The following is a 144179-nucleotide window of genomic DNA, read 5'->3' on the forward strand; positions in this document are numbered from 1 at the left end:
AATTGCAAGGAACCCAATTTTTCATGCTTGCACAAAGCACATTGAAATGCATTACCACTATGTCAGGGAGAGTCTCTTAGTAGGAGAGATCAGCTTGGCTTATGTAAACACAAGACGGCCTTGCAAATATTTTCTCAAAGGCATTGTCTTGTGAGAAGTTCGATGCTTTCCGCAAATCTTTGGGCTTACTCCCCTTTGTGGAGTGATCATGTCCTCAGGGCATGGCACTTCCCTATACTCTAGGTGCAAGCTCTCGTTCACCACATCACTCCCACATGGGAAACTTTTTACCATATACATGTGGTGGTAGTGATGTGTGTGAACAGACTTACGAGTAATGGGGCATTTTTTCCCTCGCTAGGAGGTTTTTTCCCCCGTGCATTGCATATACGCCCATCACTCTAGGGCTATCTTATCTTTCCATTGCACACTAAGTAATACACTCTCTATTGTGTGCCTTGAGCTTTCTTCATCTTCTCAAAGCTGTGTGTGTATTCTTACAACCCTAATTCCAACAGGTGGATGTATATGCAATATCTCATTGTTGGACGGGGAGCGACTCACACACCCATGAAGTGCATGCAAACACTACCTAGATCAACATAATGTCAATCGAGGACACAGATGACATGATAGGCACACGGAGGAAATCCCTTAAGCTTGTCAGGCACATACAACACTCTGGAAGGCCAACTAAACCACAATCAAGAACCTCATTGCTCTCAACTACACCACCTAGCCACATACACACATACGGAAGGTAACTCACCTAATCATGCCAAATTCGTATGAAACTTAAGGAACACCATCCCCTCACTAGGATACACCTATCCCTACGCTTCTACACTCAAAACCCTCACTCTAAACCCGTCTGCGGAAAACGCATAGGATGACAGAGGAGAATTTTGAAAGTGCTCGAAACTGAAATTTATGAGTACCTATGCGTAGCTTATGTCACCACGAATCTATAGACTACTAGCACGCAGAAAACAGACATCGTTTGATACACTTACGGCCACAAATAGCTCGTAGATGCGTCGACGTGTGCACTTCGTCTCACGTGGAATGCTTGGCGTTGTCGCGTAGCTCTCCTCGAGCCTACAACAATGGTGCAGTCAGATCTCCAATGTGTTGAGCGATCCAGGCGTAGCAAGAGGATAAAGCTCACGCTCACTCTCTTTCTCTCTCACACACAGTAGATGGCAGCGCTAAAGTTTTGATTATGATTAAAGTCCTTTTTACAAAATGACCTAGGTACCTTATATACTAAGGCTACCTTAGGTTTAACCAAAAATGGGGTTGAAAGAGTCAAATGGCTTTGTATTTACAATCTGGAAGTGCCATTGCACCCCGGCTTCTGAAACTAGAATAACTACTCATTACAAATGACGTTTATAGCCATAATCCGCAGCATTTTATAACTCGCAAAAGATAAGACTTTGGTACGAAACTTGATTTATGTTGTGTTGTTGACCCGGCAGTCAACACACCCCCCTTCCGCGTTCATGTCGTCCCCGACATGACCTGATTGTCAATGGCGATGTGGTCTTTGCTGTGGTTTTGGCTTCATCTGTTGCACTGCTTGTAACTTTGTCGAACTACAACAAGAACTATGATCCATTAGAGCGGACATCTATCATCATAACCATTCATCTTTTGAGATCCTCTGATTACTTTTATGTCTGCTCTTCTTCATTGGGGACTTCTTTGTTCCTGTGCAATCATGTTGTTAGTGTTGTCTGCAGCTTTGTCATTGTAGACCATTCTTCGACTCGCCATTGAGGAGAAGTATGGTATGATCTAAAATTGGTGCTCCAATTCATTTGTTAATTAATTTGAGTAGCATTTCCTTATTGTTGATGTAGAAGGAATATGTCCAAGAGGATGGTGATAGGTGTCTTTAGATTAGGGTCTGAAACCTGGATGACCAAAGGGAAAAAACCCGATGGGAAAAAAATGCCTTTGGTATACGCTCTTATTGGAGTTGAGCAGTTGAACGTGAAGTACATGTTCATGAAAGGTGAGTGCTTGGGTGAAACACGGAAAGAGTGCTTGATGCAAGTGCCAATTATGGGACACTCTATATGCATATGAGAAATTTGTCACCAAAAGCATGCAATGTGAAAGAAGGAGATGATGGGTGTTTCGAGGAAACATGTGACATCAAAGATGTCTCAATAGCTTCCACCTTTCCAAGAAGGGTTTTCGATGTAGAAGTTTCTCCACTCGTATCTCACTGTGCTCAGTACGTGAGTGTCTTTTGGACCTTCTCCTTCACTTCACCATACTTAACTACTTAGACTTCAACTCTTTTGCTCACCTATACCACACAACGTAAATATGCTCAACTCTTCCAGCTTGAGCCGTACCTAGAATAGCTAAGACGCTTAGACCACAGAGAATATTACTTGAAGCTTTGGGACTAACACCTCACTCATTTTGTGGCTTAGCTACTCGACTCTGACTTGTATGACTTGTCAGTTTCATGTTGACACTGCTTTGTGACAAGTTCTTCGGCTGGTTTAGTGGCTGCTGAGACATACTTGGTGAAGTTTCATCGTTTTCCTGTACCTTCTTCTCTTTGTAGTGCTCAGGCCTCTCGTCAGTCTTTTCTTCATGTGGATTATGGATTTATTTTTTTTTCTTAATAATAAACAAAGAAAATCTTAAAACAACTCAACAAAAGAAAAATCATTCAAATAGAAATCTAAATGCTATGTACACTATACACATGTCCCTAGGGACTCATATATGGATTTTGTCCCCATACTCCTCTGTAACACTACTATGAGGGCATATACTCTAAATTTCATCAAAAATTTATCACAATAAAATGCAAAAATTCAATGCATCTCTCAAAACATTTCCCTCTAATAGTCATAATGTTAGGTCTGCATTCAGAATGCCTCCCCCCTTCCTATTTGGAGTCATCCTTTATGACAGGGTATCGCAAAGGGTATGTGTTGTGCTTGGGCAATTAAAAGTTGTGCCTATGCAGGCCTTGTAATGTAGCCCTATTATGCATACACAGTCAATGCATGGAAAAGATTTATGTTGTGCAAGATGTGGGTATAAGCAATTTGCTTATTGGCATTTGTTGGCGAGGCTTCCTATTCTAAGCAATGTAATGGTCTTTGAAGCTCCTGTATCGTTGCTTGATTGAAGCGACTTGCTCTCTTCTAACTGTACTGTAATCGTAGGAAGAATTGTAAGAATTCAAGCGGCGATGCACTGACAGCAGTTTTGTTGTTCTTCTTTGGGACCCATTTCTTTGCGTTTATTGGGCTGTTTTGTTGTTGGCTCTCGTTTGGGAACCCATACTTGTCCGTGCTTCGTTTGTGTTTGAAGAGACTTCTTTGGGATCCACCTTTTTGTTGTGTGAGTCAACAGTGGTCTTTGCTTGAGCCCTTGTATGCTTGGTTGGGGACGGGATTCAGGCTTTGAAATTTGATAATGTGGTTGTTTTGGAATCCAAATGAATTCCTGACTTTTTTATGCTTGAATCAACTTCTTTGGAGCCCAAACCTGAGTTGTGAAAGCTTGCGACTTTGTGATATTCTTACCCGTTCGTGCACGCTTTCCTTGTTTTTGTTTTGGTATTGGATCTTGTGATTTGTCATGAGATATCTTTGTCTTGCTTGATCCATTTCTGCTTTTTGGCCGATTCTGGCTTTTTGGTATCCAAATTTGTCGAGCTTTTTGGCTTTGACTTGTTGTCCTGTTCTTTTGACCTGTCATGGTTGTTGTTGAAGGGGTTGGTGATAGTGATGGCCTGAGTTGATGATAGGGGATGTCGTAAGATTCATCACTATCGCTACAATCCTCAGCAAGGTTGACTTCTTGTACTTTCCCTTGATTTTTTGGCTGGTAGTGGAAAGTTACTATCTGTTTGCTCGTGGGTGGTAATTTCTTGGAGGACTTTTCTAGCCCATTGATTAGAGCATTGTTAGCTCGTTGCTCTGGTCGTATTCCTCCTAGCTGAGTCTTTGCATCCTTATTAGGAGCCATGTATGAGGATGCTTGTGGTGGTTGTGTCTTCACCGAGGACTTTGGAATCCACTTTTGATGCACTTTATTCGTGTAGCGATGACATTGATTCCCGGTTCGTTGATCCTCTTGAAGCTCTAAGTGTTCTACAGAGTCATAGAACTCGTCGTCTTCTTCATCTTTTGATTCTCCACATTTCTTTGTTTGCTCCTTATGTCGAGAGCTTGTTGATGTCTGGTTCTCTTCGTTTTCCTGTATTACACTCACTGCAAAATAAGGAACGACATCATAGCCATTTTCATCACAAAACTTTGTTATGGGAGCATCCTCCACGGCGCACACGTCCAGAGTAGCCAAGATGTGTTCCCATCCAAAAGGCTCTAACTCTTCTTCTGGGAATGGTTCTGGGATATAGTCCTTATCCTCTATAACCCGCTCTAGGATACATTCCTCACGCTTCAAGCTACCACATTGTGAAGCTCCACACATCCACAGTTCTTTAGGCTTACCTAACCAAGCTGGAGGTTCTGATCCTGCTACTGTGGCGGAATCAAACTCCTCAACCGGTGTTCTCGTCACATCCCTATATCTATGGTCCCTCAAGTTTATCTTTGTTATGGTTTCCATATGTCTCAGGTATATATGGTCATAACCCCAATCTTGGACCATATTCAATTGTCGCATGAATGGTCTTCCCAGAATGATGTCATAGTTGTTCTTCTTGCCAAAGTCAACAACAGCAAAAGTGTGTTCATATTCAATGCCACAAGAAGTAACAAGTACTTTTTCTAACAGTCCTAGGGGCTTTTCCTTGTGTCCGTCTGCAAGCTGCAAGGTCATTCGTGTGGATATCAAGGCAGGTTTTTCCCATTTTTTCCAAACCTCTTTGGTTGCAATGGCCACACCAGCTCCACTGTCAAGGATTGCCATGGTTTTTACACCATTGAATTCCATAAGAAGGGTGGTGTTTCCATCTTCTCCCTCGTAATACTCGCCTACCTTGTTTAATGGAACTGGCCTAGTATTTAGTTGAGGCATTTCAAGCTCTTTGATGCCTTCCTCGATTTGAGTCATTGGGGTTTTTACACCAAATTTCTCTAGACATTTACCCACATTAGCCCACATGTTTGGTCTTATTCTGAGAAACTCGGCTAACATTAGTGTACAGGTGACTGGGGTAGATAGAATATCTACTAGCCCCTTTGAATCGATGGCCTTGTTGGGAGACAGTCTCTTTGATGGGACTGCAACCACATCTGACTTGGTCTCGTACTCTCCCATGTAGGACGGTATTATTCTTAGCGAATAGGGTTGACTATCCATAGATTGTACAGATCCTTTGTCGCCCCAATACGATCGTACGTCTAGATTCATTTGAGATCCAGTCTCAAATTCCTCTATTGGTGGTAGAAACACTCCTCGTTCATCACCAGTCTTGTCTACTCGACTTCTTAGGTCATCGGCTTCATTGGCCTCTCTGACTTGTTTCCACAATTCGTCAAGACCATCTATCTCTTTACAATCCTTAGGTATAGCTTGGTGAAATCCCTCGGAAGAGTTATCCGTGGTATTCAGTACTATCCTTGGTTCTAATACTGGGTCTTTGAGGTTTGGTCTGTGCTTATTACTAGAATCTGGCTCTTTTAGTTTCTGGTTTGGTGGGAATACGTGTGTAGGCATGACACGGATCACATCCTCAGGTTTTGCAACTGGTGGTTCTAGTAAAGCTTGGGCTGTTTGAATCATTTTCTAGCACATTTCAAACCTTTGCTTTTCTAGTTCCGCATAGGGATATGTCATCCACCTGTGTTCTTGGGTTTGGTTGTTTTTGAGCCTCACATCATAGGCTTTCAAGAGGGCATCTAATGTCTCATTAACCTTCTCTACCAACACAGATCCTCCTGAACTAGCACTTCTCGGTTTCTCATCCGTGGATGGTTCTTCTAGAGGTTTAACCATCTGTGTAAGAGAAGGTGCCTCCTTTTCCTCATGTTGTTTTATCTTCTCCTCAGATTCGGTAAGCTTCTCAGCTAGGGATTTTTGCTCTCGTTCCCTGCGTGCTTTCATCCTAGTCTTTCTAGCTTTCCAACTATTTCGTTTGCTCTTGGTTTTCTGACTAGGTGCGTCTATCTTTGGTCCATCATCTGTCTTTGGACTCGTGTCACTTTCCGTGTTCTTTGTCTTAGGATTCTCATCAGCTTTCTTTTGAGCTTGTGCTCTCGTAACCACTTGAATTGGTATGACATTTTCATTTTCTGAGCTACTAGGTAGCTGAACAATCCTAGATACATTTGTCGTGATTTTCCTGATTTGGTTTGGTTTTTTCGGGCAATCGGGGATCAAGTGAGTGATGCCACACTCAAGACAATAGGCATTTACTTCAATGATCTCCGTATGAGGACATTGTTTGACCAAGTGGTTGTCACGACTTTTGTGACAATCTGTCTTTGGTTGAGGAGATTGTTTTAGCATTTCCTCTTGGCTATAAGCAAGCTTTGACCTAAATAAGCCGCTATTTGAAATGAATCGCAACGTCCTTTCGTCCATTTCATACCTTCTTTCTTTCGACTGAAACCCAGGAGGTGGAGGTTGTACCGGCCTCACCACTCCATGTGTTTCTCTCACATTTTGTTGCTCCGAAGGGTAGTACTCACTTTGGTTGCTATACCACATTGTAGGTGGTACTGGCATTGGTTTATTTGATGCTTCCTTCATTGGCATGTATCTCATGTCTACCTGCATTCTAGCACTTGGCAGCGGAGGTTGTTGTCCTAAGACAAGCTGTGGCCTTAAAACTCCTACTGGTCTTGGCGCATTCCCCGTAATGTATCTAGGTGGAGTAGATGCTTCTGGAACAGGTTGTACATACCTCTCCCTAGGATTTTCCATGCTATAATAGCACTCTTCCCCCGTATGGTTCGTCCATTTTCTCTCAATTTCACACCACTTTGGCTCTCCCGAATCAGACCTTACAAGAGGAATCAACCTCTTGACCAAGTTGTCAATAAGCTTTTCTTGATCAATAGGTGCCGTTGGCTTGGCAATGGACTCACTTATCTGTGAAACACTGTACTGAGAGGATGTGTCATCTCCTTGACTCTTTAAGTCCTTTTCTTTGTATGCCTCACAATTATCTACTAGATAAAGAGCTTCTTTGTTCAACTCGTTTAGCGTTATCCTCCTTATCATATGCATATCCTTTTGAAGGCCCTCATCTCTCATTCCCTGGATAAAGATCAACATCAGTCGTGCTTGCATAGGTAATTCCGCTCTTGGACAGAGCTTAACATATCTCTTGAGCCGTAATGATGCTTTGCGTACTGATTCATCCTCTTTTTGTTTGAATCTATGGATTTGCGAGATCGTGTTGTGAGCAATGCCTTTTGGCGAGAATTCTTCAATAAACTCCTCAAACAGCTCATCTAGGGTCTCAAAATCCCATTTTTCCACCGAGTTGAACCATGTAATTGCATCATCTTCTAGAGTCAATCCAAATCCCGCAAATTGTGTCGCAAAATTTGAAACTTCTTCTGCTCTAATCACTCTTCTAAAAGTCGCTACGTGATCTCTCGGATCTTTATCTCCGGAGTATTTTCTGTTTACCCATTTCTGGACTTGAGATGGTCTAACTCTTCGATTGTCTACAAGTCTAACCAGAGACTCTCCCAATCCTTCTCTCGTTATCACTCTTGAAGGGAATCCTGGTGGCTCTCTTCTTGGAATTCCTATAGGAATTCTCGTGTTTGGTGGAGGCATTTGTGGTCCTTCATTGACCAAATTTCCACCTCTTTCTAGTACAGTCTGTGGATTTGTGCTTTCTACAACTCTGTATTCTCATCCATTCTTGTCGACAACTATAGATCTCCATCGACAGTCGACTCCGTATGTGTAGACATATAAGAGCTTGTAATCCGTTATCTCTTCTAGGTATGGATCTGAGCACCTATAAAGATTGACCTCATTGTCGTCAATGTATGTATATAGTCCTTCACTCTCATGACCAATCATCCAAACTCTCTCAACAAGATGGGTCTTTATCAATAGCAAGTTTGGAAGATCCATTGTGGGAGGATATTCCTCTATCGTCGGGATCTCCAAGCTTGTGTAAGTTGCGTTTGAATCTAGGGTAGACAGGATTTCTGGTCTTAAGAGCTTTTGCTTGGTTCAAGTAGACTTAGTCCACTGTGTTCAAGTTCTTTGCTTAGGGAAAAGTCGAAACTATGTCCAAAACCGCAACCGTTTCGTCACAATTCTCGCAAATTGTCGCTTTCAGACACCCCTTACTTGCGGATGAATTTTGAGGCCTCAAACGACGTTTTTTTTCAAAATTTAACTAAATGGTTGCCATTGGCATACATTTAGATCATGTTTTGCTCTAAGATTTGTAGAGCCGCTCTCAGGCTACGTTTTGATATAAAAACTTTTTCAATCCGATACCGTTTGTGAAAGTTATGGCCAAAACAGTGAAATGCACTTTAGAATGGTCAAAATGAGTCCAAATTTAATTTTGAAAAAAGATTTGGGATCTCTGTGACACTGTGAACACTTCTGTATGGTCAAAAGTACAGTTGGACCCTAAAACGGGCCTAGAGACATCCTACGCGTAGGATGTCTATATGCTCAGAATTTAACAAAATTTGGTCCAGAGACTCCCCTTAAGTCCAACAACACAATGGTATGCTTATAATTTCATTTGGATGTAAAAAATGGCCTTGAGACATCCTACGCGTAGGATGTCTTTTTGCTCAGAATGTCTTGAAATGTTCACCCCAGCTTCTCCTTGAGGTGCTGATCACAGTGGTGTGCTCATAGGTTGGTTTGGAGTCCTAAATCAGGCTGGAGACATCCTACGCGTAGGATGTCTTTTTTCTTTGTTTCAGCTCAAACTTGCACTGTAGCTTCCCTTTGATGTGCTAAGCTCACAGCTATTTTTAATTTTTGATTCTGACACCTATAGGTTGGTCAAATGATCTAGAATCTGCTCCAGAAGCCTGATGTCTGTTCTGATGAATTCCCAAGTCAAATCAACTCCAAATTGGACCAAATTTGCCTAGGAGGCTTATCTAAGGCTATGCGACAGCATGGTATGTCCACAATAGAATTTTGGTTTCAGAATTATGCAGTAGACATCCTACGCGTAGGATGTCTTTTTGCTCAGAATGAACCCAAATTTGACCCACAGACTCTCCTTAAGGTGCTAATCACTGTGGTATGCTCAGAATTTTGTTTAGAGTCCAAAATCACGCAGAAGACATCCTACGCGTAGGATGTCTTTTTGGCTTGTTTGACCCCAGACTTGTCCCACAGCTTCCCCTTGATGCCAGCAACCCAATGCTATGCTTAGATTTTAATTTGGATGTCAAAAGACCCCAAAACTAGCTGTTCTAGCCTTTTTCAGTCAAAAGTGCTAAAGTCCGCTTTGAACTCAATTTTCTCACCCAAATGAGGTGAAACCCCTTTCAGTCACTCAATATATCATTCAAAACATGTTCATGCAGCCATCTTATGGTTTTGGTCTCAAAATTAGGCCTTGGACACAATTTGGGTAGGGTGTCTGGTAATTCTCGTCTTTTGGCTTTGATCTGTCAAAATTTGGTCAAATTTTCACTTTCCATGTGAAAATAGGGTAAAACCTACCTTCTAAACACACTTGTAACCTCAGATTTTCAAAATTTCCACCAGATCACCCTGTAGACATCCTAGGCGTAGGATGTCTACTGCTGATTTTTTGAGACTGAAGTGTCCCTGATGCTTCCTTATGCTCTTAGCAAGTACAAGTATGCTTCACAATTGCAAAAACATGCAAAAATCACTCAACTAAGCCTTTGCTGAAATTTTAGGTTTTTTTACTCCGCCTTTTGGCTTTTGGTCAACAAAAATAGGGAAAAACACCCAAGTCAATATGTTACTAGGGTAAAACCTACCCTTTGAACCCACTGGTGCAATCAGAATTTTCAAATTTGGTCTCGAGAACCCTCTTGAGACATCCTACACGTAGGATGTCTATGTTTACAGAATTGCAGGTTTTCTTCACAGAACCCTTGCAAATGCTCTTTTATATGCACAGCATCAGTCAGTCATACAAAAATATCCACAAAAGCTTGTTTAATGCATTTTTACCCTCAAAAGCACACTTTTCTGTGATTTCAAATGCAATCAAGTACTTCAGCAAATAATTCAGTGATGAATAGCTCTAGATCAGAATCGGATCACTTACCTAAAGCTACTCCTACAAATCATATGGGGTTTTGCATCTATGAGTAGAAAAACGCTTCACTGCCACACACGGACAAGTAAACGCTTTTATCACCTCACAAATCACTCGACCACCAACAACTACTCTAATCCACAGATCCTAACTAAACCTATCTAGTCGGAGACCCTCGGCAAGACACACGCTTCCTGGCTATCCACTTGATCACAGAATATCCTCTTCCGGATCCACTTAAGAAAAACGTTTTCTTTAGCCGAAACTAAATCAAGCAACCATCACACGAGTGTTAGTAGGAAACCTACTTAGGTCCTTGTGTCCCCGGCAGAGTGGCGCCAATGTTGGACGGGGAGCGACTCACACACCCATGAAGTGCATGCAAACACTACCTAGATCAACATAATGTCAATCGAGGACACAGATGACACGATAGGCACACAGAGGAAATCTCTTAAGCTTGTCAAGTTGAGACCATCCTACACATATAACACTCTGGAAGGCCAACTAAACCACAATCAAGAACCTCACTGCTCTCAACTACACCACCTAGCCATATACACACATACGGAAGGTAACTCACCTAACCATGCCAGATTCATATGAAACTTAAGGAACACCATCCCCTCACTAGGATACACCTGTCCCTACGCTTCTACACGCAAAACCCTCACTCTAAGCCCGTCTGCGGAAAACGCGTAGAATGACAGAGCAGAATTTTGAAAGTGCCCAAAACTGAAATTTATGAGTACCTATGCGTAGCTTATGTCACCACGATTCTATAGACTACTAGCACGCAGAAAACAGACATCGTTTGATACACTTACGGCCACAAATAGCTCGTAGATGCGTCGGCGTGTGCGCTTCGTCTCGCGTGGAATGCTTGGTGTTGTCACTTAGCTCTCCTCGAGCCTAAAGCAATGGTGCAGTCGGATCTCCAATGTATTGAGCGAGCCGGGCGTAGCGAGAGGATAAAGCTCACGCTCACTCTCTTTCTCTCTCACACACAGTAGATGGCAGCGCTAAAGTTTTGATTATGATTAAAGTCCTTTTTTACAAAATGACCTAGGTACCTTATATACTAAGGCTACCTTAGGTTTAACCAAAAATGGGGTTGAAAGGGTCAAATGGCTTTGTATTTACAATCTGGAAGTGCCATTGCACCCCGGCTTCTGAAACTAGAATAACTACTCATTACAAATGACGTTTATAGCCATAATCCGCAGCATTTTATAACTCGCAAAAGATAAGACTTTGGTACGAAACTTGAGTTATGTTGTGTTGTTGACCCGGCGGTCAACACTCATGAAGACAGAGAAGTGAGAATGAAAGAGGAAGGAGAAAAGTCTCCACAACCCTCTATTATAGTTGAAGAGAAGGGAGACCACTTAGTTGAGAATTTAAGGAACCAACTATCTCAAACCTAGACTCTATAAGGTCATAGATTCATGGGGAAATTTTCCTAAATAGAACACTCCAATCCAAAGTGAGCCGATTTCTCCTAGATCTCCTATTAATTTATTTATGGCTCATGAGGAGATAACACGACAAAGGACAACTACTTACACTCCAACATGGATCCCAAATGAACCCAATTCAACCAAAAACAATGAGAGAAACCATGAGCAAACTAGAAACTCCTCCTAAAACAACAATCTTCCTAGGGAAGGTGATGGTACATTGTGTCTCTATACATGATCCCTATGTGATCCTCCAAGAGGACGTTCCTGATTAGATATAGAAAATCATCAAAACAAAGAATCAAACATACCCACCAAAGTGAAAAATTTATGGTTATGCTATGGATTCAATGCCACCCCACCAATCTTTGATGGTTTGACCCTTTCAATCTCCAGGTGCACATCTTACATGGGCTGCCTATTTTTCCAAGGACTCTATACAAGGCCAAAACTTGTATACCCCTGAAAGGCCTGGAATTTGAGACGAGGCCTAGGCCCGGGCTATTATGAAAAAAAAGGGAGCCAAAAACTACAAATAATTTTAAAGGCGCAAATTTAACTCACACCTCCATAGGAGAGATTGAGGAGAATACTTCCAAACCAGCTACCCCTAAGGATACCTCAAAAGTTGCACTCTCTTGACTCTTTGTCAAGAGAAGAAGTTCTAAGGAGATCAAGCCATCCAACTTTCAAAAAATATGGAAGAAATACAATGGTACTATGGACCACATGACCATGTGCCCCAATTTAGACAAGTCGTCTATGCAAGGAGACTTTCTAGATAATAGATGTGCATACCATGGTTCAAGGATTTGGCCTCACATTAGAAGTTAAAGCCCCAGCATGGTTCCAAACCCCACAAGTACTAGACCTTTAGGAATTTGAGGTCATGATGATCACAACCTTTATAGAGGAGAACATAAAAATGGGCATAAAGAACAACACTCTTCATGCATATTTTGAACTTAACGGTGGAAGCTCAAGACACTATAAGGGATGACATATATCGGATGAGCGTATATTTCAAGGTGTCCTACAACAAAAAAGTCATCCAAAGAGAGGCTTATTCACAACTTTCTAGAAGGATTTTGGAATAAGATTCTACACATCCCTCTATACAGTAAGAATCACACTACCTTGAATGATTGATATCAATATTCCTTGCTCTATATAGATAATTATGGCTTGGAGGAGCTGATGTAGAATGTGGATATTGTTTTGGTGGCTTCCTCTACTAGCTCCCACCATGTCAATTATGAGGCTAATGTTAACCAAGTGCCTCAACGGATGTGGCAAGAAAATCAAGGACCAAGTTACTATGTGCGGAACCGGCCTCTCTACTCTCAAGCCTATGTCTATGTATGTAGGTAACTATCCCATGGGATCCTACCAAATAAGCATGAATGTTGCTCTAGGTGCTCGGTAAATTGTTGTGGTGTGGTATGTCTTGAAAAATGGACAATCGTGATACATGAAACTACTATTTTAGAGTACATGCAGTTACTGATATTAGAAGAAGATTTGATATACATAATGCCTAGGGAAGGGGAATGTAGAGATTAGGAAGATTTAGAGAGTTTTGCATTCATGCTAAATACAAGACTAATTACTTCATGAAATTGGAGTAGAGAGTGGACAAAAAAATGTTGAACTAGATTAATTTGAATTGAGTACAAAGAGGCTCATTATATGTGTTCTTTGGATCTCTCTTGGTTAAGGTTTGGTAGCTTAAAGGATCCTTTGCTTAAAGGTGTTGAAATCCTTTGTGAATTTTCTGTTTGGCTACTTGCAAGAATCTTTTGGGAGTTGGCATTGGTACTCGATTTTAGCACTAGAAAGGCTCTGTGGGAAAGAGCTCTAGGGGCTTGAGCCCTTGCAAGGTGTTCTACCCACAGGAATGTGACCCTGTAGACTCACAAGGGAAAAAGAAAGTCCTTTGAAGAGCTTCTTGCATCAGACCGCTACTCCAAAGGGGTCACGCACTCTCTTGGATAAGGTTTGGTAGCTTAAAGGATCCTTTGCTTAATGGTGCTGAAATCCTTTGTGAATTTTCTGTTTGGCTACTTGCAAGAATATTTTGGGAGTTGGCAATGGTACTCAATTTTAGCACTAGAAAGGCTCTGCCGGAAAGAGCTCTAGGGGCTTGAGCCCTTCCAAGGTGTTCTACCCACAAAAATGTGACCCTGCAGACTCAAAAGGGCAAAAGAAAGTCCTTTGAAGAGCTTCTCACATCGGACCGCTACTCCAAAGGGGTCACACACTCATGTGAACAACCCTAAGCAGATGATCGCACATGCAATGGGGTTTATGGCCAACTCTTGCGTTCATCCACGATGCTCACTTTGAAGCTTCCCTTCCACACTGAAAATAGTGCTTATGGTGTGGCTTGAGCCCGCAACCTATGAATCAATAACCCACTTTATATCACTTGCCCCACGTGGGCATCTTTGTGAGAGGTACTCCAAAAATGCGCTATCTGTTTTCAGCTTTGTAGAAAGGTAGCCACACACATGCCTAAACTTAGTAGGAGATTAAAGAAGGCTAATCAAGGCCAATTGTAGAGGTTAAGGATTCATCGGAATCATGTGTAGAGGGCTTTGAGCACATGTAATGAGCCAACCTAAATACACTAATCTACACCCTAATGTGGGTAGCACACATGTGTACATATCCCATCAAAAGGAGTTATTAGTGAGGGTGAAATGAGAAATGCAACCAATATGCAAATGCCAAAGAAATTGCGGAGAAAGATGCCATGTGATCCAACATACGGATTTCTACTAGATTAAGGCTAGCTAATTAAGAGGATTAATCCCCTTCAAGGTTTGATACCACCTGTAGATATTAGGGAAGCTTAGAGAGTGTTTCCACATGCTAGCAGATGATTCCTGCCACCTAGGCCTCTAGTAGATTAGAGATGATACATACCAAGACATAGGCTAAATCCCACAAACCCCAACAAGAGACTCTATATTAGGTGAAGATCCTCAAAGATGACCCTAGTTATATGTACCAATATCCACTTCTAGGGGCAATGGTAAAGTACATGGATGTACTGATAGATGAGGTGAACAATGAGCATAGGGACCTAGTGTTGGTTGATAACTACTCTGAAGCATCTGACCCAAGTTACTTCCTTGGGGATTACACTGATTCAAGTATCTTCTACCAAGGATATTGTAGTGATGTACCTCAACCTTTGATGCTTATGAACCCTCACATGCCTCGTCCCAAGCTAATGAGACAACCACCACAAGAAGGGGTGCTTGTTTCACATGTGGAAATCAATAGATAAAAGATTGTCCCTTTGACAAGGAATGTGACTAGTGGCTTGGAAATGTTGTGTTAAATTCCATATCACTCATTTAAGCCACGTGTGCTATAACAAAATCAAGGAAGAGAATTCCCCCAAGACTCTGAATTAGTCCAAGTGCTCCCTTGTCCCTCTACTTATAAGACCAAAGATATAGATTCATTAAAATTAGTACCTCGAGCTCAATCAAGAACTCACATGGATCTAGAAGGCGAGGATAGGACTCCTCCACAAGAGACAACGACCTCAACTTCTTCTAAGAAGAAAAGAGCGAACATCCCAAAAAGGGTGCAAGGCCGAATCTAGATGTTCTCAACAAACTGCCCTACAAGAAACTTGAAATCTTACAACATCCCAAGAGAAAGGAGAAACCAAACATGAGCTAGTAGAAAATATTTCGTATATTTTGGCTTCTCTTTGGCTAGACCAGTAATAATTGATAAGGTCAATTAAGCCTGCTTGATGCAATCAATCTTTCCATGGTTGTGAGAATAGTCCTTACTAAGGATCTACTCAAAAAGCTCAAGGCACGCCTAAAGAGGCTATTAGTTTTATAATTAATCAAAAGTTATCCAAATTGACACAATCCACTTTGAATCCTTAGCCTTGGAGGCACTTTAAAAAGCACTGGTTTATTAGAACACCTTAGATATGACCTCCAAACAAAGGGAGTCCATTAGAATGATTCATTATGATATACGAGTGTCCACTGATAGCTTTTTCTTTATGCTTGGTAGTTTTTTCATATAGCTTACAGATTGTTATGATCATACACTACTGCAACACCATAAGTTGTAGCATTATCATGAACTTGCGCTTCAAAATAATAGTCAAGAGTATTCATAGACAGAAATTTAAATTGGTCCTTTCACATAGTCTCTGGTCTTTATCCATTAACCTTTCCCCATCTAATTTTCCATTTCTTCATTGTTCCTCCCTTTCTTTCATTTTCATCCTTGCAAATCGGTACTAGGCTTGAGTATCAACTCTTTGCAATCTACAATAACAATATCATAGTCTAAACACTTTAGTCTTGTTACTAGAACTATCGATTACAGTCTAAAATTATTCAAACATTGATTTGAATGGCCAGCACTTAGTAATGTGACACCCTTAGTGTATCACTAGTTGGTTCTTCAAATTTGTCACCAAACTTATGCTTGAACCACCATCTCAATTGCGAAAGTAAGTGTATTATCACAACTAAAACATGACCATGTTGATGATTGCAAATGAACTTTCTATACACTGCTATAAGTTCTAATTCCTTGAACTGCATCTAATTCATTTGTAGCAAAATATTGAAATGATTTTAGACCTTCAATATTCTATAGTAGGTAATGTACTTAGAAAAAATTTCCATAAGTTAAACAACCAAGTAGAAAAATGTTGTGTATTTTACCTTTGCTTTTTCCAAGTATAATTTTTTTTGAATTTCTTGATCTAGTTCCACAAAGTACATGTAGAGATCATTGAAGTCAATTTAAATGATTAGAAATCACCCTAGAGAAAAATAAAAGGATCTTTTCCACCAAGATCCTAATCCAAAATTTGGTGGTCATCATCATTGTCTAATGTAGCGAGTGCAATTGGTTGACTAGCTATGACCTTTAGATTAACATCTAAGAATGAGATGTACGTTGAACCTCGTTAGGCAATCATCAAATATTGATGCATCACATTTTCACATACACGAGTAAGCAACACCACTTTCAGATTCCTTCATGGTTGCAAATCATGATTAAATGTAAGGGTTTTTTGAATCGTAGATCTTGGATCACCATTGTGGTAATTGAGTGATAAGATTTTTGAATTGATCACCTCCAATGCCTTCCTTCTAGAGAGTGGACTAAAAAATCATCCATGTTGACATCTCTATATTTAAACATTCTACACTCAATCATGCTAATAATTGTAGCACAATTTTCTTTAGTAATTGTCTTAACAATCTCATAATTAGCATGATGTATGATTGATTGTCTATCTTCTAAACACCAATTCATTGTAGATGTTTATTGATGCAAAATTTGATGAATATATTACGATAAACAAATCTAGAACTCCTGAAAACCTTGAGAACTACTCTTCAAACATTGAAATTTAAGTTTCAAGCAAAAAATCATAATGATTTTACATTTTTCTTGATTGCAGATATTTTTTGTGTGCGGGCTGCGCAAAGTTGCAGGAGGCCTAAAACGCCTATTTTGTGAAGAAGAAGAAATCAGGAGATTAAAAAAAAAGATAAGATACATAGAGACTGTAACTTCAAAGCATGTAAAATACTCAAACTGAATGATATATATAAAGAGGGAACTCGGGCGGTTTATATAGAGTAGCTTCTTTTGACAAATTTATGGTGTTATCCATAATATATCCTTAATTAAAAGAAATAAATTACAAACAATGAAAATATTTATTATCGTGACTAGTAAATCCAGTGACTAGTAAATATTTATTATCGTGACTAGTAAATCCAGTGGCGAGGTTGAGACACCGTCAACGAGAATATTGCATATCTGATGATAATAAAGTACTAGTCTCCTCCGCAGTATTATTAATGTACCTCCTGGTATAAAATCCTTAGTAAAGAGCTTCATTTCCAAACATAAAAATTGGTTGTTCATCATAATGTCTTGTATAAAAGAACACATAGGCCATCATGAAGATGAGTATCCAGCCAACCCAATCATAATTTAGACCTAGTACAAAACATTCTACAATAAACATATTTACATCATGCAAATATTATGGTGATGAATCTGATAGCTCGCACAATATCTCGGAGTCCTTACCAAAACACCTAGTTGCTAGTTGTCTCCAAGTCATTTGTTATCTATTAACATTGCTAGATTTGGTAAAACTTCAACATCTTTCAAAGCTCATTGAGATGGCTTAAAGGATAGAAAGGAATCAAAAGAATCAAGCTTGTTTTTTTACATTTTTACATTTAGTGTGGGTCGTTTAGAGATGCAGATTTCCACTTGCGAGCATACTTGTGCATAGTTTATTGTATTTTTGGTTGGCCAAAACTCAAACCAAATAAAAACTAGCATGGCGCTTCTTGCAAATCCAAAGAAATTGGCATTCATGAAGCTATCTTCAATCCAACTCTATTCATGAGAGCCAAAAATGTACCTTGTCCTCGCCCGCCCACTTGAACATCATCTTCAAGAATTGGTTTTGCCACTTTTGAGGCTCATCAGTGTCATGGTTTGCTCTCCTAGCACATCCGCCATTTTGATTGGAATATTTCCATTGAAGTCACCAAAGCTTTGTTAGTGTATTGAGCAATAGAGCCAACCATACAACTTGTGATCTGGCATTACTTCAACGCCATAAGTTGTTGCGCTATCATAAACTACCAAGCTCAGCAGAAGGAGCTACATATATTTAAAGCATTGGTTCTTTCAGACTTAGCCTTCGTCCTTTGTTCATTCAATTGTCCATCTCTCCAAGAAGCATTCATAACTATTCTTGAATGTGTCGAGCTTAGATGCCTTATTCTGATTTGAGTGTTGGACAACAAACTCCCGCCACTATTTTCACATATGATCAAAGTGCATTTGGTAAGTGCACAAAACGTAGTGTTCCATGCTTGCACAAAGCGCATAGATGTGTCTTACCACTTTGCCAGCGAGAGGCTCTCACTGAGGGAGATCGGCTTGAGCTATATCTCGACAAACGACAACCTCACCAAAGTATTCATAAAGCAGTTACCTCTCCTAAGAAATTTGGGCTTGCTACTTTTTTGGGATCGATTTTCTAAGTACATGGAGCTTTGGGGGTTGTATGTGAAGACACTTAGGACCACCAAGGCACTGTTTTCCCTCACCAGGTGTCCTTTGCCCATGTCCTCCTTGGCATATGGTATTTTTCATTAGCCAAAAAAATCTCAATATTTATCCACCAATACAATCCAACAAAATAATCATTGGCTTGTCCCTTGAGCTAACCACTAAATTAAGGGAAAACAAAAGCTAATTATGCATCCAGGCATCATTTAAGTCTCATTCTTCAGCCCCCATCTAGCTACTTCACCATATTCTCCCAAAAGAATTCCTCACAAAAGTAATAATCATTTGCCCGTATGAGTAGTTCTTATGTTTTCTACCATTTGAATTACCCATGTCCCCTGTAATTGAGTGGTTTGAAATACCAAAATTGATAAGAACACTCTCGAATTCTCCTCTGCTATCACTCGAAGCAACTTGATCTTAGTAAAGGGGGGAAATCCTAAATAAGGCATACTTAGGAGGAAAGATAAATCTCCTTGAACCTCTTTTTTATAAGGTCTAAAGGATCTACTCTCACATGGGAGTCTACTCACATTGAGCATGATTCGCAAAACTCTGCTTCCCCTAGATTTGGCCCCTCCTAGGTAACAAAAATCAGGGCTGTGTCAATAAGGAACCAATAAAAGTGTGCACAAACTTTACACACCCAAGTTACTTTTTCCTTCCATTCAGTCTGTAGTCTCAAGAAAACAAGCTCTGAGATGTCATCTTACGCTTCACGCCAATTCTGACGTCTCATTGAATGCATACACCCTCTGAGATATCAGGTAAACACCCATGCCACTGCTGAGATCTCATTGCAAACATACACTCTTTCACCTTAAGAAACATGACAAGAAACGCAGAAGACAAAGTTTTTGCATGGAAAAACTTGCGGAACATAATTCTTCATTGCCTCAGTTAATACAAGCCATCTGTACCTTCTCATAGACTATTAAAATACACAGTCTTGTAAAGTTCTGTATCCAACTAGTCAGTTCATGTAGTCGCCCCAGTGAAAAATGAGCGAAACCCTCATGGAAACTATTGTGGGCAAACACTTAACCAGAGTCAAGAATAAATAATCAATTGAGTTAGTGTACTACTACAATCCTAGCTTGCAAAACCACAGATAGAAACCTATGGAAAGTTCTAAATGACAAGTGCCACGAAAGCTTTGTTATATCACAACATGGTGCAGAGCAGACATTAACTAGTTGGGAAAAAATAGTGTACAAGTGCACCATGTATACTATACTGCACCCCCGGAGCCAAGCTGATAAGTCTCGCCTCCAATATTCTAGCAAGCCTTTGCACTGTAGTGTGCTAGACACATGCACAATCAAATGCCTAAAACCACTGAGTTGACACTGCGAACACAAGGAAGCAGAAGCCGTTCCCTTCTTACTCTAGAGCCCATCGTTCATCTCTTGTATTCCAGCTAACAAAAGGCTTTGTTGGAGAGCTCAAATGCACCTTCAATATTTCCACAATCACAGCTCGTTCATCCTGCTGCATTCATTCGCTATGCAGCCTGAGCCTTCTGTCGGATATAGGGTTCAAACAGTGCAATACACGGGTTTGCATCCTGACGCATTATTCTTGCAGCCCTCTGAAATTCATCTCGTAGGACCCGAATGCTGTGTTTATCAACCACACGCCCTAGGTCATGCGATACCTCAAATGGATCTTCAATGCATATTAGGTGGCGTTCATTGCCGATTCGACGGGTCCACTCCTTTTCAAGTTTACTGAAACACGAGAGCTGCTGGTCAGGAGGAGAGAAAAAAAGGCCTGCTGCTCTATGAGGATCTTTGAAAATCTCAACACTTACGTAAGAAACTTGCCAGTGCGAATCGAGATTACTGTGCGAGTGTAATCATGCCTGAAAGCCCAGTAATCAAAAAATGAAGTCACTAAATCTGCCAAAGTTTCTTTGTTCTTCTGGCCAAAGCCTTTCAGCTTGTCAACCCTATCAAAGTACGCACATTTTATGTCACCAACAGTAACCCTGTAAGTAGACTCCATTTCCTGCGACATAAAAAAAACAAAGACCACAATTAGCAAACTATCTTGAATATGTTGCTTCCCTCTAGGGATCCAAAATCCTACACGTAAACCAAGAAAAACCGTATCAGCACATCAAGAGATTGCTTAATGAAAATTAAAAAATTCAGTGTGTACACGAGATTGACTGCATTAGCACATGCAAGAAGGTGAAGTAGGCTAGCTTTAGTTCATCAACTGTTTCTTGATGAGCTATTTGTATGTACTCATGCATTGCACAAGAGCATGTTATATACACATTTTTTGCAAACTCCAATTTTGAGTGGTCATGAATACCCAACTCTGAAGAGGTTGAAGGCATCCAAGTAGCAGCAACTGAGCCTAGACCCTCTCTCTCTCCGACAGAAATTGAACCCTGATTTGCTCCTCAATGCATGGTGCTCCATTACTTGACATATGTATTTAACAAAACCACTTGGATATTGAGATATATAAACACTGATCATGTAGTTCATCTCACCAACAGCATCTTATCACATTATTGTCTCTACTGCTTTTGTGGCCAAGCTATACTACATATACTATTATTCCTTAAAAAATTCACTTGATGTGATTGGTTTGGTGCATTACCAGTCAACGGCTCCTTTAATGGCACACCTTTCTACTTCCAAGTTTCCAGCTAAAGTTATTGTGCAGTGTATCATCTCTAAGGTCACCTCTGCTCATGGAACGCGACTACCCAGAACTTGATAGACGGCATGCACAAAGAAACAGACATCCAATGACTCACTCTGATTTTTCCACAGTGCACAAGTTACAACAACAAAGAATCACAATGCAAGAAGGATCAAGGGGCAATCTGGTGCAAGCTAAGTTGACACACAACTTAGTTCCTTCACAAGAGTACCTGAAGACATGGAAGTACTGGAGGCTTTCGCTGCTGCAGGAAATGTATACACATCAGCACATAACTGTAAAACAAAACAATCGTCAACAAAAAAATAATATAATCATATCATTGCACAAACTGATATTAAAACCAAGACAACGAATTCTCTTGACAATTACAGCTGCATTTGGGAGAACCCAAGTTCAACAGTTTCCTGTAAAGCTTGAGCATGCGTCCATCAGCTAGACCTTACAACACAAAGTATTAAGCAAACCTAGTATCTCATCCTCCACCGGAGAGTGCATCTACTAGTTTCTTTTTCCCTTAATGACAACAATCCGAACAATGAAGCGAAATCGGGCCACTCAATTATTTCTCTGGAATCTTTATTTGCTGTAAAAAATATTGCATATTCTGCATGAAGCGAATGTAGCCATTGCCCATAGCAAGTCATAGATGTAGACAGCAAGCTTATGTGTACTGAATAGTGTGACATGAAACGTTCCGCGGTTTCGTGCGTTTCAAGGTTTCGAACGTTTTTGAAACGCTTCGTTTCAGAGCTCAAAGAAAGCGAAACACAGGTTTCGTTTTTACATGTATGTACCTAAAATTATACATTGAGCATACATTCAAATTCACCTATCAAGACATGTGAAATACCAAAATCTAGATGTGAGACTTGAGTCACGAGTGAACAAGGTAAGTCGACAAACAATTGCAGCAACGTACAGGTAAAGACGAGGGGGCCACGCTAACCCGTATGGTTCAGAGAAAGAAAGAAATTATTCGATGTGCGTGAGGGTAAAAAACTCTATCGATTTTTTGAGGTGGCTTTTGTACATGGCTTAAAAATCCCCAAACGGGTGGTTTGAGGTCAACTAGTCAAAAGGGGGGCCAAAAAAAAAATCAGCTCGTTTCACGCGTTTCATAGAAACGTTTCGCCATTTCGCCCTAACAAGCTGGATGTGTAACAAATAATGACCTGGCATTATTGTACTAGATCAAAGCAGAGTAGAGTCAAATGAAGCCAAAGCCAAAGCTGGAGAAGCTGTCTGCACGGCCTGCCTGTCAGGTGCAGCGGAATTGAAATGGTGAGAAGATCTAGATTTTCTTCTTTCCTTGCTAGAATGTGTGCTACTCAGCACGAATGATAGTTCCTTTTATTCCCTTGTAGAGAGAGGCAGAGATGTGGAGAGAGAGAGAGAGAGAGACCCCATGGGGTCCCAACCCACCCTCTCAAGGGGCCCCCACACCATTGCCGATGTGGTATTTGCTTTTGATTATGTACACACATACAATACCTCGAGTGCATGACTCTACAAACTCGAACGGGAATGTCACCGCAATAACTCTTCAAAATGAAGCACCTCCCGGGCTGATTATGCACCTTTGGATCTGTATGGATGAGGGATTGTTGATGGCCACCAAAGGGTAGACCTAGGGGCTGATTTGCGCTCCAGATGTGAGAGGAAACAATGGCTGAAAACTGGCTGCAAAAACGCAGGTCTGGCTACAAAAATGCAACCAATCCGTCGCGCAAAGCAGGGCTGAAAATGCAGATGATGATGGAGCCGATGATGAACAGCAATGGGACGATGCGGCAAGGGAATGGCTGAGAAGAGGCTCAATGGGCACCAGGCTACAACAGAGAGGCTAGCGTTAGCAAATCCGGGCCGGTTCCAACGAGGGGAAGGACTGAGATCTGAAAATGCTGGGCTGATCTGTCGCCAAATGGTAACACTGGGCTGATCTGCTGCATGGGAGCAAAAACTATAACGGGAGGACACCACAGCCGACGGAAAAGAACAGACTGAACCGACTTTTAAGCACTTCAAGCAATTGAACTGAAAGAGATGCACGACACACGAGACGCAGAGTGGAGTTCCACCCCTAGAGAGCACTGGCCCCAAACCCTCGCGCCCCTTTTGGTATTTCTTTATATTGCTTCAACTCACTACAACCCAAATACTCCATCCTCTACACTTCCACGCGGAAACGTGCCAAAGAATGAGCCCATGGCACATACTTAAAGGCCCTTGGCCTTGAAAAGCAGTTTACAATAAAAAGCTTTAAACTCAAAACCATCTTGCCCAAAAGCTCATGGCCTAAAAGCTGCCAATGTAAAGCAGGGGAATCCGTACGCTGCCATGTGGCAATGTTGTCAATGCAATTTGAGGAAATCCATACAGTGCCACATGGCATGTCAGTGCAAACGCGGAAAGTCCGTACAACTGTTGCCACATCATCATTTTGGTGCACCGGTCTTCAGTATCGGTCCTGCTTTATTTTAATTATCTTTGAGTCACTTGGGCCTCATCGGACAAGGCCCCATTAGTTGGTTACACTTTATTATTGTTTAATCCACTCGACGAGGAACTATGTAACAGACTTAAACACCAAGTCGAGAATCTAGCACGATACACGAGAGAATCACTTAAAATACTTCACACTTTAATCACACTTTAATCGAGTCAACACGGCTCGACGTAGTTCCGTGCCCAAAGAGATTGGCCCCAAAGACTAGCGCCCCTTTCGGCATTTATTTTTAAATTAATGCTTGAGCAAAGTTAAAATGCCCACGGTCCTCTCTACTCAAAAGCTCATCAACAATTTGAGCCAAAGAGTGGCCCTGGGGTCTTATTTGAAGGCCCTGACGGCTCTCAAAAGCAATTACATGAAAAGCTTCAACTCAAAAGCACTTGGCCCCCAAAAGCTAGAGGCTAGGGCTGCCAGTGCTAAAAGCGGAAATCCGTAGAGCGCCGCAAAACGCGAAAGTCCGCACGGTCTGCCACGACACCACTCAGCGCGATTTGCAATGGGTTCGTACAGCCTGCCACATCAACTTCTTCTGCGAAATTCTCTCTCTCTTTAATTCCCTAGTGTCCCTAGGACCCGATCGGACGGGATCTACGAGTTGGAACACCTTATAACTTTTGCTCCTATCAGTTGGGCATGGCACGTCATAATTAAGTTCAGTAGACATTGACTCTTAAGTACCAACGCACTATACGACACAAATCAAGTACTTGCACAAAGACGACTCAGTCAATGCACATTCAGATCATATCCAAATCAAATCACATAAAATTCTATCCAAATCTAAGACCATGATTCCTGGCAACGTATTTAGCAATCGCACGTAGATCCACAACGGACCTCACTGATGTCGGATTAACTAATTCTTACTACAACCATGTTTATAGAATCTCAAGACCGAAATGCTGCAATCATTTCCTGAATCATTCCATCTTTCAATCCTGCACTCAAACAAAATCACATGAGAGAGTACATATGAATCAAATTCATTTTGGGAATTCCCATTTCTAATTTCCTTATTCATAAAGTCATACAGCAAAATATTGTCAGCACATCAATACTGGGTTGTACCAACACGTACGTGTGGAACCGTACTGTACGGTACGTCCGTACTGATCCGTACAGTACGCGTACGGATCGTACAATACGGTGCTTTTTTTATTAAAAAAAAATTAAAGCCCTTTTAGGCTATCTGGATATCGTTTTGCGTTACTTTTTCGCTGCCCACTGGCGCTGCAAAGCGTTACATAGAAAAGGCTTTTGCACTGTGCAGAACCAGGTACCTACCCCCCCCCCCCCCCCCCCCAACCCTCTCTCTCCCCTCTCTCTCTCTCTCTCTCTCGAGTCTCTCTCTGCGAGAGAATACACAAGTCTCGACTCTCACCTGTGACCTTATTATTTGCATGTTTTCAGCAGGCTGTTTTCATCATGCCGAAACCTACGAACCCTTTGTGAAAAGAGCACACCAATGTAATTGAAGTTGTGAATACTCCTGGGCAGGCTGGATCGGGTTGTCGAAAGTGGTCATCAAAGTACTGTGGTTTCACGCTGTCGAGTACAATCACTCGAGTTGTGATGCATCTAACTGGCATCAATTGCACAAATAATTGTGGCAAGTGCAAGAAGGTACCTCCAGGTGTGCGAGAAGCATTGATTGCTGAGAAATTCCCTACATTTGCAACAACAGATGAAGGAAAAGTGGCACAACAAACAGAAGACGATTTGCAAGATGCTCTTCTTGGACAGCTTGGTGACTCTTCTACACAAGTGGAGGAGAGCTCAGGGTCTCAGCAAATTGCAAACAGGAAGAGGGCTTGTATCATGCAGGAAGAGGAGAATGAGGAGGTTGGTGATGTGCATGTACGTAGGCAGACCACCTTGCCTTCACGTGTGCATTCTGTGTCTTGGATAAAAGAGCGTCAGAAAGTGGCTGAGATGGAGATTGCTCACACTCTCATTGAGTGCAACATCAGTTTCAATGTCTTGAAGACTGAACAATGGAAGAGGATGGTGAGGTCCATTGCCCAGGTAGGTGCTGGTGCCACAGATACATGGTATGGCCTCGATTACAAAAAGATGCGCACCACAGCACTGGAGGAGCAGAAGGCCTTGATAGATAAGGCGTTGGTGCTTGTTAAGGCTGGATGGCAGCAATTTGGATGCACCATCATCTCTGATGGATGGAGTGATGTACCTAGGCGACACATCATTAACATACTTGCGTCTTCTTGTCTTGGTACATATTTCTTGCGTGTTGTGGATGCAGGAAAAGCAGGAGATAAGATCACACGTGAATCATTTTTGAGCATATTTCAAGGGCCATCAATGACGTTGGTAAAGAGAATGTGGTTCAAGTTGTTACAGATAATGCAGCCAACTGCAAAGCTATGGGAGAAATGGTAACGGCACAGTTTCCTCACATTTTTTGGACTCCATGTGCAGCCCATTGTTTAGATTTGTTGATGGAGGACATAGGCAAACTGCCTTGGGTGCAGCCACCAATTTCAGAGGCTACCAGATTGACCACATTCTTCCGAAAGAAGCATCAGGCCTTAGCCATCTTTCGTAGCCATAGTACCCTTGATATGGTGCGGCCCTCCAAGACCACGTTTGCATATATGTATTTGGTGTTGCAAAGACTCTCCAAGGTGAGGGATCCACTGTTGCAGACAGTTGTGGACCCAAAGTGGAGAAACATGGCTTGTGCAAACAGTGAGAACACCAAAGCCATTCAGAGGGCGTGTGTTGGATGAGTCTTTTTGGACAGAGGTCCATACCTTGATAGTGGCTTTGCAGCCAATGTATGTCTTGCTACGAGTCACGGACATGGAGGGCTCGACATTAGGCCTTGTCTACCATCTCTTCATGCAGATGAAGAGCCACATCACGGCATGCGAAGAGCCACATCACGGCATGCCAAGCCTTGACTCAGGAGCTGTGAGTGTCAGATTTTTGCATGACATTCTTTTTACATATAGGCCATGAATCTATTGCTAATTTGAGTGTGATCATTGCTGATTTTTTTGCAGGCGAGATGATATCCTATTCTTTATAGAGAGTAGGTGGAAGTTTATGAGCCATCCTATTCATGGGATGGCTGCTTTACTCCATCCTTTTTACAAGACCCCATAGTTGTTTCATGAGAGTGATCTCCTCACACTAAAGGACGAGTACATTAATGATTCGTTTGAGGAGCACGAGCAGCTGGCATAGATGCAGAGATGTACAAGTACATGAACAACTTGGGGCCATTGTTTTCACGTCAGGTAGCATTGCGTCCAGAGGCAACCAGTTGTCCTCTCACTTGGTGGCAGAGTTATGGTCATCAAGGTCTTCCACGCCTGACTACTATGGCTCTACGTTTGCTCTCGCAGTTATCTTTTAAATCTCACTTTATTTCTCTATCTTGGGTCTTGCACAATGCGTTTAAATCCTGCCAACGACACCGGCAAATGATTTAATGCAGGATTGCTCAACGGGTGCTTGTGAGCGCAACTGTAGCGCTTTCTCTTTGATCCATACCAAGATTCCGGAATCGCCTTAGCACTTCTCAATTGGAGAAGCTAGTGTATTGCAGGGCCAACATGAGGCTTGTGCGCTCTTACCACGCTTTGGGGACACCCAAGCAGGTAGTATGACGATGTAGTATGACATCCTATGTATATGTTTCTTATTTACACTATTGTTAACAAAATGTACATTGTACAGCAGGTTGATCCTTCACGTATCACTCTGGTAGTTGATCCTACTGTGGAGGAGGCGGACCAGCATATCAGAGATGAGCAGGAGGAGATAGTACGCATGCTTCATAGAGAGCTAGAGGATGTCGATCGACGTGTGACAAGGTCTCGTGCACGTGCTTACAACATTCCATTACGCCTCCAGGATACAGGTGAGGGGAGTGCACGACGGAAGAGCATTCGCAAAGGCAAGCTACCCATACGTACTCCTCGGCAACGTGCAAATGAGGCAGTCCGTCTCGTTCACACTCCAGAGGGAGAGGAGGATAGTGATCCAGACCCAGTTGGTGCAGACGAGGCCACATATGCTATGGTGATAGAGCCAGAGTTTGATGACGAGGGCAATGTCGTGGCAGATGGCGACATGCTCTTTTCAACATCATCTTCTTCTTCTTCTGACGATGAGTTTCACTAGGCACTAGTGACTGGTTACTAGTCTAGAGTCTAGACATTTTCACATATTTCAGGATGTTGTTTTTTATGTACGCTCTATTAGGAGCCATTTTGGCTTGACATTTGTCCTTATTTTGGTTCCATCCTTATTAGCAGTTTGTGCCATGTGGCCTACTTGAGTCTTGAAGCAATGTTTGTACAGTTCTTAGTTTATTGTCAGCAACTTACCTTTTGTTCAATTGCTTCATGCTTGAAGGTTTGTCAATGTTCAGAGTTCTCTTGTCAGCAGGTAGAAATGTTTTTACGTTGTTCAATGTATATTGTTTCTTGAAGGTTGGTACTTGTTTTGAAGTTAAGTGAATCTCTAGTGGATAATGTGTGTAGTAATGTGTCCCCAAGTACTTTGCATGATATAGATTGGTTAACCCTCTAACGAGGAAAATAAAATTTTCTTAAATTCCTCTCATTTATTGTTTTTTTACAAGGGTACGTATATTTACGTACCTAAAAAATTTATCCATACGGCACGACGTACAGTACGTACAGTCACGACCCATACAGTACGTATGGTACAACCTTGCATCAATATCCCCGTAATCCAAAGGAAAATCAGTGATTTTATTCCATCTAGGTAATCTGTGACAAAGGAGTGGAGTAACTCCCCTCTTGTACAGTCCTGTCTGCACCAGATTCAACCCTACTGATCTGCGAGATCTCCTGGAATAGACGCAGCTAAACCAAAAGCCTCAAGGTAAAGTTCCAATATCTGAGGAGTATCAACTAGGTCCTCCTCCTCCTCCTCCATCCACTTCGCCCCATGCCGGATGGTTCTTGAATATCACTAAGAACCGCCAAATCACTTTATCTTTCACTTTCCTTTCTTTGTATGCCAGTATTTGTTCTCGAACGAGTATCTCCTCGCTCACTTCCACTTTAGTTACTCATCAGGCTCCCTGTCAACTAGCACCTCACCTTTAAAAGGTTTTAAGAGACTCATATGAAAAGCATTGTGAATCTTCCAAGTGTTTGGCAACTCAAGTCTGAAGGATACATCATTTATCTTTTCTTGAATCTGGAAAGGGCCATAATACCTCATGCTGAGCTTTGGAAAAAGCCGCTCCTTTCCCTTTCGTTTCCTTAGGCGTGCCTTCTCAAAGCGTAAAGCACCCAATCATCTTCCTTCAACTTCAAGTCGCATCTTTATTTATCTGCTACCTTCTTATGTCGTGCTTGAGACTTCTCAAGAGCCGCGCGAACCTTGGCAAAAGCAGTGTCCAAATCCCTCGTGTATTGATCAGCTTCAAGAATATTGTCTTTGGTGCTTAGAAAGGGAGGGACCTTCTTAGCACCTTCGATTACCTCAAATGGCACCTTCCTCGTTGAAGAGTGAACCGTGTTCTTGTAGGAAAATCCCACCAAAGGCAAGTACTTTTCCCATTGATTCTTTTGATCCGAAATGTAAGATTTCAATAAATCCAAAACCATTGAATTGGCTATCTCAAATTGCCCATCTGTCTGTGGGTGGAATGAGGATGAGAACTGCAACCAGGTGCCAATGTTCTCCCAGATTGCCCTCCAAAACAAACTCGTGAATCGGAGATCTCTATCTGAGACTATTGACTCACGCATGCCATGTAAGTGAAAAATCAGTGAAATGAACAATCTCGCCAAACGATCGGGCTTGAACGTCTTCTTTACCGAAATAAAGTGAGCTTGCTTGCTAAATCTGTCAATGACTGTCCAAATGCCATCGTGCCCACTTTGAGTCTTGGGAATGTCAAAAATGAAATCCATAGCAATGTTTTCTCAGGGGCGGGAGGGAATGGATAAAGGTTGTAGAAGTCTTGGTGCCTTATGCCTATCAAACTTGACCTTTTCGCATACTAAGCAACTACGAACAAAGTCGTCCGCATCCTTTTTTGAGCCTCGACCAGTAGAAGTATCGCTCAACACCCTTCAAGGTGATATCTATGCCGCAGTGGCCTGAAAAGGGTGGACAGTGGCACTCTATCATAACCTTTTCCCTCAACGGCTGTGTAACACATCGTTTAACGCATCAAAATGCCATCCCGTATAGAATAGCATGAAATTGTCTCCCAACTTTGTATTTCACTGAAGATGTCTACAAAGTTAGGATCTGTGACGTACTAATGTACCATATCCTCAAAGCTTCGATGACGGATCGCAAAAATAGCCACAGCCAAGGGATTCCGAGACAACGCATCTGCCACTATGTTCTTTTGTAGGGGTACATGGACTATCTGGAAATGGAACTGTGACTATATGTTAGCCCACCTCGTCTATTTTTCCAAAAGCTACTTCTGCGACAAGAAGTAGCCTAAACTCTGATGATCTGTAAAGTCTGTGAAATCAGCTCCGAGTAAATAGTGTCGCCACTATGTAAGAGCATGGATAACTGCCGCTCTTGTAAGCAATGACATGGCCTTCTTGCATCAAAGCTGCTCTCACACTACGACCACAAGCATCACAATAAACTTTGAATGGCTTTTGCAAGTCTGGCAAGGCCAACACTAGTCCGGTGGTCTGAAAAGTGGTAATATTTGTCGGTCCCCACGTGAAAGGGACTCCTTTCTGAGTCAGTAAATGCAAAGGAGAGGCTCAACGTTGTTCTTCGACAATAGCAGAATTTGCGTCAAAAATTGCAGCTTTTGTGCATAGAAGCTTCACAGAAATTGAGGCTTTTCATGTACAAGTGAAACTTCACTCGGTTAAGTCAATTGGAGAGCAAGGGTCACTACCAGTGTGTCCAAATACCCTTGCTCTCCAATTTGATTGTTCTTGGCTGAATATTCAGCTGGTTATTTGTTGCTGAAAATTACAGCATGTATTTCTAGTGCACAGCTAAAGTATGGCCGCTAATGCTTCCAGTAACAGTAACACTAAATCCCTTCTTGAAATCAAGAGGCTTGATGGCACTCGCTTTGATCTGTGAAAGGACAAAATGGAAGGCATTTTGTTTCTCAAAGATTGCAATGATGTGCTCTTGGAAACTAAGCGAGTAACCATGTCAAATGAGGTTTGGGCTCGACTCAATAAGAAGGCCATTGCATACATTAAAATGGTTGTGCCTGATGATGTACTTACAAACATTAAGCGTCTTGATACTGCTTATGCTATATGGAATAAGCTAAAGGACACTTATGAAAATACAACTCCTGTGAATCAAGTGCACCTATGCGTAAACTTGTTGGAGTTGAATGAGTCTAAACCAACATCTGAGCACTTGAGTACTTTCACGGGGATTTTGAGTCAATTGCAAGATTCAGGTCTGCCAGACTTTAATGATAAAGTGAAGGTTATTTTCTTGTTGATGACTTTGCATGATAGCTTGGAATCTTTGGTTGTTTCACTTAGCAACGACCTTGCTTTAACCTTTGATGGTGTTTGAGACTCTATCCTAAATGAAAAAACCAGGAGGAAGTCTAATGGTGAAAGCAGTGACTCAGCTTATCAAGTTAGAGGCAGATCCGAAAAGAGGGGAAATGCAGCCCATAAAGGCAAAAGCAAGAGTAGAAGCAAGGGAAAACAACAAGATGTGACTTGCTATCAATGTGGGCGCAAAGGGCACAAAAAGCTCGATTGCCGATTCTACAAGAAAGAGCAAGAAAGAAAGAAACAATAAGGAAAGAAAACGAAGGATGACAAGAAAGATGATGACAGCTCTTCCTCAAAAGAAGTTGCTAAAGCAAATGTAGCATCTAGTGTGGTCATTGAAGAGCTTACTGACACTGAAGAAGTGTCACGTGCACATCTAACCCTATGTGTACGTGGACAAGCTACTTCATGACATGGGTTCAATTCAGTTAGCTTAGGAAGTGTTCTGGCACTTTTGTGAGTCTCTTCGCAGACCATGCATGCTCAGGCACTTAGAGTAGATGCATATCCTCTGGCTGCACACAGCATGATCATCAGCATTACCATCAGATTACAGTCAGAACCCATCAGCAGCATTTTTACAGTGCCAATACCTATTTCCCCTATTTTAGCCATTTTTCACTTATTATTATTAAGTGACTTTGTTGGGAAACTCAGCAGGGCAAATTGGCTATGAATATATATAAGAAAATCTAGTGCTAGCATTCTCTGGCAGAAGAGGCAGTAGGGACCTGACACCAACAGAGCACCTTCTCAGCAAGACCCACCCCCCCCCCGGGGGGGGCGGATAACTTAGCATTTTCAGCCAAAGACCAAAGATTCAGCCCAACGTTTTGCAATTGCAGCAGCCTGGCAACAGCATACACGACAGATCCCCCAGTGTTTTACATCACACACAGATTCAGCCCTACCGTTTTTGGGACAGCAGAACCGTCAGTGTTTTTGCAGATTCCCGGCAGTAGAACACCCCTTGCATCAACGTTTTGCATTTGCAGTAGTCAAACTCCGCACCGCAAGTCCGCACCGTCAGTTCAGCCAACGTTTGCAGATTCAGCCCGGAAAACTTCAGCATCTGCATTTTCAGCGCGTCGTCGTCGCCGTCGTCACTGGCATAGAGTCAGAATTCAGCAGATAAAGATTTGCAGATTTCAGCCATTAGTGTTTTCAGATTTCAGCCCCTCGTCGTCGTCCTCATCGTCGTCGACATGGTCAACGAGTCCATTGCATTGTAGAGATTTGTGCAATCAATAGTAGACCACTCCCGCCATAGAGAGTGGGACCTTCGGAGGAGGGTTTGACAACATTTTGGTGTCGTATTCTTCTCTCTCTACCTCTCAATCTCAATGTTTGTGATCATTTGCACTCTCTCACTAAAGGAACGGAAGGCTCTCCCTTCCGTAAGTAAAGGGAACCTTGAGCACAGTTCGGAGCACTCATCTTGAGCAAAGTTCAACATTCACATCCGCTGCACCTTACAAGAAGTGCTTGTTGCAACCTCATGCATTAATAGAGATGTCGGTAGATACGCACATCACCAAAAGGCAAGTGATTGATGCTTTGCTTTCAACTCATGATGGGAAGTCCCAATCTTGGATAGTGGACAGCAGTGTCTCTTTTCATGTTACTCCTTTGGAGTCGTTTTGTAATGTGCAGCGGAAGTGAATGATGGTGTATGGCTAAGATGGCAACACGGCGAGGATCTACAACTGGGTGGGAGCGGGTTCTCGCGAGGCTAAGGACAGAAATTTGAAACGTTGGTTTGCTGGTGCAAAAATGCTGGTATTCTTCTTGAGAAACGCTAGGGCTCCTGCCAAGGTGTTGCCTATCTGCTGCGGTGCCTGCCTCCTTCTATTCATGGCTCTTCTGCCTTCTTCTGTTAACGCCAGGTCTTCATTTATAGGAAATAGATGTTGGGTAGGGCAAGCTTCCCAACAAACTTACAGAAAAGAATTCCAAAAGTCACTTTTAATAAAATGACTTATAAGAGGTGTTTCACACGCGAGGTCGAAAACTGGAACCATGTCGTGGAAAATGCTCACGCTTGGTACTGTATCATGATGCTAATGCTATGGGTTGTGTAATTAGAGGGTATGCAGCTACTCTTAAGTGTCTGGACATGCACGGCCCGCATACAGGCTCACAAGGTTGCCATGACACTTCTTAGGCTTTCTAAACCCTAGAAGTAGGAACAGCTTGTCCACGTACACATAGGGTTAGATGTGCATGTGAAATCCCCCCCTTTTTAAGGTGAGATATTGGTATCGAGTTGTATGGTATCCATAGAGTCCACCAATAAACTCCTGGAATCCCGCGAAGAACTCTTCGCCGGCCCACTCTGCTGCGTGGGTCGAGCGATACTTGAACTTCATGAAGGTCTGCAATGCTTGCTTCTTTGGGCCGCGCCGAAAGCGACACAGAATGATGAATTGTTGCAGCTCCAATGCTTTAACTTCGTATATGGTCGTGGGCTCACCTTATTCAAGAATCTCCACGGAGGAATATTCACTTCAAACACAAAACCATAAACATATCCATTCCCTGTAGAGTGACTGGAAAAATATTATTCTCCCTAAATGATTGTGCATGCAATGCAGATGAACAAAGTAACGGAGTGCAAAACCGTCCACCAAACGCATGCCAAAACTGAGATCGAATCTTGACCTTTCGACCTAAACCTATCAACTGTGGCAAATCACAACGGAATTGCCAATGCTTTATGGACCATCGTGCTCGTGCTTTTTCTACGACTGTGTCATGCCAAGGGATAAACATGGCAAATCGATTGACAAAAGGGACAATCCTGAAACATGGTAAAGTCCTTGAATGCAAACTTTCTTTCTTTTCTAGAGTGATCCGCATACATCCGTGCTCATCCGTGAGTGAATCGTGTGCATCGTGCAATATGGCATGCTTGGGAAACGGGAACACATAAAGACGGTGACAAAAATGCAAGAGACCATCACGAATGAGACACTCAAACAATGTGTGCTGACTAATCATGCAAAGGCAAAATACTTTCTGAATGGGTTCTTTGGACCTCAACTCGAGAGCCAAGATCGGTCATGCAGGATCGTATCTCCAATGAGGTTAGCTTTTTGAGAAACATTATCATCCAAACCACCAAATTGCTCCTTACGAACAATCACATCCCTATCATGCAAAGAATGTGTGTCGTGCTTCGGAGAAGACATGATAGCAAGAGAATTCTTTTCATGCAATGACTCATGCGTCTCTAGACTGTGGGACTGTGTACTGAGAGAAACAATCATACTACTTGTCTTAACCTCTTTCGAATCATGAGAGTGAGAGACTAATGACAAAGAAAGAATGTTCTTGTCACAATGAAGGACCACGGGAGGTGCTCCATCAACTGCAAGAGAGAGAGTGTTTTCTTTCCAATCAATGCGTGGATTATAACCTTTAAACCACTTAATGCCAAAAATCAAATCACATCCTTTGAGAGGAGAAACCACAAAACGACGACAAAAACGGACATTTGAACTATCACTGTCACATCAAGACATTCATGCGTGAGCGAAGAGTGCATGCTAGGAGCAAATCCAAAGATCACAATGAGATCTATGAAGAGAGCTTCTAAACGTGCGCTCTTCACGAGAGTCGCTAATCACATCATGCATACTACCCGAATGAAACAAGATCACAATGCGTGTACTATTCACATGACCATAACACAACATGAGAGACTCGTCTACATGATCATGAGAAACTTTAGACACGTTAGTGTCCTCACTGAGTGCATTCACAGATGATGTGGATTCTGTAGGGTCTTCTTTCTTAGGAGAATCTCGTTACATGTGACCTTTAGTGTGACAATCAAAACATCTCTTGTCGCGTGCATATTCGGCTCACTATTCACATGACCATAACACAACATGAGAGACTCGTCTACATGATCATGAGAAACTTTAGACACGTTAGTGTCCTCACTGAGTGCATTCACAGATGATGTGGATTCTGTAGGGTCTTCTTTCTTAGGAGAATCTCGTTACATGTGACCTTTAGTGTGACAATCAAAACATCTCTTCAAAAGTTAACCAACCTCGTATGATTCCTTGAGCAGACTTTTCATCAGGCGTCAACTTAGGGGTATCTGGAGTTTTAGCCTTTCCTTTATCATCATTGTGAGACTTCTGTGCTCTAGGTGTAGGAGACTGAGAAGAAGAATTACCATCATGCTTACCAATGATCTTACCATGTGAAACCGGCCCGTAGGGTGGTAGACGTTGGCTTTCACCCGAAACTTTACTTTAGACTTTAGGGGACAGAGAAACTTTGCAAATAAACACCTGTGAGAGGAATTGACACTTCAAACACACACGGCTTGGAAGCTAGAGCGCTACCAAGTAGACACCGACACCTGTTGGTCCCAAAGACTGGCGCCCCTTTCAATATTTCTTTATTCTTGGTGCAAAGAAACGATCTGATCACTTTCAACTAATTCCCACCAAGCTATCTGGACCTGTCCATGGCTTTAATCGCAGGTTTTTGACCCAATTTTGCCAACGTAACGGCGCAAAATCCCCGCGTTTTGGAAGCTTTACGACAAGCTGCAGGTCAATTTCAGCCTGCTGTAATTTTCTGTTTTGCCACTATTAGGTGCCTACAGCACTGTACACGCATCCCAAGCCCTTTCCGAGGCTCCCCTGGCGATTCCCTGCAGTTTAGGTGCGAAACCCTAAACGTGCAGAAAAACACAGCAGGCTGTAATTCTCTGTTTTGGAACGTTCCGAGCGGAGCGAGCACGCCTACGCGTGTCTCAAGAGCTCCCGCACGCAATGCACACAATGGAACAGTTCCCCTTTGAAACGGACGAGTTTTCACGCGAGAAAACTCTCCATTTTCGCAATCCTTCGCGATGGAACAGTTGTACCTGTGGGGGATTAGCAATTAGCTAATCCGGTTCTTGTTCACAAGGCTCTTGCCTTGGCAAACGCACATAAACCCTCAGAACTGTACATGGTCAACTGAGTAGAGCCCATCTAGTGGGGCATTATCGTATGTGCCAGAGGGGGGAGAGAGATACGCAAGAGCAAGTCATCGCGTTGCATAAGACAAGGGAGAAGGCCAGCTTTCCATTAAAGCTGTGATTACCTCCACCCACATATTGTAAGTCACAATGAGTTGCAAATCAACCTCCTCTCTCAATTTGGGCGCCCCCCTCTTGCTGATGCTTCTGGCAAATCGCTCTAGAGCCGCCATGTGTCCAATTTGCCTCTTTAGAGTTAATTCCTAGTACCCACCGACTTATAAGTGTAGCGAGGGGACCTAAATGACTTTGAACTGAGCCTAGACACCCTTTTACTGCTCGCATTCCAGTGTCGACTGGCCCGACCATCTCGTGACAACCTGCCCTTCCCAATTGCAGGTGAAACTCTCAGCCGTCGACCATTTCACACTGGCCGCGCAATGTTCGGCCATTTGTGACTCCAAAAAGAAAACCCAAAAATTAAATAAAAATCATCAGAAAGAAACCAACAACTAGGTTAGCAATTGTCACGTCCTCGTGACAGTAATTAGCAGTCGCCACGTCCTCATGACGTATCCCCCTCTTGAAATCGCAAACATCCTCGATTGCATGCCATATTTACATGCCATTGATAATCTTGTGTTGTTAGCATGCTTTTATCATCGCATGTACCCGCAAGAAACGTCATAACACATAGATACAAATGACTTAATGAGACCTTCATACTTTTGTCATTTCCATCTATGATAGAAGTGAGCATAATACCTTTAACACTTAAAGAGCGATGCACACTCTATTGCAATGAATCAGTATGTACATTTGATGTGCTAGCTCCATCATTACCCCTCCTTTGAACACGTTGGGTTGGGCCATACGTAGGTTGTAACCCAAAGGCCTCAAGGTAAAGCTACAATACATTTGGTGACTTTGACAGTTCATGCTCTTCCATCCACTTTGCATCCATAGGTGGATAGTTCTTAAACTTCACCAAATAACGTCTTGCAACCTGTCCCTTAACTTTTCTTTCTTTATGTGCCAAAATCTGCTCATTTACCAAGATCTCATCAAGTTCATCGACTTCTGGATGATCTTCCTGTGGCATATCCTTTGGCACATCACACACAAAGGGTCTTAGAAGACTCACGTGAAACGCATTATGAATCTTCCAAGTGTCAGGCAATTTCAGCCTATAAGCAACATCGTTGATCTTATCACGCACTTGAAAAGGCCCATAGGAACGCATGTTGAGCTTCGGAAACAGCCTTTCCTTGCCCTTCATCTTCTTTAACCTTGACTTTTCAAACCGTAAAAGTACCCAATCACCAAATGAAAATAGTAATTCACGACAGTGACAATCAGTAGCCATATTCTGCTTTGCCTGGAGTCTTCTCCAAGGCAAGCTTAATCTTCTTAGACATTTCATCCATGTTCTCAACATATCGATTTGCCTCAAAGATCTTGTCCTTTGTATGCAAAATGGGAGGAACCTTTTTGCCACCTTCAACAATCTCAAAGGTGCCTTGCCTGTGGACGAATGCACCGTGTTGTTGTACGCATACTTAGCCATAGGCAAATAATGTTCCCACTTGCCCTTATTATCTGACACATAACATTTCAGCAAATCCAAGACATTAGAATTAGCCTCTTCTCACTGTCCATCAGTTTGTGGATGAAATGAAGACGAGAACTTGAGCGTAGTGCCCATGTTCTCAAATAATCCTCTCCAAAACAAACTCGTCATGCGAGGATCACTATCACTAACAATCGATTATGGCATACAATGGTACTTAGCACATTGTACATGAACAACAGTGCCATCTGGTCAGATTTTATCTTTTTCCTGACAACAATAAAATGGGTCTGCTTGCTGAACCTCCAGATAACGGTCCATATACCATCATTCCCTGTCAGCGTTCTTGGAAGATCAAAGATAAAATCCATAGCAATTTCACATGGCTTATCCGGAATCGACAGTGGCTGTAATAACCCTAGTGCCTTTTGCTTCTCAAACTTGACCTTTTGGCAAATCACACATGCTCGCACAAAGGCATCCACATCTCTCCTCAAAGTATGCCAATAAAAGAATTGTCTCTACCGCTTTCACTGTCGCATCAATTCCAGGATGCCCTGCATACGGTGGGACATGACTTTCTACCATGACCTTATGTCGCAATGGCCAAGTAACACAAAGTCTGCCATGCATCATCATGAAACCGTTTCTGAGAAGGTAGTGCTCACGATGTTGCCCATCTTGCAACTGTTCAAAGATCCTTGCAAAATCTTCATCAGTAGCATACTAATCCTTCATGTCATCGAGCTCATGATGATAAGGATTTGACATAGGTGAAATTTGTGGCTTCCTTGATAATGCATCAGCCACAACATTCTTCTTGTCTTCCACATGCATAATCTGGAAGTGGAACATAGAAAGAATGTTTGCACATCGCATATGATTTTCGGATAACTTTGACTGTGTTAAGAAGTATCGCAAGGTCTGATGATCTGTCTGGACAACAAAATCAGCACCTAACAGGTAGTGCTTCCAGCTAGAGAGCGCATTAATGACGGCCAGTAGCTTTTCTCATAGATTTGCATAGTCTTTTCTGGCCCTTGCAAGATTCTACTCTCGAGCTACTACCCGACCATCTTGCATTGGCACTGCTCCGCTGCTATTGCCACACGCGTCACACTGGACCACAAATTACTTCATAAGATCTAGTAAAACAATCACGGGATCTGAAGTCAACTTTTCCTTTTTGAGACTAGAAGCTGAAATCTCTTTTTGGATCCATCTGAAAGTGACCTCTTTCTTTTGCAAAGCGTGAAGAGGTGAAGCTACCTCTGCAAAATTCCTGATAAACCTTCTATAGTATGAGCACAATCCCAAGAAGCTTCGGACATCGTGCAGAGTCTTTTTTTTTCCGAGAAAAAGATCCTTCTATTAGTTAATGAAACTGCCCATAGGGCTACAACCTCCTCTACAAGAGAGGACTACAACAATCATGATGGGGAGACTCTCCCAATGAAAAAACAACACATGTACAATGAGGCTAGATCAGGGGATGGGAGGAGGGAAGAGCCACAAAGGTGGACGGTAGTGCCATCGGAGCACACCCTGGACCATGGTGAAAAATGGCCAAGGACGCCAAAGTCGAAAGAAAAGCCTCTCTGCGCTCCCGCATGCGGTCGGAACTGCCCTGGAGTCTCTTGAACTGTCCTCTGAGAGTATGAACCAGCTCAAGCCAAAGATCCCGAACGGACTCTGTTGGTGGTACAGGGCGAGCCTCGAAGATGCGGAAGCAACGGGCCCGCCAAATGAACCAGAGTGTCAGGCCACTGATGAGCTCCCAACACATCTCTCTCTCACTGCACCACTCCTGTGGAGTAAGCTCTATGGCAGGCTGAAGTGTAGGTCGCCCCCCTGCATCACTATCATCCTGCTGGTGGATGATAGCTAAAACTGAAGTGCCGAGCCCATGAGAGTGGACCAAGCAACTGCCCCCCAAGTGTACTGCCGAGCCGTGGAGAGAGCGGGCATCAGCCGAAGAACACGAAGCCACACCTGTTGTGCCAAGGGACAGTCCCAAAGACAGTGACGCTGACTCTCCACAAGATGGACACAAGCTGTGCATGCGGACAAGAGGCCACTATGCACCAGCAAGCTCCCAACTGCTGTAGCTCTGTGTGCGACCAACCACTGAAACAAAGTGACTCGCCTCGGCACTCTGGAGTTCCACAACCTCTCCCAAAAAGCTGCCAAGAACTCAGCTATGAGACCCTCCTCCTGCCAATGAGGTGCTGCAGCAGGGCGAGCCTCTCTCTATGCTGCCAGTATATGACGTCCCAATCGAACAGTGTACTGAAAGAAAGAGACACCTGGGTGGTCTGCAGAAGCGAAGGGGTCCCTCCAGAGCCACTCTCCAGGATCCCACTGTACTCGTGCCAGTGGACAGCACTCCCAAGCCCACAGTGTCCAGTTGCAAGAGCATTGGGTCAGGATCGATGACACAAGTCCTCCCACAAATGCCCACCACTCGAATCCTCTGAAAACAGCACTCTGCCACCTACGGGGCCTCTACTGCAACTCGCTGTAAGCGTCCCTCGCCCTGTAGCTCGAAAAACAGGGAGGGAACAGTCTCTGAGCAAGCCCGAACAGAGATGAGAACCTCCAGCCGCGTGAAGGCTCCCATCCATCTGGGCGCTGCTGACTCGAGAGGCGTGAGCCACTCGGCTGGTAATGCCTCTGAGATGTCCTACCACATGCTCTGCACCCCTCTCATGCCCTGTATAGCTGAAAGCCCTGTAGCTCCTCTGACAAGCCTGAAAACTGTAACCAGTCACCTAAAGAGCGTGTTGGACCCGCTGCCATGGAACCCCAGGAAACATGAGGCCGACTACCAACTAGGTGACCTCTCTGAGAGCTAACCACGGGGTTCCAGACAAGGGCTGTCGGCAGGCACTCCTCCGTGCAAGTAGGCTGACGCAGCTCCAGGCCTCGCCACAAGTGCTCCCAAGATCGTAGCAACCCCACAGCGAAGCGATCCTCCAGTCTCCTGCTCAAACCAACTCTATGCATCTCTGTGAAGATCCATCTGGTCGAAGGCTGCCAGGGGCCTCCTGCCTGAGGCACCCTAGCACGAAGCCGCTGTAACAAGAACTCCTTCCAAGGCTCCTCACCTGGAGGAAGACCTCGGACGATGAACTTCCCAAGAAGGGCTCTGCTCTGCTGTGCTGGGTCTATGATCCCAAGCCCTCCCTGGGAACAAGGAAGAATGATGACCTGCCAAGCCACTTTAGCCAGGGCTGTCAAAGTCTCCCCCTGACCAAAGGAAATTCCTGATCAGCCGCTCAACCTGGTTGATACAAGAACTCGAGAAGATCCAGCAAGAAGTGATGTACCACATAGTAGCCAACAGCACCCGATTGGCCACTACAACTTTGCCAGCCAAAGAAAGTCGTGCGGAGCTCCAATGTAACAACTTCCTCCTGATAGACAGGAGGAGGGGAGCAATCTCTACTCGGGAGACAAGTCCAAACCAACCTGACAGCCCAAGTACTGAACTGCAGTCCCTGGGGGAATCCACCTGAAACCCTCGCCTGGCATCCAGTCGAGCCCAGGAGCACTATCAACCGAGAAAGCCATTGTCTTTCTCCAGTTGATCAGTGCGCCAGATGCACAACAGAAGGTCTCAAGAGCCAACTCACACCTGTGAAGGTTGGCCTCCTGGCCATCCAAGTACAAGGCTGAGTCATCAGCAAACTCAGTGTCCAGTAGCTCATCTCCCTGAATAGGGAGTGCTAAGCCCCGTAAACCAACCTGCGCGACACCAAAAACCTACTCATCGCCTCAACATAGAACAGAAAGAGGAAGGGGGCAAGAGGGCAGCCCTGTCTGACCGAACGTGTGAGCATGAAACGATCACCTCTACCTCCTGACAAAAGTACCTGACTGTGTGTCCGTCTGTACAAAGCTGACACCCCTCAAATCCAAGCACCTGAGAAGCCCATCCTGCGTAGAGTGCCCTCTAGAAATTCCCAGTTAACTCTGTGGTAGGCCTTCTCAAAATCGAGAAGAAGAATCACCAGATCCTCACCACCGAGCCGCGCAAGGACAGAAGCCTCCCAAAAAGTAAAGATGTTGTCAAGGATACTGCGCTCCTTGACAAAACCTGTCTGAGTCCCATGTATAAGGCTCTCTAGAAGTGGTTGGATCCTCAAACTCAGAGCCTTGGCAAGAATTTTGTAGGCTGAGTTGAGGATAGTGATGGGGCGCCACTGTCGAATCTCATCCAAGGAGCCACCCTCCTTGGGAATGAGATAGATCAGACCCTCACTCATGTTGTCAGGCATCTCTCCTGCGTGCAAGATGTACTGAAAAGCACTACAGAGATTCGGGCCAAGCAAGTCCCAGTACTCCATGAAAAAATTGGGAGTCAAGCCATCCTCACCTGGACAGCTACCACGGTGGAGTGCACTAAGAGCCGTGTACAACTCCTCAAGCTGAAATGGTAGCTCAAGCCTCTAACGCATCTCCTCAGTCACAAGGCAAGGCATCTATGCCCACACCTGCTCCCTACATGCATCCTGACGCTCTGATTGAGGCTCTGCAAACAGTAACTTACGGTAAAAGTCAGTAGCAACTGCACGCATGTCCTCTGGCTCAGAAGCAATTGACCCGTCGGGCCTCCTCAACTGACTGACCTTGGCATACGTATGCCGAGGTGTCACATGACACATCCAACCCTATGAGTCAGTGGACAAGCTACAGCATAATAGGGTTCCGTCAGTCCAATCAGTCTAGATTAGAAGTGATATCGCACTTTTTGTGAGTCTATTCGTAGACCGTGCATGCCCAGTCACTTAGTATAGATGCATATCCTCTGGTTGCACACAGCATGATCATAAGCATTCCCATCAGAATCCATTAGAATCAATTAGGGGATTTTTCCAGTCCATTTAGCCTAATTTACCTATTTTTGACATTTTTCACTTATTAATTTAAGTGACTTTCCAACAAAAGTAGGTAGGGCAATTTGGGTAAGAAAATATATAAGCAAACCAAAGCTAGCACTATTTGGCAGAAGAGGCAACAGGAGCCAAGCTCAGCAGGCAACTTCTCAACAAGACCAAGCCTTGGTGGACCTTCCCTCCAAGCAGCAGATCCCCTTCCACTAGCGTTTTTGGAAAGCATCTCAGTCTGGCGTTTTTCCTTCCACACGCCATCGCCAGCAAGTCCCACTGCATAGCGTTTTTGCCTCAGCATCCGCAAAACCCAGTCACTAGCATTTTTACACATATCAGCCTCTGGCGTTTTTGGTACCAACTTCAGCCTCTACCGTTTTTGGTCCCAAATTCATCCTTGCAGATTCAGCATGCAGCGTTTTCATCATTAAAGAACCTGCAAGATCAGCCCATAAAGAAGTAGCAGATTCAGCCAGTAAAGACCTCAGTTTTCAGCCTTAAGAATCCCTGTTTTTCAGCCCTAAACCTGCAGAATTTCAGCGACAAAGAACTACAGAAACAGCCTCAAAAATCAGTGTTTTGGACCCACAGCAGATTTCAGCCCGTAGCGTTTTTGGACAGCAGTAGAAAGATTGCAGATTTCAGCCCTTAGGTCGACTTCGTCATCACCGTCGTCATCGTCGACATAACCTAGACTTGCATCAATCTCATGCATACCATTTGTACCAGATTGTGCAATCATAAATAGACCACTCTCGCCGACGAGAGTGGGGCCTTCGGAGAAGGGTTTTACAACGTCTCTGGTGTCGTATCTCTCTTCTCTCTCAGTCTCATACACTTGCACGCACAGTGTCCATTCACTTTGTTTGTGATCATAGCATTCTCTCATTAAGAACGGAAAGGCTCTCCCTTCCATAAGAACAAAAGGAACCTTGAGCACAGTTCGGAGCACTCATCTTGAGCAAAGCGCAAACATTCATCCCGCTGCACCTAACACGAGGTCCCACTGCCTCGAAGAAAGCACCAGTCACTCTGTCACCCACCTGTGTCCACTAAGATGCCTGTCGATGGAAAGCAAACTCATGGCGCCGCTCCTCTGTGCTAACAAGCTCATGGCGAGCCTGTTGTAGCTGCTCCTCCAACCAAAGACTGTCTGGATGCTGCTCCTGCATTCTCTGCAAGGAAGCGACGCCCCGTCTGAGACGCTGCTCCTCCTCTCTCGCTGCAGCCAGGCGAGCCAAAGACTCCTGGAGAAAGAAACGATTAATCTGAGCTAGTCCTGAGGCCACTCTGTCAACAGGAGAATCCTGCATGTCCAAGCTCTCTGTCCAGAGAGCCTCTACTCGCTCTCTGAGTGCAGAGTCCAACAAGACCCTCTCAGGGAAGCGTAGCATCATGCTCCCCCTTCCTCTATCAATCTGCCACTGTGAGGATCACCCGTGCATGGTCCGAGAAGGAAGTCCCTGCCAAGATGCCAACTGTCCCACCCAAGTCACTGAAATGGTCACTAGTGTAGAAGCGATCTATCCACGATAGGTTCACTCCTCCCACTCTGCGGTCCGAACGAGAGAAGGCCACGCTGTCTAGGGGCCTCACAAAACTAGAGTGCTGCCACACATCCGAGACCCTCAGAGTCATACAAAACCTCTCCCAAGCTGCCAGCTCAACTCCGTGCACAGTAGCATAGCTACCACCAATCCTGTCAGAAGGGTCCTCCAACATGTTGAAGTCACTCCCTATGCACCACTATTCTGCCTGCGGTAGAGACTCAACAATCTGTGACCAAAACTCTGCTCGTGCACTCGCCACATTGGGCGCATATATGTTCAGGAAGCCCACAAGTCAACCCTGAACCTGCATAGTGATCCACTAAGCCCAGCCTGGCACAATAATCCCTCTGCCCACAATGGCCTGCTGCAAAGAATCCGCAATAGTGATACATATACCACCCTGGATGCCTCCAGGTCCAAAAGCAACTGACCAAAAAGTATCATATCGTCCACTCAAGAGCTGACCACAACGTCTAATGCGCTCTCACACAGATGATGCTCCTGTAGCATAAGGAGATCAATCTCTCCTCCCACAAGGCAACGCTGAAGCTCCTGAGCAGTCGGCCCCGCTGACGCTGAGACTGGGGCTCACCAAGTCCCTGTACGTTCCATGAGACGATCCTCATGGGGAGCGGGAGAGAACAGATGCTGCCGCAACAGCTAAACATGTTATCTTCGAGGCTGGCTTGGATGGGGAGTAATCCGCATCCGAACGTCCTCTAGATAGGCGTGACTGCAACGAGTGTACGTCCCAAGCCCAAGTAGAGCGAGCCGTACGTAAAGCAACCTCCTCTGTCCACGAGTCCTCATGAATGTGTACATAGCATGGCAAGCACTGCGTATAAGCAAAGAAGTGAACCACAATGTGTCTACATCCTGCTGTATCTAGAGGGGTCATCGCAAACTTGGCCAATGGCCACAAAGTCTGAAGCATGTCGGTGACTCCTAGGTCTCCCATGTGGTGAGAGAACTCTAGGACCTGTGTATGCAACCACTCAAACACTGAGTCGAGAGTCCACTCAATCTAGTCCCTGCCACAAAGGGGAAAAGAGAAGCCAACCGCTGAGTCCAAGGCCTCTATCCCCCTAGCTGCAAGGAACAGAACATGAATCCTGAAGCAAGCTGCCTCATGGTTTGCTGAGGGTTCGCCGAGAAAACAAGTAAAGTCTAGTCAAAGAAGTCCCATCGGCGCCGAATGTCGAAGCTCGTCAGACCACGAGAGACTGCTGCAAAGGGAGACGTCTGTACCTGTAGAGGGGGTCCCAAGAAAGGCTGTCTCTCTCGCCAAGCGACTCGTGGCAAAGGCACTGCAAAGAGATCTCCTAGCAGCCGGAGATGGCCCTGCCCCCTGGGTCGACTATGGAACTCGAGCGGGAGGGGGGGGAGTAGGAGCAGGGGGAAGAGGGGGAGAAGAGGGGCGGGAGGGAGCGGCAGTGTAACTATGTCAGACTTTGTAAATAATTAATTTATTTACGAGAAAAGAGTTATCTAATTAGTTGTGTGCACATCAGAATAGATCTAGCAGTTTCTGGGGCCTCAGGTGCGCCCAAGTTTGGGCCAGAGCACCTCATGGAGACCCTAGCAGAAAAATATCATGAAGCCCTAGTGATTGGGAAATCGGGTCTTCAATAAAGGGGTAGATAGTAGCCTCAGATTTCAGGCTCAGAAAATTACGCGCGCTAGTGCAAGCACAGGAATGAGATGGGGTCCTTAGACTATTAACCCTAAGGCTTGATTATTTTACTGCCTTAGGATAAGTTAGTTAAAAGTATTATGAAATTATTTGCGCTCGACCAAATGGCCGGACAAGTGCGAACAGGTAATGCCAGAGCATTGCTGGCACGGCAATGCGCTAGGGAGCAGCTAACGTTTTCATTTGTTGCATCTATGTGTGCAGTTGTGCACTTAATTGCACATTTCATTAACTAGCATAGGATTTTTAAAGTCAAAAGTTGAATGGTTTTTAAATTTTAAAGTAAGTGTGCCACTTGGCACACTTTCCCATGCAATCTCTCTCTCTCCCCCACTCCCTCTCTTCATGCTAGCGCCCCCTCTTCTAGGAGGCTATAAGAGAGCAGCCCCTCCCCCTCTTGCCAGGTTGGCAGTGCACTACCCCCCCCAAGTTGACCATCCTCTATGCAGTGAAGCTCTCCATCGAAGCTTGAGAGCAACACCTTGTGGTGTATATGGAGCCTCTGAGCACCCATCACTTAGAACAAGGCCTCTCATGGTTGCATGCAGCTTTGGGAGAAGTTTCATCGCGTAAAGTAGTAGAAAACTCTCTGTCTCCCTTGTCTAGCTGCTGCAAATTCCCTGTTTTCAGCCCCTAATCACTTGTATTAGGGTGAATTTCAGCAAAGTCTTAATAGAATCTCATTCCCCACTACCTACTCTACACATACACCAAGTTTGGAGCATTTCTATCGCGAAAAGGACCTCCATTTTGGCATTGGAACGCGCTCAGGTAACAATTTCTGGTTATGTGCAGAAAATTACAGCAAGCCTGTGTGTGTGTGTGTGTTTTGCATGTTTCTGTGGTTGGTTGATTGCAGGAATGATTACGTCCAAAGTGGCACAGTTAGCGGAAGATAGACCCTCATTCATGAGAGCTTCCGATGAGTTTTGTGGAAGGTAGACTCTCCCCTACGAAAGCTTCCCAAAATCTCGCAGAAGAGGATAGATCCTCTCAGTAGTCAGAGAGCAGTTCTTCTACTCTCTCAATCAGAAGCAGAAAAAAAGCCAAGAAAAAATAGAGGACGGGCTTTCGCTCCGTTCCTGTGCTTGTAAAGATTCTCCCTTAGTAATAAACATATTCTCTTTATGGGGGGGGGGGACCACCCATCTTTTGGTCCTCAATAAAGTGTCAAGCTTTTTCTCTCTCTCTCCAATTCTCTTGAGTATTTGAAGTACAATTAAAAGTCAGTTTACACTTCCGTATTTTTGTGACAGGCAGAGGTAGAGGGGCGAGAGGAAGAGGCGACAGGAGCAGGAGGCGGAGGGGGAGGGGGGGGATGATGAGGAGGAGGGAACTCTGAGGGAGGAGGGGCTGTCGAGGGTGAAGCTGAGGTGGGGGTTGGAACCACTGTTGCTGGGTAGGCGCCTGAGAACCACTCTGAGTGCCAGGCTGTCGCTGTGGCCCCTGCCGTCGTCCACCACGAACTTGCTGCCATCCCTCCTCCGCTGGAGCCTCAGGCTCGGAGGGTGGCTCTGTATGTGTGCTCTGTGTCTCTGCTTGTGGCTGCTGGCCAATCCTTGCAAGCTGGGGCTGAGTATGTGGTGTAGGTCGAGGCTCCTCCGTGGACACGCCTTCGCAAGATGGCCCATCTGTCGACAAATGAAGCACTGGTTTGGAAGGCCCGAATACTCCACACTCTGTCTAAACCAACCCCCATTCACCCGAGGCAAAAGAATGACCTTACCAGAACGTTGTCAAAACCCTCCTCCGAAGCCCCACTCTCTATGGTGGGAGTGGTCTACTATTGGTTGCATAAATCTCTTCAATGCAATGGACTTGCCGACGATGTCAACGACGGTGAGGACGACAACGAGACTTGCTGAGATCTGAAAACGCTAAGGGCTGAAATCTGCAAATCTTGTATCTACTGAATTCTAACTCTATGTCGGTGACGATGGCGATGACGACGATGCGCTAAAAACGCAGATGCTGAAATCTGCGAATAGCGGGCTGAATCTGCAAACGCTGGCTGATCTGACCGTGCGGCGAGGATCTGCTACGGGAAGGTGAGATCTGCGAGGTTTGGGGCTGCTATGCGGTGTCTATAGGCTGAAAACTGAAAACACTGAAGCTATGATGCTCCTGTAGCCGGGAATCTGCAAAACGTTAGGCTGACTTACTTCCAAAACACGCTAAGCTGATCTGCTGTCTTGCTGCAAAAACGCTATGGGTTCTATTGTCGCCAGGATGATCTGCAATGCTGAAAAACGTTGGGGGTTGATCTGCATTGGATGAAAAACGTTGGCTGATCCTTGTGGCTGAAAGCGCTAGGTTGCCTGCCGGGGGGTCTTGCTGAGAAGGTGAATTGTCGAACACTGAGTCCCTGTTGCCTCTTCTGCCAAAAAGTGCTAGCGCTAGGTTTTCTTATATATTGCCCGAGTCAAATTGCCCTACCCAGTTTCCCAACAAAGTCACTTATTAATAATAAGTGAAAAATGGCTAAAATAGGGAAAATAGGTTTTCTGAACTGTAAAATGCTCCTGATGAAATCTAATGGTACTGCTGATGATCATGTTGTGTGCAACCAGAGGATTGTTGAGTTAAAGGCCCAAATGACCCCTTTTGTGTATATTTTTTAAGGTTACTAACCTTTGGCCAATTTCACATTGAACTTGGCCACTAACTTAAAAATGGTCGCTCATGTGACCATTTGGAGCTATAGTGCACACTTTTGTGAGGTTATACTCCGGTTTTGGTGCATTTTGCCCAAAAATTCAGCGTATTAGCCCTCTTATTCGTGCATCTATGGCCTCATCTTCTTCGGATGTGAAGAATCTCTTCGAGATTAGGAGGTTCGATGGAACAGGTTTCGACTTTTGGAAAGACAAGATCCAGGGAATCCTATTTCTTAAGGATTGTGAAGGGACACTTGAACAGGTAAAGCCACGGACTATGTCGGGTGAAGCATGGGTTAGCCTGAACAGGAAGGCAGTTACCTACATCAAAATGGCCATGACCGATGAGACAGTCATTGATTTGAAAGGTCTCACAAATGCTTTTGATGTGTGGGAGAAGTTAAAGGCGATGTATGAGAATACAACGCATGTCAACCGAGTGCATTTGATGTGAAAACTTGTTGGCATGCAGCTAGATGAGTCCAAGAGCGCTGCAGAGCACTTGTCGTTGTTTATAGGTACTTTGTCGCAGTTACAGCACTCAGGTTTGCCTCCTTTTGATAATAAGCTGAAAGCTATCTTCTTGCTTATGACCTTACCTGATTCATGGAAAACATTGGTGGTTTCATTGTCGAATAACCCCAATTTGACCTTTGATGTTGTTAGGGGTTCTATCTTGAATGAGGAAATCAGGAGGAAAGCAGGTGGAGAGGGAGGCAGCTCTGCCAACATGGTTAGAGACAGGACAGAGAAGAAGAATGTCTATACACAAAGGAGTAAGAGTAAGAGTAAGGAAAGGGGAAATGCCAGCAAAGGCAAGGGTGATGTGACTTGCTATCAGTGTGGCAGGAAAGGTCACAAGAAACCCGATTGTAGGTACTACAAAGCCGAGTTAGAACGAAAAAAAGAATGGCGGAGACAAAAAGAAAGAGAAGAAGGAAGTCAAGACAGATGCACAGGACTGCTCAAAGGACAAAGAGAAGGCCAATGTGGTTTCTAGTGATTGAGGAGCTGTCAGATGTAGAGGACATCTTGTGTGCCACTTTGTCAGATGATGATGCTTATGACCTTGATGCCTCTCTTAATGTTCATTCACAGGACATGCAGATCACTAAGAGTGATCTTATTGATGCTTTGTTGACTGTCAATGATGCATTATCCCAGACTTGCATAGTTGATTCCGGTGCTTCATTTCAGGTGAGTCCTATCAAGGAGTGTTTCTCTACTTTTGATGCAGGCAAGCATGGCCATGTATACCTTGGAAACAATCATGGATGTTCCATTGAGGGTATTGGCACTGTGCATCTCTCCATAGATGGCACAAATGAGCTTGTCTTAGATGATGTTAGATATTTGCCAAGAATCAAGAAGAGTCTGCTTTCTGTTGGTCAGATGGATATGCATGGTTACAGCATCTTGTTTGAGAGAGGGTCATGGAAAATGACTAAAGGCTCAAGGCTCGTTGTAAAGGGCACAAAGAAAGGGACACTTTACTGCATGCATGGAAAGGCCATGTTGGGCAACTTTATTGCGTTGGCTGAAATTAACTCTCACATGGAGTTATGGCACAAGAGGCTTGGCCATATGAGCCAAGCTTTGTACTTTGAACAAGCTTGATGCAAAAGGCACAAAGCTTGACTTTTGTAATGAATGTCAATATGGCAAGCAAGTAAAGCGTTCTTATTACTCCAATGTCTCTCGTAAATGTCTGCTTGATCTTGTACATTCTGATTATGTAGCATGCCTACTAAGTCTATGGGAGGTGCATGCTATTTTGTCTCCTTTGTTGATGATCATTCTAGGAAAATTTGGGTTTATTTGCTTAAATCTAAGGATGAAGCCTTTGCTGCGTTTAAGAAATTTCATGCATTCGTGACCACCCAAACAAGTAGAAAGCTGAAATGCTTACGTACGGACGATGGGGGAGAGTTCACAAGTGCTGAATTTAACAAATTTTGTGAAAATTTGAGCATTAAGAGGGAGCTTATTGTGACATACAGCCCCTCTTCTAATGGTGTGGCTGAAAGATTCAATAGGACACTTTGTGAGAGGATGAGATGCATGCTGTCCACAGCTAATCTCTCTCATGGATTTTGGGGAGAAGCTTTGAAAATTGCAGTGCATATATGCAATCGATCCCCTCACATGCCTTTGAAAGGTGACATCCCTAAAAAGGTTTAGTCTGGCAAACCTGCTTCATATGATCACTTACGCATTTTTGGTTGCAAAGCTTTTGTGCAGATTAGACCTGAGTTGAGAAGCAAACTAGATGCCAAGTCCATTAAAGGCCTTTTCATGGGATATGGTGAAGAAGGCGAAATGGGTTACAGGATTTGGTTACCTCAGCTCAAAAGGGTTGTGGGTTGTGCGCAGCCAGGATGTTTTTAATGAGGCAAGGCTGCTTCAAAACAATTGTGCCTCAAAGCATGACCATAAAAGGGTCAAATTTCAGCATGACCAGCCACCTATTAGGCCTATTCTTGACCCTCAGGATGCACCACATATGGCTGAAAATGTAGATGATCCAGTGGTGTTTGAGCCAGATGATGTTGGGCAGCAAATTGAGGCTCCTGAAGGGCATTTGCAGCCACGAAACAATGCTGAAAATGGTGCTGAAAATGATGTACAGCAGCCCATTGTTGATGATTTTATCATGCCACCTGATGTAGACCCATTACCGGATAATGTGGGTCATTGGGTGAGGCGGTCTACTCGTCCAAGACGGACTCTGAGTAGATATGATCCCTCTTAACATTACATTATGTTGACAAATGAGGGAGAGTCCCTTACGTATAAAGAGGTAAAGACATGTGAGCACAGCTACATGTCACGTGACACATCCCAACCCTATGTGTCCGTGGACAAGCTACACCACAGCAAGGTTCAGTCAGTCCGTCAGTTAGATTAGCAGTGATCTGGCACTTTTGTGAGTCTATTCGTAGACCGTGCATGCCCAATCACTTAGCATAGATGCATATCCTCCGGTTGCACACAGCATGATCATCGGAATTCCCATCAGAATCCATTAGCATCAGTTAGGGGAATTTTCCAATGCATTTAGCCTATTTTCCTATTTATTGGTTATTTTCACTTATTATTTTGAAGTGACTTTCCAACAAAAGTAGGTAAGGCAATTTTGCTAAGTTAATATATAAGCAAACCCAAGTTAGCACTTTCTAGCAGAAGAGGGAACAGGAGCTTCTCGCTCAACAGGCAACTTCTCAGCAGTACCCCCCTCAGCAGTAGACCCTCGCCATCCACTCCTTCCCTTTGGCGTTTCCTCCCAACAAGCCATCGCCAACAAGTCCTCTTGCCTGGCATTCCAACCTCAGCAGATACATCCCAGCCAGCGTTCTTCAGCCCTTGTCAAAAACGCCAGCATCATTGCAGATTCAGCGTTTTTTTCAGCCCCGTCAAAAATGCCAGCTCAGCAATAGCAAAAACGCAGAATTCAGCAGTTGGATTCTCGCAGTTTTCAGCCTATGACGCAGTAGCAGATCAGCCACTAGACGGTTGCAGATGTTCCCCCCATTTTCAGCCAAGAAAACGCAGCCAAAACAGTCATTTTCAGCCACCGAAACAGTCCCGAAATTCAGCAATTAGAAGATCTCAGATTTCAGTCATCAAGTCGTCGTCGTCACCATCGTCGTCGTCACCATCGTCGTCGTCATCCGCATAGTCCCATTGCATCAGTCCATTGCATTCACATTGTACACCTTTGTGCAATCAAAGTAGACCACTCTCGCCGACGAGAGTGGGGCCTTCGGAGGAGGGTTTTACAACTCTCGGTGTCGTATCTCTTCTCTCTCCTTCTCTCAGTCTCATTCACTTGCACGCACAATATCCACTCACTTTGTTCGTGATCATAGCATTCTCCAAAGACGGAAGGCTCTCTCCTTCCCTAAGAACTAAAATGAACCTTGAGCAATAAAGATCACTAATCTTGAGAAAATACAACATTCATTCCGCTGCACCTTACATTGGTATCAGAGCTTTGGAAGTGTTCTGCATTACTCAAGGAAAGAACCACAAGAACCACAAGAATTTTTTTGCTTGTTGAGGTCGCACGAACCCAGTTTACTTGGGCGTGGCGATTCCTAATCGTGTTTTGTTGAAGAGTGACAGGCATCCCCAAAAAGAAGGGCTTGTCCAGCCTCCCCTTGTGTCTCTTTTCACTCATTGAGAGCGGACCGTGCACTTAGCGGCCGGCCAATCGACGTGAGGTGTGAAAAAGCAACCTTGGTGTGAGCGCAAGGCCACCAAGGGGTGCGCTGTCACCAGCGTGTGACTACTATCTATCCTTTTTGTTGATTTCTTTCTTATTATTTATTTACTTTCACTTTTTGGAAACACCCCTCGGGAAATCTAACTACCCTGCATTGCATAGCTAGTGTGGAACTGTCCAGAGGGAGTCCATGCCTGAGGGCAAGAGAGCACTAAGGTTGGACAAGGACTATGGTTAGCCAAAGTGGGATCATTGACTAGCCAAAGTGGAATCCTTTGCTACAGAGGCTACATTTCAGTTCTGGGTGTGGCAGCAGTGTACAAAGAGGGTCGGATGACCTAGAAAGATACAATGGCAGCATCTCCTAAAATTTAGGGAATTGCTATTTTGGGACCTGAAAATGTGTTTGCTTCATTACCTCCGGAATGTCAAGGAGAACATTTTCTTACTCTGCCGTGAAGTCAACTGGGCAACCGGTTGGGAGATTTTTAGGCGGCAACCCCGAAACGGAAAAATGCTTGTAAATGTGCCAAGTGGCACCTTCTGGTGCACTTTCCTCATGCAACAAGAAGTGGCGCTGAGTTTGAAGGAGGGAGAGCCTCATTATCAAGTTCCTGTCACAGGTTAAGAGCTATGGAGTGCTTGCTTTCCCTCCTATGTACAGTGCGGTGCCAGGAGTGATGCCCTACACGCTACGCCTACCCTCTCTCTCCCCTATGGCAGTATGTTATGCCCCTCTAGTGGGTTTTTCATTTGACCAATGTACAGTTGTGTGGGTTCATGCGCGATTGTCGAGGCAAGAGCCTCTTGCACAGGTACTGGATTAGCTAGCGGCTAATCCCCCGCAGGTACAGGTGAACTCGGAGAGGTTTCACGCCAGAAATCTCGTCCGATTCAAAGGGCAAGTAGCCCTACAGGTGCAAGAGCTCGAGGACTTGCTATGGATCCGACCGGCACGCGAAACGGAGCCCGAAACAGTAAATTACAGCCTGCTGTGTATTTTTGCAGGTTTAGGGTTTTGGCCCTAAACGGTCCCTAATACCCCCAGGAGGTTCGGGGACGCGAGGGGACCGCTGTACAGGTGATCTGGCGCATTTTCGGGGCTCAAAACAGAGAATTCAGCGTGCTGCAGATTCTCGCCGGGTCTTGCAAAGTGCCCGTATGCGTCGGGAAAGTCACTCAATGCGTGGGAATACTGACTGTGAAGGGTCCTAGTACAGTTATGCTACCAAAATCGGGCCGAAACAGTTGAAATTCAGCCAAGTTTGTGCAAAGCAGCTTGTAAGGAACCACAGCGTTTATTCCCTCTTTTGAACAATAAAGAAATACCGAAAGGGGCGCCTAAGTTAGGGGCCAATCTGGTGTCGGTCTACTCATACAGGTGCAATCTAGCAGCCTGTATCCCTCTCCCCTTTGTTGTGTCTTGAAAGTACAGGTAGAATAGACGACTAATAATGGGTGAAAGCTAAATCAAGGTTTAAGTTTAAAGTCTACCGCCCTTTATGGATTGAACAGGCCAGTTTCATGGTTCCATCGACGGGATTAAATCACTTTTTCCCATAGAAGTGAGCCTTGGTCAGTTTGGGCTTGAAGACACAGGGGATCATAGACCAGACACAGGGAATTGCAATTATGGCTGACACACCAGATGATGTGACTGAAGAGGTTTCCTCTTCACAGGGTCAACAGACACATGAAGTGGGTGAGTCTTCAAGACCACCACAGACAGATGATGATATATTCAGGACCCAGTTGGCTACTACTGTGGCTATGTTCACACAAGTAATGCAGAACCCGAGGTTTTTAGCCTTTCTGCAACCTCCTGTTCCGTCTCAGCAAGTTGGTTCACTGGATCATATTCAAAAGCCTGTTAAGGCTCAAGCACAAGTGATTCATACTGCAGAGTCAATGGAAACACCTGTAAACTTGACGGAGAACATGCAGTCTCCACAACCTGTGCCTAAGGTGCAAGAACAGGTGGCTGAGATGCCAGTCTTTCAAGCTGTACCAGTTCAGCCCGCCACCTTTCAGTAGCCTATAGCTGGTTCTAATGGGCAGGGAAGCAACCTACAGGCTATGCAACACGTCTTCCCACCACCTTCAGTACACCCTGGCTATTTTGGAGGTGGATCGGTATTCCAGAGCATGGCTAGTCATGCACCTGGAAATCAGTTTTACACGCCAGGAACAGTGTTCGGGGGTGCTCAAACGATGATGCCTAACCCCATGTATTGTGTCACGGGCATGCTACCAGGGTTTCAGAGTACTCAGGGCCAATTTGGGATGCCACAGGCAAATTTTGGTATGGCTGGAATTACAAATCAACAGCCAAATATGGCATTTCCAGGTCAACTTAATTGCGGTCAGGGAACACAAATGAACCCTAACAGTGTTCCCATGTTTCAGTTACTTCCATATGACAATTTAACGTCGCTGGAGAGGCCAACTCCGTACAAAGAAGGTGGCAAAGGTGTGACTTTCACGACATTTACAGGGCTTGATGACAGGAAGAAGGCTCTCTCATTCCTCCAGCAGTTTGACAAGGCCTATTCAGGGGGAAACTTTACAGAGGCCCGCAAGGCAGCCACTTTCTTGACAGGGAAGGCGGGACAATAGTGGACAACTTTATTGCTTCAAGGGCAATAAAGTTCAAGCAGATTTTTGCAGCAGCATGGTTATCTGATGACTTTGAAGCAGATGTCACGACAGAATGGCATCAACTTAATGCTGCCACTTGCAAGAATCTGGATGACTACAATCGGAAGTTTTGGAAAGCTCTACTTCCTGTAACTTCCTATAGGTTTGTGCCATTGACAGAACAGATTGAAAAATATTGTTGTGGCCTACCCAAAGAATTGAGAAAGTACTGCACGAAGACCAAAGTCACTACTTTGACGCAGCTCATCGAGGTAGCAAACACTGGCAATGGTTTGCTCAAGGGAGAAGATTGTGAATTCAATACTGGCGTCAAGGAAGGATCAGCCAAGAAAAATTCAGCGAAGAAGTATGTTCCCAAAGAGGCTCCGAAAGGGACTCAAGAGCCAACCAATGCAGGGAAAGACAAAGCTACGGCTGAATCAGAAAAGGGACCAGTGAAGAAATGGAAAAGACGTTTTCCTCGCAAGTCTGAAGAGCAAAAGAAGGTCCTGAGTTCAAAGAACAAATGCTTCATTTGTGAGCAGCCTGGCCACATTGCTTACAATTGTCCTACAAAGAAAAGGCCAGCTGATTCTGAAGACAAGGAGGACAGGAAAGGAAAGAAGCCCATAGCTGGTCTAGTGAAACCGGCCCGTAGGGCGGTAGGCGTTGGCTTTCACCCGAAAATCTTTACTTAAACACACACACAGAGCACTTTGCAAAGGAGACCTGTAACGAGAATTAACACTTCATCACACACACGGCTCGGAAGCTAGAATGCTCCGAGCAGACGCCGACAACCTGTAGGCCCCAAAATTGGCGCCCCTTTCGGTATTTCTTTATTCTTTAGGAGGGTAAATTACAAGGTAAGGTCCTGGGAATCCTTCACGTGTATCCACCTAGATACCATTTGATTTGGCCAAATTTCGGCAACATAACAGCCCCAAAACTTGCGCGAAACCAATTCCCCTGCTGGAACTCGCTTGCACTGTCGTATACCCTCTGATTCCTGTCCAAAAACAGTAAATTCAGCACGCTGTATTTACTGGTTTTTGCCCTGTTTTCAGCCCCAAACAGTCCCCTAACTGTCCTTTGCCAGTGGGGCACGATTCCCAATGATCCTGGCGTCCGTATGGCTTAAAAACAGTCAAATTACAGCGCATACACAGCGCTGATTTTGCACCTGTACGGTGAGGTTATGACCCTCACCAGTGCCTGCTTTGGAGCAGCAGTTAGCTACCCCTGTTCCTGCTCAAGGAGGCTCTTGCCTCAGCACAAAAGCATGAACCCACACAACTGTACATCAGTCAAATGAGTAGCCCTCTTGTGGGGCATCACATAATTGCACGTAGGGGAGAAAGAGAGCAGTATGTAGCGTGCGGGGCATCACTCCCGTCACTATACTGTGCATAGAGGGCAAGGTAAGCATTCCATAGCTTCTGTACCTGTTGCAATCCGCCTGTGGCTGAAAATGGCGCCCCCTTTGATGATATGCAGCTCGTTTTTGCCTCCCAGAGTGGCAGAATCGCTCACAAGCTGACACGTCGCCCAGTTTCCGAGTTTGGGCTTTCCCTGCTAAAAATATCTCAACTGGTGCGTCAGTTGACTTCGCGGCAGAGTTGTAAAGTGTTCCCCTAGTCATACCGAAGGTAATGACGCGAACACATTTCGTGGCCCAAAATAGCAGTTCCCTAAATTTTAGGAGATGCTTCCGTTGGGCTCCCACTGGTCTTCTGACCATCTATCCTCATTGGGACCGCATCCAAAAATGCAATGTGGCCCAACTGTCGGATACTTTTTGTTGGAAGTCCCACCTTGACTTTACGCCTTAATTGAGTTCACTTCCTAGTATCCACCAACTTGCTAAGTGCGACGGGGGGACCTATATGATCTTGCTCTGAGCCTAGACATCTTCTTACCATACGAATTCCAGTGCCGACCACTTCCCGTCTGCGGGTGAATCTACCGTTCACATTGGCCATACAATGTCCGACCGTTTGCTACTTCAAGAAGAGGGTCTTAAACAAATAAAATAAACCCCATTGGAAAGAAACCAACAACCAAGGTTAGCAGTTGCCACATCTCTGTGACATGGTTAATAACTGCCACGTCCTCGTGACATACCCCCCTCTTGAAATCGCAAACGTCCTCGATTGCATACCATAAATACACGCCACTGATGATCTTGTGCTATTAACACTCTTTTATCATCGCATGTACCCGCAAGAAAGGTCGTAACATACATAGATACAAATGACTTAATGAGGCCTTCATACTTTTGCCATTTCCATCTATGGCACTGAATTCATATGTACATTTGATGTACTAGCTCTATCATTACCCCTCCTTTGCACACGTTGGGTTGGGGCATAAGTAGGCTGTAACCCAAAGGCTTCAAGGTAAAGCTGCAATACATTTGGTGACTCTGACAGTTCATGCTCTTCCATCCACTTTGCATCCATAGGCGGATAGTTCTTGAACTTCACCAAATAGCGTCTTGCAACTTGTCCTTTAACTTTTCTGTCCTTATGTGCCAAAACTTGCTCAGGTACCAGGATCTCATCAAGTTCCTCAACTTCTGGCTGATCCTCAACTGGCATATCTTCTGGCACATCACCCACGAAGGGTCTTAGAAGACTCACGTGAAACGCATTATGAATCTTCCACGCATCAGGCAATTTCAGCCTGTAAGCCACATCGCTGATCTTGTCAAGCACTTGAAAAGGCCCATAGTAACGCATGCTGAGCTTAGGAAACAGCCGTTCCTTGCCCTTCATCTTCTTTAATCTTGCCTTTTCGAACCTTAAGAGAACCCAATCACCAGGTGATAGTAGCAATTCACGACGGTGACGATCAGCAGCCTTTTTCTGTTTTGCCTGAGTCTTCTCCAAGGCAACTTTAATCTTCTTATACATCTCATCCATGTTCTCAACATATCGATCTGCCTCAAAGATCTTGTCCTTTGTGTGCAAAATGGGAGGAACCTTTTTGCCGCCTTCAACAATTTCAAAAGGTGCTTTGCCAGTAGACGAATGCACCGTATTATTGTACGCATACTCAAGCATAGGCAAATACTGTTCCCACTTGCCCTTATTATCTGACACATAGCATTTCAGCAGATCTAAGACAGTAGAATTGGCCTCTTCTGACTGTCCATCAGTTTGTGGATGAAACGAAGACGAGAACTTGAGTGTAGTACCCATGTTCTCAAACAATCCTCTCCAGAACAAACTGGTCATGCGAGGATCACGATCACTGATAATCGATTGTGGCATACCATGGTACTTAAACACATTGTACATGAACAAGCGTGCCATCTGATCAGATTTTATCTTCTTCCTGACAGGGATAAAATGGGCCTGCTTGCTGAACCTGCAGATAATGGTCCATATACCATCATTCCCTGTTGGTGTCCTTGGAAGATCAAAGATAAAGTCCATAGCAATGCTTTCCCATGGCTTATCCGGAATCGGCAGTGGTTGTAACAACCCTGGTGCCTTTTGCCTGTCAAACTTGACCTTTTGGCAAACTATGCATGCTCGCACAAAGGCATCCACATCTCTCCTCAAGGTAGGCCAATAGAAGAACGTCTCTACCGCTTTAACTGTTGCATCAATGCCACGATGCCCTGCATACGGTGGGACATGACTCTCTTCCATGACCTTATGTCGCAGTGGCCTAGTGACACAAAGTCTGCCATGCATCATCATAAAACCGTCTCTGAGGAGGTAGTGCTCGTGATGTTGCCCCTCTTGTAACTGTTCAAAGATCCTTGCAAAATCTTCATCAGCAGTATACTGTTCCTTCATGTCATCTAACTCATGATGATAAGGAATTGACACAGCTGAAATTTGTGGCTTTCTTGATAACGCATCAGCCACAACATTCTTCTTGCCTTCCACATGCATAATCTGGAAGTGGAACATGGAAAGAATGTTTGCCCATCGCATATGCTTTTCGGATAACTTTGACTGTGTCAAGAAGTATCGCAAGGTCTGATGATCTGTTTGGACAACAAAATCAGCACCTAAGAGGTAGTGCTTCCAGCTAGAAAGCGCATGAATAACGGCCAAGAGCTCTTTCTCATAGACTTGCATAGTCCTCTCTGGCCCTTGCAAAATTCGGCTTTCATAGGCTACTACCCGTCCATCTTGCATTAGCACTGCTCCGATGCTACTGCCACACGCGTCACATTGGACCACAAATGACTTCCTGAGATCTGGCAAAACAATAACTGGATCTGAAGTCAACTTTTCCTTTAAGAGACTAAAAGCTGAAATCTCTTTTTGGGTCCATCTGAAAGTGACCTCTTTCTTTTGCAATGCGTGAAGAGGCGATGCTATCTCTGCAAAATTTCTGATAAACCTTCTATAGTAGGAACACAATCCCAAGAAGCTTCTGACATCGTGCACAGTCTTCAAGTCTGGCCATGTCTTGATAGCTTCGACCTTTGCGGGATCCATTCTAACACCATCCTTTGAGACTATGTGGCCCAGAAAGTGGATCTCTTCAAGGAAGAATTCACTTTTCTTAGGATTGACAAGTAACCTGTGATTGCGCAGCTCTTCGAACACAATGGTCAAGTGACGCCTATGCTCCTCTTCATTCTTCGAATACACAATCATGTCATCGAAGAATGTTCCAACAAACTGTTGATGCGAGCGGAAAATCCGGTCCATCATTCTGTTGAACGTGGCAGGAGCATTTGTTAGCCCAAACGGCATCACTAGAAACTCATAAAGACCAAATGTCGTTCTAAACGCAGTCTTGTGCACATCCTCTGGGCTTATACGAATCTGATGGTACCCACTCTTCAGGTCTATCCTGCTGAAAATTGCAGCACCCTCTAAACAATCGAGAATATCATCAATGCGAGGAATAGGAAACCTATTCTTGATGGTATTCTTATTCAACGCACGGTAATCAATACACATGCGCCATGAGCCATCCTTCTTCTGCACTAGGAGCACTGGGGAGCAAAAGGGTGAAGAACTAGGCTGAATCAGCCCCTTCTCTAATAACTCCTCAACCTGGCCCATAATCTCTTTCTGCTGCGCCGCACTAACCCTGTAGGGAGGTCTATTTGGTGGGCTACACCCTGGCACCAAATCTATCCGATGGTCCTCAGGTCTCTCTGGCGGTAATTGCGACGGTAATGAATCAGAAAAACAGTCACTAAACTTTTGCAAAAATGCTGACCTTTCTTTATCTAACACAGATAAATTTGACTGATCCCTATCTGAGACATCACGTGCAAAAATCAAGTACACAGAAAGATGATTCTTTATTACAGAAGTGATAGCAGAAGCAGATACAATAGGGACTGACTCTCCTTTAAGCTTTACATCCAAGATGTGAGTTTTGCCCCTATGCTGTACAGTGATCTTTTTGTTGTAGGCATCCAAGACTCCATGCACTCGGAACATCCACGGGATCCCCAACAAGGCGTCACAACCTTCCAGCGGCATGATGTAAAACTCTTCAGTGTCCACATACGACTGAATATGCAGACGCAGTTTTCCAATGATGGGAGTAACACACTCTGAGTGGCCAGGACATGCCAACCCTGCCTCTGCTGTGTACCCCATCTCTTCAGCTTTGATGCCGAGCTTCATAGCTAACTCTAGTGAGATAAAGTTGGCTTTGGCACCTGGATCAAAGAAGATGAGTGCCGTCTGATCCCTAACTTTACCCCATGCCCTGCATAACTCACTGGCATCTGTGCTGGGTCTGTCACCCACCATGTCTGGCACTAAACCTGCTGCGGGTTTAGGCTTCTTGCCTTTCTGGTCTTCTTTATCCTCTAAGTCAGCTGGCCTTTTCCTTTGTGGACAATTGATAGAAATATGACCAAGCTGCTCGCATATAAAGCATTTGTTCTCAGCCATTAGGACCTTCTTTTCCTCGAGCGACTTGCGCACAAAAGGCTTCCTTTTCTGTTTCTTTGCCTGCGCTCGAGAAGTCCCAGCTGAATCCTTGTCCTTGGTGGCCTTTTCTGACCCCTGTGACGCATCAGGAGCCGTCTTCACAAAGGGCTTCTTCGTTGAATTTTTCTTTTGCTGCCCTCCTTTATCACTGCTCGGAAATCCACTGTCCTCTCCTTTCAACAGGGCAAGACCAGTGTTCGCAACTTCCATAAGCTGAGTAAGGGTAGCCACTCTATTCTTTGTACAGTAATCGCGAAGCCCTTTAGGCAGCCCACAACAATACTTCTCTATCTGCTCTGTCAATGGCACAAATCTGTAGGAGGTCACTGAGAGTAATGCTTTACAAAACCTCCTATTGTACTCCAGCAAGCTCTTGCACGAAGCTGCCGTAAGCTGGTGCCAATCTGTCAAGACATCGGCTTCAAATTCATTTGATAGCCAAGCAAATGCAAACATTTGCTTGAAGTAAACCCAAGTGGCGGGTGCCTGTCCTTGCATTAACAATGTCGTCCACAAGGTAAGCGCATTGTCCTTTAAGAAAGTGGCAGCTTTCCTGACCTTCGAGGCCTCTGTAAAATTCCCTCCCGCATAAGCTGTATCAAACTGCTGGAGGAAAGTGAGTGCCTTTGTCTTGTCCTCGAAACCACTGAAGGTACTGAACTTTACCGCTGCACCACCTTCTTTGTAAGCCTTCGGCTTCTCTAGTGCCCCCAAATTGTCATACGGAATGGTCTGCAACATGGGCACTGTACTAGGCATGATCGGCACGTGTTGGCCATTCACATTTTGCGTCAGAGGTGCGATATCTGGCTGCTGTCCAGAAAAACCAGCCATGCCAAAATGACCCTGTGGCACCCCAAACTGGCCCTGGTTGCCGTGGAAACCTTGCTACATGCCGATAGTACCATACATGGGGTTTGGCATGATGCCTTGCATACCCCCAAACACTGTTCCTGGCATGTACGGCTAACTTCCAGACGCATAACCAGCCATACTTTGGAACACTGATCCACCCCTGAAATACCCAGGATGTACCGTGGGTGGTGGAAAAACTGAGTGCATAGCCTGGTATCCAGCTCCCTGTCCATTCAAGACAGCATGCTGGCTCTGAAAGGTGGCGGGCTGAACTGGCATCACCTGTGGAATAGGCGTTCTAGCCACCTGTTCAAGCACGGGAGGAACCTACTTTGGAGCCCCCGACTCGGCAACATGCGAGTGTTCCCTTTCCTCCTGCGCCTCATGAAGTACCTGGGCTTGAGCTTCAACAAGCTCCGTACGCGGCGTAGGTTGTCTATTTTGTTGTTGCACTGGTGGCGCTTGTAAGAATTCCATAAACCTCCGATTCTGCACCAGCTGCGAAAAGACATTCACCGCGGCAACTAACTGAGTCTTAAACGCATCATCCTCAAGTTGCCCTGTCATAAAGCCCTGTACTACTGGAGGGACATTCACGTTGACAGGAGGTACAGACTGACATGGCCGTGAGCTCTCGCCAATCTCAAAAACCATAGGAATCTCCTGCCTGTCCTTTGGAGAGGAACCCTCTTCCATAATTCCCTTCCCCTTGTCGGCCATAGTGTAATCCCCGTGTTCTTGCACTGTGTGTCTTTACCCTGAACAATCCAGGCTCACTCTTTGAGGAAAAAGTGATTGATATCCCGGCGATGGAACCATGAAACCGGCCCGTAGGGCGGTAGGCGTTGGCTTTCACCCGAAAATCTTTACTTAAACACACACACAGAGCACTTTGCAAAGGAGACCTGTAACGAGAATTAACACTTCATCACACACACGGCTCGGAAGCTAGAATGCTCCGAGCAGACGCCGACAACCTGTAGGCCCCAAAATTGGCGCCCCTTTCGGTATTTCTTTATTCTTTAGGAGGGTAAATTACAAGGTAAGGTCCTGGGAATCCTTCACGTGTATCCACCTAGATACCATTTGATTTGGCCAAATTTCGGCAACATAACAGCCCCAAAACTTGCGCGAAACCAATTCCCCTGCTGGAACTCGCTTGCACTGTCGTATACCCTCTGATTCCTGTCCAAAAACAGTAAATTCAGCACGCTGTATTTACTGGTTTTTGCCCTGTTTTCAGCCCCAAACAGTCCCCTAACTGTCCTTTGCCAGTGGGGCACGATTCCCAATGATCCTAGCGTCCGTATGGCTTAAAAACAGTCAAATTACAGCGCATACACAGCGCTGATTTTGCACCTGTACGGTGAGGTTATGACCCTCACCAGTGCCTGCTTTGGAGCAGCAATTAGCTACCCCTGTTCCTACTCAAGGAGGCTCTTGCCTCAGCACAAAAGCATGAACCCACACAACTGTACATCAGTCAAATGAGTAGCCCTCTTGTGGGGCATCACATAACTGCACGTAGGGGAGAAAGAGAGCAGTATGTAGCGTGCGGGGCATCACTCCCGTCACCATACTGTGCATAGAGGGCAAGGTAAGCATTCCATAGCTTCTGTACCTGTTGCAATCCGTCTGTGGCTGAAAATGGTGCCCCCTTTGATGATATGCAGCTCGTTTTTGCCTCCCAGAGTGGCAGAATCGCTCACAAGCTGACACGTCGCCCAGTTTCCGAGTTTGGGCTTTCCCTGCTAAAAATATCTCAACTGGTGCGTCAGTTGACTTCGCGGCAGAGTTGTAAAGTGTTCCCCTAGTCATACCGAAGGTAATGACGCGAACACATTTCGTGGCCCAAAATAGCAGTTCCCTAAATTTTAGGAGATGCTTCCGTTGGGCTCCCACTGGTCTTCTGACCATCTATCCTCATTGGGACCGCATCCAAAAATGCAATGTGGCCCAACTGTCGGATACTTTTTGTTGGAAGTCCCACCTTGACTTTACGCCTTAATTGAGTTCACTTCCTAGTATCCACCAACTTGCTAAGTGCGACGGGGGGACCTATATGATCTTGCTCTGAGCCTAGACATCTTCTTACCATACGAATTTCAGTGCCGACCACTTCCCGTCTGCGGGTGAATCTACCGTTCACATTGGCCATACAATGTCCGACCGTTTGCTACTTCAAGAAGAGGGTCTTAAACAAATAAAATAAACCCCATTGGAAAGAAACCAACAACCAAGGTTAGCAGTTGCCACATCTCTGTGACATGGTTAATAACTGCCACGTCCTCGTGACATCTAGTGTCAGATATGGTGGGCGATAAGCCAAATTCAGATGGAAGTGAGCTTTGCAGAGCATGGGGAAAGGTCAGGGATCAAACAGTGCTTATCTTCTTTGATCCAGGTGCCAAAGCCAACTTCATTTCCCCAGAATTGGCTTCAAAGTTGGGAATCGGACCTGAAGAGATGGGGTATACAGCAGAGGCAGGTTTGGCATGTCCTGGCCATACAGAGGTTGTGACACCCATCATCGGAAAGTTGCGCCTACATATCCAGTCCTATGTAGATGCTGAAGAATTTTACATCAAGCCACTGGACGGATGTGATGTGTTGTTAGGTATTCCTTGGTTATTTCGTGTACAGGGAATCATGGATGCCTACAACAAAAAGATCACTGTACAGAGCAGGGGAAAGACTCACATTCTGGATGTAAAGCTTAAAGGGGAGTCTATTCCCACTGTATCAGCTTCTGCTATTACTGCTGTAATGAAAAAGCATGTTTCTGCGTACTTGGTTTTTGCACGTGAAGTGTCAGATTGTGATGGATCAAATTTATCTGTGCTAGATAAAGAAAGGTCAATGTTTTTACAACAGTATAGTGACTGTTTTTCCGATTCATTACCGTCTCAATTACCGCTAGAGAGACCCGAGGACCATGCGATAGATTTGGTGCCAGGCAGTAGCCCACCAAATAAGCCTCCATACAGGGTTAGTGCGGCTCAGCAGAAAGAGATAATGGGCCAAGTACAGGAGCTGTTGGAAAAGGGGCTGATTCAGGCCAGTTCATCTCCATTCTGTTCTCCAATGTTGTTGGTGCAGAAAAAGGATGGCTCATGGCGCATGTGCATCGACTACCGTGCACTAAACAAGAATACCATCAAGAATAGGTTCCCTATACCTAGAATTGATGATATTCTCAACAAATTAGGAGGAGCAGCTATGTTTAGCAGGATAGATCTAAAGAGTGGGTACCATCAGATCCGCATTAGATCAAAGGATGTGCACAAGATTGCTTTTAGAACAACCTTTGGTCTTTACGAATTTTTAGTGAGGCCCTTTGGTTTCACAAATGCTCTTGCTACGTTCAATAGGATGATGGACAAAATTTTCCGTCCACACCAGCAGTTTGTTGGTACATTCTTTGATGACATGATAGTCTACTCAAAGAATGAAGAGGAGCATAGGCATCACTTGGCCATTGTGTTCAAAGAGCTACGCAATCAAAGGTTGCTCATCAATGCAAAGAAAAATGAATTTTTTTTGGAAGAGATTCCTTTTCTCGGACACATTGTCTCAAAGGATGGTGTCAGAATGGATCCTGCAAAAGTTGAAGCGATCAAGTCATGGCCAGATTTGAAGACGGTGCATGATGTCCGAAGCTTCTTGGGACTATGCTCCTATTACAGACGGTTTATCCGAAATTTCGCTGAGATTCCTTCACCTTTACATGCTCTTCAAAAGAAGGCAGTCACCTTTAGATGGACACAAAAAGAGATTTCAGCTTTTAATCTCTTAAAGGAAAAGATGACTTCAGATCCAATCATTGTGTTGCCAGATCTGAGGAAGTCATTTCTGGTCCAGTGTGACGCCTGCGGTAGTAGCATTGGTGCAGTGCTAATGCAAGATGGCAGGGTAGTAGCCTATGAGAGCAGAATTTTGCAAGGGCCAGAGATGACCATGCAGGTCTATGAGAAAGAGTTACTGGCTGTGATTCATGCGCTCTTAAGTTGGAAACACTACATGCTAGGTGCAGATTTCGCTGTCCAAACGGACCATCAGACCTTGCGATACTTCTTGACACAGACAAAGTTATCTGAGAAGCATATGCGATGGGCAAATATCTTGTCCATGTTCCATTTTCAGATTGTGCATGTGGAAGGCAAGAAGAACGTTGTGGCTGATGCCTTGTCAAGGAAGCCACAAATTTCAGCTGTGTCAATTCCTTATCATCATGAACTTGATGATATGAGGGAATAGTATGCAAATGATGAAGATTTTGCAAGGGTCTTCGAGCAGCTAATGGATGGACACCGTCATGAACACTATCTTCTTAAAGACGGATTCATGATGATGCATGGCAGATTGTGTCACAAAGCCATTGCGACGCAAAGTTATAGAAGAGAGTCATGTCCCACCGTATGCAGGGCATCGTGGTATCGATGCTACAGTTAAAGCTGTTGAGACATTCTTCTATTGGCCTACATTGAGAAGAGATGTGGATGCCTTTGTGCGAGAATGCCTAATTTGCCAGAAGGTCAAGTTTGACAGGCAAAAGGCACCAGGGTTATTGCAACCACTACCTATTCCAGATAAACCATGGGAAAGTATCGCTATGGATTTTATCTTTGATCTTCCGAGAATGCAGACAGGAAACGATGGTATTTGGACCATTATTTGCAAATTCAGCAAACAGGCTCATTTTATTCCTGTCAGGAAGAAGATAAAGCCAGATCAGATGGCACGCTTGTTTATGAGCAATATTTTCAAGTATCATGGCATGCCACAGTCGATTGTTAGCGACCGTGATCCACGCATGACAAGTTTGTTCTGGAGAGGCTTGTTTGAGAATATGGGCACAACGCTCAAATTCTCTTCGTCATTTCATCCTCAAACAGATGGGCAGTCAGAAGAGGCAAATTCTACTGTCCTAGATCTGCTAAAGTGCTACGTGTCAGAGCATAAAGGAAAGTGGGAGCAGTATTTGTCATTGGTGGAGTATGCATACAATAATACAGTGCATTCATCAATTGGCAAGGCACCTTTTGAGATAGTTGAAGGTGGCAAGAAAGTTCCTTTTTACTTTTTACTTTTTACTTTTTACTTTTTTGGGCTAGAGCCGGCAAGCCAGCAAGGAACTGCCTTTGCTTCGCGTGCACGCATATTGCATACAAAGGACAAGATATTTGAAGCAGATAAGTATGTTCACGACATGGATGAAATGTACAAGAAGGTCAAAGTGGCCTTAGAACAGACTCACGCAAAGCAAAAGAAAGCAGCTGATCGTCACCGTCGTGAAGTGGTATATTCACTTGGTGATTGGGTGCTTTTACGCTTTGAAAAGGCAAGGTTAAAGAAGATGAAGGGCAAGGAAAGACTGTTTCCAAAGCTCAGCATGCGTTACTATGGGCCTTTTCAAGTGTGCGACATAATCAGTGATGTTGCATATAGGTTGAAATTGCCTGACAGTTGGAAGATTCACAATGTGTTTCATGTGAGTCTTCTCAGACCCTATGTGGGTGATGTGCCAGAAGATATGCCAGCTGAAGATCAGCCGGAAGTCGAGGAACTTGACGAGATCTTGGTCCCCGAACAGATTTTGGCACATAAGGAAAGAAAAGTGAAAGGCAAGGTTGCTAGGCGTTATTTGGTAAAGTTCAGAAACTATCCACCAATGGATGCTAAGTGGATGGAAGAAGGTGAACTTGCAGAGTCACCAACTGTGTTATCACTTTACCTTGAAGCCTTCGATCTGCAACCTACCTTGACCCTTGAGTTTCAAAGCTACATGGATTGTCAGTGTGACAATGGCTTCTGAGACAAATGATGTACATGGTATTTAAAGTGAGCTCAACTGAAATACCTGTTACATGAATGTTAGAGCTGTACAGATTGTCAGTTTGGCAATTGCTCTTATGGAATGTCCAAAAGTATGGTTAGTGCTATAGAAGTGAGTATTTCTTGTCAGTTTCTCAAGGATACAGTAATTGCTTCTATTAAAGGGTACATGTGTAACTGCATTCTTAAACTGTCGGTTTGGGTATGCTCGAAAGTGTTACTGAGCCCAACGTGTACTATAAGACAGTGGTAAAATGTGTGGCTACCATTTTGTCATTGGAAAGTTAGTGACTCAAAGCAATGGCAGAGTGCGAAGCTACCACTATGTCATTGGGACAGGGTTCACACGCAGACAATACATGTGTTGTAGAGGTGTTGAATACACCAGGGTTGACAATGAGCATGTATGTGTCGTACATGTGTCGACAGGTGTTGAATACATCAGTGTTGGCTGCGAGCATGTACGACATAGATGCAAACGAGGACGTTTGAGATTTCAAGAGGGGGGTATGTCACCAGCATGTGACTACTATCTATCCTTTTTGTTGATTTCTTTCTTATTATTTATTTACTTTCACTTTTTAGAAACACCCCTCGGGAAATCTAACTGCCCTGCATTGCATGGCTAGTGTGGAACTGTCCAGAGGGAGTCCAGGCCTGAGGGCAAGAGAGCACTAAGGTTGGACAAGGACTATGGTTAGCCAAAGTGGAATCCTTTGCTACAGAGGCTACATTTCAGTTCTGGGTGTGGCCGCAGTGTACAAAGAGGGTCGGATGACCTAGAAAGATACAATGGCAGCATCTCCTAAAATTTAGGGAACTGCTATTTTGGGACCTGAAAATGTGTTTGCGTCATTACCTCCGGAATGACAAGGAGAACATTTTCTTACTTTGCCGTGAAGTCAACTGGGCAACCGGTTGGGAGATTTTTAGGCGGCAACCCCGAAACGGAAAAATGCTTGTAAATGTGCCAAGTGGCACCTTCTGGTGCACTTTCCTCATGCAACAAGAAGTGGCGCTGAGTTTGAAGGAGGGAGAGCCTCATTATCAAGTTCCTGTCACATGTTAAGAGCTATGGAGTGCTTGCTTTCCCTTCTATGTACAGTGCGGTGCCAGGAGTGATGCCCTGCACGCTACGCCTACCCTCTCTCTCCCCTATGGCAGTATGTTATGCCCCTCTAGTGGGCTTTTCATTTGACCAATGTACAGTTGTGTGGGTTCATGCGCGATTGCCGAGGCAAGAGCCTCTTGCACAGGTACTGGATTAGCTAGCGGCTAATCCCCCGCAGGTACAGGTGAACTCGGAGAGGTTTCACGCCAAAAATCTCGTCCGATTCAAAGGGCAAGTAGCCCTACAAGTGCAGGAGCTCGAGGACTTGCTATGGATGCGACCGGCATGCGAAACAGAGCCCGAAACAGTAAATTACAGCCTGCTGTGTATTTTTGCAGGTTTAGGGTTTTGGCCCTAAATGGTCCCTAATACCCCCAGGCCGTTCGGGGACGCGAGGGGACCGCTGTACAGGTGATCTGGCGCATTTTCGAGGCTCAAAACAGAGAATTCAGCGTGCTGCAGATTCTCGCCAGGTCTTGCAAAGTGCCCGTATGCATCGGGAAAGTCACTCAATGCGTGGGAATATTGACTGTGAAGGGTCCTAGTACAATTATGCTACCGAAATCGGGCCGAAACAGTTGAAATTCAGCCAAGTTTGTGCGGGGCAGCTTGTAGGGAACCACAGCGTTTATTCCCTCTTTTGAACAATAAAGAAATATCGAAAGGGGCGCCTAAGTTAGGGGCCAATCTGGTGTCGGTCTACTCATACAGGTGCAATCTAGCAGCCTGTATCCCTCTCCCCTTTGTTGTGTCTTGAAAGTACAGGTAGAATAGACGACTAATAATGGGTGAAAGCTAAATCAAGGTTTAAGTTTAAAGTCTACCGCCCTTTTTGGATTGAACAGGCCAGTTTCATGCGCCCGCAGAGAAGGATAGAACTCGGGTGAAGAGAAGATCCTTCTCCAACGCGATTTGCAAGCGAAAGAGAACCCCAAGAACCCAATACCCTCAAGACTCAAGAACCTCAAGAACCCAAGATTCTCACGAATCAAGGACCTCAAGAACCTCAAGACCCTCAAGAACCCAAGTTCCTCGTGGACTTAAGAACCCAAGGACCCAAGAACCCACAAGAAACCACGATTGCAGAATGATTATCAGTCGAAGCGGAATGGATACTTCGCTTGGAGGTGATGAGTATGAGAGAGGCGAAGAAGAATTTTCCCCACCAGGAGGTTTTTCCGACCCTCCCCCTTTTCCATCTACGACAAGGATTGCACTAACTCCTATGGAAGCCAAAGAACGACAAGCCAAATTGGATCTTGAATTCAAAGAAAGACAAGCAGAAATGGAACGCAGACAAGCAGAGAACCAAGCAAGACAAGCAGAATTTTATCGCGAGAACAAAGCACGACTGCAAGAGATGTTGCGACTTTTTTCTCAAGTGCCGACACCGAGGCCAGAGATTCGGGAAAAGGAGACTCTCTCAGTCTCTTCTTCTCCGAAGCATGATAAACAGGATTTGCATGATTGTGTGAAGCATGATGATGATTTGGATGACAAAGATAAGCATAATGATGATTGGATGACAAAGATAAGCATAATGATTTGAATGACAATGATGAGCATGATGATTTGGATGCCAATGATTTGCATAATGATTTGGATTACAATGACAATGATACCAAGTGTGACGGCCCGGGGGTTTGGGCGCGTCACGGAGAGTGGCTCTGATACCAAGTGTGACGGCCCGAGGGTTGGGCACGTCATCCGGAGATGCGTGGTGGGCGAATTTGCCTTCAAAGGGCCCGGCTCGGACGGGACCGGCTCGGGTCAAGTGGTGTTTGTCTTCAAAAGGCCCGGCTCGGACGGGACCGGCTCGGGTCAAGGTGCGTTTGTCTTCAAGGGGCCCGGCTCGGACGGGACCGGCTCAGGTCAAGGTGCGTTTGTCTTCAAGGGGCCCGGCTCGGACGGGACCGGCTCGGGTCAAGGTGCGTTTGTCTTCAAGGGGCCCGGCCCGAGCCGGTCCCGTCCGAGCCGGGCCAATGATTTGGATGCCAATGATTTACAATGATTTTGATTTGCATGATCAAGATGTGATTTCTCACAAGCATGATGATTTGCATGATCAAGATGTGATTTCTCACAAGCATGATGATTTGCATGATCAAGATGTGATTTCTCACAAGCATGATGAGTTGCATGAAGAAGAAGTGATTGTTCACAAGGATGATGTGTTAGTTGATGCTTTTTCTAGCGAAGCTAACCTCGTTGTAGATTCGATCAATCACCAAGAATCGATCTTGGCTTTCAAGTTGAGGTCCAAAGAACCCCCACAAGACGATTCAATCATTCTAGAAGAAGCGATCTTGGCTCTCGAGCCTTGGTCCAAGGAACCCCCACACGAAGTATTGTGTGTTCGCATGATTGATACGGATGCATTGTTCGAGTGTTTCATTCATGACGGTTTCCTGTATTTTAGTCAGCATCGTTAAGTGATCCCTTTTCCTAGGCATGACATATTGTATGTTGAGCACGTTTCTCTCATGGATGAGCACACATGTATGCAGATTGTTCAGGAAAAGTTGAAAAGTTTGTATGTCAGGAAGTCACAGTCCACGTCTCTTCCTTGGCATGACACAGTTTCCGAACGAGCACATGATAGTATGAGCACCAAGCATGGGCATTTCCATTGTGATTTGCCACCGTTGATTAATTTCGATCAAACAGAAAAGATTCGATCGCATTGTTTGCATGTGTTTGATGAACGGGTTGTCACTCCGTCTTTATGTTCATCTACATTGCATACATAGTCTTTAGCGAAGACAATATTTTTTTCCTTCACTTTACATGGAATGGGTATGTTCATGATTTTGTGTTGGAGATAGTTTCAAGAATTTTCAGCCATGGAGATTCTTGAAGACGACAGAAGCAGGACTCTAGACGAAGTTGAAGCAAGAAAGGAGATTCAGAAGACCTTTATGAAGTTCAAAGAAGCAAGCGTTGCAGACCTTTATGAAGTTCAAGTACTGCTCGACCCACACAGCAGAGTGGGCCGGCGAAGAGTCCCTTCCAAGATTCCGGATGCTGTTGGCGATCTCCCTCGACGCCATACAATTCGGTACCAGTACCTCACTTTGAAAAGGAGGGGATGTCACGTGACACATCCCAACCCTATGTGTCCGTGGACAAGCTACACCACAGCAGGGTTCAGTCAGACCATCAGTTTAGATTAGCACTGATCTTGCACTTTTGTGAGTCTATTCGTAGACCGTGCATGCCCAGTCACTTAGCATAGATGCATATCCTCCGGTTGCACACAGCATGATCATCGGAATTCCCATCAGAATCCATTAGCATCAGTTAGGAGAATTTCCAGTGCATTTAGCCTATTTTCCTATTTGTTGGTTATTTTCACTTATTATTTTTAAGTGACTTTCCAACAAAAGTAGGTAGGGCAATTTTGCTACGTTAATATATAAGCAAACCCAAGTTAGCACTTTCTAGCAGAAGAAGCAGCAGGAGCTTCCCGCTGAACAGGCAACTTCTGAGCAGTACCCCCCCCCCTCAGCAGTAGACCCTCGCCATCCACTCCTTCCCTTTGGCATTTCCTCCCAGCAAGCCATCGTCGACAAGTCCTCTTGCCTGGCGTTCCAACCGCAGCAGATACATCCCAGCCAGCATTTTTCAGCCTTTGTCAAAAACGCCAGCATCATTGCAGATTCAGCGTTTTTTCAGCCCTGTCAAAAATGCCAGCTCAGCAGTAGCAAAAACGCAGAATTCAGCAATTGGATTCTCGCAGTTTTCAGCCTATGACGCAGTAGCAGATCAGCCCCTAGACGGTTGCAGATGTTCCCCCCATTTTCAGCCAAGAAAACGCAGCCATAACAGTCATTTTCAGCCACCAAAACAATCCCGAAATTCAACGATTAGAAGATCTCAGATTTCAATCATCAAGTCATCGTCGTCTCCATCGTCGTCGTCATCGGCATAGTCCCATTGCATCAATCCATTGCATTCGCATTGTACACTTTTGTGCAATCAAAGTAGACCACTCTCGCCGACGAGAGTGGGGCCTTCGGAGGAGGGTTTTACAACTCTCGGTGTCGTATCTCTTCTCTCTCCTTCTCTCAGTCTCATTCACTTGCACGCACAATATCCACTCACTTTGTTGGTGATCATAGCATTCTCCATTAGACGGAAGGCTCTCTCCTTCCCTAAGAACTAAAAGGAACCTTGAGCAATAAAGATCACTAATCTAGAGAAAATACAACATTCATTCCGCTGCACCTTAGACAACAAGTGGGAGCTTGCTATGCAGGAAGAGATTAAAGCTTTGCATGCTAATCATACTTGGGACTTGGTGGAATTGCCAAAGGAAGGAAGGCTATTCCTAACAAATGGGTGTATAAAATCAAGACAGTTGATGCAAAACCCAAGTATAAGGCAAGGCTGGTTGCAAAGGGATATATTCAAACCAAGGGTATAGACTTTCAGGAAGTGTTCTCTCCTGTAGTGAAGATGACCACTTTGCGTGTATTGTTTGCCATAGTGGCTGTCCTTGATTTGGAATTGGACCAAATGGATGTACATACCACTTTCTTGCATGGTGATGTGGAGGAAGAGCTTTACATGAAGCAACCCGAGGGTTTTGTTATTCCTAGCAAGGAACATTTGGTATGTATGCTCAATAGAAGCTTGTATGGGCTGAAACAATGATGTAGACAATGGTACAAAAAGTTTGACCGCTTCATGCTCAGACATGGTTACAAAAGAAGCCATGCAGACCATTGTTTGTATATCAAACGTGATGAGGATGGCAGCCTGTAAGGTGCATCGGAATGAATGTTGTATTTTCTCAAGATTAGTGATCTATATTTGCTCAAGGTTCCTTTTAGTTCTTAGGGAAGGAGAGACACTTCCGTCTTTATGGAGAGTGCTATGATCACGAACAAAGTGAGTGGATATTGTGCGTGCAAGTGTATGAGACAGAGGGAAAGAGAGAAGAGAGATACGACACCCGAGAGTTTGTAAAACCCTCCTCCGAAGGCCCCACTCTCGTCGGCGAGAGTGGTCTACTTTTGATTGCACATAGGTGTACAATGATGATGCATGGACTGATGCAAACGGGGACTATGCCGATGACCACGATGATGACTTTAGGGCTGATTTCGATGCTCTTCTATCTGCTGTCCACAAAGGGGTAATGGCTGAGAATCTGGACCACTTTGGGGGGTTGAAAATGACTGGTTTGCTGCTGTTTTTATGGCTGAAAATGACTGGTTTGTCGAGGCTCGTATGATGATGAAAAACGCTGAGGTTCTTGCACTATCTAGCTGCGTTTTTAGGACTGCTGTCGTAGGCTGAAAACGTTGAAGGTCTGCAGGTATCAGGCTGTGTTTCCAATGCTGAAAAACGCTGATAAAAACGCTGAAGTTTGCTATGGGGCGGGCGATCAAAAACACTAGTGGCTGAGGTTGTTGGTCACGGGGAAAAACGCCAAGCAAGGATGCTTGATGGCGATGGCTTGTTGGGGGAGAACCACCAAGGGAGAGAGTGTAGGCGATCCCAAAACGCTAGGGCTGAAGGGGGGTGGCCTCACCAAGCTGGCTTGAAGAGGTTCTTGTTGAGAGAGGGAGGGAGTACCTGTTGCTTGGAAAGCCTGCTGTGCTCCTTGCTCATCTGCATAATTGTGCTAACTTGGGTTTGCTTATATATTAACTTACCCAATTTGCCCTACTGAGTTCCCAACAAAAGTCACTTAATAAATAAGTGAAAAATGTTAAAAATAGGGAAAAATAGGATAAAGTCACTTGAAGAATCCCCAAACTGACTCTGATGGAATCTGATGGAAATGCTTATGCTTATGCGGTGTGCAATCAGAGGATATGCATCTACACTAAGTGACTGGACATGCACGGTCTACGAATAGACTCGCAAAGGTGCCAGATCACTTCTAATCTAAAATGACTGGACTGACGGGAACCCTGTTATGGTGTAGCTTGTCCACGGACACATAGGGTTGGATGTGTCACGTGACATCCCCTCCTTTTTAAAGTGAGATACTGGTACCGAGCTGCATAGCTTCCATGTAGTCTGCCAACAACTCTGGATAATCCTTGAAGAACTCTTCATCTACCCACACCGCTTCATGGGTTCCTCGATCTTTGCACTTCAAAAAATAGTCGTACTTGTTTCTTCGAACCATGGCGAAACCGATGCAACAAGACTTGCTCCGGCTCCATGACTTTAGCTTCATCGACGATCTCCGGTTCTTCTTCTTCCGAAACGTCCTTTGGAGGTGTTCCCTGAAACACTTTCAACCAAGAAACATGGAAAACGTTGTGCATTGACCATGAGTTAGGCAGCTGCAATTTCATTGAAACCTCATTAATCTTTTTGATGACTAGAAATGGACCATACATACGAAAAGATAACTTAGGACATTTCTTTCCAACTTGCTTAAGACGCTGTTTCATGATTCGTAGATACACCCAATCTCCTTCCTTGATCAAGACCTCCTGACGATGCTTGTTAGCCTGTCGATAATAAGATTCTTGAGCCTTGCTTAGCCGAAGCTTCACACTCTCAGAAATCTCATCCAATGACTAACTCTCAGCATTGGCATCAGGCATTTGACTGACCGATCTAGTCAAAAGTGACTGGAACGGACGGCCAAAAGCTGCCTCATACGGGGTTCGACCAATAGCAGAAGAAAAGGAATCATTTAGAATAGCCTGAACCAATGGGAGATAGAGCTCCCATTGAGACTGCTGATAATGAACATAAGATTTTAACACATCAAAAGCCAACTGATTATAAATTTCGGTTTGACCATGACTGTGGATGAAAAGCGAATAAAAAATTCAACTTTGTACCAAAATTTCAAAGAGTGCACGCCAAAAATTGGACGTGAACTTAACATCCCTATCTGAAACAATGGACTTTGGCAAACCACAGAGGGGGTACCAATGCTTAATGAACAATCGTGCAACATCTTGTGCAGTAACTGTGGCTTTACAAGGAATCAACATGCAAAATTTACTGAAACGATCAACAATTGTTAAACATTGAGTGTTCCTTGAATGCAGACTTGGTGGTAAGTTAGTCACAAAATCCATAGAGATATCCTAAAAAGGTCCCTCGGGAGTAGGCAACGGAAGCAACAGGCCTTGCTGCTTACCCCGAGGAGCTTTTACTTTTTGACATATAGTGCACTGTGTGACATAACGAAACACACCTTTTCGCATTTTAGGCCAATAAAAAAATCGTTCAATCTTTTCTAATGTGGTGTTCATTCCCCTGTGCCCACCCGTGAGAGAATCATGTGCATCATGCAATATAGTTGGCCTGAGAGATGGCAACACACATAAACGCTGACGAAAAAATAACAATCCATCACGAATGAGATAGTTGTTGAGCCCTTGGGAAGCAAGAGCCTGCAACCAATATTTACCAAACTCCGAATCAGCATACTAAATTTGCATACTGATTCTTCATGCTGTCAAAAGACTCACCCTGTATAGAAAATGTGGTTCTTGACTCAAGAGCCAAAATCTGTCCTTTGCGACTCAATGCATCTGCAACACGGTTAGCTTTTCCAAGCACATACTCAATCAAACCTCCAAATTGCTCAAAAAATTGTGACCACCGCGCTTGGCGATCACTCCAATGTGCACTAGGCATAGATTGGAGCCACTTGAGGGCTTGATGATCTATGCGCACTGTAAACTCTCTACCATACAAAAAATGCTTCCTATGCTTAAGAGAGTGAATGACAGACAAAAGTTCTTTATCATAAACTGAATAATTCTTTTCCGCACTGTTGAGATTCCGGCTAAGGAAAGCTACTGGGCGACCATGCTGCTGGAGCACTGCGCCTATGGCGACATTGCTCGCATCCGTCCATACCTCAAAGGGATCATCCCAAGAGGCAAGGATACGACATGGTGCTTCTATCACCGCAACCTTGAGAACTGCGAAAGCCTCAATGGCTGCCTTGGGCAAGTCTACGCGCTGACGGCGAGTCTTTACTCCTTTCAAAACATCAGTCATAGGTGCAGCAATGCGTGCAATATTCTCTATGTGCGAACTATATGCTTGACATAGACCAAGAAAAGAACGCACATCATATGCAGTTTTTGGCGAATCCCAATTACGAACCTGTTTCACCTTCGCGGGGTCTAGCTTGACACCTTCTGCAGAAATGATATAACTCAGATAAATGACTTCAGTAAGAAAAAATTCAGACTTCTTAGCTGCAATGTACAACTGACACTCATCCAAAGAGTTAGTACCCTTTCAACATCTCTTTCATGTTGCTCCCACGATGCAGAAAAAAAGAGAATATCATCTAAAAAGATGAACACACATACACCTACCATATCGCCGAAACGACCTACCATGAGACGATTGAACGTACCCACGGCTCCTGTCAATCCAAAAGGCATAACAATATACTCCCATTGTCCTCGCTCAGTGCGAAAGGCGGTCTTGAAAATGTCGCCTTTGAATACCCGTACCTGATGGTATCCACTTTTGAGATCAACCTTGCTGAAAACCTTTACCCCATTGAGCCTATCGAGGATATACTCAATGCGAGGCATCGGAAACTTGTTCTTGACGGTCATCTTGTTTAATGTCCTGTAATCAACACACAAACGAGACGAACCATCCTTCTTGCGAACAAACAAAATAGGGACAACAAAAGGACTTACACTAGGACGTATGAATCCTCTGGCCACCAACTCCGTGAGTTGTCGCTCTAACTCTTCCTCCTGTGACTTGTTCAAACGGTAGGGAGCCTTACTGCCAGGTTGCGCTCCCTCCATAAGCTCGATGCGATGGTCCTCTGGCCGCTCGGGTGGGAGACGAGGTGGAAGATCATTCTGCAAAAAGAGATGTTTAAACTTCGTAAACAACTCCAAATACTTACCAAGAGCCTGAATGCTCTGGGAAATTGGAGCAGCATAGATGAATGCCGCTTGTGCTCCGTCGTAATTCACGCTTTACCTGCACATGCGAGATGAGAGGCAAAGAATGCAAGCCCTCCTCAGCACGAATGATAAGGGGAGAATCAGTTTTGGCATGTAAAGTGAGAGTGTTGCCTCAAAATCAATGAGAGGGTTTAGTTCACGAAACCATTTAATGCCTAAAATCATATCTAATCCTGCGAGAGGAGACACAAAAAAATTTATACGAAAAGAAGCTTGTTGAACGGTAAATATTACATCAAGGCACTCCTTTGTGATGAGAGAGTCCATACCAAGAGCGAAGCCAAAAATTTCGAGAGGAGACTTCTGGCTAACGTCTAGGCGGGCTCTCTCAACAAGAGGGGGACTAATCACATCATGCATACTGCCTGGATCAAACAATATGATAAAACGCTGCCCCTTTACATGACCATAACACTTCATGAGAGATTCATCAATGTGTGTGTCAGAGTCTTGAGAAGATGCAAGTTGTGTTGTGACAGTGCTTGTGGTAGTTGTCGGTGCCTATGGTTCTTTAGGTGGGACTGTCTTAGGACAGGCCTTCTTAATGTGACCCTTGACGTGACATTGAAAACATCTATCTTCTTTAGCATAAATCACTTGTTCTTCAGCCGTGAAGTATCCTCCTATAATTCCTTGTGAAGCTTTTTCATCAGGGGTTAGCTTAGGTTTTGCAGGTGCTTTAGCTTTATCCTTAGATTCATTGTTAGTGTTCTTTTCCGAAGAATTAGAGAAAGAAGAGCTAGTAGAATTACCATTCTTTCCGTTCTTACCATTCTGTGTTTTCTGAGAATTCTGCGGGGTTCCTTGAGAAGTCTTGTTTTCCTTAGGCTTTCCTTTGTTGTGCTTCATCTCGTGGGCGAGAGCAATTGCTACCGCTTTGTTGAGATCGATTGGATCAAGTACCTCAACATCATACTTGATATACTCGTCCAATCCGTAAAGAAATGCCTCCTTGCGCTTCGCATCCGATTTGCGTAATTGAGTGCCGAGTTGCAAAACACGATTAGAGAAAGACATAACCAGCATACCGTTTTGCTTAAGAGCGTGCAAATCGTCCTTCAATCGTGCAAGGTACTGAGGTGGCATAAACCGCGCGCCTTGAGCTTGTCTTGGAAATCAGCCCAATTAAAGGAAAGGGGTGTGAATCCGTAGGCTTCCTCTAGGTGCGCGGCTACCTCTGCCTCTTGCCATGCATGGTACCAATTAATGGCATCACCGGCAAGGTACATAGCTGCCGTCAAAACTTTGCTATTGCCTGTTTTCTTAGTTGTCGCAAAATAAGCATTAAATTGATGCAACCAAGAATGAATAACCGTAGCATCCATCTTACCATCATACTTACTGAAAGTCAACTTTTCGGTGACTGGGTTGTTGGAATCCGCATCGTGGCTTGCACCACTTGAGGAACTCCCACGATCTTTAGGTGGTTCGATTTTCGAGGCTTGCGCTTGTCGAAGCAATTCTTGAGTGCGTAGCTCTCTTTGAGCTTCACGCTCGGTCTCCAAAGCCAATCTTTGAGCTGTACGATCGGCCTCGAAGGCCGCGTTTCTTGCCGCCTCGTCCGCCTTTCTTTGTTGTTTCCGTTCTTTGCGTTCGTTGCGCTCGCGTTCTAAAGCAAGGCGATTGTCTTCTTGTTGTGCGGCAAGTTTGGCGTTTCTTTCGTCGCGCTCACGGTCCTGAGCAAGGCGATTTGCTTCTTGTCTATTTATCATGGCCATCATCTGCTTGACCATTGCCTCCATAGGGTTTGGTGCACTTGGTGGCGTAGATGGCGAAGGGGGAGGGTTGAAGAAATCATCTCCTAGTGGGGAAGAGTCTTCGTCGCCTCTCTCATGCTCATCACCTGTATGCGAAGTATCCACTCCGCTTCGGGTGACGATCATGCACTATGATCTTGGGTTCTTAAGTTCGCGAGGAACTTGGGTTCTTGAGGGTCTTGAGGTTCTTGAGGTTCTTGATTCGTGAAAATCTTGGATTCTTGAGGTTCTTGAGGTTTTCTTTCACTTGCAAATCGCATTGGAGAAGGATCTTCTCTTCACTCGAGTTCTGCTCCTTTCTGCGGGCGCACCCCTTTGCAGACTTGCGCTCACACGAAGGTTGCTTTTTCCCACCTCACGTCGATTGGCCGGCCGCTAAGTGCACGGTCCGCTCTCAATGAGTGAAAAGAGACACAAGGGGAGGCTGGACAAGCCCTTCTTTCTTGGGATTCCTGACACTCTTCAACAAAACAGATTAGGAATCGACACGCCCGAGCGAACTTGGGTTCGTGCGATCGCAACAAGCAAAAAAATTCTTGTGGTTCTTCCCTTGAGTAGTACAGAACACTTCCAAAGCTCTGATACCAATTTAAGGTGCAGCGGAATGAATGTTGTATTTTCTCAAGATTAGTGATCTATATTTGCTCAAGGTTCCTTTTAGTTCTTAGGGAAGAAGAGAGCCTTCCGTCTTTATGGAGAGTGCTATGATCACGAACAAAGTGAGTGGATATTGTGCATGCAAGTGTATGAGACTGAGGGAAAGAGAAGAGAAAGATACGACACCTGAGAGTTTGTAAAACCCTCCTCCGAAGGCCCCACTCTCGTCGGCGAGAGCGGTCTACTTTTGATTGCACAAAGGTGTACAATGATGATGCATGGACTGATGCAAACGGGGACTATGCCGATGACGACGATGATGACTTTAGGGCTGATTTCGATGCTCTTCTATCTGCTGTCCACAAAGGGGTAATGGCTGAGAATCTGGACCACTTTGGGGGGCTGAAAATGACTGGTTTACTGCTGTTTTTATGGCTGAAAATGATTGGTTTGTCGAGGCTCGTATGATGATGAAAAATGCTGAGGTTCTTGCACTATCTAGCTGTGTTTTTACGACTGCTGTCGTAGGCTGAAAGCGCTGAAGGTTTGCAGGTATCAGGCTGCGTTTCCAATGCTGAAAACCGCTGATAAAGACGCTGAAGTTTGCTATGGGGCTGACGATCAAAAACGCTAGTGGCTGAGGTTGTTGGTCGCGGGGAAAAACGCCAAGCAGAGATGCTTGATGGCGATGGCTTGTTGGGGGAGAACCGCCAAGGGAGAGAGAGTGTAGGCGATCCCAAAACGTTAGGGCTGAAGGGGGGTGGCCTCATCAAGCGGGCTTGAAGAGGTTCTTGTTAAGAGAGGGAGGGAGTACCTGTTGCTTGGAAAGCCTGCTGTGCTCCTTGCTCATCTGCCTTATTGTGCTAACTTGAGTTTGCTTATATATTAACTTACCCAATTTGCCCTACTGAGATCCCAACAAAAGTCACTTAATAAATAAGTGAAAAATGTTAAAAATAGGGAAAAATAGGATAAAGTCACTTGAAAAATTCAAAAATCCCCAAACTGACTCTGATGGAAATGCTTATGCTTATGCGGTGTGCAATCAGAGGATATGCATCTACACTAAGTGACTGGACATGCACGGTCTACGAATAGACTCACAAAGGTGCCAGATCACTTCTAATCTAGACTGACTGGACTGACGGGAACCCTGTTATGGTGTAGATTGTCCACGGACACATAGGGTTGGATGTGTCACGTGACACAGCCTTATCATTCTTGTGCTCTATGTGGATGATATGTCAATAGCTGCAAAGAAAAGAAGCACTATTGATGCTCTTAAAGAGCAGCTTATAAATCTGCATTTTTAATGAAAGACCTTGGGGCAGCTGAACATATACTTGGAGTGAGGGTTAGAAGGCAAAGGGACCAGCGCATATTGTATTTCTCGCAAGAAAAGTACATTGAAAAGGTGTTGGACAGATTTAACATGGTTGAAGCAAAGCCTCTTGGCGTGCCATTACAGCCATATGTCAAAATCTCCAAGGATGATTGCCTCAAGTCAAAGGAAGAAGCAAATGACATGCAAAGTGTGCCTTACGCTTCAGCTTGTGGTTTACTTATGTATGCTATGGTTGCTACTAGGCCTGACATAGCCCATGCAGTGGGAGTTATGAGCCGGTTTATGGCTAATCCAGGCAGGTTGCATTGGGATGCAGTGAAGTCCATTATGAGGCACTTGAAAGGGACTAAAAACAAATGCCTCTGCTATGGTAAAGGACCATTGGAGTTGAAGGGATTTTGTGACTCTGACATGGCTCGTGATGTGGATACACGGAAATCCACAAGTGTTTACTCTTGCAGGAGGTGATGTTTCATGGTGTTCTAGATTGCAAAAAATCGTTGCATTGTCTACTACAGAGGCTGAATATATTTCAGCCACTGAGGCTTCCAAAGACGCCATTTGGTTAGCACGTCTATGCAGTGATTTTGGTTTGCCTGACAAGGCACCTATGCTCAGTTGTGATAGCCAAAGTGCCATATGTCTGGCAAAGAATGCCATGTTTCATGCACACACAAAGCATATTGATGTGCGGTATCACTTCATTTGAGAAGTGCTTGAGGATGGCCTTATTACATTGGTTAAGGTCCATACATCACAAAATCCAGCAGATGCTCTCACTAAATGCTTACCCAAAGCACAACATCAGCTATGCATTTAAATGGGGGGTCAATACTCTCAACTATTCCCCTTACAAAAACGTGCAGCCTCTCTCTCTCCCCTCTACTTCGATTTCTCACGCCCCCATCTCTGCAGATCATCGCCTCCTCTCCAAGCCTCAAGCCTTGCACATCTTCTTGTGCTCTATCACTTGCACACATTGTTGCGCACTCATCAAGGATATGCATCTACTCTAAGTGCCTGGACATGCATGGTCTGCGAGTAGACTGACAAAGGTGCTAGAACACTTCCTAAGCTAGGCTACCTGAACCCTTGTCATGAAGTAGCTTGTCCACATGATGATAGGGTTAGATGTGCACGTGACAGCATGGGGCAAAGTGAAAGATCAGGAAGCCCTTATCTTTTTTGATAGAGGAGCCAAGGCCAACTTCATTTCACCTGAATTGGCGGCGCGCCTCGAGATTACGCGCGACAGGATGGGGCCACCAGCGAAGGCAGTTCTAGCGGCGCCTGGACGGGATGTAGCCATTACGCCCGTAATTGGCAAACTTCGTTTGCATTGTCAGGGGTGTTTAGGGCACGAGGACTTTTACATCATGCCTTTGGAAGGGTGTGACGTCCTCCTAGGAATCCCTTGGTACCATAAGAACGACGACGTGGTCGACTATCACGCCAAGAAGGCGACTTTGACAAATGAGAAGGGCATAAAATGTGTATTTGTATTATACGTAAAATTGAAGGGCGAGTCCGTCCCTATTGCATCTGCTTCAACCATTTCAAAATTGATGAAATCCAATCTTTATGTTTACTCAATCTATTTGAAAGAACTAAATGATGAACAACGAACGAACATGTCTGAACTACCCAAAAAACGACAAGAATTTCTGCATACACATGCTGATTGTTTCTCACAAGGCCTGCCAAGCGAGTTACCCCCATCTTGTCCTGAGGACCATACTATTGATCTGATTCCTAGAACCGCACCACTGAACCGGCCACCTTACCGTATTAGCCGAGCCCAGAATGAAGAAATCATGAACCAAGTGAAAGACCTTCTAGAAAAGGGTCTCATCCAGTCTAGTACTTCACCCTATTGTTCTCCGGTTTTACTGGTACTAAAGAAAGACGGATCTTGGAGAATGTGCATTAACTATAGAGCTCTCAATAAAATCACCATCAAGGACTGATTTCCGATTCCAAGGATCGATGATAATTTTGACCAACTACAAGGATCCTCTTGTCTCAGCGGGATTGATTTGAAAAGCGGATATCATCATATCAGAATCGCCCTGGGAGATGTCTACAAGACAGCCTTTCGCACAAGTTTTGGTTTATATGAATTTTTGGTGATGCTTTTTGGACTTACCAATTGGCAATGCTCCAGCGACTTTCAACCGAATGATGGATAGGATTTTTCGAGAGCATCGATCTTTTGTGGGCACTTTCTTTGATGATATTATAGTTTTCTCCAAGGATGAAGTAGAGCATCGACACGATCTGCAACAGGTCTTTCAGGCATTACGTGATCACAGATTAGTTACCAAAGCCAAAAAGAGCGAGTTTTTCGTGTCGGAGATACACTTCCCAAGACACATCGTCTCCGCAGCAAGAGTACATATGGACCCAACCAAAATTGAGACTATTCACGATTGGCCAGACTTGAAGAATGTTCATAAAGTTAGAAGCTTTTTGGGCTTGTGTTCTTACTATCGGCGGTTCATTCAGAAGTTTGCAGAGGTAGCTTCCCCTTTGCACTTATTGACTCAGAAAGGAGTCCCTTTCTCGTGGGGACCGACGGAGGTGATTGTCTTTTAGACACTTAAGGAAAAACTGACTACTGGACCAGTATTGGCTTTCCCATATTGTGATGCTTGGGGTTGTAGTCTGGGAGCGGTCTTGATGCAAGAAGGCCATGTGATTGCTTATGAAAGCAGAATGTTTTCAACTTTGTCACCCATTCCCTCTTGCCTAATTAAAGCCCTTGGATTACCTTGGCAGTCTATGATCCTCATAAATGGAGCAAAATGTGCTATCTCTCTAACATATACCATCCCTCCACAAAATTGTAGCACTGTTCCTTTTTTGAGAGTGATACAAAATTCAAAAGTTGGCGATGGTTGAAATTTTGTGAGAGGTTTCTCTTGCCTTCTTCACTCTTAGAAGCTAGTTCATGGATCCGACCACGCAAAAGAGATTCAATGAGATCATGCGAAAACACCAATCTTTAAGTTCCAATTCTCATAAGTTGTTCTACAAATGCATAACCTTAATCTATACGTAGAAGCACCCCAAATTTCAAAACACATGCACAAGCATAATTCTTTGAAGAACCAAAGCTACCTCCTTTGTACACGACCAAAAAGCACCCGTATCAACTTCCACTTGAAATTGATTTTCAAACCTCCTTTCAGCTTTTCCTACACCTTTCTAACAATAAAATATAATAAAAACTGCTCAATATTTCTATTGGGTGCAACATATCAATCCTTCCAATTTAAATTGCATACTTCAAAAACAAATTTGAATATTTGCTTAACAATAAGAAAGCAAAACACACTAAGGGATTCACAAGGAACATACGCATAGCTTGACAAAGTGCCACGATATGTCTCATTTACTTGACGACACTTGGCCCAATGCTTCACCATGAATGCAAGCTGTCGCAACCTTACATCGATTTGTGCATAATCGTGCAAGAGCTTGGTATTCACAACGGCCAGCATGTTGTTTACACAAACATCACAAGAAATACCCGTTTCTGGATCCGAATACTTGACAATGGGAACCCTGGCATGAGTTAATGCCTGCGTGTCAAATAAAAAGCCATAACAAACCAAACTCATAAAAATCTCATTATGTGCAAATGAGCTTGCAAACATGAAGGAGTCTCTTCTAAGCAGGCCACAACCCCCATGATCACTAACATGAAAACCAGCACTAGAGTGCACAGCATAATGCAAAACAATCAAGAGTAGGGTAGGAAAACGAACCTGAACATTTTGCATATGATTCGCCTTGAGAGCATCTGCTAGTGTGCAGACAACCTCTGATCTAGTTGCACTTTCACCTTCGATGGAAAGACAAACATCAATGTCACTATTACACACCCCAAAAGCATTTGCACAAGACCCAAATAAGTAAAGACGAGCCTCTGGCCAAATCCCTGAGACCAGTTCATCAAGACTTTCAAGTAGCTGCTTCCTTCTTTGCTCTTCATCAACAGGAGGTATCAGAGTTTGAAAAATTGCGAGAAAGTTAATAGTACATTTCCCCGCATCCAAATGATGAAACGGCTCTCTTCTGTTGAACCTTGTTGGCCGTGTAACCCTTGCATCAAATTCCTTGGTACCCATGTTTGGACCCTAAATAACAACAACAAAGATCTGTAGATACAAGTGGCTAATATCAAGGTCTCTTGGATATCGCATGTAATATGTGCTTACCTCAGAGGCAGAATGCTTGCTATTGATTGTAATCTCTTCCTCTGATTCATTCTCGTTATCAAGTTCTGATAAGCTGAGAGAGCTGACCAATGTTCCTGCATTAACTCCACTTCTTTCTTGATTGGACTCTAAAACTGCCCTGGCTGGATCCACACTTCCTTCCGCAATCCTTGCATCAACTGCATCAGTAGCGGGCATAACTTGAAGAGCCTGCTTTGACTGCTCTGTTGCTGAGCTGGGAGCCGAGGCTACTGTGCTTCCAGAGGGAAGTCCCAGAGGGTCTTGTTGGAGCGGTATTTTAGTTTTTGGCAATCGGTCAAGTCCTTTTGGTCGAGTCCTAGGTTCATTCCCGAGCAAATCAGATGATGGGCTAAACTGCTGTGATCTCCATCCTTCCTGTGATCCTTTGGGTCTCCGAACCTCTTCAATGGTCTTGTTTGTTGCATTCTCTGGGGCTGCTGTAGATTCCCTCCTGTTGATAGGAGAATCCTCCCTTTTTTCCTTCATGACAGGTATCCAATGACCCGAACCAATCCTGTTAGAGCCCTTGCGCATGGAGTCTAGACCTTTCTGTGGCTTATTGTATCTCGTCTTTGTTTTACAGTCTTTCTCAGGCATTATTCCAACGCTTGTACTGTTGGCAATGCTGTCTGAGAGACTGATGAAGGTATTGCCATGACTTACTTTCTGTATAACGGGAGCTGTGATTGCAATACTATCCATGGGAAAAGCACAACTTTCTAACGTCTTCTCGGCACCATCTTTAATCGCGTGGTCAAAACCCCCTGCACCAACTTGTTCCATTAGCCTCTTCTGAGAAGGATGTGCACCTGAAAGAGCCATTGCTTCTGTGCTTGCTTCTACAGTGGAAGGATAGTGCTGCCCGTCTCCCTTCGAGGATTCAACAGGAGTGAGGCTCTGTGCAACAACCCCTTTTGGGGTCAGAGGTGAAGGTCCTACTCCTGCTTGTCTATTCATGGAGGAAAGTTTCTGGAAAGCCACTGTATCAGGCAGACCTGCACATGACGATTTACCTCTACTGCCACTTTCGTGTGGAATTTCCACTCCAATAGAGCCAAACTGAGTGTAAAACTGTGACTTTGGAGGTGCCAAACCTTCCTCTGATGAAGATGAAGACACAAAACCTGGTGTGCTTCTGGGAACAGAGACTAGCATTCTCAAAGGAGCCATGCTCTGCCCATTTGTCAATTCCTCAGTGGGGAAAATTTTCAGCTGATCTCCTGCAGGATATGACAAGCCAGATGCCATCTCTCGCACTCTACTGGAATTGAGCAGCCCTGTATGCGAAAAAGTGGGAGCAGGTACACGTAAATACATGCTCTGATCCATTAATGACAAACGTGGGTATGGCCTCAGAAATTGATTATGCACTGATGGCAACAGGGGATCCAAGGGGAAAGACAGCAGATGCTCTGAAGGAGGGGGTCGGGGACAAGGTGGAGGAGGAGGTACCTGCAGGTATAGTGACAACATGATGCTTTGAATGCACCTGATGTACGTATAGTACTAGACATAAGACAAAGGAGCCGAGACATACCTGCTGCAACCCATGATGCTGTTGCTGATGATGATGGTGATGGTGATGATGATGATGGTGTGGTTGATGGTGAGCATAGCGGTCATGAAATGGCAGAATACCTCTTGCTTCCCCGCTCATGTTTCCAAAACTGTTAGCTATCGCACTGACCCCACCAACGGGATGGCTAGGTCCCATAGCTGCAACAGCTGGATCATGCTGAAGCTGAAATTGTGCCTGCTCTTCATCCAAAACAGAAGCTTCCACGGAGAAAGTTCTGCTGAGAAGATGTGCTCTTGCCTGTTCCTCCTCAAAGGCACAAGCTTCCATAGAAGAAGCTCTGCTGAAAGAGGATGATCCACCCCAGTCGGCCCCGCTGCTACTGCTGCTGCTGTGATGGCGGCTATGTATTGCGTTTCCATCGCCAAAGCTGTTTTGATTACTACTGCAAGGACGGGGGAATGTAGAAGAGGGTCGCCCCTGCTGCAGCAATTGAAGTAAAAACTCACCGCCACTGGACGGCGAGGCAGCTCCACAAACGGGAGGCGAGCGAGAGATGGGCGGGTTTTGAGAGGAAGAACTCTCCATGAGTGGTCACAGGGATTAACGATGCGGAGGCATCACGAGCAAAAAGGCAGCAAGAGAAGGACGGAACCATAGCCAACGTGACTGTTCCTCTGTTCTTTCCAAGTAATTAAACCACGAGTAGGATTTTATATACACAGTCAAAAGAACGAGAAAGCAACTAATGGTGCAACCAGGTTTGCGTTGATTGCTTTGTCACATTGTGCAATGTGTAAGTTGACCAAACAGTGTACTGAAATCACATGTACATTGGTGTATCTCAGTAATTGCATCAAGCTCCACATAGATACTTAACAATAGAGCACCCACATCATGAGTAGAGTTCTCATAGCTTCTTTGCCATGCCCATATAAGGCATGCCCCCTTGATAATAAGCACGCTCCAATAGATGACACCTTAGCTGAAAAGCTCACACCTTAGCTCAAAAGCTCATCAACACCTTTTTGTGGTGTCTCACTTGCATAAACACTTAACAAAATAGTCTAGAGCTTTTTCATGGTGACCACGTTGGACATACCTTGCAATAAGCGCATTTTACGAGAAGCATGTCTAGACGTGTTGTGCTTTCAAAAGGACACTACTTACTCATACATGTTGACCAAAGCTCCACCAATCACGACATAGTTATCCAATGTCCCTTGGCTATGAATCTCATAATCCATTTGTTTGTTCATGTCAACTTCATTTAGGTTGCAAGAATATGCCTTCAAAACGCAAGCACAAGTAAAGATATTTGGGAAAAACCATGGCTTACTATTTTGGAAAAACCCTTCAATAAGTACAATGCTAGAGGCAACATCCCATACGAGAAGCTTGCCAAGAGCTTTTAACTTAAAATTTTACCACATATGGCTTACATGTCAATGTGAGTGTCTTTTGAAATGCCAAAATCAAAAGTTTGTCAAGTGCAATGCATACTTAATGACCAATATGTTTTTAAAGTATTTGTCCTCAAATAACCCATTATCCTGAGTAGGTGATACCCATGAGAGAAACAAAATGAGAGAAGAATCTACGTTAGATTCTCTCTCTTTCTTCTTCTATTTCACTAATACAAAAGAAAAGGACCACCATTTTGCATATAGAACTAGCAATTTTCTCTCTGCAAATTGAGGCAAGAGGGAGGAGATGAGGGCAGAGTTGGTCAGGGCAAGGGTAGGAGGAGACTGAGGGCAAGGAGTCAGAGATCATGTCATCAAAGGGCCGTAGAGGACAGGGCAAAGAGCATAGGGCATGTTCGATGGAGCCACCAGAGCCAAAAAAGCAGGGCACAGTAGGTGATACCCATCAACATAGACGTAAGCGAGGGGAGGGAGGTGAATATTCCTATGTTTGAGGTGTTTCTATTAAAACACCACTAGTAGGAAGTAGAGAGAGGTATCTATATGTATCCCACCGCCTTGTTAGAACCTTGCAATAAGTGTAACCTAAGACACAACACACCTTGCAGATTTCCAAGCACAGTGTTTTTGAATAGTCTTCAATAGAATCATACCAATAGCCAATGGCATACATGTCATTCAAAGCATTGCCATGCACAATATTTTCAACCATGATCTTATGGTAGAACCATAAAATAAGTACAATCCAAGAGATGATATGTAACGGAATTAAACTAATAACTTTGAGTGTAGCGAAAATAGATTAGCCATAGTGAGCATTTCATTAAAAAGATTCCTAATGAAGACAGAGAGAGTGATAGGTTGGAGATAGCAACAATTTACACATTCCTAATTGACATGTCAAGACCAATAATTTGCAAAAGAGAGAGAGAAATAAAGAAATTAACAACAATTGAGGACTAGATTTACTTGGAGCTGGTCCCCCCCTCCAATAGGCTTTTGTATTATAGGTTCTCCCATGAAGAGAGACTTGGTACAACACAATCTTTGTGTGTTCCTTAAGACCTCTTTGGTGCCATGCAGATGGAAAGTTTCATGCACCAAACTTATGCTTAAAACAACAATTAATCTACTTGCAATAAACAAGAACTTGTCCTTGGCCTCAATCCCAAGACCTTAAACACGATCAAAGGTGGAGAGAGCTAGCTAAGGAAGATGAAGAGAAGAAGATGTATCTCTACCAGAAAGAAGTAGTCTCCTCACATATAATCACTCTCAGAGCATAGCTTAGCATAGTGATGATGAAGATGGAGAGATTGATAAGCATTGCTTTGAGCATAACTCTTGGTTGGATTTGCATTCCATAGCCAAGGGGTGTTGGTGTAGGCTCTCCACTTCTCAAGCTTGGAGAAGGAGATGACTTGTGTACACAACACGCAATGGGGGAGTGTGTGTGTGTGGCTTGTGGAGTATATGAGAGAGAGAGAGAGATAGAGAGAGAGGATTCGATTTTGCTTCTTGACTCTTGCTACAAGCCTATTGGCTCAAGCCTTGGGTTAGCCGATGAATGGCTCTAGTCATAACAAGCAACGGGTGTCACATTTGGACAAGTGTCCTCCTTTCCTCCTTTGAGAGAAAGATCTTAATTATTTAATTGTAGCATTTGTACAAGTGTCTTCCTTTCCCCCTTTGAGAGAAAAATCTTAATTATGTAATTGAACATAAATTCTCATTGGACCTCCCTATAGGTAATCCAATAGGATTTAGGCACATTATGAAGGCAATATTGCTAGGAGCTTGACATGTGTCCTTTATGTCCCTTGTGGCTCGGGTGTCTCTTGGCGAGTGTGTGTGTGTGGGGTGTAGCATTTGGACAAGTGTCTTCCTTTATGAGAAACATGTTGACTCAAGCTCCTTAGTCAATAAGCACCTCAAGCACCTTAGTCATATAGGCACTTCTAGCATCTTAGTCAATAGGCACCTCAAGCATCTTAGCCCTAGCATGCCTAAGGTATAAAGTACATAATGGTCCTAAGTCTAAGGACTTTTCATACTAACCTTTGGAGGCTTTAATGAAGCTAACCCTAAGGTATTATAGGCTCCATTAGATGCACGTTGCTCTTTGATAGACTATCTCGTTTTGGACCCCTATTGAGATGTAACCATTTCTCCTCTTGGTGCCCTGTTGAGATAAGTATAGAAGAACTTATTCCACATTGCTCTTTGGTAGACCATTTCCTTTTGGACCTCTATTGAGATGCAACCATCTCTCCTTTTGGTCCCCTGCTAAGATAGGTGTAGAAGCACATATCTATATCCTAACTCTTGTTCCCCTTTTATCTTCCCATATTAAATGATCAGTTTAATATGAGAAAATCATTTGGTAAACTTAGCTATTAGATTTTATGACATTACCTCTCTCTTAAAATCATAGTCGTCCTCGAATATGAGGTAGAGAAGATAAAGCCTAGTCGTTAGTCCATGTTTCTTAGCGGGTAGAGGATCCCTTTTGACCCTACGACATCATTCCAAAATGGATGACTAATCCATTTGGTGCTCGAGAGACTTAGCTGCCGCAAACATGTCTGCTCTTTAGTCCATATCATACTTCCAAAGTAGAGTGACAAGTTCTACTTGGTGTTTGGAAGACGTCGTCGTCGCAAACATGATTCTAAGCATACATACTTCTTAAATTTTATGCCAATAAAAGAAAGAGAGAGTCTTATGAGACAAAAACATTGTTTATTTAAAATGCATTTGCATTGGTTTACTCTATTGTATCATTGTAAGCATTGACAAGGTTCATATTATCCTTAAGTTGTGTTCCTTACATCCATTTAGCATCTTCAAAAGGATAATTCTTGAATTTGATAAGATATCGTCGAGATAATCTTACCATGTCTTAATACCTTGTCTTCATGGCGAAGAATGGTCTCCTTTGTAAGGCTTGAGTACGCTCACATGAAAAGCATTGTGTATGAGCCAATGATTGGGAAACTTTAATTGATAAGCCATCTCGTTCATTGGCTTAAGAATTTGAAAAGGACCATAGTATCTTTTTGCTAACGTATTATAATACTTTTGGTGGCCCGTAGGATTCTTGCACGTGGTTTGCCATGGGCGAGCCTTAGGGAACTTTAGCAAGATCCAATCATTTTCTTTAAAGGTTAAGGCTTGTTTGTGCTTGTTAACAACAACCTTTTGCCTTTGGTGTGAGATGGATATAGCCTCTTAAAATATTCTTGCATGTCTCTGCTATACTCATTAGCAACGAAGATCTTCCTTAAGTAGCATGGGACTTTTAGGTCTTCCCTATATGACCTGTATGCATACTCTACAAGGGGTAAGTACTTTTCCCATTGTGAGCGTTGATCTACTTCCATAACATAGGCTTTTAGTAGATCCAAAATTGTAAGGTTAGCTCTCTCACTTTGGCCATCTGTTTGTGGGTGATAAGCCGAAGAGAAATCTAACCTTGTACCTAGATATTCAAAGAGACCCTTCCACAAGTTGCTGGTCATTCTAGGATCTCCATTCCACACTATGTAATATGGATGTTGGCAAGCCATGGTACTTGAAAATCTGATAAATGAAGAGAGTTGTCATTTGATGTGCCTTAATAGTCTTTTTGACAAGTATAATGTGTGCTTGTTTGCTAATCCTGTTAACTATTGTCCATATTCATGTATTCTCATGGATAGACTTGGGTAATGCAAAGATAAATCCATGGATATGCTCTCCCATGGTGAATCAAGAATTGGTAATAGAATGAGCAGTCCAGGTTGCTTCCCTCTATCATACTTCATCTTTTGGCATACTACACATTTTGAAACATACTCTTGTATGCTTACTTTCATGGTAGGCCAATAGAAGTATGTATCTAATCCCCAAAGAGTAGGTTGAATCCCTCTATGCCATGCATAAAGAGGAGCATGAGATTCATACATTGTTTCTCATGGAGTGAGGTAGTAACACACAACCTATTGCCATAGAGAAGGTAACCATCCTACAAGGTGAATGGTTCCTCTTTTTTCCCTAATGCAAGGGCTGAAATTACATCCTTGAAATTGGGGTCAGTAGCATACTCATCTATCATGGAAAATAGATCATTGTGAGTTGCTATAGACATCGCATTTGCCCTTGGTCGTTGTGATAGTGCATCAGCCACTTGGTTGTGCTTACCAACAATGTGAACAATGTGAAAGTTGAATTGCAAAAGAGAATTTTCCCACCTCATTTGTTTGTCGAAGAGCTTGGTTTACGTCATGAAGTACTTAAGACTTTGGAGATCCATTCGTAGGATGAATGGAGTCCCCAAAAGATAATGCTTACATGTGTCTAAGGCATGTAGAACAGCTAGTAGCTCCTTTTCGTATATGCTCAATACTCGCTCATCGAAATTGAATCTTTGACTCTTGTATGCTATGGCATGTCCTGATCTAAGACAATCTCCACAAGCATCACATTACACCTCAAATGGTTTTGAGAGATCTGGTAGTGTAACCATAGGTTGAGATGTAAGCTTCTCTTTGAGCTTCTCAAAAGCATTTTGCTCTTTTTCTGTCCATTTATACTTAACGTTCTTTTTCCTTAAGTCATGTAATGGTCTTGCTATTTGTGAGAATTTTTCTATAAGCGTCTATAGTATGCACATATACCAATAAAGCTTCGTAGCCCCCTTGTTGGAAATTAATTCATGAAGCGACCATAGTATGATGTATGACCGCAGAGATGGTCCTAGGCCTTTGAGAGTTGACATACTCAGCCATATCTTCAGATAGCCCAGCACAAAACTGTTGTTTTTGTTCTCCAAAGTCTATCTTTCTGTAGGCAACGGCTTTGAGATGCAAATCCCAAAACTTGTCTACATACTTGTGGATAGACTCGTAGGGAGACAGCTTCAAACTTCGCCATTCATTAAGAACGTTGTCTTTGGCATCTCTTGCAAGAAACTGCTTCATTATCAAAGCTCTTAGAGCTTCCCATGTCTTTGGAGCTTCGCCATTAGCTTGTAGGATAGCCCTCCATTATCTGGAAAACTTTTGAAAGTGCATAGCTACATGTCGTAGCTTAGAGGACTCCGTGAAGCCCTCAAACAGCAAGCTTGCCAATAATTTGTGCTCCCAAAAGTACACCATGCATGCACTCAAGTAAAAGATTTTGCCAAGTCTCCAATAGAACCCTCTAATAAGTGCATTCCAATAGAAAACATCTTGGATGGGTAGCTCATCAAGAACTTATGCTTTCAAAACTATACTAGCTTGGCATACATGTCAATAGAAGAATTTTCCAAGCACTGCATTTTCCAAAAGCCCATGATTACCATTTAATTCCCACCCAACACTATCCCTACATCACTAATTTACTAATTTTGCTTCAAGTGTTTATACACAATAAAGGATATACACACTCTCCTTCTATTGCGTAGTTTCCCCCGATTACTCTTCTGTTCTTCTTTCCCTTCCTGCACGCACGCACATGGGCACACCGCCTCCCTGACCTTCTCCTTCCCCATTTCTGACGTACATGCATGCAACTAGCCTACTCCATAGCTAAGGTCCAAGGTGAAAGCAAATAGGAAAAATCAGCAGGTTTGCATAGGGTTCTCTTTTTTTGAAGCTTTTAAAGAAATCAATTTTAGCAAATTCTTGGAGGCTTTGGCCTTGCAAAGGTTGCAATATGCTTCAACCTTAATCAATTAAGGTTTCTCTGTAAGAAATTGAAAGACCTTAGGAAATCTTGAAGCTTGAAATGATAAAACTTGCAAAGAATGGCAACCTTTTTCTTGCAATGGTGAGAGTTGTGTGTATGCACACACACATACATACACACAATTTCTTGCGTGTGTGGGCATAGTGTGTGTAACACACTCTCTCTTCGGCAAGGAAGTGCGGCAAGGTGAGCACATAGTGTGTGTAACACACACAAGACCAAAATTTGAGATTCGACTAATCGTCTCTCTTTCTCTCGCTCTCTCTCTCTCTCTCTCTCTCTCTCTCTCTCTCTCTCTCTCTCTCTCTCTCTCTCGTGTGCATGGGTTTGCATCGGCAAGGAAGTGCGTGTGTAACACACACAAGACCAAATCTAGAAAGGAAGTGCGGCAAGGTGAGCACATAGTGTGTGTAACACACACAAGACCGAATCTGGCAAGGAAGCACACAGATTCGGTCTTGTGTGTCTTACACACACTATGTGCTCACCTTGCCGCACTTCCTTGCCGATGCAAACCCATACACAAGAGAGAGAGAGAGAGAGAGAGAGAGAGAGAGAGAGAGAGAGAGAGAGAGAGAGAGAGAATCAAACTCTCTCCTCCATCGGCTTCTTTGATTTCAACATGACCTCGAGCCCACTTTTCATATTTTTGACATTTTTGACATAGCGAGAGTGAGAGTGAGAGAGAGGGTTGGCTCTCCTCCGACATAGCCTCATTTTTTGGCACCATCTTGGCCTCGACCTCCCTCGACACCTTCAACATTGGTGGCCTTTCTTGGCCTACCATTGACACCCGGTCTCAGATTTTCCTCGGCAACACAGGGGGATATTTTCTCTCTGGCATCCAAATTTTAACACATAGCATTCAATACCCTTTTTTGACGCCCTCAACACTCACTCGGTAAGTGCATCAACTTCAATGTGTTGGGTTTTGAGCATCGTCACTTTTGGCACTTCCGTCTTTTAGAGCGCTAGGTGTGGAAGTGATGTGCGGAGCGCACGACGTGCAAGGGAGGAGAAGAGTAGAAGACGCACAATGTGGATGGAGCAACCTCCAAGAATGTGGTGAGGAGCTCCTTATTCTTTGTGTATATGAAGAATAAGGAATGTGTATGTACATATAGTGGGCGGCTGAACATTGGATGTCCAGCCCCGGGCAAAGGTGCAATGCCTTTACCCCAACAATCTTACACTTAAAGGCGATGCGCCAATAAGTAAGTGCTACTAGGTAAACTACTAGTATGTATAAGAAAATAGATGAGAGATTCTCTCAGCCTATGCCCACTGGCTTGCTCAATCGATCTACATGCAATTGTATCGGCTCTAGGGATAGGCGAGCATGCGTACTCATGCTAGAGCCTACATGTTAATCCCACTGACAACTTTGTATGGTCTACAAAACTCCACTACGCATCATGCTAGTGTCAGTCATCGCAACAATCCCTGCTACAAATGCTCCCACTGCAGCTGCTAGGTTGAGCGTCGACACTAGTAGGTCAAACATGAGATGCCCAAACACACACAAAATCTGTACAAACATGGTTGTCCTAGCCTCCCTTGTGATGTCTTCATATACTGCATCATCAGGACTACCCATCACGTATGGATGTGTCAACACCAACACTAGGATGTCCTCTCACCCATAGGCGGAACTGTGTGTCCTGGCACCAACTCATTAGCCTCTAGCATGAGTATAACAAAAAAATCCATGTTCGTCATCTCTGCCTGTGTCTCTAGGGAGCAGACCCGCTCTACCTCTAACTGCACAAACCCTGACAGCACTTGTTGTGTCTCACTAGAGCACTGTCGCTCTATCTCTATCTCTACAGAGTCTGTTGGCATGTCCTACCCAGCTAAATGTTTTGTCTCATGAGCATGGTGGAGCTCACCCGCGAAGGAGTGTTAACCCTTACAGACACCCTGTCACCTTCGACGGACGCATATTATTTATTTGATTGATTCATGTACCGGGCTTGTTGGTCCAATAGATGTGTAGGTGATTGCCGATGAGAGGCACACCACTTTTCTTATTTTTACAGTAGTTTTGTAACGACTGGCCACTGTGGGTGCCCATGTGTCAATGGGCCAAACTCTTATAAAAGGTCCATTTGACCTAAAGATCCTCATTCTCTAAGGTGTAAGCTAAGAAGTGCTCTTGCTCCATCTCTATCTCCTTCTCCTTCGTGTGCTCACAGGGTGTGTGTGTGTATGTTTGAGAGAGAGAGAGAGAGAGAGAGAGAGAGAGAGATAGATATTATCGTCCAGGGAGGTCAGATATGACCTATGGGACCGAAAAACAAAACATTACAAAGGGTTTCGTCTACAAAGAGGAGTTGTTAAATACATCTCAGTTAAGGACTGAGGGTCCAAAGAAGGGCAAAAAGATGAAACCTAAGGAGGAGGGAGAGGTGAGAGGGCAGTCAGTTTTGGAGTTTGAAACTCCTGGACAATGGCTTTACCTCCTCGATAAACTGCCCATTTTCCTGCGGTGCGCGCTTCACACACTTTTTGGAGTTCTACCTTCTTCTGCTTGAGTTGTGAGGGTGTAAGATCTCCTTCAAACCAAAGAGTGGTGCCTTTGAGAAGCCTCGATTGCTCGAGGAATTCGATTCGATCTGCTTTGATCTTGAAAGTGAGGACTGCATGGTTGGTGCGGTGTTCATGCATAAGGGTTGTGATTGTTGCTTGATTCCACTGTACTCCTGCAGGGATTACTGTCTGAATTCGGGCAAGGGACTCCTTGTTGAGGTCCCCCTCCCCTTTCCAATCGCTTGGTAGCCCACCAATGCGGACATTGAGAGCTTTATCTTCTTGCCATTTTTGTTCGCGTAGTGTGGATGCCACCTTGTCTTCAATCTTGCGACAGACCTCCTCATGTACTTGACTCTTGAACTCCTTTGTGATCATGGTCACTACTTCCCCTTTTGCTTCGATGAGAATGGCTTCCCTCGCCTGCGTTTCTTTGTTGCCTTCCTCCATTGCGGTGAGACGAGCTTCAATCATAATGAGTCTCTCTTTCAAATCCCTGTTTTCCTTGCGAAGTTTCTCGAGTTCGTTCTGTAGGTAGGCTATACCATCGAGCTTTGTGGGCGTCGCCACAATCCCAGTGAAAGTTTTGCCTTGAGAAGAGGCTCGAGTGGCCGCAGCCATGAACGTCGGCTATGACAGAGCCCTTGTTAAAGTTACTGTTACTTAAGTGAAAATAACAATAACAATAAGCCTGTGTCGTGAGCCGTTGAACATAGATCTGCTGACAATGGTGGGGTCGTCAAGCCACCGGCTGTGGGCAGCAGAGGAGAACGGCTACTAGAGAGAACACAGCAGAAGAGAACAAGGAGCAGTTTGTGTCGCCTCTGTCTCAGGTAGGGCGTATCAGGAGATCGATTAGGGGTTGGGGGGGCGGCTCTGCATCTGATCTCCTCCTAAGGGTGCTGCCCCTGCGCCCACAGTGAGAGAGAGAGAGAGAGAGAGAGAGAGAGAGAGAGAGAGAGAGAGAGAGAGAGAGAGAGAGAGAGAGAGAGAGAGAGAGAGAGAGAGAGAGAGAGAGAGAGAGAGCATTGCAGCGGCATCGGCGGTTGAGCGCGGCATCGACGGTGGCTCCTTCTTCTTCCTAGCACAGGATCCTTCATGACGGAAGCATTGAGCAGTGAGTAACACACCCTTGCCCCTTTGAGCTTGCTAGGATCTTCTAGTTGTGTGTTTGCAGACTTTCGAGGCTCGCACACAGTGCACATGTAAGTTCCCAGCTTTGACACGTACAACAAAGCGTAAATCTTTGGCGTCGTTGTCGGGAAATGCCTTGCATTAAGCTTGAGAAGCACTCAATGCTACCTCTGGAAGCCTTTCTTCCATTTGTTTTCTGTTTTTTGTTGTGTTCTGTGAGAACTGTTAAGTGGATGCAATGGACAAATTAGCAGGTTTTTGTTAGCCGTTGTTAAGTGTATGTAAAGGGCAGATTATCAGGTTTTTGTCGGCTTTTGTTAAGTGGCTGTAAGCTCTATTAGTGTTGCATTGTACTGTTTTTGTTAGTTTGCAAGATCTGTATGAGCAGGTGTTCGTAGAGTAGTTAGTGAGTGTAGACAGTGAGAAATAGAGTAGACAATGAGCAATAGAGTTGACTATCTGTGAGTGTGCAGTGTATTGTGTTTGACAGTGTGTTAGCAAAGGTAGTTAGCATTAATTAGCTGTGTTGGTTGAAAAGAGGTAAGATAGAGCCGCTGTGTGCACGTGGGAGCTCGGCGCCCATGCGGCCACATTATCCTCAAAAAAAGAAAAATTAATTAATTAAAAAAAAAACGCTCGAGATCTTTGGGACTAAAAGCAAAACTCATAACAAAAATTTAAAAAATCTTATCTTAAAAGGAAGGATCGGGATCGGGATCATTCCCCATCCAGTCTCCACGACATTTTGGCTTCAACGATTTTCTCCAGTTTCTGGCTTTGACGGCACACACCGACACATACAACTCTGACGGCCCATTTTGGAGCAGGTTTTCCCTTGAGCACGCTCAGCTCTTGGATGGTGTTTTCGCCTAGCAGTTTTGCTCACATGTTGCACAATCTATGCACTAAAACTTATCAGTGCTCATGTATGATTGTGTGGAGCATTTCAAAGAACTTTTTTGCATGGTTTGGTGCAGTCTCATGCTATGTATGCATGATGCAAATACAGTTTGAGCTAGCTATAGGTCACACATAGCAGGTTTGCAGGTTTACATATGTTTTTGGATAGGTATACGTCCATAGAGCCACTCGGTCAGGAGGGAGCTATTTTGTCAGGCTTTTGGCAATGCTATGTATGCCGTTTGTGGATCTGTTTACTAAGACATTGAGTGTCTGGTTTTTGATGCAGTTTTTTGGTGAGATTTTTTGAGTTTTTGCTTAGTTTTCAGGGGAAATTCTATTGATTTTTTCCCAGATTCTCGCCATGGTTTATGCGTATTCACAATTTACTCTCTTATGGTTTAGTGCTTGAGTTTACTCCCACTCTGGCAGTTATTTGCAGTTTTTTGGCTTGCGATTTGCGTTGAGTTTTGGCTCATTTTACAAAGGAAACTCTGTTCCTTTTTTCCGTTTTCTCGCCATAAAAGTTTGCAGTGTTATGCCATCTTGTACAACGATTGATATATTCCCACTTTGACAGTGATCGAGTGTTTACTCTCACTTTGACAGGTTTTGTTAGCTTGGACACAGTTTGGTGTTCTTGTACTCACTCTCAGAGGAGTGAGGATTGCGTATGCTTGTGTGTCTATAGATATACAGTCACACATTTCAGGGTTTTTGTAGATTTTTGCAGGCAGTTTTTCTTATGGAATGCGTTTTGAGCTAGTTTGCTCTCTACTTGCATATATGGTATGCGCTTTACGCTCGGTTGAGAAATTTGTCCCAATTTATGCTTGCAGATAGCAGAATGTGGAGTTGTTTTATGCATATGCGAGCATCAATTTTGACGCTATTAGTCATGGTTTTCATGATTGTGTAATGGTCGAGTTATCTCCCACTTTGTTGCCATTTTGGCATGGTATATGGTAGAGATTGTACTTTTCAGTTTACAGGGGAGACTCTGTTGGATTTCTCCCAGGTTTTCTTGCCATGTGTGACAGTGAGAAATGACGGTCTCGTTCTTGCTGATACTTGGGTTGTTGGCATTATGGTCACACAGGGCACATTAGCATCGTTGTTTCAAATGTATGAGACAACAGCAAAGATGTATGTGAGATGAAGATACTGCTTTGACACATGTTAGAGAGGCAGTTCCAGTGGCAGTCTATGCCAGTGACGGTGATGTCATGTTTGCCTTGAATGTACCTCTTGCAGGTGTGTCTATGGATAGCACTCTTTCTCTAGTGTGGTTACTAGATAACGATGTTGCTTTCTGTTAGCAACAAGCTAACACGGATACCACGAATACCATTTTTTCGGAGCTCTCATTGTGAAACATCAGGAATATTGTAACTCTTATTTTTCGGATAAACCTTGTAATTGATGAGTCGGGGCTACAAGCTTCCAGATTGTATCAACATGTCATTACCTATCTTTAGTTAGAGCTCCCAGATTATTAGTTTTGACCACCAAAAACCTTGGCTAAGGCATAAAAGTCAATTTTTGTAAGTTATTTGTAAGTTTTGGATAATGAAATACAAAACGTGAGCTAACGGCGCTCACTTCTCTCGCTTCCTACTCCCTCCCCGGTTGTCACATTGCAGTCGCGTTTGTTGCATTGCAACTGCTGCAGGTAAGAGCTCTACGCATTGGCGTAAACACATCACATTATTTTGTAGCTTTTGGTGTCGCTGACCCACGGCTTAATTTCATCATAAGTAGGAATTTACACTTCAAAATCAAAAACTAAGCATAGGTGGGGTATTGGGGCATCATTGCTAAGCATTTAGGTGCATTCTGGGTCGTAAACGACTAGGTCAAAAATCCACTGCTGTTAATAATCGTGATTTTGACACTTGATCTAAAGTGGGGTTTGAGGCCATAAGCATGTGTGCTTAGGTCTTATAAACTTGTCCTAGAAGTTTCATTACGTTTGGATGTCATTTGATGCTTCAATGGATTTGATTTTTTGGCCGATGAGCAATTAGCTTTTGGTGATTTCAGTCTCTTGAGTGTAGCTTGAGTTAGATGCGAGTTGTTAGTTGTTTTCCAAGAGATTGACAACCTCTTGTAGTCTCTATGCACTAGTCGAGTCAGATTCGTCCCACGGATTGACAATTTAATCGCGATTCTCGCTAAAACTACAATAAGATAGGATAGTGAGGTTAGACACGCGTCCCACATTTGGTGCCACTGTCGAGGATCGAAGAGATCTAAACGAGGAAAAAACACGAGCATCTTGTGAAGTTATCCTTTAACTTCCTTTAGGATCTCCTAGAGTATAAACATTCTTTTAGAAACCGCATAGCTTAAGATTGTCGTCTTTTGCTATGTAGAGGTAGCTTGTAAGTAATCGTACTTGTAGAGTGCCTTTAGGACTATAGGATTGTAGGGTTAGATTAGGATTGTGAGAATGGTTGATAGACGAGACAAGTCTTAAGATCAATGCTCAGGAAACCATAAAAAACAAGAAAACGAGTGTTTGTGGACACTTTCCACAACCCCATTGCATGAGAACCTAGGAGTAGGGAAAGTAGGATCCGAGGTGGATTTCAGGACATTGCTCTCTTCGAAAGAATCATTGTGAGTTGTTTTTTGAAGTGCAACATTTCAGGTCTACGGCTAGAAATAGCACAAAAAGACTCCAAACCACTGAATCCAACCGGAGAGTATGCTTACAAGTTGTATGCACCAGTGGGTATGCTCAAGGACACTTTGAGGTAAAAATTTCAAGAGTTTGCAAAAACTCAGATTATTTACTTTTTCTTGACATTTTAGGCCAAATTAAGTTTTGACTTGATTCATAGGCTTAAAACTACTCATGAAAAGATTGTCCATGAAAAAAGTGCAAAAAATTGTTCATTTTGGGCCAAAGTAAATAATTGCGATTATTTACTTTCAACTCAAAATTGACCAAGGTTGATACCAGTGACTCATTGCATGTGTACAAACAACTTTCGTTAAGGCACATTGAATTTGGATCACCAAACTAGCAAAAAACTAAAGTTGGTATTGGCTTTCTGAAATTTGAGTATAAATTGGGAAAAAATAGTCCAAACTTGATGAAATTTGATTCATAGGCTTGTATTGATGTGATAGACATGTGTCCATGCTCAGTTGACCAAAAAGATGAAAAAATTTGTCAGAAATACATAATCGCGATTATTTACATCTGCACCATTTTTTCAACTTTTTTGATCAAGTTAGCACACCACTAGTTTTACCATGTTGTAATAAGCCCACAAACCAAATTTGGTGAGATTTGGATCTTTGGATTGAAAATTGTGACCAAAATTGCAAAGTTAGTCTACAGATTGAAAACTGATGACCATTTGACCAAAATTAGTCTAAACTTGATGAAACTTGGCTAGAGACTTTAAGTTGAAGTGGTTAACAGATCCATGTCAAGATTGGGACAAAAAAATAGCCAGAGTAAATAATCGCGATTATTTACATCTGCATTCACGTATATAGATGCCCACGGAGGATCCATATGCTCATGTCTCACTCTTCAAACAAGTTTTGTGAGCTGAACAAATTGCAAATTTCCATACTTAGTATAAGGGATTTGGGTTGACATTGGAAGGAATAGCCTTGAGTTGGTTTCAACCACTAAATAAAGACGATTTTCCCAACATAGCACAACTCTTGCAAGAATATATGGAGGAGTTCTCAAAAAGATAAATCAAGCACAACACGGTGTCACAGATTTACAATTTAAAACATAAAAAGTACCAAAAAGTGAAGGAAGATCTGCTTCGCTTCAATCAGTACATAGATAGATGTCCTGTGTGAGAGAGCTACTGTAAGAGGAGAGATTATCAGTTTTCTTCATAGAGGGCTTGAGGAATGAAACTCTAAAAGAGGACCTACATTTGAAAGGATGCACGGTGTTTGAGCAAGCATCTATATCTAGTTGACAATTGCAAGGCCTACAGAGAGGTGACGTACGATGACTAGTAGTGCCTCTTCTCCAAAGAGTGAATCCGCAACAAAGCAAGATGTTAAAACTCCTATGATGTAGAGCTTTGACCAAGTGGTCAAAGAGGTAATTAGAAGGATAAATGAAGTCTACATACAAAACTTGAATGTACGACAACCTCAATTGAGGAGGTGTAATACTTGTGGAGGGGATCACCCCACTCCATGGTGTAACACTCAACCAAAACCAAAATGTATGCTAGGATAGCAACCACCTCTTTTGAATGATGGTAGAATAGTAGTCAGCTACACTCAACCAATGCATGCACCACAACCCGTGAAAAACCAATACTCATGGATGCAAATACACTCATGTTCATAGCCAATCAAGAGTATGGTTCAAAGAACATTCTTAATAGATAAGAACAACTAGTGGCTGGACCACTAGATATGAAACAAGAAGGTCCATGCTATGAATGTGGAGGTGACCATTGGGTACGGGGTTGTTCAATCAAGGGTCAATGAATAGAAATCTTTGGATTCTGTGAGACGGTTGTGGGAGAGACCATCTACTCCAACACTGTGCTAAGAGTCGAGACTACAAAGGGAAAGTAGCAATGAATGTTATAGGAGTGATGCCTTCTTGAAGTGGATTTGAGATAGAACTCACAATTCCTTTAAAGGTGATGACTCAAGCTCAAGCTCAAAAAGCTGCCAAAATTGCACCCATTGAGGAGGAACCCACATTGCCACCTCAAATCGAAATCGAGAATATATTGGTGAGAACTGCAAGAAAATCATGGAAAGACAAACAAGATAAAATTAAAGCAAAGAGGCTGCAAGAGAAAGCTGCTTTGGAAGTTGAACTAAAACATACAAAAGAGTTGCTTAAACATGAGCAAGAAAGGAAGAAAGATGCAAAGGGAGCAAAAGAGTCCAAGACCGACTCAGATGGTTTGATCTTGGTTGAGAAAGTGAATGAGCACTTAAACGTAATTATGAAGGCCTATGAAGCTAGGCTAAAACCCAATCTACCCCAAGAGCATAGATGGCTGATGTATCCTCATCCACGGTATGAAAAAGAGACAGGTAGTCCAAGCTCTTATGGAACCACATGTTCCAGATGCTCCAAAAACGGGGGTTCTAATCCGCAAAATAATCCAAGAAATGGAGAACCAAGGTGTTATAAACAAAGACAAGGAAGAGCCAAAAGTTGGGGCATCTTTAGATACAAGGGAAGTAGCCAATACCACAGATGGGGTGGGATCACAAGCAGTGATGCCAATTCTAGAGGTAAAAGAACCGTGACCACAATCCTTATGAGAATCAATTAGAAACCAAAAAGATGGTAGTGCTACTTAACAATCGTCACCTATCCTTGAGATAAACATGGATCACCAATTTTTCCCAGGAGATATACGATCTCCATATGGGAATGTCAGGTCTGTCGTAATTTGAAGAGAGCAAACCACACTCTCTATAGACTTTGCCATCTTTCATAGGCGAACTCAAAACAAAATTTGAGGTTAGAGTGGTACCTTCTTAGTGGAAAGTCACACCAAAGGTGACGGATATCAAAAGCTTACACGAAGTGATGTCATCCTCTATACAATGCACTACTACTCTTGCATAGTTGCTAAAAATTAGACCACATCTATGGAGCCAAATGCGAAAAAACCTCCCTTCACACGAAAAACTTGTAGATGAAAACATGGATGAAACTTCACCTAAGAAACCACAGACAAAACCGATACCAGTGAATAAGGTGGGTGACTATCACAAAGGAGAAGGAAACACAAACTTACCTATGGAGTACAAAGGAGTAAAGACGGTTGCAATATTAGATACTGGGGCAGGAATTGCCATTACAACCAAGGGGATGTGGGAAAAATGGGGAAAGCTTGCTCTTAGGAAAACTTGAATGAAACTGCAATTAGTGGCGGATGGATACATGGAGAGACCGATAGGAATGTTAGAAGAAATCATTGTCTCCTCACGTGGCATGCATATGAGCACACCTTCGCCATAATGAATTTTGACAAGATTTGCAACTTTGATAGCATATTGGGTAGACCATTCATACGTCAGCTCAAAATGGTACACGACTGAAACTATTACTATATCTACTTGAGACACAAAGAGGTCACTAAAAAACCAGTGTCAAAGGATCATAGTTATAGAAATGTAGAGCAAACCCCAGGGGAAGAATTAAATTCCACAACTGAATAGGAAACGGAGGTACCTACTTGGTTGCAAAGCATAGCGCACATTTGGATGTGTGGGGCATCAGAATGAAGGAAGATTGCATCTTAGAGCGTTCAATAGAAATTGAAGCTTACGTTAAGAAACCATTTCTAGAGGAGTTATTTGAACCCTTTGGATGGGATCAAATACTTGCGACTCTTGATGTCTTTGTAAAAGAGGTGACCAACACCAAATTTTGTGACAAAGATGGCTATGATATAAAACCCTTTCTGATGGTTTTGGCGGTCCATGAAACAAAAAATATTTTTGAAACAACTGAGAATGAAACAACAAGTGATTGCAAACGAATTGTGGACACAGTTTCTATAGAGATCTTCCACATGATGCTGAAGACAAACTTTCAAATGGCTATGACATAACTCCCTTATTTACAATAAAGGCCTTGAAGGAAGCTAACGAGGTTTGTGAGTGTGAAAGCAGAAAGGGTGAGACAGATAGCTACATCATGGAGGATGATGCCAAAGTGCAACCAAAGAAAGCAGAGCCGACTCCAAAAAAAGCACAAATGAACAAAGATGATGGAGCAAATTTTCCAAGTTCAATGTCAAATGTTCAACAAATGCAAGATCAAGAGAAGAAGGAAGAAGATAGACTGTCTCCTACGATGATCAAATTCACCATATGCAGAGAAATATGATTCAAAATCGCATGTTCAGTTGTGATAGATCCAAAAACGACAAAGAATCTAATGTCTTATGAAATGTGGATAATAATGAGAAAGCCGCCAATGACCGAGCTAAAGGAGATAGTGTACACAAGTTAAAAAATATCGATTCCTAGCTTTGACGTAGCAGAAGTCATACTAAAATTGAGTATTGGGGAATACAAGGATACATTCTATATAATCAACTTCCATCACATCAAGGAGAGTCTAGTCCTAACAAAAGGCTAAAGAAATATCTTCTTTCAACAACAACCAAAAGCTTTGACAACGACAACAATAACAATCCATGAAGCTTATTAAATCTATGCGGAGAAGAAATTCCCACCCATAGCAAAAAAATGTAAAGCTAAGGTAAATACTGAAGAAGATCAACCTCGCAAGACGACTTTACCTTCAACAAACCTCCATCAAACTTCCCGCGAAGCTTCTACATCAAAAGCCAAATCATCAACAATGCAACGGAGATCAAAGAAAAAAGTCTATCGACCAAAGTTTCCATCACAAAAAAACATCCAAAAGAAGCCAAAAAGAATAAACCAAGTGTTAGTATCCAAGGAGTACATCAACGTCAACGACCTAGTTTGGATACATCAAGCATGCTAAAGTAACAGCCTTGATCTACTCACCTCAAGAAGGAAGTTCTACAAGGAGCAAGCCGAGCCATCAACAAAAGACCAACAACTCAAGAAAGAGTAAAACAAACCGCAAAAGGCATCAAAAGAGACATGCAAAGTAACAAGCAATGCGACACGTATGGGTGCCAAAGTCAGACCTCAGCCAAGCTACACAGCGCAAACAGGTGCAGCAATGGATGATTCCAATCAAGCTACTCAAAGCACAAGGATTTTATGAAGGTAACACTCAAATATGGCTACCAAAAATTGTAGCTCAATTTGGAACAACCAAGAGAAATCATGCAGCACAAGCTTCTACCCAAAGGCAAGCAATGACAACCAAGAGCCCACAAAAGCCAGCCACAATCAAGGGTGCTAAGACCTTGAGATGGGTACTTCATCTTCAACTACAAAATTAAGGATTTTAGTGTCCATCAAGTCATCAAGCTGAAGGAGTACGAGCGGAAGTGCGACGCGAGAGAGAGTGCGAGAAGAAGAGCACGACGATATGGTGAACTTGCTCTACTGTAATGTGTAGAGCATCGTTAGTTCTTATTAGGTTTTTACAAAAGAATATGTGTACATACCTGGCGGCCCGCCCACTTACCTGGGCGACCACATTGGGCTTTATACCCCAACAACCTCCCACTTAAAGTCCAATGTGGTACTTTAAGTGTGAGAGAAGCTACTATACAAGCTAATATACAAGAGATGTAGAGAAGTGATGTACTACCCTACACCTAACTGCTTGCGAAAATGCGCAAAGCTCTCTGAGGGAAGTCCTTTTGTAAGTAGATCAGCAGGATTTTCTGTGGTGTGAACTTTGACAAGCTGAAGTTGCTTATCCTCGAGCATTTCCCTGATGAAATGATACTTCACATCCACATGCTTTGTCTTTGAGTGATAAATTGGATTGCGAGCCAATTGTATAGCACTTTGACTATCACAATATAACAGAGGCATCTCTTCTTTGATTCCCAAATCTGTTACTAGTCGATTAAGCCAAATTGATTCTTTGCATGCCTCTGATGCTGCAACATATTCAGCCTCTGTAGTAGACTGAGTAACACAATCTTGTAATCTAGGACGCCATGATACTGCTCCACCAGCCAATGTAAAGACATACCCTTACGTAGACCTTCGGTTGTCTAAGTCACCTGCATAATCTGAGTCTGTAAAACCCTTTACACTTAGCTCCTGACTCCCATAGCATATACGCATACTCTTTGTAGCTTTCAGGTATCTCAATATTCCTTTCACTGCCTCCCAATGTTTCTTGCCTGGGTTTGACATGTATCAACTTACTACTCCCACTGCAAATGCAATGTCTGGGCGAGTAGCAATCATTGCATACATCAAACTACCCACTGCAGACGCATATGGAATCTTATCCATTTCAGCCTGTTCTTCCTCAGACACAGGACAATCTTGTTTGCTAAGTTTCACATATGGTGGCAATGGAACACTCAGTGCCTTTCCCTTCTCCATATTGAAACGTTGCAAAACCTTGTCAATATACTCTGTTTGAGATAACCAAATCAACTTCTTTGATCTGTCTCTCTCAATGCGCATACCAAGTATATGACTTGCCTCACCCATGTCTTTCATGTCAAACGATTTTGCCATCTTTGACTTCAAATCTGAAATTTCTTCCAAGTGCTTGCCAGCAATCAACATGTCATCCACATACAAAATAAGGATCAACCAACTACCATCCTTAGCCTTCTTTGTATATAGACAGTGATCGAACTCACTACATTTGTAGCCTTGAGAAAGCATAAACTTGTGGAATTTATGGTACCATGCTCTCGGTGATTGTTTTAAGCCATAAAGACTCTTTAACAACTGGCATACCCAATCTTCCTTGCCTTTCTCAACAAACCCTTCTGGCTGCTGCATGTAAATTTCCACATCTAAATCACCATGCAAGAACGTTGTCTTGACATCCATTTGGTGCAACACCAAATCTAATATGGCAACCAATGCAAGAAAGCATCTCAATGTAGTCATCTTGACCACCGGAGAGAAGACTTCATCAAAGTCAATGCCTTGTTCTTGCTTAAAGCCCTTGGCAACAAGCCTTGCTTTGTACTTTGGCTGACTATCATGAGCGGTTATCTTATACCTGTAAACCCATTTACAAGGTAAAGCCTTTTTGCCCTGTGGTAATTTAACTAGCTTTCATGTCTTGTTTTTATGCAGAGCTGTCATCTCTGACTGCATGGCCAATTGCCAATTCTTGGAGTCCTTCATTTGCACTGCTTCCTTGTAACATGAAGGCTCATTGCAATCAGTCAACATGACATAGTTCATAGATGGAACAAACCTATCAGGAGGTCGCGTGACACGTCCAGATCTACGCACAATAGGTGGCTCAGGCTCAGCCACAACCTGTGGTTCCACTCTATCCTATCCTTGCTCCTCTTGAGCCCTGACATTTTGTCTTGCACGTGCAGGTCCATCTTCTTGGAACTCTCCTCAACCTTCTCTGGTTTAGAATGATATTTGGATTCATTAAAGTGAACATCATTGCTGCGGACAACCTTTCTGGATTTGGGATCCCAAAGTCTGTACCCCATCTCACCAGAATTACCATATCCTAGAAAGATGCACTTTCTACTCTTTGGCTCAAGTTTGTTCCTAAATTCCTTTGGAACGTGAGTATATGCCTCACAGCCAAAGACTCTGAGATGCTTGTATGAGGGCATTTTGCCTGACCATACCATCTCTGGCACTCAATCCTTCTGCAAAACCTTGCTAGGAGATCTATTTACAAGATGAACAACTGTTGATACAGCTTCAGCCCAAAACCCATTTGGCAGCTGTGCATTAGACACATACTTCTGACCTTCTCTTGTATGGTCCTATTCATCCTCTCAGCAACACCATTTTGAGGAGGATTATAAGGAGCAGTAAGTTCATGTTTTATACCTTTTGACTCACAAAAGTCCTGAAAGGCCTTTGAAACATACTCTCCACCATTGTCAGTGCGTAAGCATTTAAGCTTCTTGCCACTCTGATTCTCCACAAGTGTCACAAACGTTTTGAAAACACTAAACGCTTCATCCTTGTGCTTGAGAAAGTAAACCCATACTTTCCTCGAGTAATCATCTATAAATGTCATAAAGCAAGAAGTTCCCCCTAGAGATAGGTTAGGCATAGGTCCACACAAATCACTATGAACAAGTGACAATTGTGTATCTCTTCTATTGCTTCTATGCTTATGTGGCTGCTGTGTTTGCTTACCATACAGACAATGTTCACAGAATTCAAAATCATTAAATGAAAAGCCAGGCAAATAACCAGAACGAGACAAGATTTCCATTCCCTTCTTGGACATATGTCCTAACCGGCTATGCCACAAAGAAACGTTCGGCTGCTCGGTTACATTGATTACATTTTTAGAGACATTTGATACATAAATCATGTAAAGTCCTCCTGGAGGACTTTACTCCATGTGCTACTGTCATAGAACCCTTGGATATCTTCCACATGTTCTGTCCAAAAGTGGTGACGTAGCCAGCATCATCAACTAAACCTGTGCTGATCAAGCTCTTTGTAATTGCGGGAACATATCTCACATTCTTCAGCGTGAAAGAAGAGCCATTCTGAAACTTCAATTGAACATCTCCAACACCTAAGATCTCACATGTCTGCCCATTGCCTAGCCGAACATGATCTTTAGTGGTCACATAAGAGGTAAACCACTCCTTGTTTGGAGACACATGAAGTGATGCCCCTGAGTCTATAATCGAGTCACTCAGTGCATTTCCATCAGATGCTGTAAGAAGAGCTGAGTCTATTGTATTCTTCAAGAAGTAGATGTCTCCTGACACTAGACTGTCATCCTCTGCAACAGTGTTTGTCACATTTATTTCTTGAATCTTCACTGAGGACTTGTTCTTCTCACCATGGTCTTCAGCTTTCTCTTTGCCTTTTTCTGCTTTCCATTCTCTGCAGTCTCTTTTCATGTGACCCTTCTTGCCACAATGGTAGCATTCTATGTCACTCTTGCCTTTAGCACTGCGGGACTTGCTACGAGACTGATTCCTCTTTCCACCTTTGTACTTTTCTTTGGTCCTTCCCCTGACAACTAAGGCTGTTCCTTTGCCTTTGTCCATTGTCTTTCTATTGGTTTCTTCAGTAAGCAGACTTCCTTCTACACCTGCTATGTTCAAACCATCTGGAGGTGCTGAATTACTCAAAGTTGTGCGAAAAGTGTCCCAACTTTTCGGCAATGTGATCAACAGGAACATAGCTCTAACAGGTTCATCAAACTTGACACCTTGAGCTGACAACTGACTATAGATTGTGTTGAATTCATTCAGATGATTGGACATAGGTGTCCCTTCTTTCATCTTCAAGTCAACAAGCTTCTTAAGCCAGTATACGTGTGAAGCTGCACTCTGCTTCTCATAAAGATCACTCAGCTTTAACCATGCTTGATAAGCCGACATCTCGTCTGCTACATTGAAGTAAACGCTTTCTGCCAAAGTCAGCATAATGGTAGAAAGTGCCAATTCATCCATTTCGCTCCATTCATCTTCATCCATATCTTCTGGTTTTATCCCCTTGAGCTTTATAGGTTTTATCTGCTTCTTTTGTACCAACACGTGCCAAATCTGCTTCTTCCACAATGGGAAATTGGCTCCATCCAGCTTCTTGATATTGTAAAGAGCAGTGTCCTGTGATCTAGCCATAGCTACGCTTCACAGTAGTTTACTTTCCTGGGAAAAATTCGGCAAAGTTTCCCCTGTAAACTGACCTCTGAACCAATATCAACCTATCAAATGAACCAAGAAAGCTTCAGATTCTGCAGAAATTTTGGCAGAGTCTCCTTTGTAAAATGGCTCTGGTGTACTAAAAAAAGACCAAAAAACAGCTCAAAAAACCACTGTCTCTCTAACACTGTAAGTTGTGGGTAAACCTGTCCTGCACCTGTACTGTCTCTGACTGTCCTATCACTGTCGTGTAAGCATAGACTGCGACAATGCCTCAACGGCAGTAAAGCAAAGATGCAATCCCAATTGTCTAACTCACAGTCAATACATCCTAGCTGCCTATCTAAGGGTGCTTGAGGGATCGCTCCAAGACCTGTATCACCGAAAGGATCTCAACATTCGAGAATCCCCCAGCTCAATAAAACCTCACTCGACCCTCAACAAAGGTTGCAGTAAATCTGATAGTACATAGACTTCCCACAAAGTCATACATAAACAAATTTCCCACTGTATGCTGTAACCGCTGCGGCGGTTGTTTGCTGCGTGACTCACAGCCAACAAACCCTCAACAAACATACATCATCTCTGACAATACATCCCATGTGGAAGTACCTGCAATGTCAGGATGAAATCTGGAATATCAAGCAGCAAACACAAGCTACCTGATGAACTAGTGGATGTCGCCTACAGACTGTGTGTAGATGCGCCCGTGTCGTATGTGACACGCCTCCAAGAACTGTGAGCCGTCCTTCGATGTGTAGACAACCACAAATCAACACTCTGGGAGTGTCGTTATCCTCAGCACCTGCAGTCATAGGCCGAAAACCCCAAATTTGTAGAGTCGGATCTGCACCCGCTGAGACCACGTAGTCGAAAATGGCCTGCGCAGAACTTTGTCGAAGCCGAACGGTGACCGAACGGGGCCGTGTCTTTGCCTGTCGAATTTCACTCCAATCTGAGCTGGGGACTCTAGCCTCCTGCAGTGCTGCCCCGAGCCTCGATCTGAGCTCTGATACCAGTTGAAGGAGTACGAGCGGAAGTGCGACGCGAGAGAGAGTGCGAGAAGAAGAGCACGACTATATGGTGAACTCGCTCTACTGTAATGTGTAGAGCATAGTGAGTTCTTATTAGGTTTTTACAAAAGAATATATGTACATACCTGGCGGCTCGCCCACTTACCTGGGCGACCACATTGGGCTTTATACCCCAACACAAGCAAAAGAAGCAAATGCAAAAGACGATCACATAAGGACCAAAGACAAGGTGGATTCCAAAATCGCTAGTGGAAACTCAATCACAAAGAACCAACACCTATCAACAATTGCTTCTCATTAGAATTAACGCAAAGGCTACATCCATCCCTACAAGAAGCTGAAGGACTTGTTTCATAAACCACTGACAATATATGACAAGCAAGTCAAGAGAAGCCAAATATGCCAACCTAATGGACAAAATGGTGGCATACATAGACCAACACTATGAAAGAGGCCTAAATTTCAGAACTTATGGAATTGGGTTTTTGATCTTGAACAAGTAAGTCCAAGTCGCCATTAAAAATACATGGCATAAAAGTCATAGTCGGGTAGCTAAGCCACTAAATGAGCAAGGTGTTAGTCCTAAAGCTTCAAGTAATATCTTTTGTGGTCTAAGCGTCTTAGCTAGTCTAGGTACTACTCAAGCGGAAAGAGTTAAGCATAATTACGTTGTGTCACTCATGCAAGTATAGGTGGACTTAAGAGTCGAAGTCTATGTAATTTATTTCTGGTGAAGTGAAGGAGGAAGTCCAAAAGACACTCACGCACTGAGCATGATGAGGTATGTGTGAGGTCCCTGCCCCTTTTTGAGAGGAGCGGAGTACCTTTGATAGGTCTCCAATCCTGAGAAGGAAAAACCAACGGACATTGCCTTAGCCTCTACGTAGCCACGGGCATGAACCGTTAGTGAAGGATTGGTCCTATCTCGCTATGGCGGAGCGTGACCACCATAACCCTATCTAAAAACTATCTGTAATCAATTATACCTAAAAGTATAAATCTTAGAGTGACCAACCTGTGCGCTTTTTTCTCCATGTTTCAGAAGCACGGCCGCCAAGGTTTGTCTCTTTAAAAAATTTATGACTAATAAAAAAAAATTCTAGCGTTGGAAAGTTACCCGACTCATTGGGTCCACCCGTCCACAGAATGATACCGTCGGGGTATCATTCTCCCACTTTCCACACCACACTCACCCTTCTTTTGTTATTTAATTACTACCACACTGTTTAAACATACATGTTCCTTTACTTTATTTATGATACTGGTTCGTTAAAACAGCCCTTCAAACAGTATTACAAACAATAGTCAAACAAGAAGTCGTCCAATTTTAAACCAACAACCCTTGGATTAGGTTTACTCAAGAATCTCTACTGACGCTATTATGTCCGATCGGTATATACATTATTTATAAAAACCCTTGTCCTCATGAGCGTCCCATACCGCTCGACAAGTACTCATTGTGCTAATCTGGACGTACTCCCGTCACAGCAACAACGGTGCCAATCTGGGCGTCATCCTCACGCCACGGCAAAACAAAACTGCAGTATCCAGCTGGGCTAATCTGGGTGTACTTCCACCACAGCATCAGTGGTGCCATCCTGGGCGTCATCTCACGCCTCGGCAACTGCCACATAATACCAGCGCTAATAAGTAGAGAGACTTGAGAGAAACCATACCGAAGGTTTTGGACAAATATTCTTTCCTATAGCAACCAGTTTAACCAGACAATCTTTCCTACTTGTCAAACATATGACGAGTTTCTTGGGGTTAAGACCCGTGGTTTCGGTCCGTGTTTTCTTTTCATAAGGTAAATAATATATTCCTATGGTCTCGCATATGCAATGATGCATAATTTGAAACTGCAATACTAACCTGTACCATAGCTCCGATTGGTCCGATTGGTGGAGACATAGCATGTTCCGCGGGAGTTCCCCCGTTACTTGTACCGGCTTCATGGTCATTAGCGCCTTGGGTTCGAGCACGCTTTGGAGCCATTTTTTTGGACTACACTTATGTTATACACTTAGAACTTTAAATTGGTCAATTTCCCTAGTAATCTCCTTGTTTTCAAAGAGAGTCTGTAATTTGAACCCTCGCCAACTCGGATTCACACTTAGTGTTGTTGTTTTACATCTAATTTCTATACATCAAATATTTGCTAATCGTAATTAATTAAAAATTAAATGTGTAAACTATGAGTGAAAGTTTAGGAATGCATTACTTTTATGCTGCACATTTCTAATCCACTTCTAACTTCAATTTCTATACTTTAACTAAATCAATTTTTAGTATTATTCAAAATTCTATTTAACCTAATTGACAATAACATTGGTGAATGAGAATTTCATCATGTATAATAAGAGTATGATGAGTTCTCTTATGTATTATCTTTCAATTAACAATATATAAGTTAATAGTGAAGATGTACTAACTAGAGAGAGTAGGTATACTTAGAGAGATTAGAGTAAGAGAAAACATACACACACATCTTTTCTAAAGTTAATTGAATCTTACTATCCATTAGAAAGATTAGAGTAAAAGAGAACACACACACATACTTTTCTAAAGCTAATTGAATCTCACCAATCTATTAGAGAGATTAGAGTAAAAGATAACACACACACACACACACACATATCCTTCTTAAAGCTAATTGAATTTTACTAATCTATTAGAAGATTAGAGTAATAATAGATAGCACACACACACACATAACTAATTGAATCTTACTAATCTATTAGAGAGATTAGAGTAAGAGATAGCACACACACACACACACACACACACATGGCTAATTGAATCTTACTAATCTATTAGAGAGATTAGAGTAAGAGATAGCACACATACACATAGCTAATTGAATCTTACTAATCTATTAGAGAGATTAGAGTAAGAGATAGCACACTTACATCATTCCTAAAGTTAATTGAATGCTTAATTAATACGCACCTTATTAGTCCACTAGAGTTTTTTCTCTCTTAGTGGTTTGTGGACGCCTTCTCTCTACGAGAAGTGGCAGCACTTCGTGAGCGCTATAGAGGCAATCTCTATGTCTAAAGTGTGAGCATGGATGCTCTATTTATAGAAGAAAGAAAAACGTCAATTTTTTTTTCAAAAAAATTTTAATTTTTTTTTATTTTTTATTTTTTTCCCAAAAATCATACCCGCATTTTTGGTACCCTTGTGGTACCCATGAGCTTGACCACTTTGTCATTATCATTAAAAGATAAGGCCACATAAGCCCCCCCCCTCATTAAAATTAGTCAAGAGTAGCCTCTCCTTTTTTATGTGACAGTGTGTCCCACTTTGTCCCCTCCTATGTGATCCATGTGCCTTCATTTGTCATCCTTGTGTATTCTTTTGTCTTTATAATTATTTTATTTATTTTCTTAATGATAATTTACTTTACATTTTTAAGTTAAACTTTACAGTCTTATATTAACTTTACAATAGTAAAAGAAAATTCTACAATCAATAAATAAGTCTTGCAATAAGTTAGTTAGTGATTCATATAGCTAAACATGTCAGAATTTTGTAGCGTAAATTTTAATTTCTAAGTTTTTTCAACCTACGATTCATAATTTGAACTCGAATATCTTAAATAAGGAGTGATGGTTCAAAAAAATACAAATGCGTAATAGAACTCGTGTGAGATTTGAAAGTAGAGACCTTACAATCTCTCCAACTTAGAATTTGAGATGCCCTCATCTCAAGAACAGTGAAGGGTAATCCTTAAGAAGGGATGTCTCATCTTCCCAAGTAGCATCTTTTATAGGGAAATCCTTCCATAAGATAAGATGTTCTTTGATGGATCTATTCCTAAGCTTTCTCTCCCGAGTTTCTAGGATAGTATCAGGTTGGAGTTGTAGAACATCTTGAGCAGGTAAAATGATTTGCTCATCATCAAGGACATGGTCAGGGTTATATACATAAGGTTTTAACAGACTTACATGAAATACATCATGCACTTTGAGATGAGAAGCGAGTTTTAGTCTATAAGCTTGATCACTTACAACCTTGATTATTTCGTAAGGTCCCAATATCGGTAGCTAAGCTTCTTATACCTTCCGAGAGACAGATTGCTCTTTTTGGGCTTTACTCGTAAGAAAACTTTGTCACCTTCTTTGAAAATCCGATCCGATCTTTGTAAGTCGGCGTACTTCTTTTGTCGATCTTGAGCCGCTTGAATATCCCTTCGAATAGCTTTGGTTTGAGCTTCCATTTCTTCAAGCATTTTCTTTGAGGCTTCTACCCTTATAGTGGGGTTAGAAAAGTTAAGAGGTGATAAACATTCTTGACCATAAAGAGCATTAAAAGGTGTCATTCCAATACTTCTATGAGTAGAGGAATTGTACGCATACTCTACCAAGGGTAGGTATTGAATCCACTTGCGAGGTTCTCTATTGCAGTAGGCTCTGAGGATGTCTTCAATTACTTGATTAACTCTTTCAGTTTGGCCATCAATTGGAGGATGATAAGCAGTACTAAAACATAATTGGGTTCCAATAGCTTGAAACAATGATACCCAAAACTTTGAAGTAAACTTGGCATCACGATCACTGACAATCCTCTTGGGTAAACCATGAATTCTGAAAAACTCCTTCACAAACAAACGAGCAATATCTGAAGCTGTAAAGGTTGTCTTGACTGGGATTAAGTGAGCCACTTTAGTAAGCAAGTCGACTATGACCATGATTGAATCATATCCAGCTTGGACAGAAGGAAACCCGGTGATAAAGTCCATGCTAATACATTCCCATTTCATTTGGGGAATATCTAAAGGATGTAATTTACCTGGCATCTTTAGTCTCTCTGCCTTAATCCTTTGACAAGACAAACACTGCTTGACATAGCGAAGGACATCACCCTTCATACCTTGCCAATAATAACTTTTGCGAATTGCATTGATGGTTTTGGCATAACCTGGATGTCCTGAAGTTGGGCCATCATGTGCTTCATATAGGATAGCATTCCTTAGGGTAGAATCCTTAGGTATGCATAGTCGATTCCTATAGTAAATTTTCCCATCTTCTAACGAATAATGTAGAGGTTTAGGCTGATTTGATTATACCCTCTCTTCACGTAGGATACTAGCAAGCATCTGGTAATCTGTATCTCTGACAGAAGCATCCAAGACCTTGTCTAGAATAGGGTTGTTAGCCATGGAAATTTCCCCCAGAAAAGCTTTACGGCTTAGGGCATTTGCCACAATATTATCCTTACCTGGTCTAAATTTAATATCAAAATCATATTCGTGCATGAGCTCTATCCATCTCCTCTGTCTCATGTTAAGGTTAGGTTGGGTAAAAATCCACTTAAGGCTCTTGTGATCTGTTACCAACTGGAATTTGCGTCCCAATAGATAATGTCTCCATAGTTTGAGAATGAATAACTGCTAGCAATTCTAAATCATGTGTAGCATAATTCACTTCATGAATCCTAAGCTTCCGAGAAGTATAAGCTACAGGCCTTCCTTCTTGAGTAAGGACTCCTCCTAATGCAAGGTTACTAGCATCTGTGATCACCTCGAATTCTTGGGTGAAATCTGGAAGTTTTAAGAGAGGTTCTGAAGCAAGATACTCCTTAAGCTGTTTGAAGCAAGATTCATGTTTTTCTTCCCAAAGTATCGTAGCTCCTTTCTTTAGCAAGTCGGTTAGTGGTGCAGCTTTAAGAGCATAGTCCTTTATAAAGATCCTGTACCACCCTGTGATACCTAAGAACCCTCTGACTTCGGTTTGTGAAGTGGGTTGAGGCCATTCCACAATATCTTTGACTTTGTTAGGGTCAACAGACACTCCTTCAGGTGAAATGATAAACCCTAAGTAACAGACCTTAGGGGTAAAGAAGGTACATTTTCTTTTCTTTTCATACAACTTATTTCGGCGTAAAAGCTCTAACACTTTCCTAACATGTCCTTCATGCTCTTCCTCTGATTTGCCATAAATTAAGATATCGTCAAAGAATACTAGGACAAAATCATCCAAGAATTCTCTAAAGATATCGTGCATCAGACGATTGAAAGTTGCACGAGCATTCGTAAGTCCGAAAGCCATCACTATAAATTCGTAATGACCATAACGAGTGTTGAAAGCTATTTTGGAGATATCAGCCTCCTCGATTCGAATTTGATGATAGCCAGATCGAAGATCAATCTTCGTGAATATTTTGGCTCCATGTAATCTGTCCAGCATCTCATCAATACGAGGAATTGGATATTTATTCTTGATGGTAACCTGATTTAAGCGCCTATAATCTATGCAAAGTCGAAGAGAGCCATCCTTTTTCTTTTGGAAGAGAATAGGTGCACCCCATGGAGATGTACTAGGTCGGATAAACCCTTGCTCAATCAACTGTTTGAGCTGCTCCTTGAGTTCTATAGCCTCTGGAAGTGACATCTTGTACGGCGCTCTTGAGACTGGTTCACTACCTGGAAAAATTTTGATTTCATGGTCTACCTCCCTAGGCGGTGGTAGTTCAGAAAGTTAAGTGGGGAAAACATCCGAAAAGTCTTCTAGCCACATTGGTTTAGGGTTGGAAGAAGATTTTTCTACTTTGTTTAGCTTGACTACAAAAATTTGTTGACCCTTGCGTAACCCTTTCAAAAGACGATTAGCTTTGACCAAGTAAACTTTTGGTCGTCCATTCTGGCCTTGAATAGTGACCTCTTGACCTAGGTTGTCCACAAAAGTAACACTTCCTTGGGCACAATGGATATTGGCATTATGACTGGCTAACCAATCCATTCCAAGAATTCCGTCATAGATTCCTATGGGTAAGGTTCGAAAAGTAGCAGAAGTAGAGTATTCTCCCAACTTGAAATCTATTTTTCCCACAGTGTACTGAGATAACACCTCCTTTCCATTGGCTAATTCAACTCTCATCTTTCTTGCAGGGTGTTGATTAATTCCTAACCTCCTTAAACATTTAGGTGACAAGAAAGAATGAGTACTACCATAATCAATAAGAAGCTCAAATTTTTCACCTTGGTGATTTGCAGGTGTTTGAATGACATCATATTGTTGTCTTGGTCTTGGGTTATCAATTGCAGCATGTAGAGTTGCTCTTTCCTCTTGTTTTTCTCCCAATGTTGGTTCTCCTATGATAGCATTGACTTTGGCAGTCATTCCGTGCCCTCGACCTCGTCCTCCATTTCTTCCTCCACGATTTATTATTTGTCCTCGTCCTCTAGCTCGAGTAGGTGTATTTGTTGCATAGACTCGTCTAGGACATACATTCCTGAAATGTCCTAGCTCGTTGCATTCATAGCATCTAAGATCTGCATTTTGAGCTCCATTTGCTGAAGCTGCAACTATTGGATGAGTTTGGTGAACTGGGTGAACTTGCCTTTGGTTCCACATCATAGACCGTCCTCTCCTTCCAGCATTCCTTAAATTTCCATTTCGTACCCTTTGAGAGTTTGACATCTCTTTAGCTAAGGGTTTAGCTCTTAAAAGAGCATCTTGCAAATTTACAGGCCTCATGGCTTCTAGACCAGTATTTAAAGGAGCATTTAGTCCGTGGCAGAAACGGGCTACTTGTTGACCTGCTGTCATTGGCGGAGCATAGCGCCTAAGAGTTACAAATTTGGAGTAGTATTATTCCACTGTAAGATGAAACTGACGTAAGTTGAAGAATTCATTCATCTTAAGGGATTCGTGTGCAGGTGGAAGATAACGTCCTTTGACAGCATACTTAATGTCTTCCCAAGTTTGAGTGTTTTGAGCTACTTGATTATCTTTGCAGTGTTGTTTCCACCAAAGCTTGGCATCCCCCGTGAGACGAAACATAGCCAACATTGCTTGGTTATCGGGAGTAGTACCAGCAGCAGCAAAATAATCCTCCATCTCTTCGAGCCACACTTCAGCATCGCGCTCAACTAGGGCTCCTCCCCCTTTGAAAGAGGGAAGTTTAGCTTGCTTGAGAAGTAGCTTTTTCTCTTGAAGAGATGTGTACACCGCAGTCTGTGCAATATAGATTAAGTGAAACTTTATTGGATACTCTAACTTTAATCTATTTTAAGGTAAGACTTGATCAGACAATAATACAAACAAAAGATAATATTAATCCAAACTTTATTTATACACATATTATTTGCTACCAAGGTTGGTAGTCTTTAGGTACAAGGATTGTAATGTCTCTATATTTTGAGTTTAGTGACTACAAAAGGATAGGCTAAAGGATCAAAATAATAAGTTTCCTTTGACCCATGAGAGCTACGAGATACACATATGGGTCGAATCCTACCACCATGGATAGCTTTTGTAACTTGGTTATAGACCCATTGAGTCTGAGATATCTTTTCTCCTCCCAAGGTAATGGTAGCATTCGGATTCTTAGTACCAAGGAAAAGATAAACTTCGATGACTTTTAACTCCTCTGCCCAACGAAGTTTCTTGAGATTGGTATCCATGCACCATATCTTGTCAGCATCGATGGTATGGATTCCTCCAGATGGACTCCAGTTGATGCCCCATCCTCTATGCACCCTTGGAATAGGTGGTGCAAACACCCTATCCAAAATCATCATCACCCTTTTTCGAAACTGATAATTCGGTGATTGGCATGCATTTTCAAACATGATGGTGAACACCTGGAATTTCTGGTAGGCTGAATGAACATTTTCATGTACCAGGAAACTTCAGTCTTCAATACCATATAAAAACTCAAAACAATTTTTCTAGGTTCTTCTATTATTTCAAACATTCGCATCCTTCAATATCCAAACATCAATCTAAAAATCTCCCCAAGCTTTAACCTAGGCTCTGATACCAGTGTGAGGTCCCTGCCCCTTTTTGAGAGGAGCGGAGTACCTTTGATAGGTCTCCAATCCTGAGAAGGAAAAACCAACGGACATTGCCTTAGCTACTACGTAGCCACGGGCATGAACCGTTAGTGAAGGATTGGTCCTATCTCGCTATGGCGGAGCGTGACCACCATAACCCTATCTAAAAACTATCTGTAATCAATTATACCTAAAAGTATAAATCTTAGAGTGACCAACCTGTGCGCTTTTTTCTCCATGTTTCAGAAGCAAGGCCGCCAAGGTTTGTCTCTTTTAAGATTTATGACTAATAAAAAAAAATTCTAGCGTTGGAAAGTTACCCGACTCATTGGGTCCACCCGTCCACAGAATGATACCGTCGGGGTATCATTCTCCCACTTTCCACACCACACTCACCCTTCTTTTGTTATTTAATTACTACCACACTGTTTAAACATACATGTTCCTTTACTTTATTTATGATACTGGTTCATTAAAACAGCCCTTCAAACAGTATTACAAACAATAGTCAAACAAGAAGTCGTCCACTTTTAAACCAACAACCCTTGGATTAGGTTTACTCAAGAATCTCTACTGACGCTATTATGTCCGATCGGTATATACATTATTTATAAAAACCCTTGTCCTCATGAGCGTCCCATACCGCTCGACAAGTACTCATTGTGCTAATCTGGACGTACTCCCGTCACAGCAACAACGGTGCCAATCTGGGCGTCATCCTCACGCCACGGCAAAACAAAACTGCAGTATCCAGCTGGGCTAATCTGGGTGTACTTCCACCACAGCATCAGTGGTGCCATCCTGGGCGTCATCTCACGCCTCGGCAACTGCCACATAATACCAGCGCTAATAAGTAGAGAGACTTGAGAGAAACCATACCGAAGGTTTTGGACAAACATTCTTTCCTATAGCAACCAGTTTAACCAGACAATCTTTCCTACTTGTCAAATATATGACGAGTTTCTTGGGGTTAAGACCCGTGGTTTCGGTCCGTGTTTTCTTTTCATAAGGTAAATAATATATTCCTATGGTCTCGCATATGCAATGATGCATAACTTGAAACTGCAATACTAACCTGTACCATAGCTCCGATTGGTCCGATTGGTGGAGACATAGCATGTTCCGCGGGAGTTCCCCCGTTACTTGTACCGGCTTCATGGTCATTAGCGCCTTGGGTTCGAGCACGCTTTGGAGCCATTTTTTTGGACTACACTTATGTTATACACTTAGAACTTTAAATTGGTCAATTTCCCTAGTAATCTCCTTGTTTTCAAAGAGAGTCTGTAATTTGAACCCTCGCCAACTCGGATTCACACTTAGTGTTGTTGTTTTACATCTAATTTCTATACATCAAATATTTGCTAATCGTAATTAATTAAAAATTAAATGTGTAAACTATGAGTGAAAGTTTAGGAATGCATTACTTTTATGCTGCACATTTCTAATCCACTTCTAACTTCAATTTCTATACTTTAACTAAATCAATTTTTAGTATTATTCAAAATTCTATTTAACCTAATTGACAATAACATTGGTGAATGAGAATTTCATCATGTATAATAAGAGTATGATGAGTTCTCTTATGTATTATCTTTCAATTAACAATATATAAGTTAATAGTGAAGATGTACTAACTAGAGAGAGTAGGTATACTTAGAGAGATTAGAGTAAGAGAAAACATACACACACATCTTTTCTAAAGTTAATTGAATCTTACTATCCATTAGAAAGATTAGAGTAAAAGAGAACACACACACATACTTTTCTAAAGCTAATTGAATCTCACCAATCTATTAGAGAGATTAGAGTAAAAGATAACACACACACACACACACACACACATATCCTTCTTAAAGCTAATTGAATTTTACTAATCTATTAGAAGATTAGAGTAATAATAGATAACACACACACACACATATCCTTCTTAAAGCTAATTGAATTTTACTAATCTATTAGAAGATTAGAGTAATAATAGATAGCACACACACACACATAACTAATTGAATCTTACTAATCTATTAGAGAGATTAGAGTAAGAGATAGCACACACACACACACACACACACACACATGGCTAATTGAATCTTACTAATCTATTAGAGAGATTAGAGTAAAAGATAGCACACATACACATAGCTAATTGAATCTTACGAATCTATTAGAGAGATTAGAGTAAGAGATAGCACACTTACATCATTCCTAAAGTTAATTGAATGCTTAATTAATACGCACCTTATTAGTCCACTAGAGTTTTTTCTCTCTTAGTGGTTTGTGGACGCCTTCTCTCTACGAGAAGTGGCAGCACTTTGTGAGCGCTATAGAGGCAATCTCTATGTCTAAAGTGTGAGCATGGATGCTCTATTTATAGAAGAAAGAAAAACGTCAATTTTTTTTTCAAAAAAAAATTAATTTTTTTAATTTTTTTAATTTTTTATTTTTTTCCCAAAAATCATACCCGCATTTTTGGTACCCTTGTGGTACCCATGAGCTTGACCACTTTGTCATTATCATCAAAAGATAAGGCCACATAAGCCCCCCCCCTCATTAAAATTAGTCAAGAGTAGCCTCTCCTTTTTTATGTGACAGTGTGTCCCACTTTGTCCCCTCCTATGTGATCCATGTGCCTTCATTTGTCATCCCTGTGTATTCTTTTGTCTTTATAATTATTTTATTTATTTTCTTAATGATAATTTACTTTACATTTTTAAGTTAAACTTTACAGTCTTATATTAACTTTACAGTAGTAAAAGAAAATTCTACAATCAGTAAATAAGTCTTGCAATAAGTTAGTTAGTGATTCATATAGCTAAACATGTCAGAATTTTGTAGCGTAAATTTTAATTTCTAAGTTTTTTCAACCTACGATTCATAATTTGAACTCGAATATCTTAAATAAGGAGTGATGGTTCAAAAAAATACAAATGCGTAATAGAACTTGTGTGAGATTTGAAAGTAGAGACCTTACAGTATGAGTGGAGAAGCTTCTACATAGAAAACCCTTCTTGGAAACATGGAAGCTATCGAGACATCCTTTGATGTCACATGTGCTCCATTTGTTCCTTGGAGCACCCATCAACTCCATCTTTTACAATGCATGCTTTTGTTTGATAAATTTTTCATATGCATATAGAGTGTCTCATAATTGGCACTTGCATTAGGCAATCTTCCTTTGTTTCTCCCATGCACTCACCTTGCATGATAGGTACTTCAAGCCCAAATTCTCAACTGCAATAAGAGTGTATACCAAAGGTACTTTTTTTCCACCGGGGTTTTTCCCTTTGGTCATCCAGGTTCTAGAACCTAATCTAGAAACACACCATCTTCTTGGATATATTCCTTCTACATCAGCAATAAGGAAATAGATACCCAAATCAATCGACAACAACATGGAGCAAGAGATTCATATTCCAATATACTTATCAAGAGCATCTCGTATCTTCCAGGACGACAAAAAAGCTCGATCAAAAAATGGGACAACAAAATAGCTTCATTAAACTCTGAAAAAACATAGAATGGCATACAAAGACAATAGAAAAACAATGACAACTTCAAGAAGCAAGCTCTCAACAACAAAACATAAGGAGCTATAGAGTGCTGAAGCTACTGAAGTATTGCAAGTCAAAGACAAAGGCAAACACATCAAAATCCATCTTCACGACAGCCAAAACTGGCAAAAAAAAGAAGAATGCGCAACAAAATGCAAAGTTGCCTCAAAAATTGAAGTCCAATTATGCATCAACAACACAAAAAAGATATGAAGCACTCAAGGAAGGGAGGAGCGTCATCAACAACAAAGCACTTCCCAAGTAAAGACCAACCTTCAAGACAAAGTTGAAGACAACCCTATGACAAGACTGCACATGGTCGTGCCAAGGGACGACAACGACACAAGCTAGGAAGGGGAAATGTTAGCGAATTGATAGAACGGGCATCCACTTGGCCGGACACCACATTTGCACTCCATTATTTTTCCGAGCTAGTGTAGTGATACTTTGTGTAAATCCTGAATCCAGATTAGCGGGTCAATTCCCTGAGATGTAATTGTTTTATGATGATTGTAAAGGTCCATGTGAGCCGGCCAATGGCCATTTAGAAATCCCTAGGTATAAAGGTCAATAACTTTGATGTGAAATGAGGCTTATCTTTCGACGAAGAAAGGAGCTCTGGAAAACGTACGCTCAAGCTACGAAGCTGCTCCAACTTGTAATCAAATTTCTAATGATTGGGTAATCTGTTTTTGATTCTAAAACTTGCATTGTGTTCCTCTCTCTTTGATCTTTCATTGAAGTGTAAGCATTGTCAATTTTGATGAGGTTTGCAGCTACATGTTAGTGAGCCTAATCTTCAGATTTGAGCGCTTAAATCACTATTTTTTGATGTTTTGACCATAGGAGTGTGTTCTTAGACCATAGGGTGACATTTTTGGTATGTTCTGTTGCAGTTTTTAGGACTTTTTTCATGATGGATTGTGATTTTGGTACCTTGTTGGATTTCAACCACAAACTTGGTAGGATAGTGTCTCTAGGTCTCTTAGACCTCCTCCTAAAGTTTTGTTGCATTTCGAGTCCGTTCGATTGACGAAATGGCGTGATGACCTAGAGTGGTGAGAAACGACATAGACAAATATCTTCGATCATTAAGTGGTGGTTTTCTTGTTGAGTTGGTGTGTTTGCTTGTTAAGTTCACTTCTTGAGATTGACAACCTCAAAGAGTCTCCGTGCTCCATCCAAGTCACTTCCCTAAGTATTGACATTATGTTAGTGCCAGATAGCTATGCTACAGACGTCCCTCGCATGACCCGCTAACACCTTTTACTATCCAAGCTCCACAAACTTGATGTCAATTTGATGAAGGAACAAAGAAGAGATAACACATTCTTTTAACCACCAACAACAAGGATTTATTGATAAGAGATGATTATATGAGAGTTTACAATTCTATATGTGAGGGTAAGAGTAGTACATGATGATAGTAGTATGATAGAGTTTTCTTGATCTCATATGAGAGAAGAAGTGATTAGGAGGTTAAGGCTTACGTTGATAGAGTGGAAGTGTATTTGGGAGATCAAGGCTTAGCTTGATAGAGTGGAAATATGATTGGGAGATTAAGGCTTAGCGTGATAGAGTGGAAATAAGTTTGGGAGATTAAGGCTTAGCGTGATAGAGTGAAAACTTGATTGGGAGATTAAGGCTTAGCTTGATAGAGTGGAAATGTGATGTCCAAGTGAGGGAAGAAGGACCCTATAGAGAAGATATTTGGTAGTATTCAAACAATTGTTTAGCCATTGGTGTCACAAGTGTCAATTATGTAAAAAATTTGAGTGACACTTGTCTATTTGCTTCCCCAACCTTTTGGCCTTAAAATATCTTCTTGTTGGTGAGGACACTTGTCTTTTTAGAAGTCTTCTTCTCGCCACTTGTCTTGCTAGAAGTATTTTTTTGCCACTTGTTCTTTCTCCTAGATGCTTCTAGCGCTAGAAATCTTAGGCTTGCCTAAGTTGTCATTCGCTTCCAAGAGCTCATCTTGCTCCACCATCATCAATCTAGCACGATACAATTTAAGACGCAACCCATTTACCCTTGACTTATGTAGAACACCATCCAGGTTAGCCAACTGATATGTACCATTCGAGAAACACTCCACTACCTTGAAAGGGCCTTCCCACTTAATTTGAAACTTCTTTTGGAAGGTGTTGTCCATCTTACTATTGTAGCGCAAAACCAAGTCATGTTTCTTGATACCCTTACTTTTAACCTTTTCATTTATCTTTGCCAAAGCCTTATCCTGCATCTGCCCATAATGCTCCAATGCGCTCATCCTATCCAACTGGACCTCTTGTAACTGCAAGAGCCTCTCTTTGAATGGATCACTAGGCGACCCAAGCAACTTCTCTAACATCTTGACCGCAGGCAACTCTACCTCCACAGGCAATAGTGCTTCCTTTCCATACACCAAATGAAATGGAGTAAACCCTGTACCTGTCTTCACCGAAGTACGGTAAGCCCATAATGCACTAGGCAATTCCAAATCCCAATTCTTTCCTTGGTGCTCTGTCACTTTAGAAAGAATTTGTACCAACTCACCATTGAATCTTTCATTTAAGCCATTACACTGCGGGTAATAAGGAGTGGTATGCTGGTGCATAATCTTCATCTTTGTGCATAAGAAGTCTAGCAGTTTAGCTCTAAATCCTGGCCCCTTATCTGAAAGTAGCTCTAATGGCACCCCAAACTTGCAACATATTTCATGATACACAAATTTTGCCACATCCTTTGCAGTGATCTGTTTTACTGCTATAGCCTCTGCCCTTCTAGAGAGATAGTCCACTGCCGTCAAGATATAGCTTTTGCCCCTGCTTGTGATAGGTAACGGGCCTATTGCATCAATCCCCCACTTTTCAAACACATCAAACGCCATAATGGTTTTTCGTAGCTCTGGCTCCAACACTCTCTTCCCAAATGCTTGACATCTATTGCAAGACCTACACCAATGGTGATCATCCTTGTGCAAACTAGGCCATACATACCCCTCTTGCAAAATCTTATGCAAGGTGATCTTTAGAGCAAAATGGCCACCACATGCGCCTTCATGATTCTCTTCCAACACTATGTAAAGCTCCTCCCGCCAAGGTACACGTCTCAACACGAGATCAGCCCCTTTCATGTATAAGACATCACCAATCAATTTGTACCTGTATGCTCTACGCACAAAGCCATACTTCTTAGACTTCTGAATCTCCTTTGGAATGATTCCTGTTAGCAAAAACTCCTCTTCTTGAGCCAAACTTTCCCGGCCATGATAAAGAGGTAAATTGGTCCTCAACACGAATAGCTCCCCAATCATGCCTTGAGCTGCTTCATGTGCCTCTCCATTTAGAGCACGTTCAATGTGTCTGATGCTCCATGCTTCAAACTTTTTTAACAGGCCTTTAATTCTAAAGCACATTTCCTTCAATGAGGTGTTCTTGCTCTTTCACACACCCAGCACTTGCTTCACCACTAACAAGGCATCACCTTTTATGCTCAACCTTCGAACCCCATGCTTCAAACAAATATGTAATCCGGCTTCCAATGTAGCATATTCAGCCTCATTGTTACTATGCGCATCCAATTTGAACCCTCTCTTGCATACTAGCTTCCCCTCTGGATCATAAAGTGCTATACCCCCTGAAGCTGCATCATGGCTCTTTCTGTATGAACCATCAAAGAACAACACATGTGCATTGATGATCTGTGGCACTTCTTCAACTACCTTTCTCACCACCTCTTCCTTAACAATAAGGGGATTCTCCTTGTAGGTCAACAAATCAGCTAGGGTAGCCCTTGTACTATCTTCCACTAGAAAAGAGAACTCAAACTCTTGCAGCTCAATTACCCATTTCTTCACCACATTTGACATGTTAGTACCATTAATTAACTGTGGCAAAAAGGCATAACTCGTCAAGAAAAAAAAAGGCCGTGGTAGCAAGTAATGACGACAAGCAAATATTACACTGACCATCACTAGCTCTACTTCCGATAACTTTCTCTCCGCTACCAACTTCACTCGGCTTGCACAATACACTGGCCTCATATAATGGCTGCCCTTCCCCTTTTGCAATAGCATGGCTCCAATGGCATCATCCCCTACTGATGGATTTACATAAAAAACTTTCTCCCAATCAGGAGCCTGCATGGCTGACAACCCCCCTAACACCTCTTTCACCTCTTGAAACACTTCTTCACACTTGTCATCCCATTGCAATGGATCATGCTTTGCCACTTTCTGTAATGGATAAAGAAGTTGCGAAGACAATGGAATAAACCGTACCATGTACTTCACTTTGTGTATAAAGGTTGCCAATTGCTTCGTACTCATAGGTGATGGAAGAAGAATAATAGACTTAACCTTGTCTGGATCAGCTTCAATGCCATTTTTTGACACCATGTGGCCCAATAACTTCACCCTTGGCAGTGCTAGATGACATTTCTTTGGATTTAGTTGTCCTCCACATTCATCATATCGAGCCAATACCATCTGCAGCTTCTCATGGTGATCAGCCCTACTGCTATAGACACAGAAGTCATCCATAAAAGCTTTAACACAACTACCAATGGATGGTTCCAACACCCAATTGGCTCTCTCTTGATAGAAGGAAGGTCCATTTGACAACCCAAATGGAAATACTATGTAGCAATAGCAGCCCCATGGCGTAATAAAAGTCGTCTTTGTGCGGTCTTTAAGAGCAATCTTCAATTGAAAATAGCCTGAAAAACCATCACACACATTGTACCTCTCATAACTTGCCACTGAATCCAAGATCTGATCAATGAATGGAAGAGGATATGGGTTCTTCTTAGTGGCTGCATTTAAGGGTTTAAAATCTACAGAAATCCTCCACTTCCCATCCTTCTTTGGACTGACTACTACTGGACTCACCCATTCTGTGGTCTCCACAGGGACTATGAACCCTGCCTTCAATAACTTGTCCACCTCTACCCGCAAGGCTTCCATTTGCTCTTGACCCATCCTTCTTAGCCTTTTCCGCACTGGCTTAGCACCTTCTTTCAGCTCTATATGCATCTCTTCACCCTTGAACCCTCTGATCTCTTCATATGAAGTAATGAACAAATCAGGAAAACTAGCGAGCATATGCAAAAATATATCCTTCTCCATAGCTGAGAGGTCTCCACTAATCATTTGTGTCATTAATTCCTGCTTCTTTGACAACTCAACCTTGGTTTGCATCAGCCCTTCAATCACTTCATAAGGCCCTTCACTTTCATCTTCAACCTCATTCGCAAATGCAACTAAACCAATCTCCTGGATTTCTTTGTCCATCAAAAGAAATGCAACATCAGCATCCTCATCACTGCTGGTAGTGCTATCACTGTCCTCATCTGTCACTGTGGAAGAGTCTTCATCACTAGACTCATCCTCATCTTCATAAAGCTCCTCTAATCGTTTCCTTGTGTCCATATTATAAAGCTTGTTGGTACCTGTCTTTCCATAGAGGCTAATCGTACCATGTCGCCAATCTTGAACAGCTCCCACTGCACGTAACCATGGTCTTCCCAGTATAATAGGATATGCTCCCAACCCTGCTGGCATCACATGAAAATCAACCACTGCCTTTGCATCATATGCCTCCACTTCTAAGCTCTTTACAACACCTAAGCATTTTACTTTTTGATGGTTTGCCAATCTGATCTGAAAACCTGACACCCCAGCCACTGTGAGACCCATCTTCTCAACGCATGAGTGTGTTATGACGCATATTTGGGCTCCGCCATCCACATAACCTTGTCCCAAATTTTTCCTTTTATGCCACACATCTACTATTGGACAAATGTCTGGTAGCTCGTCCATTGCTAACACCTTCACTGAACCTCTCTCTGGCTCTTTCTCCATTGGGTTAACCATCCTCTTCCACTGTCGCTTTAGCTTATGCACCATCTCTATAAGCTGCCCAAAAGTAACATCTGCCTTCCTGCTCGTCAGATCCTCCTTCAAGTCATAGCTTAATTGCCCATCCCCTAGTGGAAAATCTGAAACATGAAACTTTCGACGAGCTCTCCTTTTCCTCTTGGCCTTGACATCCTCGCCTTCATGGCTCTTTCCTTTCTTCTTACTAGGACCTGGGGCACTTCTTCCTTCCTTATCCTCTATGGTCCTCTTTCCAATAGGCATCACTAATGTATCCTCTAGCTTTGATGCCTTCTCCAAGGTGACTACACTTAGCACTTTTGTCTTTCCCTTTTCCTCCTGGGTCAGTCCACTGGTTCCTTCATCTCCCTTAATTTCGATGCCATAATCATTTGACCTAGTTAACACCTGTCTTGGCAATGGATACATGTCTCCCCCCATCCTTGGTGGCTTATCACATTGCGGGCTGATGTGACCCAACTCTCCACAATTATAACATGTGGGCGTCTGCCTCCAAAACCTACCATTGCTTTGTCCAACACCATTCCTAAGCCTTTCTTCACCTCCTGGCTGATTTGCAAACCTCCCTCGACCTCGATTATTTCCCACTTGACCTAGCATGTTTAGGCTAAGATTCTTCATCAAATCTACCATTTGCCTCATGTCTTGCCTTAGGCCATCATCTTGCACTGCTGTAGTGACCATTGCTGGCATAACCTGAGGAGTAACAGAAACCACTGGTTCATGATGAACCCCTGACATGCGCCCTTGTAAAGACTCTATAGGCTGAAATTCAGACCTCATTGGCAAAGACTCCACCCCTAACTGGCTCATTTTCCTCAGCTTCCACTCTTTGTTCCTTGCTACCTCTAGTGCATCTTCATATGTCCTAGGCTTCTTTAGCTCCACTCTCCAACGTATATTCTCCCAAAGACCAGCCAAGAACCTGTCCTTCTTCATCATGTCAGGCGGGGGTACCTGTGGTGCTAAGGCCTTGCACATTCGCTCCCATGCCAATGAAAACTTACGTATGTACGCATCTACTGGCTCACCTTCCTTCTGCACGAAACCTTGTACTTCTTGCCACACTTTGTCAGGATCTTCTATCTTCACAAACTCCACTTCCAATCCATGCCTTAGATTGTCCCAACTCAATCTTAAAGGTGGATCCGATGCACGCAACTCCTCTTCAAATGCCTTGGACCAAACTCGTGCATCACTCTTCAAACAAATTTGGAGAAGGCGTAACATTTGCGTAGGGTCATGAATCTGGTTGCTAATGCAGGCAACCTCCATCTTTTCCAAAAATTCTTCCACATCTTCATCACTTCTTCCATGAAACTCCGGATAAGAGAAAGCCATGGTTACCCAAGTTTCAATGCTTTGAGAACCCCTTCGAACACACGTGCAAGAACCCAAAACTTTTCACTACCCAATCCCCAGAAACTTCAATGGAGCTCAGCTTTAGATAAGGACAAACACTTGCACATCAAATGAGTTTTCATAGTTGATCATCGGAATGATAACAGGCAAAGGACATTCCAGTATCTCCCTTAATCTTCTTGGCCCAAACATAAAGACTATGCGCTGCTGGAAAAAAATCTTCCTGGACACATGAACATTAATATGAATTCTTTGAGTTAAATGAAAAGGAGTGAACTGAGGGCCATTTTGATCATCCATTAAAGCCAACCATGAAGCTCCCAAGAAGGCACACCTGACTCAACCTCTGATTTTGCCAAAATTTCAACAGCATAACAGCATAAATGGCTCAAAATACCAAAAAACCAGCCATCATAACTTGGGAAAATTTCGACAGAGTTTCCCCACAAGTAGAGCAGTAGGAATCCAAAATATAGACTGTCTATGTATGCATAAACTGTCAACAATAGAACCCGAGCATCAAGTAGGACTCACTAGTACATAGCCTATGGCGAGGTCACAAAAAGGGTGCTCCAGCTACTTGTATCACCGAAAGGATCTCCACATTTGAGAATCCCCCAGCTCAATAAAAACCTCACGCTATCGACCCTCACACGAAGGCTAATGCAAAGCGCATATAGTCAAGTCTCAGAAATGACTATCTTCCAGACCAAGTCTCAGAAATGGCTGGGACTGCCAAATACAACCAAGTATGGCTCCACAAATGCGTACAATGGCAGTTTCCATAAATAACGTACAATCCAGCAGACAATGAGCTCAAACATGCGCCAAGTGATGCATACCCACAACAACTGCAAGTGACATCACTACTAGTATATCACTGTACTCCAGCTACCTATACCTGTGTGAATCACTTGTACCTGTACCTGTCCCTGTCCTTGTAACCTGTAACCTGTAACCTGTAATCTGCAACCTGCAACCTGTAATCCCGAAGCTCGAAGCTCGAAGCTCGAAGCTCGAAGCAGAAGGTACTCAAAGAAGATCCTCCGTGGGGGCGCCAAAAGAATGTGAGTGGGATGAAAACACACACAGCGCCTCTATAACGACCCGACACACACTCTTGGGAAGATACACACACACTATGGGGCACCACTCGGCTTAGACAACACACCTGGCCGAGACAGGGAACACACCTCTGGAGTGAGAGGAGAGAGACTATCCACTTGCCCACTCCACACAGACACACACACACACACACACACACGCCCAAAAAACTCAGCTCAAAAGAGGAGAATTTCTGATGTTTAGATACAATTGAGCTTGGGCCAACACCAATGGGGCAAATAGCTCACACAATATGGGTAAAATAAGCCAGATACAATCACAAACTAGAGCAGAAACTTCGCTCATAGGAGAAACTTACACAGAAAAACAGCAGGAAAAGAGTGAGGAATTTGGCAAAATGGACAGCGCCATCGCGTCCGGAACGGCCCAAAACCCCAGTCTACAATGTCAAAGTGCTTAAATCCGACCTTGGATGAGCAGTTTACGGCCAAAACAGGCTCCAAAAACCCAAAAAAAACACTTGCGGCTGTTCCTCCTCTCTTCTCCACGTTTTTTCTGGTCTTCTCTCTTGTTTTTCAGTTCCCACACTTAGCTTTATCACTTGGGCACCCTTGGCCTTTTAGATGACCTCAAACGGACCCCGAACAGGCCAAAAACTGACCTCGCAGTGCATAGTTGTCACCTTTGTGCATCATCCGCACACCTGGCACTCAGCTTTTTTTCCAATAATGCATCTCGCCACCACGTGAAGTGGCCCCAAAAAGTGGTCCTAATGATGACCTTTCTGCGTAACTCTCACAAGAAAACACCCACGTTGTGTCCGTCCTCATCTGCGTGCAAATATTGACCTCGTTCGCCCTCCTGACGCCACTAGATGCCATCTGACGCACCTGCTGACCTCATGTCGTCGGCCTGCGGATAGCTTCCTCGAGAAGTTTTACACGCTATAAACTCCTCATTATTGTAGAAAAACACAGTGGTACTGGTAATAGTGAAAATCGATGCACTATGTACACCCTGTCCTACCTGTACACATGTGGGCCCCACATAACCACCTGGCTAAGGAAAATGGGCAATCCTTTATTTGATGCACCATGCATGTGTATATACATATGCGCAATCCCTTGCTACAAAAAACTCCTGACAGCGTTTGCCTGGTTTTCCGTTCCACAGTCGATCGCCTCATACCAATCCTGGAGCTCATCAATAATCTTGAAGTATGTAAGGCGATCAACTGGTTCTGGATGTTGAGGATAAAGTGTTGGAAAGAATCTTGGCAGCTCCGTCTCTCTTGCTAGAAAGGCATACAAGAGAACTGGAAAATCAGGCACAAATTCTAAAAATTTGAGAACAGTTTGGTTCTCTTGCTGCATCATCTTTCTAGTGATTCTCACTAGCAGGAACAATTTGCGGAGAGTAGTTGCCTGTGCTCCGACTGACATTATAGTCTGAGGTCCTTTACTAATGGATGTCTGATCCTCAAGAATGGCCCTTACTCTCTGATCCAAAACTCCTTTGGCACTTTGCATCTGCACCAAAACCTCCTTTAACTGTTCCCTAACATCCTTCATACATTTGTAAGTTGGTTTGTTTCCCAGCACAAGTTCTAATTCAAGGGCAAGAGAGCGACAATCAGTAGTAGACTGTCTTTTCAAGTGTGGGTTGGTCACTCTCTCTTCAGCAACGATTATCCATTCAGGAACCCTTTCCAGAGCAGCTGGACTGTGCTGGGATGCGCAGGTAAACGACAAGTTTCTTGATCATAAAAAGCCGTTGATTTCCAATGCTCCACCATTTCCCTGTCCCCAACATATAGCCTCTGAAACCGTTCCAAATCAGATAGGAGATTATCATCCTCCAGATATTGTATGGTTATGGAAGCCTGCTGATGTCTTAATTGCCTGTTCATGGTAATAAGCTGCAAGGAATGCTGATGATCAGCAGCAGCTGATCCCTCATCCTGCACTTTTCTTTTCCCTTTAGCCTCCCTACTGAGCTGTGACTGATTAGTTGGCTGATTCCCAGTGTAACTGGGCTACTGATTACCCGATTGGTGCCCTTCATTATGGCCTTCCTGCTGGCCCTCATTCTGGCCTGGCTGGTCTGGACCTCCTTCAGTTAGCCCTGTACCACCAGTACCAGGTCCTGGAGGTGGAGATGGCGGTGGGGCATCATCATCATCATTTGTATGCCCTTCTTCCTGGTCATCCTCCTCCTTATCAGCTCCTTCGTCCTTATCTTCTTCTTCCTTATCTTCTTCTTCCTTGTCTTCTTCTGCTTCATCCGGGGAATTCTGCTGCTCAATATAATCTAGTATTGCTTGATTCATCAGAGCATTATTATACTCAGCCACTTTGTCCTGCAAATCACTCTGCATACTTTCCATCAAAGACTTCAAATTTTCCAGATCAAAGACGGCGTTGCCTGCTGGATTTAAAATTTCAGAAAGGCTATTATAAATGTATCGGTCAGTGAGGGAAGCCTTTAGAGTTGTATGGCGAATAAACAAGGAGTTGAATTCAACTCTCTTCAATTTCAGTATTGTTTCAGCCCGTTTTGCAGCTCTCAGTGCTTCATTCCTTTGATTCTTGATGATCATTATCTCAGATTCTGCCTTAGCCAGCTTCTTGTTTAACAGCTTGATCACCCTATCTGAATGAGCTTCTAGTATCCTATGTTGCATATTCTGCTCATCTCGTGCTACCTTGAGCTTCTGAATCTGGTCTTCAGCTTCCCTCAAATCAGCTTTAGCCTTTTTTAGTTCGTCTTCTGACCCTGCAACATCCATCATTTGTCCCATACAGTTGACAATAGTATTCCAAGAAGACTGGATGAGGATTGAACATCCGTCCTTTACTGTAGCTGGGTCAGAATCTGCAGGCTCATAAACTGTCACTGGAGCCATATAAGGTAGGGCTGCATAATCAGTGTGATGTAGGAGAAGACGCCCTTTCAGTGGATGGGTCTGCATCAGCTGCAACCTATCCTTCTTTACCAGGTGCAAAGTTTGTTCATTATTTGGAATAGAGACACCACCTAGTAAAGTTGAAGAAGCTAGACCCTTGCCTTTGTCCACCTGGCCTTTGCCTTTATCCACTTGGCCCTTGCCTTTGTCCTCTGCTGACTGCTCTGCTACCTTCTCAGAAGTTGTTGCCTTGGCCTGATCTTTGCTAGAACCAGTAGCGACTGCACTATGTCCTACTGACTAGTTCAACACAATATTCTGAGCAGGTTGCTTCTCAGTTTAGCTCACTATAGCTTTTTTAGTATTCACAGTCTTGACCTGGCTCTCTATCTGCCTCAAAAACGCATTGCTCTTCGTCAGTGTAGTCTTTGGCTTCTTCGAACTGCCAGCCTGTTCTTCAGTGGCTTTATGTCCTACTGACTAGTTCAACACAATATTCTGAGCAGGTTGCTTCTGAGTTTAGCTCACTATAGCTTTTTTAGTATTCACAGTCTTGACCTGGCTCTCTATCTGCCTCAGAAACGCACTGCTCTTCGTCAGTGTAGTCTTTGGCTTTTTCGAATTGCCAGCCTGTTCTTCAGTGGCTTTCCTTTTCAGATCAGTTGAAGTGGTCTGACTGTCCGTTGCTTCGTCATCTGAGGACAGATCAATGTTGTTAGGCTTTGAAATCGGCTTCTCACTCCAAGCCTTTTTTACTTGTTCATGAGCATCCGCAACAGTGGCCCAATACAAAAATTGCCAAACATACCAAGCTTTAAAAACATTATGGGATTTTAACTTGGTAGTTTGCTGGAGCACATTGTGTGACAGGATTTGACAAAGGTTAATAGAAACCTTTGGATCCAATGTCATGGCCAACAACATAGCAAAGAGTTTTTCAGATACATACGTTGGATTATTTTAAAGGCTTACTGCTTTAGCCACAAACCTATAAGCAGTAGAAGCTTCCAGTCCTGCTACTGGAATACCTTGACCACTGGATTACTACTGGCGTGCCATCTCACCGTTGGGCGCTTAAAAATTGAAAAGTGTGTTCCCACTGATACTGGACTGGTTTCCAGTCTGGTTTGATCACACTGGTACTGATTCTAAGATCAGCCTGGTTTGGTTCTACTGGTTCTGAAATTGGAACTGGTTGCACATGAAAAATCCCAAAAATATCCGATTCTGGTATCTCTTGATCTGCAGTTCCCAATTCCTTAGTACCTGGTTCTTGCTCAGTATCTCTAACTTCTAAATAGTAAAGCTTGATCTTTGCACCATTGTATACTCCTGGCAACAATAATCCAGATAAATCTTTTAGTCTGATTGTACCATTGGAGAAGACCCACTCTACCTCAAATGGTCCTGCCCAGGCAATCTTCAGGTTTGGCTTCTTCGGACCCAGTCTAAACTGATAGAGAAGCACCAAATCTCCTTTTTGAAATTCCCGAACCTTAATTCGGAGATCATGCCAGTGCTTCCTTCTTTGTTGAACAATTTCTTGTTCCAGCATAGCCCGTTTCCTGAGTTCATCTAACTGCATCAGTTCATCTAGGTGCTTTTTCAGATTGTGGTTGAAGTCTAAGCCATACTTCACAGCCATTCTCAGACTTGGGATAACAAACTCCATAGGAACCACAGCTTCAGTGCCATACCCCATTCTGAATGGTGTCAACCCAGTATTGACCTTGTAAGCTGTCCTATATGCCCATAGAGCAGTCTGGAGTTTCAAATCCCAATGGTCTGGTTTCTTTTGCACTACCTTAGTGAGAATAGTCTTAATTGTCTTGTTGCTACTTTCAGCCTGTCCATTGCATCTGGGATAATAAGGAGTAGATTTCAGATGCTTGACTGAAAGCATATCCAATAGAATTTCCATAGTGTCATTGATAAAATGTGTTCCTTGGTCTGACACAATCTCTACTGGACATCCATATCGGTAGACAATATTCTCAAATAGAAACCTTGCAGTTGACTTGGCTGTGTTGTCAGGAAGAGCTTTAGCTTCCACCCACTTAGTGACATAACAAGTAGCCATTACTATGTACTTGTTCTTTCTGGGGGTAACCTTCTTAAAAGGTCCCATAAAATCTAATCCCCATTTCATGAACACGCCCATTGGTTGTGCTGGCGTCAAAGGAGTCATATCTGCAGCTGTTGGTCGACCCATTCTTTGACATATGTCACAAGTTTTACAAAAAATTCTAACATGAGCAATCAGTGTTTGCCACCACAGACCAGCTTGCAGAATCTTCTTGTAAGTTACTTCATTGGAAAAATTTTCACCAGATTCACCATTACGTGCTTCTGAAATCACTTGCATTCTTCCTTCCATAGGCACACAACGCCGAAGTATACCATCCACACCCAATCGATAGAGTGATCCTCCGATGATAGTAAATTTCAAGCTTTTTATGACCAGAGCTTTCTTTTGGTTCTGCTTCCAGTCCTTTGGAAAGGCACCTTGAGAAAGAAATTGATAAACATCATACCATTCAGGATCAACTGATTCTCCTGCCTCTAGCTGAAATAAGTCAGCGTCCACTGGTTCATCCCTCAAGGGTGATTCTGAATAACCTTCCGTACTTCTTGAGAGAAAATTAGCTCCACAGTGATTCTTGCCAGGCTTATGGAAAATTCTGAATTCAAACTCTATTAGGAACATCATCCATTGTATCAGCCTGCCTTGAATAATGACTTTATTAATAAAAAACAGAAGAGCATGATGGTCCACATAAAAATGGAACAACTTTCCCAACAGGTAATGCCTGAATTTTGTAGCACTGAAAACCATTCCAAGGGCTTCTCACTCAGTAGTTGTATAGCCTTGTTCAGCCTGACTAAATCTGCGACGACTGGAAAAATAAACCGGACAATCAATCCTTCCGTCTAGCTGAGCCAATTGCCAATCCCGAAGCATCTACATGTACATGGAAAATAACATCCCAGTTTGGTTGCCTAAGGACTGGTTTACTGATAATGGCTTTTTTCACATTCTAGAAGCTCTCCTCACATTTAGCAGTCCAGTTGAACTTACTGGTCATCTTTGTAAGCTCATATAATGGTACTGCTTGAGAAGCAAACTTATGTACAAACCTTCTATAGAAGTTAAGATAACCTAGGAAAGAGCTCAACTCTGAAGCATTTCTGGGTGCTTTAGCTTGCTGAACACGCTGAATTTTATCGTTGGCCATCTCTATTCCATTTCGGGAAACCACATGTCCCAGTAGTTGTCCCTTCCAGACTAGGAAAAAATATTTGAATGGATTCAAACAAATCCGCTTCTCCTGACAGCGTTTGAAAACCATTCCTAGGAATAGTAGGTGCTGTCCTCATCTGAATATACAATAAAGTCATACATAAAGATAGCGAGGAACCGATGAACGAATTCATTAAACATCTCCATCATACACCGCTGAAAGGTAGCTGGTGCATTGCACAGGCTGAAAGGCATCACCAGATACATGAAAGCTCCCCACTCGGTGATGAAAGTGGTCTTCGCTCTATCTTCAAGAGCGATCTATAACTGGTTATAGCCACTGTAACCATCCATAAAGCTATACATTTCATATCCTGCGATCTCATCAAGCAACATGTCAGTAAAAGGCAATGGAAATGGATCTTTGATAGTTTGGGCGTTGAGTTTCCTATAGTCGACACAAACTCTCAATTTTCTGTTTTTCTTGGGAACGACGACTATGGGAAATAGCCAATCGCTACTAGCCACCTCTGTGATGAACCCAGCCTTGAGAAGATTATCAATTTCCTCTTTGACCTTTTTAGCATAGTTGGGGTTCATTCGGTATCTTTGCAGTCGTACTGGCCTAGCATCTGGCTTCAACGGTATTCGGTGCTGACATACTTCAGGATCCACTCCCTTCACGTCTGTGTGTTCCCAGGAAAACACATATTTGTAGTTCTGGAACATCCTGCGTGCCTTTTCCTTCATTGCCGGGTTGAGATGCTTGTTGACCTTGATCATCCTAGGACTATCCTCTGATCCTAGGTTCCATTCTTCCACTTCTTGGTCATCTGGAAGCAACCAATTAGGCTCGCCTCCTTTTCGTTTGGTCAACTCTTCAGCATAATCCCACGATGGTCCATTCAGTTCTGAATCAGCATTCTGGTCCACTCTGTGTTCTTCAGAACATACTGGCTCCTCTACCATACCAGTATCAACTGATTCCACCAACCTCCCAGTTAACTGAACTGTTCTTTCCCCTGTGTTGATTTCAGTAAACTAATCGGGGAATTGCCTTTTCTGCTTGTCGGCCTGCTCTTTATTCAGTAAGACTACATTCAAGTCGATCTTTGCTAAAGGGAATATGTTCATGGCTGCTAACATTCGTTCTATCGTCTTGGCCATGTACTTCTGGCATAACTCCTTCGGCCTTAGTTCTTTTCTCCAGCTCCTAGTATTGTTTGTCTGGATTTGAATTCTGCCGCTGGCCCCTTCTATGGTTAAGGTTTGATTTGCATAGTCATGAACAGCATGTGCTGTTCTCAGCCATGGGCGCCCTAGGAGCATCCCATATGCCCCTTGCACATCCAGAACTAAGAAACTGGTTTTAAATTTTTCCATGCCCACTCTTATCTGCATATTTTCAATCATACCCATCGCTTGTACCACTCTGTGATCTACCATTCGCACTTTAAATAGTGCTGGCTTGAGATTCGTGATACCCATTCTCTACTGGAGATGAACTCCCATTATGTTGACTCCTGCTCCTCCATCCAAGATAACACTTGAGAGAGGTTCCCATTGCTTCCTAACCTTGTAGTCCACCTGGATGAGTGAAACTTCATCATCTCGAACGGCCGTCAGGTCCACTGTTCTAGCCTCCGCCTTAGCTTTCCTACGTTGTCTGATAAAGTTGGCCACTTCAGGCAAGGTTTTTCTGATATCCTCCAGCTCTATAGTCAACTTCTGAATTGTATCATAAATTTTAACATGGATTTCTTCTCTCTCTTGGTCAGACTGATTGTCAGAGCTCAAAGAACTGGTATCTTCACACTACCATTCCTCTTTTGCAGTGCTTCCAATCCTTCCATCAACTCTCAGTTCATCAGTCATTCCTTGTACCGTAGCCAGCATGGTCTCAGGTATGGCCGGTATTGACTGATCTTTATCAGTTGATTGGGCTGGTATCCTCTGAATGACTTGAGCTTCAAAAAGTTCTGGCTGCTCTGGAAGCTTCTTGGCCAAATCCTTTGTGATTTTAGCCGCTAGTTCCCTCTGCTCTTGCCATTCATCTACCACCTTCTCTTTACCTTTGGCCTTCCAAATTTCTCTTTGTTGAGCCCACTTGCTGCTGGTAGTATTGACTGGTGATTCTGAAGTATCTGGAATTTCTTCAATCACTACACCCTTGCTTCTTGTGACTACCCGTACTGGGACTGGCTCTGGTGCCTTAGCCTCAGTAGCAATAGGTGCAAGTGCGTCTGGGCATTGGGCTGCAAAATGGCCATACTTCCCACAGGTGTAGCAATTCATACTCCGATTCTAGAAGTTGCCACGCCCTCTTCCTCGGCCCATACTCGTTTGGAATTGGCCACGTCCTTGACCAGTATCACTGGTACCTAGCCTTTCCTCTTGAGATACTTTAGCGGGTTCTACCTTCACTCGTTCAGTATAGGCTACCACTGACAGGTCTTTGCCCTTCTTAAATTGATGAATCCTGATACCACAATTGTTCCATGAGTGACCAAAAGCCTTACAGTAAGTACATTACGGACACTCGTTGGAGATATGGTCTTTGGATTTGCATTTCAAACACCAAGTCTCCATCTTCCGAACTAGCTGTCTGGTGTGGCTAATTTCGGCAATCTGTCTAGCCATTTCTTCAATTTTCTTGGTCCAAGATCCCTTCTTTGACTTCTCCTTGGATCGTTCATTAGAGCTGCTTTCAGAGCTGTTGGACACCTCACTGGAATCAGAACTCTTAGTAGCAGAGCTACTGCTACTGGACCTTCTCTTTTTGTGACTCTTTTCCTTCTTGGCCTGCTGTTCCAGCTTCAGTGCCCTTTGGACCAGATCATTGAATTTCTTGGTAGGAGCTGGTACCTCCTGCTCCCTCAGCTTTTTGCTTCTGAAACCATTCAGAAACCATGCCCTCAACCTCTTCTCAGATGGTGGTTCATTTAACTGCCCGGGTAGCTCCTTGATCATTTCCACATAACTTCGGACTGATAGATTCCGCTGTTTGATCTTATCCAGTAACAGAGGATATCTTCATCCCCTCTGTTGTCGAAATATTCCAATTTGAAGGCTTTAAGCAATTTGTTGTATGATCTGAGCTGGCAGGCGGGGTATGGTAATACCATTTCCTCGCTGCCTCCTTCAAGGTTTGCAGGAAATATTCCCCCCAATCATCTTCATCAATATTTTTCAGTTCAACATACTACTCAAAAGCCTGTATGTGAACGTCTGGATCATCCTTCTTACCTCCCTTGAATATAGGAAAAGAAATTTTCAGGGAAGCTGTGTAATCATTTCGATTACCACTGATCCTGCCGCTTCTCTTCTTGGATTCAGAATGGCGCTTGGAAGTCTTCTTGCAATTGTCAGTGTCAACATCCCAATCAATCTCCGTCTCTGTCTCGGTGTCAGTGTCTTCTTTGGCCTGTCTGTTAGAAGTGCAGTGACTACCTTTACTTCCCTTGGTACCCTCATCCCCCTGTCGGGACCGAGAACTCTTGGCTTTTCGTGCTTCCCTTTCTGCCCGTCGGCGTCGAGAATGACTGGACTGTTGTGAGTCCTGCGCCTCATTAGCCTAACTATGCTCCTCCTGAGCCTCAGTGTCAGTCATCTTCTCTTGCTTGGGGTCAGACTCTCTTCCTGACTCCTCACGAATAGGATCAACACGGGTGGTGGACGCCGGCCACGATTGGATTTGGGTGCCATTGCTGAAAACTTCCAACTGGGAGAAGAGTCTCTCAGCCAACGAGCTTTAGCTTGAGCCACCGTGATCGTTAAAATGGAATTGAAGCTGATCTCTTGAGACATCTAATTCCAGTGTTAGAAGATTTCAGCTACTAGTGTTAGAAGATTTCAGACAGTAGACTGGATAGAAATCAGAAACTAGATTGGAATTTGGATAATGGAATAAGATTCAGATTCAGAGCACTGGACACAAAGTAAGTGTGACTGGAATATTTGCCATGATTGGGATTATAGATAAAAGATTACAGTGAGTATAATATGATTTACAAAGAGAGTACAGCCGACAACCACTGCCAATGATTGACAACTCAAGTACAAATGTTGCCAAAATGCGAACCCAAATGCCAACAATTGCCAACCCAATTACAATGTAATGGGTCCTATTTATACACTTTGGGTTTATTATAGTAATTACCATAGTAATTACTAAGTAATTCGCTGCCTGTCTCATAAGAGAACGTTCCCACATAGTGAAACTATCCAGCCGTCTACAAGGGATGACGCGTGGAGAAACAGACACACACACACACACACACACACACACACACACACACACACACACACACACACGGACAGAGAGAGAGAGAGAGAGAGAGAGAGAGAGAGAGAGAGAGAGAGAGAGGAGCTCATTGCGAGAGCTCGTTCAGTGTGTGGGTGGCGCAGCTGTTGTGTGTTCAACGTGAACGGAGAGAGAGGTAGGGCCGCGTAGAACACTGTCTTGTCGCAAATTTGAACGATGCTGAGTCGTGGTCGGAAGTGAGGTGCATGGCAGTGGCGGCGGTGGTCGTGGCTATGGGAGGCACAGAGAGGAAGCTGCCACACAGCATGGTGGAGGCACAAGGGGGGCGAGCCATCTCGCGATGGGCAGTAGGCGGGTA

At 43.4% G+C, this 144179-nt stretch overlaps 2 protein-coding genes across 3 annotated transcripts; one reads left to right on the top strand and one right to left on the bottom strand.

Moving 5' to 3' along the window:
• Positions 1-19633: 19633 nt before the first annotated feature.
• On the bottom strand, positions 19634-88614 carry LOC147443576 (Nucleotidyltransferase family protein). 2 transcript variants are annotated; one of them, XM_086526387.1, is made up of 7 exons: positions 87835-88614; positions 86277-87749; positions 85824-86195; positions 85414-85637; positions 21656-21719; positions 20589-20772; positions 19634-20492 (listed from the first exon to the last, which is right to left on the bottom strand). In XM_086526387.1, exons 1-7 carry the CDS (start codon positions 88399-88401, stop codon positions 20443-20445), a joined length of 2934 nt encoding a protein of 977 aa, XP_086382513.1. In that variant the 5' UTR covers positions 88402-88614; the 3' UTR covers positions 19634-20442. The 2 variants fall into 2 exon arrangements, with proteins under 2 accessions (XP_086382513.1, XP_086382512.1); XM_086526386.1 differs by having other exon boundaries at positions 20576-20772; positions 87835-88608.
• Positions 27611-29415, top strand: LOC147443577 (uncharacterized). The gene has a single exon (XM_086527684.1). It carries the CDS (start codon positions 27611-27613, stop codon positions 28106-28108), a length of 498 nt encoding a protein of 165 aa, XP_086383810.1. The 3' UTR covers positions 28109-29415.
• Positions 88615-144179: the final 55565 nt, after the last annotated feature.

This window comes from Adiantum capillus-veneris, chromosome 13 (genome assembly GCF_014529385.1).
Source record: "Adiantum capillus-veneris isolate H3 chromosome 13, ASM1452938v2, whole genome shotgun sequence".
NCBI classification, from domain to species: Eukaryota; Viridiplantae; Streptophyta; class Polypodiopsida; order Polypodiales; family Pteridaceae; genus Adiantum; species Adiantum capillus-veneris.

What these genes read in the sequence shown, in the direction of transcription:
- LOC147443577 (XM_086527684.1), top strand. Translation starts at nt 27,611, where the DNA reads ATGTATATGTTTCTTATTTACACTATTGTTAACAAAATGTACATTGTA.
- LOC147443576 (XM_086526386.1), bottom strand. Translation starts at nt 88,401, where the DNA reads ATGGAGAGTTCTTCCTCTCAAAACCCGCCCATCTCTCGCTCGCCTCCC. An exon ending in GCAAGCATTCTGCCTCTGAG is followed by an intron (nt 86,196 to 86,276) that starts GTAAGCACATAT and finishes GTTGTTATTTAG; the next exon opens with GGTCCAAACATGGGTACCAA. An exon ending in CGCACTGGCAAGTTTCTTAC is followed by an intron (nt 20,493 to 20,575) that starts GTAAGTGTTGAG and finishes CTCGTGTTTCAG; the next exon opens with TAAACTTGAAAAGGAGTGGA.